The 144,179-nt window shown below is 41.4% G+C and overlaps 3 protein-coding genes, 1 long non-coding RNA gene and 2 pseudogenes across 10 annotated transcripts in view; 3 read left to right on the top strand and 3 right to left on the bottom strand.

Moving 5' to 3' along the window:
- The first annotated feature begins 4,779 nt into the window (after positions 1 to 4,779).
- LOC118009084 lies at positions 4,780 to 4,876 on the top strand (annotated as a pseudogene).
- An 11,915-nt stretch (positions 4,877 to 16,791) lies between these two features.
- Positions 16,792 to 86,487, top strand: CPM (carboxypeptidase M). Of its 2 annotated transcripts, none has more exons than XM_035002176.1 (9): positions 16,792 to 16,823; positions 17,147 to 17,309; positions 58,143 to 58,240; positions 68,103 to 68,275; positions 69,835 to 70,019; positions 70,719 to 70,889; positions 73,740 to 73,892; positions 81,890 to 82,038; positions 84,127 to 86,487. In XM_035002176.1, the coding sequence occupies exons 2-9, from the start codon at positions 17,150 to 17,152 to the stop codon at positions 84,367 to 84,369; spliced, it is 1,332 nt and encodes a 443-aa protein (XP_034858067.1). In that variant the 5' UTR covers positions 16,792 to 16,823; positions 17,147 to 17,149; the 3' UTR covers positions 84,370 to 86,487. The 2 variants fall into 2 exon arrangements, with proteins under 2 accessions (XP_034858067.1, XP_034858066.1); XM_035002175.1 differs by lacking the exon at positions 16,792 to 16,823 and adding an exon at positions 16,824 to 16,841.
- LOC118009039 lies at positions 22,888 to 23,012 on the top strand (annotated as a pseudogene).
- LOC118008590 lies at positions 82,546 to 91,466 on the bottom strand. The gene is made up of 3 exons (XR_004678719.1): positions 90,107 to 91,466; positions 84,423 to 87,087; positions 82,546 to 82,854 (listed from the first exon to the last, which is right to left on the bottom strand). It is a non-coding gene; the product is annotated as an uncharacterized LOC118008590 (long non-coding RNA).
- A 758-nt stretch (positions 91,467 to 92,224) lies between these two features.
- MDM2 (MDM2 proto-oncogene) lies at positions 92,225 to 120,104 on the bottom strand. 6 transcript variants are annotated; one of them, XM_035002178.1, is made up of 12 exons: positions 119,742 to 120,104; positions 119,157 to 119,228; positions 118,925 to 119,009; positions 115,904 to 115,978; positions 113,529 to 113,662; positions 110,041 to 110,090; positions 106,557 to 106,624; positions 106,331 to 106,427; positions 101,218 to 101,378; positions 97,100 to 97,255; positions 96,278 to 96,355; positions 93,030 to 94,083 (listed from the first exon to the last, which is right to left on the bottom strand). In XM_035002178.1, the coding sequence occupies exons 3-12, from the start codon at positions 119,003 to 119,005 to the stop codon at positions 93,520 to 93,522; spliced, it is 1,464 nt and encodes a 487-aa protein (XP_034858069.1). In that variant the 5' UTR covers positions 119,006 to 119,009; positions 119,157 to 119,228; positions 119,742 to 120,104; the 3' UTR covers positions 93,030 to 93,519. The 6 variants fall into 6 exon arrangements, with proteins under 6 accessions (XP_034858071.1, XP_034858069.1, XP_034858070.1 ...); XM_035002179.1 differs by having other exon boundaries at positions 119,903 to 120,097; XM_035002180.1 differs by lacking the exon at positions 119,157 to 119,228 and having other exon boundaries at positions 92,225 to 94,083.
- A 16,978-nt stretch (positions 120,105 to 137,082) lies between these two features.
- Positions 137,083 to 144,179, bottom strand: part of SLC35E3 (solute carrier family 35 member E3) — a 34,976-nt gene continuing 27,879 nt past the window's right edge. The window contains exon 5 of the mRNA XM_035002189.1: positions 137,083 to 137,755. Coding sequence (XP_034858080.1) covers positions 137,714 to 137,755 — 42 coding nt within the window. The 3' untranslated portion in view covers positions 137,083 to 137,713. The remainder of the gene's footprint in view (positions 137,756 to 144,179) is intronic.

Here is a 144,179-nt window from a genome sequence, read left to right on the forward strand (position 1 = left end):
AAGCGACGATGTCTCAGCTGCTGCTGGTCTTCTGGTGCCCGGCCCTGCCCAGTGCAAACCTGCCTTCACTCCCTCTCTGCTCGCTTTACTGTTACAGATCACAAAATAAGATGTCCACTCCTGAAACTCAATACTTGCAACATGAATGTATCACATACCATTAGGTAGTATATGAATGCCTTCAGGGATTACTTCCATACCAACTGCATCCCATCATTCTTAAGTGGAGGAGGGGAGGGGTCTTTCCTGGGTCAGCTCTCCGATCTCATGTCTGGTTTTTCTGGGACTTCCCAAAACACTGTACTTCGAGAGGCTCTCCTGGCTGCATCGCCTCTCCCAAAGCAGTTTTCCAAGCTTGCCCCTCTCCCTGAATCTCCATGTGCTCCCCAACCCGGAACCCATCGAAACCCTGCCTTTTCAGGGTTTTGCATTCATCACATAGACACAGTTGATTAAATCATTGGCCATTGGTCATTGATTCAATCTCCAAGCCCCACTCCCCTCTGACCAACAGGGTGGGACTGAGAGTTCCAACTTTCTGTGTTTTTAAAAAATTTTATTTTATTTAAATTCAGTTAATGAACATATAGTGTATTATTAGTTTCAGAGCGGAGTGCAGTGATTCATACCAGTTGTATATAATACCCAGTGCTCATTACTTCAAGTGCCCTGCTTAATGCCCATCACCCATTTACCCCGTCCCCCCCACTCCCCTCCCCTCCACAACCCTCAATTTGTTTCCTATAGTTAAGAGTTTCTTATGGGTTTTCTCCTTCTCTGTTTTCATCTTATTTTATTTTTCCCTCCCTTCCCCTATGATCCTCTGTTTTGTTCTTAAATTCCACATATGAGTGAAATCATATAATTGGCTTTCTCTGATTGACTTATTTCGCTCAGCATAATACCTTCTAGTTCATTGCAAATAGTAAGATTTTATTTCTTTGATGGCTGCATAATATTCCATTGTATATATATACCACATCTTTATCCATTCATCTGTTGATGGACATCTGGGCTCTTTCCATAGTTTGGCTATTGTGGACATTGCTGCTATAAACACTGGGGTGCATGTGCCCCTTGGGATCACTACATTTGTATCTTTTGGGTAAATACCTAGTAGTGCAATTGCTGGGTCATAGGGTAGCTCTATTTTCAAGTTCCTGAGGAACCTCCATAATGTTTTCCAGACTGGCTGCACCAGCTTGCATTCCCACCAACAGTGTAGGAGGGTTCCCCTTTCTCCCCATCCTCTCCAACATCTGTTAGTTTCCTGACTTGTTAATTTTAGCCATTCTGACTGGTGTGAGGTGGTATCTCATTGTGGTTTTGATTTGTATTTCCCTGATGCCGAGCGATGTTGAGCACTTTTTCATGTATCTGTTGGCCATTTGGATGTCTGCTTTGCAAAAATGTCTGTTTGTGTCCTCTGCCCATTTCTTGATTGGATTATTTGTTCCTTGGGTGTTGAGTTTGATAAGTTCTTTATAGATTTTGGATAGTAGCCCTTTATCTGATAAGACATTTGCAAATATCTTCTCCCATTCTGTGGGCTGTCTGTTGGTTTTGTCAACTGTTTCCTTTGCTGTGCAAAAGCTTTTTATCTTGATGTAGTCCCAATAGTTTTTGCTTTTGTTTCTCTTGCCTTTGGAGACGTGTCTAGCAAGAAGTTGCTGCAGCCAAGGTCACAGAGGTTGCTGCCTGGGTTCTCCTCAAGGATTTTGATGGATTCCTGTCTCACATTTAGGTCTTTTTTTTTTTAAGATTTTATTTATTTATTTATTTTTTGGTTTGCTTCTTTATTCATTCATTTATTTATTTGAGAGAGAAAGCGTGTGAAAGAGAGGGAGAGAGAGCATGGGCTGGGGGAAAGTTAGATGGAGAGGGAGAGGCAGACTCCCCCCTGAGCAGGGAGCCTGATGCAGGGGGACTCGATCCCAGGACCCCAGGATCATGACCTGAGCTGAAGGCAGACGCTTAACTGACTGAGTCACCCAGGCGCCCCTCACATTTAGGTCTTTCATCCATTTGAGTTTATTTTTCTGTATGGTGTAAAAAAAATGGTCCAGTTTCATTCTTCTGCAAGAGGCTGTCCAATTTTCCCAACACCATTTGTTGAAGAGACTGTCTTTTTTCTGTTGGTGAAAGTTCCAACCTTCTAATCACATGTTTGGTTTTCCTGACAACTAGCCCCCTCCTTAGGTGTGGTCCCAAAAAATCACCTAATTAACATAACATGAGAGAGCTTTAGAAAAATTCTCACCACTCAGGAATTTCCAAAGGTTTTAGGAACTCTGGGCCCCACGGAGGAGGGGGTGCTTATCAATAAAAGCACACAAAGAAGCAACAATGGCCAGGGTACATTTTGACTATAAATACCAAGAGTTTGTGAGGAGTGCCCAAGAATGTTTGGTTCGGGCAAGGCAACGCGTAGCTGACCTAAATAGCTCTCCGAAGACCTTGGGGCAATTAGCTCCTATCTGGTAAAGGCAACTCTTTTCCAACAGTTTTGAAGGCAGTCCGGTAGCCTGAGTACCAACTCATATAAAAGCACACCTCAACTACATTTGGACTTTATTCCTTTTTTTTCCCATTGCCTGGAATTATGTGATCGATCTATCACTGGTTTGGGGTATGTTATTTCTTTATTAGTTTATTAAGAGACCTTATCCTGTATGCTCTGGGCTTGTGAGATTCCCACAGCAAACCTGTGTTAATTGCTGGCAAAGACAAACTCAGTCTCCAAGCATAATTCACCTCCCAAAACAAAACAGCTTATCATTATCTCAATATTGTTTCTGATGTGTGTGAAGAAATGTAATAAAAATTACATGAGCATGTAAAATGAAGCATACGATTGTCTCTGCTTGGGCCCTCTACTTCTCCTTCCTTCAGGCTTTGACTTAGACACACCTTATAGAAGCCTTCCCTGACCTCCACTCATGCCCACCCCTACCCAATTAGCACCTTCTGTTAGTCTGTGTCACAATATCCTACAATTTCCTGTTTGTAATACAGATCAAAATGGTCATTGAATGGTTGTTTGTCTGAGTCTTCCCCAATAGAATACGGGCTCTATTAAAGTGAAGATTGTTTCTCCTGTCTATCATGGCATTCGCAGTGCTTAGCATATTATTATTTTTTTTATAAAGATTTTATTTATTTATTTGACATAGAAAGACACAGCGAGAGAGGGAACACAAACGGGGAGTGGGAGAGGGAGAAGCAGACTCCCCGCCGAGCAGGGAGCCCGATGCAGGACTCGATCCAGGGACTCCAGGATCATGACCTGAGCCAAAGGCAGTCGCTTAACCAACTGAGCCACCCAGGCGCCCCTTAGCATATTATTAAATGCTCAATAAATAATTACTGGTGATGAAGGATAGTTGGAAGGCAGGTGGGCAGGGACAAGAGGCCCTGCCCTAAGAGGAAACCACCCTTAAAAGGATTTTACACCACCCTGGAAGGAGCCCTCCAGCCTTTCCCATGAGATAGATAGATAGATGACAAAAACCTGATTGGATGACAGGCGCAGGGAAGGTTAATCAGGTTAAAACAGCCCGACAGTGAGCCCATAAAAACCCCTAGACTTAGAAACTCCGGTGGTGGGGCCCCTGGGTGGCTCAGTCATTAAGCATCTTCGTTTGGCTCAGGTGTTGATCCCGGCATCCTGGGATCGAGCCCCGCATCGGGGTCCCTGCTCAGCGGGAGGCCTGCTTCTCCCTCTCCCACTCCCCCTGCTTGTGTTCCCTCTCTCGCTGTGTCTCTCTCTGTCAAATAAATAAATAAAATCTTAAAAAAAAAAAGAAAAGAAAAGAAACTCCGGTGGCAACCCTCTTGGGTCCCCTCCCTCTTCGGTGGCTTTGTACCATCACCTTACCATGGCTCAATAAACCTTGCTTTGCTGCCCACCACTCTGTCTGGTCTGCCTCTTCATTCTTCCAAGTGGCGTGACCAAGAGCCATGGGCACCGACGAAGGAAAAAAATCCTGTAACACTGGCACCCTGACAGAATGAATCAGTTAACCCTGAGAAGACAAGAGAATTTGCTTTGAGTGTTGTCTAAATGTATTTATAATTTGATTTTGTGGAGTCCATTGTTGAATGGACAAGATTTAGGCTGTTTTCAAAACAATCAACTGAAAAGTAAATGATTAGATTGTGGTGTCTAAATGTGGTGTCTCTCCCGATTGGAAGGGGGCCCCCAAATGTGGGGGTGGGCAGTGAAAGGAATTACCTGAGGCAGGACAAAGGAGACAGAAGTGTACTGAATACACCACAAGGGAGGGGAGGGCAGGACAGGGACGGAGAGGCTGTCTGCAAGGAGGCAGTGGTTGAGGGCTGCTTTGAAAGAGGGAAGGTGAGGAGGTATGATGACATATGGAATTCTCCCTTTTCTGGTGACTGCCTGGTTGTAAGTAACCCATTGGTTAGTTAGGGCCTATGGGTGTTTTAGGGTTTTTTTAAGATTTTATTTATTTATTTGACAGAGAGAGGGAGAGAGAGACAGCGAGAGCAGGAACACAAGCAGGGGGAGTGGGAGAGGGAGAAGCAGGCTCCCCACGGAGCAGGGAGCCCGATGTGGGGCTCGATCCCAGGACCCCAGGATCACGATGTGAGCCGAAAGCAGACGCTCAACGACTGAGCCACCCGGGCGCCCCTGGGCCTATGGGTGTTTTGAGGTGGATCGCCTTGATTCAGTCAGGGGCTCGGGGTCACTCTGGGCCCTTCTGCCTTGATCAGGTTTCCGCTGCTCAAGCCTGTTGTCTAACGGCAGCCTCCATATCTCGCCCTTTCGGCTAAGATCAAGTGTAGTATCTGTTCTTACCAGGTTAAAAGCCACCTATACATAGGTGAAACTTACAAGTCTCAACTATATTCAAGTAGTCTCTTTGTCATTCTAGTTTATGTACATCTTTTTTCTTTCTTTCTCCCCACACCCACCCCTTTTCATGGCAGGTATGGAATATTAACAAGTCAAGGGGTTTGTTTCTCAAATATACGGGTTTTTTTTTTTTTTAAATGAGCCAAAAGATAGCTATTTCTCAACATTTAATACAAAGTAGAGAAGAAAATAGAATTCAGCGATTACACCATTTCCTAAAGAGATAAGGGTACATTTATCATCTGCTCTTACATCAGATGGTTTGATATCTACATAATCTAATGACCAGATTAAATGCTGCTAAATGTTACCATCTTGGCTTTGGAAATTTGCCTTATTAGGCCCGGGAAGCTTTCTTTCAAATCTATCATCTATATAAAGCATAGCAGGAAAAGTATTACTTTTGCGCTCAAAGACCATGCTTTGAAAGAAAAAGTCATTGTCCTAACAATTGCTCCCTGACAGTAAATTAACACAGTTGATAAAGACCTATTCCACTGTTGGGAGTATGTTGGAAGATGCTAGCATGTAGAAATAAAAGAGAAACAGAAACATATATTAGACCTTGTATTCCTTTCTGTTTGTTCATTTTCACTAGGTAGTAATAATAATAACAATAGTTTTAGTTTGGGGCTTATGAAGCATTTCCAATATGCCACTGTTGGTTATAAGCTCTTAGCTTATAGTAACTCGTTTAATATATGCAACCCTGTAAGTTCTCTATCACCCTGTAAGATCGATACCATGGTTAGCCCCATTTTATAGAGGTTGAGTGGCATGCTCAAAGCCACATAGTAAGTGACAGAGCGAGGGTTTAAACTTGGGTAGTCTGCCTCCACAGACACGGTTTTTAGCAACTCACTGTGTTGCTTATTATGCATAATATGTTGATGTTCTATCCTTTCTAGAGTAACATGTATAAATCAGCAAGCATGTACTGAGCACTGACCTAGCTGCAATGGGGGAAACAAAAAATTATAACATGATGCTTCACTCACTTTAGAAGTATCTTTCTGGACCAAATTAAATTTCACACTTGTTTAGATTTTCCCTGACAGTGGTTCTCAAGTGGTGTGCTAGGACCTACTGGAGTGCTGGATAAAACTTTGATCTGATTAAAGTGTAATTCCACTTCACTGTCAGTAGATAGAGAAAATGTTGAGCGAAGAAGGTCATGCTGTGCAGTGTAGAATGTGGTCCACACCACTAAGGATAAGATGTAAAAGGCAGAAAGTAATGTCAAGCCAGCTCCCAAGAAAGATCACAGGTTTCTGAGAACATATGATGTTCTCTATTGGAGAATTTGGGCTCTTGTAGAATGTAAGCTACATGAGGGCAAGGATTTGGCCTGTCTTGTTCACAATTGTAATCCCTAGGCAATATCCCAGTGCCTGGCACAGAGTAAGCAATAAATATTTGATAAAGGAATGAGTGAGTGAATGAATGAAAATAAGAGAGTGAGGCAGAGCTGCAAATAGGTCTACTCCCACAATGACATAGTGTTGAAGACGGACCACGGAAAGAATGATAATGGTAGATGCCTTTATAGTCATGCTGTTTTGTCATACTCTTCTAGGAACTATGCTGTGCTTTTTGATGACTTAAATAGCATTTTTCAGTCCTTTTATTTATTTATTTGAGAGAGAGAGAGAGAGAGATAGCATGAGCAGGGGGAGGGGCAGAGGGAGAAGCAGGCTTCCCGTGGAGCAGGGAGCCTGATTTGGGACTTGATCCCAGAACCCTGGGATCATGACCTGAGCCAAAGGCAGACACTTAACCGACTGAGCCACCCAGGTGTCCCAGTCCTTTTATTTTTTCTGTGTACCATCAAGAATTCTAGGATTCAGGGGTACCTGGGTGGTTTGGTACGTTAGGTGTCCCATTCTTGGTTTCAGCTTAGGTCATGACCTCAGGCTCATGATATCAAGCCCTGAGTCAGGCTCTGCACTCAGTGGGGAGTTTGCTTGAGATTCTTTCCCCTTCCCTCTCCCTCTCTCTCTCTGCCCCTCCCTCTGCTCGTGCTCTCTCTTTCTCTCTCAAATAAATAAATAAAATCTTAAAAAAAAAAAAGAATTCGGGGCGCCTGAGTGGCTCAGTCGTTAAGCGTCTGCCTTCAGCTCAGGTCATGATCCCAGGGTCCTGGGATCGAGCCCCGCATCGGGCTCCCTGCTCCGTGGGGAAGCCTGCTTCTCCCTCTCCCACTCCCCTGCTTGTGTTCCCTCTCTCGCTGTCTCTCTCTCTGTCAAATAAATAAATAAAATCTTTAAAAAAAAAAAAAAAAAAAAGAATTCTAGGATTCAAAAATTTATCATAAATTATTTATGAATCTCCCAAAGGAATGCTAACATATTTACAGTCGCACATCCAAGATAAAAGAACTACTTTGGGATTTTGATAGATAGCTTCCATAGCAAATAGAAAACACAATCACCATTCCTAGAGAAATGCTTGTTAAAAAGATGTACAGGTCTAAAAAAAAAAAGGAACAAAACAAAAATAGGTATAGCACAGACTACAAAGTCCTTGTTTTAAATAGAATGCTTGAGTTAACCTGTGTTCTTTAAATTTCTGGGTCCCACTGTTTAGATATCACTCCTTGGTAGTTAAGGGGAAGGATCAAATCTTGGACCTTCATGGAAACCATCTAGCTTTTCACTAACGACTTCCATAGCCTTTGCTAAATATTATAATCTTTCTATTCTGCAACACTGTAAAGTCACTTTCTTCTTTTGTTTTTATCAAATAATAATAAATCCAGTTTGGGTGGAGGGATAGATCTGATTTGGGGGCGCTAGTTTGCAAGAGGTAGGTATGGTGCAGAGAGAGAGGTACCAGAGGAGTCAGACTTAACATAAATACCACCTCCTCTTAGATATATAGGAAGCGGCGGCAGTGGAAAGAATCAGTGAGTGGCATCAGTACCTCATTTTACATGTGAAATTTCAAGAAAATGTGTCTTTTTTAAGGCAATTTTTAAAATTTAAATTCAATTAATTCAATACATATAATGTTTTATTTGTTTCAGGGGTACAGTTCTGTGATTCATCAGTCCTATAACACCCAGGGCTCATTACAACACATACCCTCCCTATGTCCATCACCTCGTTACCCCATCCCTCCACCCTTCTCCCCTCCAGCAACCTTTAAGGCAATTTTTTTTTTAAGATTTTATTTATTTATTTGACAGAGACACAGCGAGAGCAGGAACACAAGCAAGGGGAGTGGGACAGGGAGAAGCAGACTCCCCACTGAGCAGGGAGCCCGATGTGGGGCTCGATCCCAGGACCCTGGGATCATGACCTGAGCCAAAGGCAGACACTTAATGACTGAGCCACCCAGGCGCCCCTAAGGCAATTTTTTATTTTTATTTATTTTTTATTTTTATTTATTTATTTTTTTAAAGATTTTATTTATTTATTTATTTGACAGAGAGAGACACAGCGAGAGAGGGAACACAGCAGGGGGAGTGGGAGAGGGAGAAGCAGGCTTCCCGCCGAGCAGGGAGCCCGATGAGAGGCTTGATCCCAGGACCCTGGGATCATGACCTGAGCCGAAGGCAGACGCTTAATGACTGAGCCACCCAGGCGCCCCTAAGGCAATTTTTTAGAGCAGTTTTCAGCTCACAATAAAATTGAGGAGGCACAGAGATTTCCCACATACAGATATCTCCTGCTTTTCAAAAGTTTATATTACACCACTTTGCATTTACAAAAGACCTACATTAATATCCGTTTCTGATTTTTACTTTTACAGAAAAAGGTGAAAAGTAAAATTAGCCTTCAGTGCTTGCTTTGCAGCAAGCTATTACAGAGGCACTGTGCACCCCAAGCAGCAAGTGTGGTCCCACCAGACTCACTACACTCAGCCTCTCAGCATCAAGCCTCCATGGCTTGAAACTGTCTGTGAGCATCTATGCTTTATCTTGATTTATGTTGTGCATCCAGTAACAAGATGCGTCCTAAGATATCAGAAAAGCCTAAAAAGAGGTTATTTTGGGGGGGCATGGGAGTGCTCAAAAAATCTTCCATATAAGTTAATGATAATTGTTTTCTTTGCTTTATGCCATTTAGACTTATGAAGGTTCTCGTAGGAATGCTCTACACTTCCTGATAGCAGGAGACACATGCGTAGCCTCTCACATTATTAGCATCACTAGCTAGAATGGTACATTTTTCATGGAGGATGAACCTATGATGACCAGTCATAATCACCCAAAGTCCCTGGTTTACCTTAGGGTTCACTCTTATTGTTGTACATTCTATGAATTTGGACAAATGTATAATGCATATATCCATCATTGTCACTGCCCTAAAAGTCCTCTGTACTCTGCCCACTCACAACCCATCCACCTTGGCAACTACTGATTTTTTTATTGTCTCCATAGTTTTGTCTTTTCCAGAATGTCCTCATATAGTATGTAGTCTTTTCAGATTAGCTTCTTTCTCTTAGTAAAATGCACTTTAGGTTCATCCATATCTCATCATGGTTTGATAGCTCATTTCTTCTTAGCAGTGAATAATATGCTATTGCTGGATTATCCCACAGTCTACTGAAGAACATCTTAGTTGCTTTCAAGTTTTGACCATTAGGAATAAAACTATAAACGTCCTTGTGCAAGGTTTTATGTGGACATAAGTTTTTTATCTCATTTGGGTAAATACCACGGAGCAGGATTACTGGATCGTATGGTAAAAATTTCTTTGATTTTGGGATGCCTGTGTGGCTCAGTCGGTTGGACGTCTGCCTTTGGGTCAGATCATGATCCCAGGGTCCTGGAATCAAGTCCCGCATCGGGCTCCTGGCTCAGTGGGGAGCCTGCTTCTCCCTCTGCCTGCCGCTCCCCCTGCTTGTGCTCTCTCTCTCTCTGAAAAATAAATAAAATCTAAAAACAACAACAACAAAAGAATTTGTTTGGTTTTGTAAGAAACCATCAAACTGTCTTCCAAAGTGGCTGTGGCATTTTGCATTCCCACCAGCAATGTATTAGAGTTCCTGTTGTTCCATATCCTCACCAGCATTTGGTGTTTCAGAGTTTCAGATTTTGGCTATTCTGATAGGTGCATAGTGGTATCTTATTGTTATTTTAATTTTCATTAAAGCATGTGATGGAGGGAGCATTGTTTCATACACTTATTTGCCATCTGTATATCTTCTTTGGAGAAGGGTCTGTTAAGGTCTTTGGCCCATTTTCCAATCAAGTTATTTTCTTATTGTTGAGTCTTAGGAGTTCTTTGTATATTTTGGATAACTGTCCTTTATCAGATGTGCATTTGCAAATGATTTCTTTCAACCTGTGGCTTGTCTTCTAATTCTCTTGATACTGTCTTTTTGCCCAACAAAAGTTTTTCATTTTAATGAAGTCCACCTTATCAATTATTTTTTTTTTCATGATTCGTGTCTTTGGTGTTGCATCTCAAAAGATATCACCACACCCAAGATCATCTAGGCTTTCTTCTATGTTATCTTCTAGGAGTTTCATAGCTTTGTAAGTGTTACATTAGGTTTATGACCCATTTTGAATGAATTTTTGTGAAGGGTGTAAGGTCTGCATGTAGATCCATGTTTTTTTTTTACCTGTGGATGTCCAGTTGTTCCAGTACCATTTATTAAAAAGACTATTTTGCTCCACTGTATTGCTTTTGCTCCTTTGTCAAAGATCAGTTGGCTGTATTTATGGAGGTCCATTTTTGGACTCTCTGTTCTGTTCCATTGACCTATTTATCTCTTCTTTTACTGGTACCACACTGCTTTGATTACTGTAGCTTTAGAGTAAGTCTTAAAGTTGGATAGCATCAGTCCTCCAACTTTGTTCTTCTCTTTCAACATTGTGTTAGCTATTCTGGGGCTTTTGCCTTCCCATATAAACTTTAAAATCAGGTTGTTAATACCAACAAAATAACTTGCTGGGATTTTGATTGGGATTGCATTGAATCTATAGGGCAAGTTGGGAAGAATTGACATCTTGATAATATTGAGTCTTCCTATCCACAAACATGAGATATCTCTCCATTTGTTTATTTCTTTGATATCATTTATCAGAGTTTTCTGGTATTCCTCATATAGATCTGGTACATATTTTGTTGGTTTTATACCTAAGTATTTCATTTTGGGGGTGCTAATGTAAATGGTATCATGTTTTTAATTTCAAATTCCACTTATTTATTGTTAGTATATAGGAAAGCAACTGACTTTTGTAATGTTAACTCTGTATCCTGCAATCTTGCTATAATCACTTATTGGTTCCAGGAGGGTTTTTTTTGTCAGTTCTCTTGGATTCTCTACACAGTTGTATCACCTGTGAACAAAGATGGTTTTATATCTCCTTCCCCGTTGTATGCCTTTGCTTTTTTTTTTTCCTTATTGTATTTGGAAGGACTTCCAGTATAATACTGAAAATGAGTAGTGGGAGGGGACCTCCTTGCCTTGTTCCTGATCTTAGTGGAAAAGCTTTGAGTCTCTCCACCATTAAGTATGATGTGAGTTCTAAGTTTTTTGTAGATAGTCTTTATCAAGTTGTGAAAATTCCCTTCTATTCCTAGTTTACTGAGAGTTTTTATCATAAGTGGGTGTTGGATTTTGTCAAATGCTTTTTCTGCATCTATTGATATGATCATGTGGTTTTCTTTTTTTAGTCTGTGAATGTGATGGGTTACATTATTTGATTTTTGAATGTTCAACTAGGTTTGCATACCAGCAATAAAGCCTACTTGGTTATGATGTATAATTCTTTTTATACTTCTTTGGATTTGATTTACTAATATTTTGTTAAGGATTTTTGCATCTATATTCATGACAGATACGGGCCTATAGTTTTCTTTTCTTATAATGTCTTTATCTGGTTTTAGTATAAGGGTAATGCTGACTTCATAGAATGAGTTAGGAAGTGTTCCCTCTGCTTCTATCCTCTGAAAGAGTTTGTAAAGGGTTGGTATAATTTCTTCTTTAAATGTTGGTAGAATTCACCAGTAAACCCCCCTGGGCCTGACACTTTCCATTTGGGAAGGTTATTCATTATTGGCTCAATTTCTTTAATAGGCATAAACTAAAACTTATCCTTAAAAAAAAAAGAAAGAGGGGCGCCTGGGTGGCTCAGTCGTTAAGCGTCTGCCTGCCTTCGGCTCAGGTCATGATCCCAGGGCCCTGGGATCGAGCCCCGCATCGCGCTCTCTGCTCCACGGGAAGACTGTTTCTCCCTCTCCCACTCCCCCTGCTTGTGATCCTGCTCTCACTGTGTCTCTCTGTCAAATAAATAAAACCTTAAAAAAAAAAAAAAAGAAATTTAGTTGTTAATTTGTAGAAAATTGTTAAGATGCTCATAATTTGTTCTGTAAAGAGGATAGCACCAAAGGTAATAGTTTAATGTTCTGTAGGACATTAATCAGATTTTTATCTAATTTAGCAATAGTTTAGAATGACTTCAGTATTTTCTTATACTGATGTATGCACATTATTTCTCTTATCTTTCTTTAAATCAGCTTTGTTTACTGCTGATTTTCTCGATAGTTAAAAACTTGACCTGTGTTTAACTGTATTTGTATGAGAATTATTTTATAACATTTTGAAATTTTACTTTGACATTTTATAGAAGTACAACTTGGCACTATTTTAAATATTTAAAAATATTTAAAATCTTAAAAATATAAATGCTCTTTTACCTAGCAATTGCTTATCTAAGTATCGATCCTAAGAAGATAAGGATGTGCTCAAAGATTTAGCTCTAAGAATGATTACGGGTGTTCTGTATATAATAGTGAAATAGAAACAACTATGCAATGCTAGAGGACCAACTGATACCTAAATTTGTTTTAAGAATGGTTGTTTCTGGACAAGTGGAATTTGTAGGTTTCAGAAATTTCTTTTACGTTGTTCATATTTTCTTGTGACACTTTTGGAAGAAGAAAAAAGCTTAAAGATCACAAAATCTAGTGACACTTCTCTTCTCATTCTTGTTGACCACTGTTGAGGTATTTAGACCATAGCTATGTCTTTCCCTCTGTTCCAATTGCTGCTACTAACTCAGGGAACTTCAGCATTTTTCGAGCAGGACTGATCTACCCTCTCCCTTTTCAATTCCTTCATATCTCATTTCCAATGGCCTTCCAGTTCTGTAATTCACTTCTTCACTTCTGTAATTCAGTACAAAGAATTTTAGACATTGCATTCATTCAGAACTGTTCATCTCAGATGTTTCTGTGCTTTTTGCTCTGTTCTGCTTTTAGATGAAAATGCCTTGTTTTTCTGATTAAATGAAGTAACACATTTGCCGGAAAATTTTTTCAGAAAATACAGAAAGATTCAGGGGCGCCTGGGTGGCTCAGTCATTAAGGGTCTGCCTTTGGCTCAGGTCATGGTCCCAGGGTCCTAGAATCGAGCCCCGCATCGGGCTCTCTGCTCAGTGGGAAGCCTGCTTCTCCCTCTCCCACTCCCCATGCTTGTGTTCCCTCTCTTGCTGTGTCTCTCTCTGTCAAATAAAATCTTTGGGGAAAAAAAAAGAAAATACAGAAAGATTCAAAAGAGAGAATCAAAACACTGCAATCCAGAGCATACCACTCAGCATTTTTGCAACCTTTTAAACTTGCTGTTAGGAATAGTTTTTTCTTTGCTTTCCAAAATGGGATCTTACCATTCATTTTACTTTTATAATCTGGTTTTTGCCACTCAATGATTTACCTTTCCAAGCCAATCTATACAGACCACATCATCATTATTATGGCTAAAAAATAATTTATTTTATGGATGTAATATTCTTTATCTAACTTAAGGTGTCTCAACCTCAGCACTGACATTTGGGGCTGGATAATTTATTGTGGGGCCTGTACTGTGCACTGTAGGATGTTTTGTAGCATTCCTGCCATCTACCAGTTACATGCCAGTGGCACCATTCCCCTAGTCATGCCAATGAAAAATGTTTCCTGCTAGGGGCCCCTGGGTGGCTCAGTAAGTTAAGAATCCGACTCTTGATTTCCACTTAGGTCATGATCTCAGGATCCTGAGCTCAAGCCCAGCATCAGGCCCCATGCTCAGCGAAATAATCTGTTTGTCCCTCTCCCTCCCCCTCTGCCCCTCCCCCCACCCCACCCACCCCTGTGAGCCTGCGTACTCTCTCTCAAATAAATAAATAAATAAACAAACAAATAAAATCTTTAAAAAAAAAATGTTTCCAGCTATTCCAAATGGCTTCTGTGGACAATCTTGCCCCAGTTGAGAACCACTGATACAATCAATCTGCTATTATTTGACATTTATATTTATTTTTTTATAATTAAAAACCGTGGTGCTAATAAAGATCTTAACATATATAAACTTAGCACTTCTTTGAATTACCTGCATAGCTTAAATTCCTAGAAAGGAACAACATATTTTAAATGTTGATATCTATTCCCAGATAGTCCTCCAAAAGTGTTGTATCAATTTACATTACCGTTTAAACAGCAGAAATGCCATTTCCTCACATCTTGTCCAAGTACTGTCTTTCTTAGTGAAAAACAAAACATACCATTTTGCCCTTTAAATTTGTAAATTCTTTGATTGCTAACCAGGTTGGTAGCTTTTACTATGTTTATTAGTCATTTGTATTACTCCTTTTGTGAGCTGCTAATTAATGTCTTTTGTCCATTCTTGGGTTTGTAAGAGCTAGTAATTCTTTCTTCCAGTTTGTAATTTTTCTGGTAACATTTATGCTGAGTTTTCCTTTACAGAAGGTATACATTTTCTATGTTGTCAAATTATTAGCCTCTTTATTGTGGTTTTACTGTTAATGGTGTCATACTTAGAAAGATCACCTCTGAAGTCTTATACTTCAGTGTTTTATTCTATTAGACCAACCTTCTATTTTTCTTTATTTCTCATTAGACTCTAATACTAAGACTTTGCTACTTCTAGACCAGTGCAAATTAAATTTGAATGTACATATGAATTAACTAGAATCTTATTAAAATTCACATTCGGATTCAGTAGGTTTGTAATGGGACAAGGGAGCCTGTCTTTCCAACAAGCTTACAGGTGATGTCAACTTGGTTCCTAGGCCACACTTTGAGTCACTAGGTTTTAGACCTTCAGCCCTCAGTCCTCTGTACCCTCTACCTCCATTCTCTGATTGCTTCTCCTCTGAATTTCCTTCCTTTCCTACCTACTGTGAATCCCAAGGACAGGAATTTCAACTCTACTTCACCCCTTTGTTTTTCTGGAACAACAACCCTTGCAATCTCCACCCCAGTATTGACAAAGCCAACATTTCTCCAGTCTCCAGCCACAGTACCCCTGAAGGAAATCTTATAACTGCTACCTTCTTCTATAACAAATGTATCATTTCTAAAGTCCAATCAGCAAGCTTTCACTTTGTTCCTCATCAGCTCCCTTTCCCATTTTTATAGTAACTTTGCCTAAATGTAACCTCCTCAACCCCATTCCACCTCCTTTAGAACCTCTTAGTCAATGAACAACAGCGAAAGAACCTCTTCAAGCCATCTAGTAGAAGTCACAGTTAGCATAGTAACTCTGATACTTAAAAAAGAAATCCGCGAGTTGACACAACCAGAGAGAGTCCGAGCAAGGATTGGAACCCATATCTTGTGGACGCTACAGTCTTAGTTAGGTTTTATCCATCCGGGCTCTGCTGCCTGGGAATCACAGGAGTCTTCATTGTTCTTGAGAGCTCAATTCTACAATAGTATCTGTATCTGCAACAAAGAAGAGGCAGGCAAATCAATAGCGGTTTTCAGCTCTGGATGGCATATTTGATTCACTCAAGACACTTTTTTAAAATGTCCTTTCCAGGAATTCATGGAGAGAAACTCTGTTCAATTAGTTTTCAGTGGGGCTCTAGGATTTTTAATCTGTTAAAGAGGAGTATTATCCCAAATCAGTGGTTTTCAAGCTTTTCATATTCACTGGACCCTTGGCACGAATCTCCAATCTCTCTGACAGGTCATGTGTGACAGGTGTGTGAGGTCTTGGCCGGCACCACAAACCGCCTCTCGGGTTTAGTTGAAATCTTTGTTATCCCTAGTGCAAATGTAGACCACCTTCCAGAAAGAAGCATTTTAGAAAGAGAACTGAAATTGGCCTAGGGAGTGTTGGTGGCGGGAGTGTTGGATTTACAAATAGTAGCTGTGCTTTCTTCCATGTGATTTCCAGTTTTAAATTTAACTGATTTAGCGAATCTCACACACCAAATAAATTTGTCGGAAATTTCCCTATACTGCACAGTTGGCAATTTAAAACTTCTACACACATGCGCTCTTCTCTCGAAAATCCCATGCGTCTGGGCGCCTCGGTTGGACGGCTGCCTTCGGCTGGGTCATGATCCTGGAGTCTCGGGATCAGTCCCCGCATCGGGCTCCATGCTCAGTGGGCAGTCTGCTTCTCCCTCTGACCCTCCCCCCACTCGTGCGCGCTCTCAATCAATCAACCTTTAAAAAAAAATAAAATAAAATCCCACGCGTCCTCGGAGCACGGCTGGGTAGCCTGGCACAGCTGGGGGCGCGGCCCCTACGACTCGCGCCGCAGAGACCCGTGAGAGCCACGTGGAGCTCTTACCGCGTCCCGGGGCTCCAGGTGAGCCAAGGACCCGGCTCTACAGCTGCAAAGTCGCGTGCCCCTCGCCGGAGCCGTGGCCGAGGGGAGGAGACGCTTCCAGCCGGGGGCGCCGGCAAAGCCTGGGACCGCGACAGGCGACTCGGTTTTCCTCCGCCCTCCGCCGCCCACCCGCACGGGCCGGCGCAACCCCGTAACCTGGCGCCGAGCGGGCTCCGGCTCGCCCAGGTGCGAAGGGTGCTGAGCCGCCCCGGCCGCGCCGCTCGGCCCCGCCCAGCAGGGGCCCGCACGGCGCCCGAGTGGGCCGGCGGCACGTCAGTCAGGGCCGGGGGCGGGGCCCGGGAGCGCCCGTCCCCCGGCCCGGCTATAATGTCGGGCCCCGGCGGGCGGCAGGCGGCGGGCGGAGGTGCGCGCCTGGGCAGGGGTGAGGCTGAGGGCGCGCGGACCTCCTCGCAGCTGCCGCAGCTGCCGGCCCGCGGCACTCCCGGAGGAGAAGGAGGGAGGGAAGGAGAGTGGGAGGAAGGGGCGGGCGGCGGGATGGAGGGCACCGGAGGCTGCCCGTGCTCCGCTCCCACCACCTCCCGAAGGTGCTGCTTCCAACTTTTACCTTCTTGGAAGCGCGGAGCGGCAGCGTCAGGAGACTTGACATTGCAGGGCTGAGCCGAGCTAGTGACGTCCACAACCCTTTTCTTACCGGTTCTCAGCTTTGTTATCTGTATTCATCTCTAGAACATGGACTTCGCCCGCCTGTGGCTAGGGTTGCTGCTGCCTTCGGTAGCTGCGCTGGATTTCGGCTACCACCACCAGGAAGAGATGGAAGCGTTTTTGAAGAATGTGGCCCAAAACTACAGTTCTATCACTCGCTTACACAGTATTGGGAAGTCTGTGAAAGGTAGGGTCCATCTCGTGCACTTTCCCAAACCCCCAGCCCTCGCCTTCGTTCATTAAATATACCTTAGCTTCCTGTCCCCTTTCCTTGGAGCTGCTTGGAGGAGCTCCACGCGGGTAAGCCGGTGCCTTGCGTGTTGGTGGTTTTCTGCTTTTGTGTGTTGTGTTGTTTTATTTTGTCAGGGAGGTAGTAGGGAGACCTGAATTTTAGTAATCGTCTCTGCTGTCATTCAGTGTCATTGAGTCCTATGCGTTAATGGCATTCTTTTTCCATCTTGCACTGGTTGCTTGAGGTGTGTCTTTTAGTTTTTCTTGGTAGGTAAGCTTATGTCGAGAAAGTCTCCGTTTATCCATAGCAGCTTTCCCTTTTTGTTGGCTTCTTTAAATGATTTGGACTGTTAGTGTCTTTTTTTTAAGTCTCCTTTAAGCTAAAATAGTTCAGTTCTGTTGGTGAGATTTCTGTTGTGCATAATTAGCCCTGTGACATAAAGTGATGCAGAACTATCGTTTCTATAAGTTTTAGTGTTAAATAGCACAGTTGGTAAGATTTGTGTCCTGTGTAATTAGCCCTATGGCTTAAAGTTGTGCCAAAAAGTGGCTCTGATACTGATTAAAGGCTCTTTTAAAATCATCTGTTTGAATAAGACAATTGCTAGATAATAAATATATGTTAGCAATGACTGGGACTAGCATTTTCACATTTATCGTTTGCTTTATTTAATTTAGAAATTATATATTAAAAAAATAGCTGTATATTGTCTAATTTTTAGAGACAGGGAATTTGAATCCGATATTAAGTGTTTTGCTCAAGATCACCAGATGGTGGATTTTATAACCAGGATTGGCATTCAGATCCTTCTACTTAAAGGCGTAGATATTTTGGGGACAAGGCGAATACTTTATCAAACATTGTTATTTCTTAATCTTTTTATATTGGTGCTCCCGAACGGATTACCTGAAAACTTAATGCTTAAATCAGAAGCTTTGTTAAGTTTATGCAGTTTGGATCTCCTCTCTTTATAAGGTGTCTTAGTCATTCACCATTTGGGGGCATCTATATGGTTCTGATGATCTATTATAAAGAGAGGAGATCCTTCACACTCCACGTAGATTTTAGCTCTGAGCTTTTGAACCAAGGAGTGTCTCTTAATTACCATATTCTCAATCATTTTCAAGAAAAAAAATTAAAGTCATGGTTTTCATATTAAAGAAGACCTACTATACAAATTTACTTATATGTAATGCAAAATAAAAAATGCTGGGTCATGTGTTTAATGGTATCTTTGTTTTCAAAAACATTGCCAAAGAGTTGGTGCCAGAATTACTCTATATTGCTCTATAATCCGAATTAGAGGTTGGATGTGTGAGAAATCACATCTTGAATCAGCATATGTGTTCAGCCTTTTGAAATCATTTCCCCCTAGAGTTCAAGAGAAGAGCAATTTTAAAAGATCTTTAGTAAAGCAAATATCTTGAGTTACTGTTTAGTCATTTAAACCACAAGATGATGAGGGTGTTGTTAATTTTAAGTACTAAATGATTTGGCAAGCTTTTATGTTTTCTTTTTTTTTTCTTTCTTTTTTTTTTTTTTTAGAGAGACAGCGAGAGAGGGAACACAAGCAGGGGGAGTGGGAGAGGGAGAAGCAGGCTTCCTGCTGAGCAGGGAGCCCAATGCGGGGCTCGATCCCAGGACCCTGGGATCATGACCCGAGCCGAAGGCAGACGCCCAACGACTGAGCCACCCAGGCGCCCTAAGCTTTTATGTTTTCAAACACAAAGTGCTTGTGAAAGAAAATTGGGGAATCTCTTAATGTGAACCAGCTACTCTGATCCATCTTTCATGATATCAGACCACAGTAACATTGAAAGCCAGTAGGCTTTTTTTTTTCCCCCACTTTGTATGCACTCTTGTGGTTAAAGGACTGAGAAGTTATCATGTAAAAATCTGACACTCGTCGTCAGATGTTTGTGTTGAATATATTCTGAATAATTACTCTGATTAGGAAAAAGGTTCCAAGTGGTGGGTTAAACTGTACACTCTATCACTGCATGTTATCATGACCATTGAAAACCAGTGCTCGTTTGTTGGTGCTCTTTTCACTAGATAGGCAGTTTTCCCTGGCTGTCCCACCCTCTGGTGTAGGATACGTTTGCTTAGCAAACAGCCTTTACCATATTTGTTTTTTTTTTTTTATTATGAACCTGGGCAATCTACTTAGAAGAGGAAGTAATATTCCTACCCAGTCAAGTACATTTTTAGTTTTTGTAAATGCACATCACGTGGATTTTTGTTATTGTAATCATGGATCCTATTCTGCCTTTTTCCTCAATTCACATTATTTCATTACATATTTCTATGAATTGACAAAGTCTGCAGATGTAAATTGGTTGCTATATAGTATTTTATCCTCTTGGTTATGGGAATTGTCTTAGTCATTCACCATTTGGGGGCATCTATATGGTTCTGATGATCTATTATAAACAATGATGCTTTAAAAGCATTGATACATGTCATGATGATTACCTTCCGTTGTAACTGGTGATTTTTCTTTTCAGTTTTTTTATTTTGAAATGCTTGAAATCCACACAAAAGTTGAGCCCACATTTACCCTTCACCCAGATTCAGCCATAGTAGACTGACCATATTTCATTTGGAGCTTTTGGGGAAACCCCATTACATAATGACCTAGTAAAATCTTAGGTGAAACAAGAGCAGCAACTCAAACTGACAACTGAGTTGAGAAAAATTAGAAAAGGTACAATATTCATTGGTTTATTCATTCGTCCATTTAAGCGAATATACCCCCCTTTTTTTTTCCACTCGTAACCCCCTCTGTCTAGTATGATGCTGGCACATATTCAGTAATTTATATTTTGTTTGTTAATGAATTGAATGTTTGCTGAGTGAAAGCCATGTGAAGCAAGCAAAGTTGTGTGCCATTCGTTGCCTGCCATTAAGTAGCCCCCTTTAAAGGACGAATATATTTATTGTGGATTTCCCCGAGCCTCTCCACATCCCCCAAAATTAGTTCTAGGACTTTTTTTTTTTTTTGGCTTTTTAAGTTTTAATTCCAGTTAACATACAGTGTTATATTAGTTTCACATGTACAATATAGTGAATCATCACTTTCATACATCACCCAGTGCTCTGTACAAGTGTACTCCTTAATCCCCATCAATCCATTTCACCCATCCTGCACTTCCCTCCCTTCCCCTCTGGTAACTATCAGTTTGTTTTCTATAATTGAGTCTGTTTCTTTATTTTGTCTCTCTTTTTCCTTTGTTCATTGTTTTGTTTCTTAAATTCCACATATGAGTGAAATGGGTATTTGTCTCCAGCTGACATTTTGCTTACTATTATACTCTAGCTCCACCCATGTCCTTGTAAGTGGCACGATTTCGTTATTTTTTATGGCTGAATAATCTATTGTATGTGTTTGTGTGTGTGTGTGTTCACATCGTTATCCGGTCATCAATCAGTGGACACTTGGCTGCTTCCATATCTTGGCTATTGTGAATCATGCTGCTATAAACATAGGGGTACATGTATACCTTTGAATTAGTGTTTTTGTATTCTTTGGATAAATACCCAATGGGCAATTACTGGATGGTAGGGTAGTTCTATTTTTAACTTTTTTGTGGACCCTCCATACTGTTTTCCAGAGTGACTGCACCAGTCTGCCTTCCCAACAGTGAATGAGTATTCCTTTTTCTAGTTTTAGGACCATTTAAAATGAGATTTTTCTACCATCTCCATTTTAAGAATCTTCCCTTCTGCTTAGTCTAACCTTTACTTTATCTGAATAAAAAAAGGTTGCAAAGGGCAAGGAGTAGATCATAAAAATCTGTTATCAAGTGCTTCCATATTATATGTTTTAATACATTAGATCACACAAGTTAGTAAGTGTTAGAGGATTCAAATGCAGATCAGTGTATCTCCCAAGCCCATCTCTTTGCCCCTTAAAGAGGCAGTTTGACACGGATGTAGATGGTTACGTGGAGATTGGGTTTTCTAGAGTCATGGTTTGGGCACATGTGATTTGAAAGTATAGCTTCTGCCAAGGATCTATGGCTGTGTTGTTCATTACAGTAGTCATTAGTCACCTGGTTATTGAGCAGTTGGAATGTGACTAGACAGAATTGAGATGTGCTAAGTGATTTTGTAGACTTAATACAAAAAAAGTAAAATAATGTTTTTATGTTGATCACCTGTTGAAATAATTTAGAACTATAGGTTAAAAATATTTTTAAAATTTCACCTGCTTTTTACTTCTGTTAATGTGGTTATGGTTACTAGAATATTTTAAATTATATGACTCGTGTTATATGTTGATTGAGCCATGCTGACCTAGAGAGAAATTTGTTAGTAACTTTTTTCTGAGTACAAAAGGAAGCTAAGTTCATTTAGAAAATTTGGAAGGTACAGCAAAGCACCAAGAAGAAAATTAAAATCTCACCATACAAAGAAAACATTTAGTAGACTAAAATCACTATGTGTACTGTTCTGTGCCTTTCTCCCTCACACTAAGCTAATTATCTTGTTTGTGCATGCAAACATGTTATTTCTAAAAGTTGATTTTAATGCTCTGCTTTGTGTCCTATCAATGGATATCCTAGTGTTTATTTAACTTCTACCCCACTGATGGACATTTAGTTTGTTTCTAAACTTTTCCTGTTACAAATAGTGCCACAGTAGACCTCTTCAAAGCTAAGACGGCAGAAGAACACAGACTTTGGAACCACAGGGCCCAAGTGCAAATTCTAGATCCTCTACTCTGTAGCAATGTGACCTGGAGTTGTTGGATAATTCCTGGCACATAGAAAGTGCTACATAAAAGCTGCTGCTAGGGATATAGTAGATGCTGTTAGGGAGAAGTTTTCCAAAAAGGAAATTACCAGGTCTTAAGCAGTTTTATGTATTTGATACATGTAACCAAATTGCTTTCCCAAAAAGATTGTATTGATTTTTATAATCTCACGAGAAATGTATGCTAAGAAAAAAACAACTTCTCTAAATCTTCTGTTAGTCATAAATCAGTACTGGCATTAGTGATTTGGAAGATTATTGTAGATTGGTCGAAGAGTACAAAGTTTCGGTCATACAAGATGACTGTGTCTTAGAGATCTGCTTTTTACTGCATAGTGCCTACAGTTAAACAATACTGTATTGTATGCTTAAAAATTTGCCTAGATGGTAGATCTTATGTTGTGTTCTTAAAATAATAGCATAATAATAAAGACTATTGAAGTGTCTGTTTTTCATTGTTTAATGTATAAGGGAGAATTTATTTCTCATGCTTTTTCCCCAACAACACTCACCTTCACATATTCATTCAACAGATAATAATGGAATTACTCTGCCAGGAGCAATACCATTTCAGATGCTCAGTAATCTCCCTAGAATTGGTTTAGACTCCTGCCCCACAGAGGCAAGTACTGTGTGCTCATGCACAGATCTCTCATTGTCTACTGCCCTTCATGGGGTAGATTTTAGCTGGTGATTTGCCCTCAGAAAAGAACATTGTGTATAAAACTTTGCCACATTTGGTTTTCTGTCACACTCTGTTCATTTCTCAAGTGTGATTGCTTCTCCGCCTTTTGGCTAAGATCAAGTGTAGCATTTCTCAAGTGTGATCATAAAGCTAGTTTGCTTGGGATCCTGTAGGATCCTGTATTAAATGCTTTTTTTTTTTTGGAGAGAAAGCATGCGTACACAAGCGTGGGGGCAGAGGAAGAGAGAAAATCTTAAGCAGGCTCCAGGCCCAGCACAGAGCCCAACATGGGCTCAATCTCATGACTCTGAGACCATGACCTGAGCTGAAATCAAGTGTTTAACCAACTGAGCCACCCAGGCGCCCCTAAAATGCTCATTATGATGTAAATATGATATCGAGGACCAAATATCAAGAAAATCATTACAATCTAGGAATTTCAGCTGTAATACATGTTTGTGATTTAAAGTTATAATGGTTTGGCAAGCCTTTCTGCTTCTTGAAAGGTTTGAAATGCAGAGTCCTTTTCTGAAACATAAATATCAGCCTTGTTTATCACCATTCAGGGTTTCTTAAAGATACTGCCTTTTTTTAAAATAAAGAAAAGATTTAGATTTTCCCTACATTTGTAGTATGATATTTTAGAAGAGGAAATTGAGGGGCGCCTGGGTGGCTCAGTCATTAAGCGTCTGCCTTCAGTCATGATCCCAGGGTCCTGGGATCGAGCCCCACATCGGGCTCCCTGCTCCACGGGAAGCCTACTTCTCCCTCTCCCTCTCCCACTGCCCCTGCTTGTGTTCCTGCTCTCGCTATCTCTGTCAAATAAATCTTTAAAAAACAAAAATAAAAGAGGAAATTGAGACAGAATATCCAAAAGGTAACATAGGATTTTACTCTGCTTCTTCTCTCTAGTAACCATTTTTATTCCAAATCTCAAATCGATCTAAATGGCAATACTCTAGGGACAAGTGGCATTTGAAACTTAAAAAAAAAATGACAGCCAATATCAAGTGACTTTTACTATTTGCCTGGTACTTTACGTATTATGTTTCACCTGATCATTCTAACCATGGTATGAAATACCATTATTATCCTCCAATTTACATACGAAGAATTGAGATTAAGTGAATTATACATAATAAATGACAGAGGAGCCAAATTATTAGTAAATGAAACCAATGCCTGTCTTGTGCCAAATTTTGAACCTTCTTTACTTTTAGTTTCTCCAGTTATTTTTTTCTCTGTCCTTGTTCCTTACCACCTCCACCCTGTATCTCCTGCCCCTGCCATCTTCCCTCTGACCCAATTCTGAAAAAGTTGACAGGCTTTCTCTATCATCCAAGAAAAGTCTTATATTAATTTTTTTTTTCAATGTGATAAGTGATCTGTGGAATTCCTGGATCCGTTTTAGGTATTCAGTTTCATCTAAAGCAGTTTGGATTCCATCTTTTGTTTTAAAGATAAATTTTTTCTATATGCCAAAACTCTTTGAGTATGAAGCAAAAGGAGATGTCTGAGATTCTCGTTTGCACACTTACGGGACATCCACCCACCAAAATGCTATCTCTTTAGAGAACAGTGGTTCTCATTAAGAGCAGTACTGCCCCCTAGGGGGAATTTTGGAAATGTGAGGGGGAGGTTTAGGCCAATAACATAAGTCTTGGCAGGGGGAACCCTCCTGATGCATTCTTCTGATCTTGTCAGCAATGCACGAATAGTTATGCAGAGTGAAAAAATTGTCACCCACATTTTCTAATGCCCTCTAGGTGAAAGACCAGTTTACAATTATCTGAACCTAAAACCAAACTCTGTTTTATGTACAAATAAAAATCCTTTTCCCACAGTTTTAATATATACTGAACTTTCCAGGAATGTAACTGTATGTAAACTGAGGGGAAATTCTATTTTCCATAGCTCTGAACTTGATTGAGAGGGGTTTCACATTCATAAAGTCCTGACACCAGTGACCACACAGTTGAATCCGTCTGCCTTGGTAGCAGATGCATTCGTTGTGACTCTCAAATATAGGTATAAGCATCGGACTCTCCCGTGTCTTCTCGTGGCTCATGTCCAAGGGTTTACCTGCTGATACCAGGTTTTATTATAAGTTTCTCTTTTATTTCTCTTTTATATAATTTGAATGTTATACTGATCTTTCTGAAATTACGTAAATGTGTTTTCTGGGCATGTTATGCCAGCATGGTAAAGGAAGATCGCAAAATATTGGACATGAAAAAAGAGGCATAAACTGATAGGGCTAGGAACTGTTGAAGTAAAATCACAGACCTAGATTCAGGTTTATGTAGCCAGCATCCAAAAGGTGTTTGGTCTCTGTTCTTAATCCGTGAACATGCGTGTCTGGAGGTAACACTGTGGTGACAGTGGTAGCTGGAGTTGAGCCACAAAAACTGCCATTAGTCCTGTTTCCTTCTTTCAGCTTGTGTTTCTAGAATGTCCCTTTCATTAAGAGTACCTAGGAAGATAAAAGGAATCCTAAAGTAAAAAAAAAAAAGTAGATTATTTCAAACACCAGCTTGCATCTGGTGTAGGAGATTAAAGCAGGTCTTCCTATCTAGTGATTTAAAGCAACTGGTGTTCTTTCTAGCTCCTTAGTGATTCAGTGTAATACAGTATAGTAGTCTGCTGAGAAGTTCGTAAATCCTAATTTGAGTTTGGTTAAAAGGAAACAGACATGAGTTGCACATTAAGACTGTTTCTCATCTCAGTGTTGTAAGGACTGCTGCATGTCAGATGTTTTAAAGTACAAATTTTCTGGTCTGTGACCCTTGGCATAGTAGCTTCAGCAAGCTCAGCTGGAGGACTTAGTCCCCACTGCAGCAAAAAAAGGCTGCCAACTTCAAACAAACTGCCTTCAAACTGGGTCCACAGACTTATCATGAACTTACCCAGAGCTGAAGATAACAACCTTCATGTGGGGTATAAAGGCATTAACCGTCGTGCTTAGGTATTGGGAGGGTTTACCCTTGCACAGAGTTTAGTAGAAGAAACCAGTGAAATCCCCCTTCTGTTTAGGTAAAGAGCTTTCCATTAGTTCCTTTCCCGGTTTTCTAATGTCTCTGATAGAAATCTTCTGAGAAAACTAGAACCATACTTGAGCACAATTGAAGTCACATGAACAATTATCCAAATACATGCCTCAGATACCTTTCTGACAAAGTACACAAGTATATTATGAATACAGTCAGACAAAATTTAGTACAATGTCCCATTTTTAGAGTGGGAATGGATGTTACAGACCCTGTGATCACTCATTGAGTTCTTCACGGCTTAGTTCAAAATGTTAACTCCTCCTGGAAGCCTTTCTCCAGTCCCCTGGGCGGAGTTAGCATCTCCCTGCACCCCTCTTCCTGGCAGCTCTGACTCTAACAAGCTATGTTACACCTGGGGGCAGGGATCGGGCTGTACTCATCTTCCTATCCTAGGCCCGGATCTGTGCTTATTAAAGGCTAAGCACTCTCAGGATCAAAGCTGAAGAGTTTTTCCATGCATAGTAAGTGAAACATGAATATAAATCTACTTTTATACAATATAGTATATAGTCATGTTGTTATACTGTGTTAAGTATATAGGATATATATTTTTATATATGCTTTTATATAGTTAAATTTACCATATATAACTTTATATCGCTACATAAATTGTATTTAGTAAGTACTTCAGTCTCTCAAGTATTTTTGTGGTATTTTTATGGTATTCAACTGAGTTTCTAAGAGTAATAGAAAAAAGTAAAATGTCCCCAACTGACTAGCCTTTATCTGAAATTAGCTCCATGTGCATCTAGTGTTATTAAGGTGTAAATAAATCTAATTAAAAAGTAACGGGGAAACTGTTGAATTGCTGCTATTTTATGGCAAATAATATAAATTGGAGAGGTAGATGCCACCGCTTAAGATAAGTCACTGGAGCGTAGGAAGTGGCAACAGGGACCTGAGTGTCTTTCAGGCAGTGAAGGGCATAATTGAATTACTCCAAGCCTGGAGTGGTTCTGTCCCCCTATCCCTTGGGTCCCCCAAACACTAACCAAGCATGTATTAAGAGCGAGTAAAAAGGAGATATGCATGCTCCTCCAGTAAGTAGAATAAATATGCCTTGTTTTATTTGAACAGTGCAAAGATAATTTAAGTGCCTATTTAGGGAATTTAAAAAGAGAAGGATCCTTTCCTGCCCTCCACCCCACACAGTTCAGCAGAAAATGGAAACCCCTTGATTCAGTGGCTTTTTTCCATCCACACTCAGGAATGTTGTACAGATTTAAGATGAAGGTATATGACACGTTTATTCTCGCTTCAAGTGGTTCAGAAAGGCCCAGGTTTTGGAAATTCACAGGTAGATAGACTGTTGAAGAACCTTAACTTTAATTTTTAGATCCTACTAAATATTCATTCCCTTGCCCATTGGGCACCCATTAAAATTCTCTTAAAGGCAGGGGGTGGTAGTCACTCTTGTGAGTACAGGCATCTGGAGATGTGTAGAGCACACAGACCATTTTTTTTTTAAAGATTTTATTTGAGAGAGTGAGGGAACAAGCTGTGGGGAAGGGCAGAGGGGGAGAGAGAGAGAGAGAGAGAGAAAAGCAGACGCTTTGTTGAGCACAAAGTCCTACTTGGGGCTCCATCCTAGGACTCTGAGATCATACCCTGAGCTGAAAGCAGCCTCTTAACTGAGCCACCCAGGTGCCCTGCACAGATCATTTTAACATGCAGCAATTCAGCAGTTTCCCCATTACTTTTTTCCCCCGGTTGTTTTTTTTTTTAAGATTTTATTTATTTATTTGACAGAGAGACAACGAGAGAGGGAACACAAGCAGGGGGATTGGGAGAGGGAGAAGGCAGGCTTCCCGCCGAGCAGGGAGCCCAATGATGCGGGACTCGATCCCAGGACCCTGGGATCATGACCTGAGCTGAAGGCAGATGCTTAACGACTGAGCCAGCCAGGCGCCCCTCCCCATTACTTTTTAATTAGAAAGATTTATGTACATCTTAATAATACTAGATGTACGTGGAGTTAAATATCAGATAAAGGCCACTCAATTGGAGAACATTTTCTTTCTGTTACTCTTAGGAACTCAGTTGAATAATCTTTTAGCATCCTGGAGATAAGCCTAACTGGTTTATCATTTGTTATTGGTAAGTTCCTTTCTATTTTTAAAGAAACAGATAAATTTGGATATACCACATTTTGGCTTTAATAAACAGTTTAATTGAGCTTGATCATCTTTTAAGTTTTAAGAACGTGTATTTCTAAGTGCACAAAATGTGTTTATGGGATCTACAGCACACACTGGTTCCAAGTGCAGAAGTGGGCAACAGTTGCAAAGGCCTTGAGGTGGACAGGTTATTGCTATATTCTAAGAATAGAAGCAAAACCAGGGGAGCTGGAGGATAGTGAGCAAAGGCAGAGCCCTACTGGATGAAGTTGGAGAGGTGTGTAGGGGACAGATCATAGAGTACTATAGCAAGCCAATTCAAGCATGGAAAGTTCAATTCTGTTCTGAGGATAATAGGGAACCATTATTTTAAGGACAGTTTTAAGGGTTTTAAGGACAGTAATATAAACTGAGGTAGGTTTAAAAAAATAACTTTGCCTGCTAAATAGAGAATTAGAAAGGGGCAAGTATAGAAGCAGAGAGAATAATCCAATTATAATAATCCAGGCAAATGGTGATGGTGGTGATTTTGATTAAGATGCTGTATTAGAAATGGAAGGAAGTGTAAGGATTAAAGATATGTTTCAGTAAACAAAACCAACAATACTTGCTAATAGATTAAAAGGGGAAGGGGAATATCAGGAGAAAAAACCCTGGAATGACCTTTAGCTTTTATGCTTGACCAACTGAGTGTGGGAGGGATTATTGACCAAGATGGGGACAACTAGAAAAAGGCAAGTTTGGGTTGAAATCAAGAGCTCTGATTTAGACAACTTTTCATAAGTTTGAAGTCCTTAGTAGATATCCAGTGGGGATGTCCAGTAGTTGGGTATGGGTGTGGAGTTTGGGGGAGAGGTTGGCTAGAGAAATAGACAAATACACTTGAGGGTTATTGATATATAGATGGCATTGAAACCCATGGAACTGAAAATAATCTAACAAGCAAGTGAAGATAAAAGAAGGCCAGAAGAGAGCTATAGGACATTATGCCATTTAGAATCTGGTAAAGCTAGAAGCCAGTAAAGGAGATGAAAAGAAAATCAGCAATAGGATAGGAAGAAAAGGAAGAGTGGAATCACAGACATCAAGGAAGGGCAGCAGCTCAAGAAGGAGGCTATTTTGGGGTCCCTTGACCACCCACTAGTGAATTGCTAGAAGGGCTCACAACTCAACATGAAGTCCTATTTAGAGCTAAGGTTTATTTTTTTTTTTTTTAAGATTTAATTTATTTATTTGAGAGAGAGAGAACAAGTGAGCATGAGCAGGGGGGAGGGAGAAGCAGACTCCCCACTGAGCAGGGAGCCCAATGCAGGGCTCGGTCCCAGGACCCCGGGACCATGACCTGAGCTGAAGGCAGATGCTTGACCGATTGGGCCACCCAGGTGCCCTAGAGCTAAGGTTTATTAAACAAAGGATATGGTGCAGGAACAGCAGGATAATGATCTACATAGGCAAAGACCCGAAAGGTCAGCATCAGCTTCTTTGCTGTCCCCGTGTGAGGATCCCACAGCTATGTGTTTCTCTCCAGCTGTGAACTGTACCTCCACCCAGGGAAGCCCACTCAAGTCTTGGCAGTCCAGAGTCCTTCAGGGGAGCTGATCACATAACTGTGCACCCATTCGGAGCGCAGGCTCCTGCAAGATACCAGGTGCGCATCAGGAATCTTCTTGTTTACTTTAAACAATGCTTTTGGCTTGGTTCGTCCTGACCGACTACTGGCTTGAGGGTACAAAATAACATCATTAATTAGTGAACATTTCAGGAGTATAGTGCTCAGAGTTTGGCTAAGGCTCATTCCTGCCACTGCAAGTGCTCCCGGAGATAAGCAAGGGGTGAGTAAAAGAGACAGGCTGTTTTAACTCTTTCCTTGCTGAGGTCTTGGTTAACCAACCATGTTGACTGCTGCTGTAACTGAAAACTGAGAGCCAGAAAGTGGAGTTAAATTGTTTTTCTCTAGACCTCTTTATTCCGAGGACATTTATTGAATGCCTAATATAGTCTGTGCTGTGTGCTAGCATAGGAATATAGGTAAAGAAGTTAGACTTGGTCCCTGCCCTGATGGGGTTGACAGCCTGAGAAGTGAGTAGGAGGGAAGAGACCCCCATGAGATATAGGTGCGAGCGGCCCTGTGGGAGCCACGGCAAGGAGACGCGCTGTGGCCGAGACCTGCAGGCGTCCAGGTGGAAGGAGGACGGCGAGGCAGTAAATAGCACGTTCGAAGGCCTGGTGGTGAAGGAGCATATTGACCTTAAGGAACACATGATGTTCAGTGTGGCTGAAGAGGAGAGCGTGGAGGGGAGAGAGGAGGCAAGGTGGGAAGATCATGGAGGACCTTGTACACTTTGTTGAAGATTTTGGCTTCATCCAGGAGGAGCCATAATCATCCTAGGGATTCATGCCTGATGGGAAAATGACAAATTTGTTTTCTTGATTGGAAAATTTCTGATAACTTTACATTTTATTTTGCATTACAGTAAAGATACCCTTTAAGATATAAAGTGGAACAGCCATTTGGTGGGGGGGGGTGGGGGTTCAGTGAGAAAATACAAACCCACCAGACTGGGTAAATCAGAACACCAACAAAATGTAATATCAAATCTGTAAAAATAACAGTTCCCAACAACTATCAGTGTGAAAAGTTCTGATTTAAATCCCATAATTGGACTGAGCTCTTCATCTAAACCTTAAAGATTATTTTACAATACATTCTATTAAAAACATTTCACCAATGTATGACACATACTATCTTTTCTTTTTGCCCTCACAGAGCACAGATCACATGAGAAGGAAGGATCTTTTTAATCAGTTTTGGAGGCAATTCTGTGTATGCTAAACTTATAGAGAAACTTCTAAATATTAAATCTAGAATTCAAAGAGAAATGCCAGAGTATATAGAAACAAATACTTTTTTCCCAGCTGTATTGAGATATAATTGGCATGTAACATTGTGTAAGCTTAAAGTGTAGAACATGATGATTTGATACGCATATATTGTAAAATGATTGCCACAATAAGATTAGTTAACACATCTTTCACCTCACATTACTACTATTTTGTGCAGGTGGTGAGAACATTTAAGATCCACTATCGGCAACTTTAAAAGTACATAATACAGTATTGTTAACTATGATCCCCATGCTGTACATTAGATCCTCAGAACTTGGAAGTTTGTACCATTTGATCAACATTTCCCCATTTCCCACACTCCCTGATCCTTTGCAATCACCAAACTCCTCTGTTTCTATGACTTTGGCTTTTTTATTTTATTTATTTATTTTTTATTTTTTTAAAGATTTTATTTTTTTGACAGAGACCTAGAGAGAGCAGGAACACAAGCAGGGGGAGTTGGAGAGGGAGAAGGAGGCTTCCCGCTGAGCAGGGAGCCCGATGTGGGACTCGATCCCAGGACTCGGGGATCATGACCTGAGCCGAAGGCAGATGCTTAACGACTGAGCCACCCAGGCACCCTGGCTTTTTTAGATTCCACAGCTAAATGAGATTATAGACTATATATCTTTCTATGTCTGACTTATTTTACTTAGCATAATGCTTTCAAGGTTCATCCATGTTGTCTCAAATGGCAGGATTTCCTTTTTTGGCAGCTGAATGATATTCCATTACATATCATAAAAATTTACTATATATAATAGGCAATTTAATATAATGTATAATAGACTATATTATATATATTAATATAGCACATATATACGTGGTTTTGGTTATCCATTCATCCATCTCTGGACACTTAGGTTATTTCCATGTCTTGGCTATTGTGAATAATGCTGCAATGAACATAGGGGTGCAGATACTTCTTAGACATAGTGATTTCATTTCCCTTGGATCTATATATCCAGAAGTGGGATTGCTGGATCACATAGTAGTTCTATCTTTAATTTTTTTGAGGGAGCACCATACTGTTTTCCATAACGGCTGCACCATTTTACATCCCCACCAACAGTGCACAGATACTTTCTACTTAAAAATAATGTTGGAATATTATTCTTAGGAAATACAACCATTTGTATTTCCAGCTGGTAGTAGCAGCACTGGGAGGGAACTCCATCATGGTCTCATTTTCTAGGGAAGCTATTCAGTAAGAGCAGTGAGGATGAGAAATGAAAGAAATGCAAGTGATGTTTATTGAGCCCCTGTTACATACCGGGCACTCTGCTAGGCCCTTTACAAATTTTCCTCATTTGAGCCATATAAACACTCTGAATTCTTTACATTCCCATTTTAGAGCTGAGAACAAATAAATAGAGTTCAAAGATGAAGCAATTGATGACCCAAGCTTCTATCTTGGTAACTGGTAGATTTGGGTCATTAACTCAAATTTGTCTCTTAGTAATTCATTTATATATTCAAATATTTAGGGAGCTCCTGTTGTCTCCCAGAATCTGTGTGGAAAGATACGAAGAACGACAAGGCCTGGACCTTTCTCTTTAGGAGCTTGGGCTGGGGCCTGACACCCAGTCACTTGAATGAGAAAAGCACTGTAACAGGGCTATGGACATTCAAAGGCCTAACCTCCAGGAGGCTTGGTAAAGTGGAGGAAGGCTTATCAGGGAAGCTGATACTTAAACAAAGCTTTGAATGTTATCAGGCAGACAGGTGAGAGGATAGGAATGCCAGGTAAAGTGAGTGAAAAAACAGACCACAGCCCAGGGGCCTTGGTGGGGTTAGCTGCGAGAAGCGGCCGGAGCTCTGTGTGCTCTGTGGTGCCCTTGTGTGTATGATCAAGGATAAAGATTTGCCGGTGGTTGTTCCTGCTGTATCTTAGCAACTAGGGTATCTTAGTTTGTGCTCACTGGAAGATACAAAGTTTTTGAAGGATTTTGTCGTCATGGGGCTTTTTTTTGAAACTGATTGTTCAAAGAACAGTGATAAATAGGGGAAATATTTTGATTCCCGTAACTCTTCACTAAAATTGCAATATTTGTAGCCCCAAGGGAATTATGTTTCCATAGGACATTCTGTTCTCTGTCCTTGGGAAAATATGTTTAAAAAGAATGATAAAGGGTATTTGAGGATTAGTAATAAAGTTCTATACTTTATTGAATACTTACTATGTGCTGGATACTTACTTGTCTGCATTATTTTATTTTATTTTATTTTATTTTTTATTGTTATGTTAATCCCCATACATTACATCATTAGTTTTAGATGTAGTGTTCCATGATTCATTGTTTGTGCATAACACCCAGTGCTCCATGCAGAACGTGCCCTCCTTAATACCCATCACCAGGCTAACCCATCCTCCCACCCCCCTCCCCTCTAGAACCCTCAGTTTGTTTTTCAGAATCCATCGTCTCTCATGGTTCATCTACTTGTCTGCATTATTTTAAATCCTGATATCAATCTGGGAGTTCAGTGGTGTTCTCTCTGCTTTACAGATGGGAAACTGAGGCTTTGAGAAAGATGACATGCCCAAGACACTTAGGCTAGTATGCGGCAGGGCTGGGAATTCATACCCAGGTCTGTCAGAATTCAGAGCCCCAGTTGTTTCAATTTTCAAATGGTCTCTAGAGCCTGGAGGCTCCTGTCCAGGTGGCTTGGGATACTTCAGTGGGTAAGGAAACAGAAGACAGCTTGGGTTGCCCTTCCCTAATGCAGAGCAGCTCAGCTTTAACTGCTTACGTTGGATTTTACATTAGATTTTTTTTTATTGGAATAAAGGTCCCGTGACCAACGGTGGGTGGCATGAAAATTACTGCATTGACCATGATACTTTTGCCAGAATAGACTGAGGAGGATGTGCCACAGGCAAGGCAATGTGCCAGGCCCTCTGGTAGGTGCGAAGGAGTATCAGTTCCTGCCGTTTTGGAACGTAGATGCTTTACAGAGGGTTCAGAGGCCTCTGAAACTGATCAACACAAGATTGTATCCATTAGAGAATATTGAATATACTCTGTATAAATCAAACCAAATGCTAGGAGGTTGTGTAAATAAGAGTGTCTTGGCTGATCACCTATGTGTTGGTTTAGGCAAAAGATCTCATTCTTGACCCTCCCCATGCCCAAATCCTTGCTATGCTCTAGGGAGACACAGTCTCTCTTAAGTATCTCAAAATGCTTGGAAATACTTAACCACCCCTCCTGGTTTGCCTGAGCCCAGCAGCTCCCCTCACAACTGAGGTTCAGACCCATACGGGCTCGGTTGATGGACAAGGTGGAAGGGGAGAGAGCAGGGGATGGAATCTGGCCATCAGGAACTTGGGATTTTCCGGTGAGCACAGACTAAGATACCTTAGATGCTGAGGCTGTAGGATCCCAGGTGAGGACTGCATAAGACACAGGTGCAGCCGGTGAATGAGACAGTTGAGTCAGACAAGTAATGGTGCCATTCCTCGTCACCGGGGGCCCGCTCGCCAGAAATGGAGATAGAGGTGAGTTAAGGAAGGAAAACAGAGTAACCTTTCACACTGGGGAAACAAACAGAATCTGAGGCTGTCACACCCTGTACGTCCTCTAAGGGATGTCTCGTGAGCTGGCATAAAGTTACAGTGCGGTCTAGTGAGAAATCCTTCATTTTTGAGGTGGAAACGCTAGGGAAATAGAGTGAACTAATGGAATAGAGTGTTGCCTAGTAGGAGAAGGTAACTGTCCAGGCGTCTGAGCTCCCAAACATCTTCCGCTCCTAGCACCACAGCGTGATCTCTGAGGTCATAATTGACAAGTGAGAAGTTGAAAAGTGCCTCTTCTCCCCATTCATTCTTTTTTATAGAGTCACCTTTAAAACAGGTTCCCATCTGGCAGTCATTCTAAAAATAGGCTTTTAAAGTAAGTGGTAGGGTGAAAATTAAGTGTTTAGCAATGTAATTTGGTAAGAAAGAGATCTTGGTAACAGGTATTAAAATTGGGGAGCTATCAGAATAGGGTGAAATACCATATTTATACCCAGATCTGTAATACACAGATGTTTGAAAATGACAATAAGACAGTTTAATTGTGGTTAAGACTCTTGTTATGCTCTTCAGTAATCGTGATTTTGAGCAAGATTCTTACTGTGGGCCCATTTATTTGCTCTTTTGTAAAATGGAAATAATAGTATTAACTTTATGGGTTGTTGAAGGTAAATGAATGAATAGATATGAAGTGCTCCTGATTGGCACCTAAGAAATGCTATGGAAGTACCCGCCGCTGTTGCTGTTACAGAAATTGGGGTCTTTGGCAAGGGGGCAGCACAGCACTGATACATGCTTTGGTGTTGAGAGCAGGTGGAACCACTGTTCACTGAGGGCGTCTTTGTGCTTTCTCTCCTTGAGTCTTTGTAGCCCTCTAGGAGGGAGATACCAGTGGACAGCTTTGGAGACTGACTTGCCAGTGGTTAAGTAACTTGCCCAGGGCCACAAAGTAAGTAGCTGGCAGATGCAGACCAGAGCTCTCCATCTTCAGAGCTTGGCTACCCCCACACCTGCAGCTTTTGGCTGACCTCCTTCCTGCCTGCACACCTCGGGAGCTGGGCCGTACAAGATGCGGCATCCAAGCCACACCCTCCCTTTGACAGAAGAGGACCATGAGGCTGTCGGATGCAGTGACTTGCCAAAGGTCCCCCTCTAGTTAGACTGTGACGTCCAGATGGGGAAACCAGATTTAATATTAAGGCTGTGTCTCTCTATATAGGGTCCAATTGCTTACAATCTGTTTGGCAAAAAAGACTCAAGATAAGTTGTCAGATACCAGAACACTGATTCCATTGGGATTTAATATATACATGCTCAAATACTGAACAACAAATGGTCCTTCGCTTTAATTGGCTTGTATTTATATACTTGGCAGTGCGAATGAACATAGAGTAATAAGGGATTTTTTTTGTTTTTCCACTTTTGTATTTGCTTTGAAAATTTGCCTAAGAGGTTTAAAATCATGTTTAACTATAATGTAATAATCTTAGGAAAAGATCAACCCATACTTTTACCACTGGCTCTCAGCAGATGAGAGCTTTCTATTCAATAGAGAAACACATTGAAACAAAGTATGTATAAGGATGTAGATTTGCAGCTTGCTTTATTTATTTATTTTTCAAGATTTTATTTATTTGACAGCGAAAGCAGGAACACAAGCAGGGGGAGTGGGAGAGGGAGAAGCAGGCTTCCCGCCAAGCAGGGAGCCTGATGTGGGGCTCTATCCCAGGACCTTGGGATCATGACCTGAGCCGAAGACAGACGCTTAATGACTGAGCCACCCAGGGGCCCTTGCAGCATTATTTATAACAGCAGAAAATAAAAATGATGGTCATCTAACTAATGCTTATTAGATTGTATACATAAAGTAATTAAAATGACAAATTTTGTATTTTACCACAATTTAAAAAATAACGTAATGTGCCCAAACCATCAACCTGTATACTTTATGTGGGTGAATTGAATGTGAATTATCTCAATAAAGCTGTTGAAAAATAAAACCATGCATTTACCAATAGGGAACTGATTAGATTATGCTATACTCAGTCAATGAAATATTATATAAGCTTTATAAAAAGAATGAGGTAGATTTATGTTTTTGATAGGGACAATGTCCAGAATATATTGTAAAGGAAAAAAAAAGTCATGTCCAAACTTTTTTCTACACATTTTTATATATGCATATGTCTATAGTTTTGTGGGTATCACTACCTAAGTATTGTTATGCAACTTGCCTTTTTCACTTATGTGTGTTGGGGGTTGGTACGCATAGTATTACAGGTCTCCCCTGCTATCTGAAAGTAGAGCATTCCTTTGACACCTCTCCTTAGCCCCGTGGAGTAAAGTGAAGAAGCCTTCACCATTAATTTATATGGAAAAATTTTCAAGTGTTCACAGACCCAAAATATAACTTCTCTTAGGCTTTTCTGATACCTTAGGACACCTCTTACTAACAGATGCACAAAATAATCAAGAAGCACAGAGGCTCACAGATACAGTTCTGTGGTGGCCTGATGCTGAGGTGTGGAGTATAGGTGGGGCGGGGGGCCCTCTCACCGCTGTTCGGGCCCGCAGCCTCTGACAGCTCATTGCAAAACAAGTGCTGGATGCTATGTTCTCTTTTTGACTTTTTCCATAAAAATGGAGTGGTGTACTACAAACTTTCAAAAAGTGGGGGTAATTGTACCCCACTGTCTCTAGCTGCTTCATACTGTTCAAGGTTTGATTTTTCTCCATTTATTTTATCATTTCCATATTGGTAAGTATTTAGGGTATTTACAGCTTTCAGAAATCTCAAATAATGTTATGCCTGATACTCTTGAACAAGCACATGGGCTCCATAATTTGTCAGGGTAGGCATTGCTAAGTCAAAAGGTACGTGCATTTCTGTACTTGGTAGATATTGGCAAATTGCCCTTCAATAAGATATTATTTACATTCTAGTATCACATGAATATGTACATTTCCCCAATCCTAACAAACACTTTAAATTTTTTCCAATTCAATCAGTAAAAAAAAAAGTCTTTCAAATTGCATTTTCATGATTAAAAATCAGATTGAGCATGTTTTCACATTTATTTAACATTAAATAAACACTGAGCTACTACGGTAGATGCTAGAGACAGCAGTGAACAAACATTAAATCCCTGTCCCCCCCCCGAATTTACGTTCAAAGTTTATTGGCCATTTATATTTCCTCATGCCCTTTACTTCTTTTTCTGCTTATTTGTAGTTCTGAGATATTCTGGACATTCTTTGTGATATATGTGGCAAATATTTTCACCCATTCTGTGGCTTGTCTTTTATTGTTTAATATATATACAATATAAATATTGTTTTCAATATTTTTTTTGCCTTACACAAGTTTTTAATTTTTATAAAGCCATAGTCTTCAATCTTTTTCTTTATGCTTTTATGTTTTATGTCTCATTTTAAAAGCCTGCCTTTACCCTGAGGTCATAAATATAGTCTGTACTTTTTTCTAATATTTTTATAGGTTTAGTTTTACATTTGGCACCTGACCCCATCTGGAATCTATTCTTGTGAATGGAGTGTGTGTGGATTTCACATCCTACATACAGTATATATATTTTTGAATGTTAAAATTTTTTAAAAGTGTGTATGATTTCTGAAAGCAGAAAGAAGCATGAAGACTTTGAAAAGACACTTGGGGGGCACCTGGCTGGCTGGGTCGGTAGAGCATGTGACTCTTGATCTTGGGGTTGTGAGTTCGTGTGTCACATTGGGTGCCGAGATTACTTAAAAATAAAATCTGAAAAAAAGGAAAAAGACACTTAGGGAGTGGATGTCCAGAAGAGAAAGGTAAAGTGATGGGAAAGAAGGCTGTGGCCTGTGGAATAAATTGGGTCATAATGGGTGTAGGGAGGGACAGAGGCAGAAGGATGAGCCCCTGGCTGACCTTGTGTCCTGGTTGCTCAGGAAATACATGAAAATTCTCAAATACATGAAATGACACAGCTTCAGATACAAGAACCAGAAAATAAGATTGGATTCTTTGGTATTTCTAATTGTAATGTAATAGGATTATTAATCCATTATCTGGGACAAAAATGACTTTGGGATAATATCCTATTTAAAAGTAACCCAACCTTTAAGGGGCATCTGGGTGGGTCAGTCGTTAAGCGTCTGCCTTCGGCTCAGATCATGATCCCAGGGTCCCGGGATGGAGCCCCGCATCGGGCTCTCTGCTCAGCAGGAAGCCTGCTTCTTCTCCCATTCCCCTGCTTATGTTCCCTCTCTCACTGTCCCTCTCTCTGTCAAATAAATAAATAAAATCTTTAAAAATAAATAAAAATAAAAGTAACCCAACCTTTAAAACCAAAACCAAAACAAAACAAAACAAAACCCTACCTTGGATTAATGATTGACTTTATTTCCGTTAATTCTGGCTACCAGAGGTTCAAAGTGAACCACTGACTGATAGGTATGTTAATTAACCCTTTTTAGATTTAAGAGTTTCTTCAGAGAGTTTATTTTTTAAGGGTTTTTCTTCTTGTTGTTTAATACATCTGAAAAGAATGCATATACAAAGAATTGAGACATGAGAAAGCATTGGTTCAACATTAATGAATCTACAAGAATTGGGATTTGGGGAAGGTGGAAGAGATTACCTGAACATTTTTTTTTTTTAAGATTTTATTTATTTATTTGACAGAGATAGAACAAGTAGGCAGAGAGGCAGGCAGAGGGAGAGGGAGAAACAGGCTCCCTGCTGAGCAGGGAGCCCGATGCGGGGCTTGATCCCAGGACCCTGGGATCACGACCTGAGCCGAAGGCAGCCGCTTAACCGACTGAGCCACCCAGGCGCCCCACCTGAACATTTTTTAAAAATTGGAAACTGCAACCAAAATAAATAGATAAAATCCCATTAACATTTAAGAGTCTTCATAAGACTGTCTCCATGATTTTTATAAAATTAGGGAGCCTCAGTTGGCTGCTCTAGGATTCCTCAAATGCAAAACAAATAAGGAGATCCCTGACTGGCCCCCATGTCATTGAACACTCTTCCTCACCCTATCCCACCCCCAACTTCTTAATGAAGCAGGTCTCCATTTTCAGAACTTGAAAGAGGATGTCGCATGGCTGAAATATGGGTAACAATTGAATAAGCCTTCAGTAGATCATTCTTTAAAGAGGGCTGGTAGTAGTCAGAATGGCTAAAATTAACAAGTCAGGAAAGGACAGATGTTGGCGAGGATGAGGAGAAAGGGGAACCCTCCTACACTGTTGGTGGGAATGCAAGCTGGTGCAACCACTCTGGAAAACACTATGGAGGTTCCGCAAAAAGTTGAAAATAGAGCTACCATATGATCCAACAATTGCACTACTGGGTATTTACCCCAAAGATACAAATGTAGGGATCCGAAGGGGTACGTGCACCCTGATGTTTATAGCAGCAATGTCCACAATAGCCAAACTGTGGAAAGAGCCAAGAGGTCCATCAACAGATGAATGGATAAAGAAGAGGTGGTGTGTGTGTGTGTGTGTGTGTGTGTATATGATGGAATATTATGCAGCCATCAAAAGGAATGAGATCTTGCCATTTGCAACGATGTGGATGGAACGAGGGTATTATGCTGAGCGAAATAAGTCAATCAGAGAAAGACATGTATCATATGACCTCACTGATATGAGGAATTCTTAATCTCAGGAAACAAACTGAGGGTTGCTGGAGTGGGGGTTGGGGTGGGAGGGATGGGATGGCTGGGTGATAGACACTGGGGAGGGTATGTGCTATGGTGAGCGCTGTGAATTGTGCAAGACTGTTGAATCACAGATCTGTACCTCTGAAACAATACATTATATGTTAAGAAAAAAAAAAGCAGGAGGGGAAGAATGAAGGGGGGGGAAATCGGAGGGGGAGACGAACCATGAGAGACGATGGACTCTGAAAAACAAACAGGGTTCTAGAGGGGAGAGGGGTGGGAGGATGGGTTAGCCTGGTGATGGGTATTAAGGAGGGCACATTCTGCATGGAGCACTGGGTGTTACACACAATGAATCATGGAACACTACACCAAAAACTAATGATGTAGGGGCGCCTGGTGGCTCAGTCGTTAAGCGTCTGCCTTCGGCTCAGGTCATGATCCCAGAGTCCTGGGATTGAGCCCTGCATCTGGCTCCCTGCTCCATGGGAAGTCTGCTTCTCCCTCTCCCACTCCCCCTGCTTGTGTTCCTGCTCTCCCTGTGTCTCTCTCTGTCAAATAAATAAAATCTTAAAAAAAAACAACTAATGATGTAATGTATGGTGATTAACATAATAAAAATTTTTTAAAAAAAAGGGCTGGTAGTGGGAGCTCATCTGGGCCAATCCATTCAGAATCCCTTCAGTACCTTTCTTTCGGCATTGAGAGCCATACAACCCTGTACCGTGTGTGGTACGCCAGCACGCTTAGAAATACCAGTTCTTTCATCAAACACACAGGATTGCTTGCCAAGTGCTTCTCGAAGGTCAGCTCATTTAACCCTTCTAGCAGCCCGATGCGGTACAGTTATAAGCCGCCTTTGACACAGCAGGAAATTCAGACTCCAAGGACTTAAATTGGGTGCCCAGGGTCACACAAGAAGTAGCAGAATCACAGCAGGGACCCAGGTCGTCTGGCTCCAGGGAAGCATAAGCCCTGTGCTGATACTGTCTCCACATTGGCTGTGTCCGCAAATGCAGCCGCCAGGAGAGGGAACTACACTCCCGTGAGTTCCCCGGAGGCCGAGCTGAGGAACCTGTGTCCCACGTGTCTGTGGTTCTCAGGCCGCCCCGGAAGGGGCCCCCTCCCAGCTGAACAGCAGCTGCCCCTGTAGCCCACCTGCACCCCAGAGCAGCCCTCTGGTGCCCGTTCCTGTGTGAGTTCTGGAGTGCCTGGCAAAGTTCAGCCTCGTGGTTTAAAAAAAAAAGGGGGGGAGAGGAGTGCCCTCAGATACAAGATGTGGTTGATCCACGCAGAGAGAAGTTCTCTTTATGCTTCGTTCTGGAAGGCAGTGGTTCTCCATTTGGTTTGCATCACACGATGAAATACCGTGCCGCCCAGAGAACGAATGGTTTCCAGGTCTAACACAACAGATGCGTGAGCCCGCAACAGGGGCCAGTGTCTGGAAGCAGGCACACAGGTGCTTCTAGGGTCCTAGCTACACAACTGTGGGTTCAGTTTCTACAATCCAATTTTTTGTGTGTCTGTTGTATTTCACTAAGGAGGTTGGTTGGTTTGTGTGTATTCTAGTCAGCTGAGGTATCGTGAAAAATGCAAACTCCTGAACTTATATCTAGAACCATTCCCATTCATCTGTTGATGGACAATCTCTAGACTCCATCATGTGCCCTACTTAATGTCCATCACCCAGTTACCCCATCCCCCACTCCCCTCCCCTCCAGCGACCCTGTTTGTTTCCTAGACTTTAGCATCTCTTATGGTTTGCTTCCCTTTCTATTTTCATCTTGCTTTATTTTTCCTTCCCTTTCCCTATGTTCATGTGTTTTGTTTCTTAAATTCCACGTGAGTGAGATAATATATTTGTCTTTCTCTAACTTCGCTTAACATAATACCCTCTAGTTCCATCTATGTCATTGCAAATGGTAAGATTTCATTCTTTTTGACGGCTAATATTCCATTGTTTGTCTTTTCTCATTCATCTGTTGATGGACATCTGGGCTCTTTCCATAGTTCAGCTATTGTGGACAATGCTGCTATATACATTGGGGTGCAGGTGTCCCTTTGGATCACTGTTTGTATCCTTTGGGTAAATACCTAATAGTGCAATTGCTGGATCATAGGGTAGGCCTATTTTTAACTTTTTGAGGAACCTCCATACTGTTTTCCAGAGTGGCTGCACCAGCTTGCATTCCCACCAACAGTGTAAGAGGGTTCCCCTTTCTCTGCATCCTCGCTAACATCTGCTATTTCCTGAGTTGTTCATGTTAGCCATGCTGACCGGTGTGAGGTGGTGTCTCTTTGTGGTTTTGATTTGGATTTCCCTGCTGCCAAGCGATGTGGAGCGTTATTTCATGAGTCTGTTAGGCCCACTCTTTCTTGAGATTAGTTTGCCATGAGCACTGTGCTCTCTGACCAAGCTGCCTCATATCCTTGTGAAATTGGCAGGGCATGAATTGTTAAATACTTTATAAACTACCAAAGACCAAGATAAGATGTGCTTAAATGGGTGAGTAAACCGAGGTGGCTTATTAGCGGCGTTTCCTCACGCTCCTCAGAAATGGCCATTTCTCAGCCCACACTTTGAGGTGGGAGCTGACCTGAGATGTTAGCGTAATTATACAGTTTGATAAAGCCAAAGAGGTGGGCCTGCGAGACTTTCCTGACCTTACGACAGTCCACGCGGTCTTGGATCTACTCCAGCAGGCAGCGCAGAGCCTGAACCCTCAGTGTGGCTGCTTCAGGCACATTGGGTGAAAGCTGCGGTTATGAGGACAAGTGGCATCGTTAAGACCACGGTCTTCAGCTTAGAAAAGACTTGTGATCAGCTGGTTATAAATACACAGCCAGAGAAATAGCTGGGAAACTTAGCAACTGCCAAAAAATAAATGCTGGTTTCTCTGTGTGTGCATAGGCCTACTTTGCAAATAAGGTGGACTTTGTTGGTTTTTGGGGGGGGGGGGTTAAAACTTTTTTTTCAGTTCAGGTATAGTTGGCACACAATGTTACATTAGTTTCAGGTGTACAACATACCGACTCCACAAGTCTGTGTGTTATGCTCACCCCAAGTGCAGCCGCCACCTGTCCCCGTATAGCGCTGTTATGGTACCACTGACTCTATTCCCTCTGCTTTGCTGTTCATCCCCAGGACCTGTTCATTCCATAGCCAGCGGCCTTGACCTCCCCCTCGCCTTCACACACTTTGCCCATCGCCCCCCGACCTTGGCAACCATCAGTTCTCTGTATTTCATAGGTCTGTTTCTGCTTTTTGTTCGTCTGTTTTGTTTTTAGATTTCACATGTAAGTGAAATCATATGATATTTCTCTTGCTCTGACTTATTTCACTTAGCTTAATACTCTCTGGGTCCATCTATGTTGTCACAAATGGCCAGATCTCATTCTTTCTGATGGTAAGTAATACTCAGTTGTGTGTGTGTGTGTGTGTGTGTGTGTACACCACATCTTCTTTATCCATTTATCTGTCGATGGATGCTTGGGTTGCTTCCGTATCTTAACTATTGTAAATAGCACTGCAATAAACTTAAGGGTGCATTTATCTTCTTGAATTAGTATATTTTCTTTTGGTGAATACCCCAGATAATGTTGATTTTGAATGAGAAGCAGTTAGTTTCTCAAAGCTTCTATAGTCAGAAAATAAACACATGACTTTCCAGAAGGCATCGTTCATTGATGAGCCTGATAAGTTGAATGTCGCTGTTGGAGAAGTGACTTAAAAGTTGTTTCTGTGTATAGTGTACTGTTGATAGAAGTGACGTGTACGTGTTTCATATATGGTGAGGACATGGTATACTGTGATTTTGTGTGGTGTAGGTGTTCTCTGTGTGTATTGGTGGTCTTCTGTGTGTCGAGTGTGTTTTGTGATGTGTGTGTGGTCTTTGCAGTGAGTGTGCTGTATGTGTGGTATAGAAGCATGTTAAACGCATGAGCTATGTGGTTGTGTTTTCACGTAGAAGTGTCACGTGTAGTGCATGCGTGTTGTGTGTTTGCAGATATGTTTGGTGCGCTGTGTGTGGTATCCATGTGTTGTGTATGCAATGCACGTGTGGTATATCAGTGCACGTGTACGTGTTTCATGTATGGTGAGGACATGGTATACTGTCCACGGTATCACACACCACAGTGACACCACTCACACCCATCACACACCCATCACACACACACCAAACACCACACACACGCCACACATTCATACACACTACAATTACCACATACACGCCACACACACACATTAGTCTCAGAGTGAAACAAACAAAAAACACTTCCAATCCAAGGTATCCTAGCCTCTTCCCTCACCAGTGAAATGAGGATAATAATACCTGCCTTACTTATCTCGTGGGGTTTCTGCTGAGGATTAAGTAATATGATGAAGTGTATGAAAACATTTTGGAAATTATGTAAAACATCAGTATTTTAAGCAGATAGGATTTCCTAAAATTTTTTTTTCTTTTTTTTTTTAAGATTTTATTTATTTATTTGAGAGAGAGAATGAGATAGAGAGAGAGAGAGCATGAGAGGGAGGAGGGTCAGAGGGAGAAGCAGACTCCCCGCTGAGCAGGGAGCCGGATGCGGGACTCGATCCTGGGACTCCAGGATCATGACCTGAGCCGAAGGCAGTCGCTTAACCAACTGAGCCACCCAGGCGCCCCAAGGATTCCTAAAATCTTTTGAGTTATTCCTCAGACTCCATAATTATGACATCATGTAAATATGCTACTTCCTTTGTAATCCTAATCAAATTCTCAGTGAAACCCTGGAAAAGCCCAAAATGAATGGAAATTCCTACTAAAGCAGCTCACTCTATAATGCCCCTCAGTGAGTGACCATTGTGAGTGGATCTGCTGAAAACACCATTGGGGATTGCTTTGTAAGCTTGAGAAATGTGTTGACAGTTTCTGAAAGTAGGCTGTTGCAGTGATGTGAATGCCTGGGCACTGGTTCTTTTTAAGTCAATGTTTATACTTGTATCCACTTTGCAACAATAGGGACAGCAAATTTAACATGCTACTTTGTTAGAGAAATTAATTGGCACCAGCTAGGCTGCCTCCCTGGCCCAGTCCATGGAGCGTACCACTCTTGACCTTGGGGTCATGAGTTCGGGCCCCACATTGGGTATTGAGATTACTTAAAAATAAAATATTTTTATTCTTTTTAAAGATTTATTTATTTGAGAGAAGGAGAGAGAGAGCTTGAGCAGGGGGAGGAGCAGAAGGAGAGGGAGAAGCAGACTCCCCACTGAGCGGGGAGCCCGATGTGGGGCTCCATCCCAGGACCCCCAGATCATGACCTGAGCCCAAGTCTGATGCTTATCTGACTTAGCCACCCAGGTACCCCAAAAATAAAATCTTAAAAAGGGAAGAAAAGAAATTAGCACCAGCTTATCGTTCTAGGCACCACCTAGAACTATAGTGTTAAAGTATGCCCATATTCTTCTTGGCTGTATTAAAAATGAACAAACAGAAATGTAAATCTCATATTCACCACTTCTTTGAAAGCACTTGAGTGATTATCATGTAGCTTCTCAAGTTTGTTGACAGCAAATATATGCTGTGGGTTTTGTGTTGTTGTTTGTTTGTTTTTTTGTCAAAGGATAAATTGAAAGGGTCCGTGAAAGCCACAGACGTCTGGTCTTGCACTGATATCCATGGGGTAAAGTAGGGCTTCTCTGGAGTCTGTGTAGGGCTGGGTGACAGACCCTTCTTTCTCAGACTTTGCTGCCCCTGTCCCTGCCTCCCCTCTCTTCCTCCCCCAGAACAGTTTTGCTTCTCCAACTAAAGCCTGAAGGGGAATGGTGATCACATTGAGGCTGAGAGAAGAATTTCAACTGTTTACATTCCTTTTTTCCCCTGATCCAAAGTCTAGTCTTGAGGAAGAGATGGGAGTCCTGGTTCAGTTGCCCAACACCCAGGCTTTACTGATTCCTTATTTTTATCCTATGTTAGTCACTTGGCCTTTCTGGCTTAATGACTTGGTGATCTGAAGGGTCAATGGTCACATAAATCATATGATTTAAAAATACTTTTTGTGGTTTGTTTTCCGGTTGTAGTAAAAATTTAAAAAAAAGTTTGTCCTTTAGTTAACATTCACATTTATGTGGGGATGATTTCTCTTTCTCATTATCCTTAGAGATGTAAGAAGCTAATGTGCTTTGGTTTGAGATAGTTGACATAGCAATTTCTTAACTCCTTTTATAGGGTAGTCCTGTGTTTTCACTGGGGAGAGGCAGCCTGTGGAAGGGCCTCCCTTCCCTTCCTCATGGCCTCACCATTCAGGTGAACAACTCTGATCTTTCTTGATCCTGCGTCTCATCTCTATAAGCTGCGGAAGCCAATGGATCAGGCCATGATTTTTTACCTTTACCTTTTTGAAACCTCCCCTCTCCCCAGCTTGTTATTTTGAAATGTTTCAAACCTGTAGAAAAATTGCAAAAATAGTAAAATAAATATTCACACAGTCTTCATGTAGAACCCCAGTTGTTAGTCTTTTGCCACATGGCTTTGTCACTCTGATCTCTGTCTATAGATTTTGCTGAACTATTAGAAATGCTAAGTAGCCTGCCACATCATCCTTAAATACTTCAGCTTGCATCACCTAAAAATGACTTCGTCCTATCTTACCACAGCACACCATTATTAAACCAAGAAAAATACTACTCAGTGAACAATATACTCCACTTTAAAGTTCTCCAATGATCCCAAGAATGCCTTTTTATAACTTTTGTTTTTTCTTAGAATCCGGTCAAGGCTCACATGTTGCATATAGTGTTAATGTCTCTTTAGTCTCGTAATCTGGGACCATCCCCCCTCCCTTTTGTTGACATTGACCCGCTCATAACCAGTTTTATGTCATTGACTCACTCGTTAATGAACAAATTCCTTATCTACAAGCTCTTGGGTTGCGCTCTTTCAGTGATGAGTTGGAGTCCCTCCAGACTGCAAATCTTAACATGGTTTCCAGCCTCATTAGACTGGAGATAGTTAAAATCTGTGTGATGACTTCAATCACTTTGACAATAAGCCGTGTAAGAAAATGTGAAAGACATGTTTATGGTTAATGGTTCAGCACAATTAGCTGAGGTGACCAGTTTCCTGCCCTGCCCTCTGGCCATGTGTACGTGCAACCTCCAGGCTCAATGCCATCCTCCGGCATCTCGTCCTGGGAATTCTGAATGAGATTCAGGGCCTGGCCTTAAAAAATAAACTCACTGGATGTCTGGTGATAGGAATGTTTGTGACCTTTTGTTTTGCTTACAGATTTTGAAGGACGTGTTTTCTCAAGCTAGCCCCTCTTACTTTCTGGGTCCATACTTCTATTTTTTAAAAAACCGAAGTGGGTATTGGTGTTTCTGAGCTGATCGGATCTGCAGATCTTCTGGAACACACATTGCTGCTGACTCCTGGCAGAAAGTCTCTCTCCATATGTTATAGGCACTTTGTATTTGAAAATTTTCTTTAATTGCTTCACTGCTGCTTCATCTGCTAGAGCCTAAAGTTTGTCATCAGCCAGTTCTGCGTACTTGAGGCCCTCAGGCAGATGTGTGCTTACCATGTTTCTGGCACTATTCGTAAAGCTTGTGGGGGTTAAGTGAGAGAGCAGCCCCAGGAGACGTGGGTACTCTTAATCCCGTAACAAAGATGACAAAACGGATTCAGTCAGAGAGATGAAGCAACTTGCCCAATACCACATGGCTAGTAAGTGGCAGAACCGGGGGTTAAACCGTGGCAATTTGATTCTAGAACCTGCGTCAGTACATAAAGTACCGCTGCAGGGATACTGAGTATCTTTTAAGAAATCCCAGATGCTGGGCACCTGGGTGGTTCAGTCGGTGAAACGTCTACCTTTGGCTCAGGTCATGATCCCAGGGTCCTGGGATCTGAGTCCCGTGCTGCATCGGGCTCCCTGCTTATTGGCGACTCTGCTCTCCCTCTGCCCCTCCCCTCTGCACGTGCTCTCTCCCCCTCAATTAAATAAATAAAAATCTTAAAAAAAAAAAATCCGAGATGCTGTTTTGAGGTAGATGGTGTGCCACTGAAATACTGGTTTTGGGGCGCCTGGGTGGCTCAGTCGGTTAAGCGACTGCCTTCGGCTTAGGTCATGATCCTGGAGTCCCGGGATCGAGTCCCGCATCGGGCTCCCTGCTTGGCAGGGAGCCTGCTTCTGCCTCTGACCCTCCCCCCTCTCATGTGCTCTCTGTCTCTCTCATTCTCTCTGTCTCAGATAAATAAATAAAATCTATAAATAAAAAAAAAAAGAAATACTGGTTTTGATGTCCTTACTAAATAGTTGATTCCTTTGTGACATTTAAATCTCAGAACAGTGGTACTAGTGAGAAATCTACCTTTGTTAATCCCACAAATCCATCAGATGCCCTGGTTTTTGGTTAGGTCCAGTCCTCGAAGGAAGCTTGTCTCATGTTGGCAGCCTCAGGGCTCCTGCTGTCAGGAGCTCCACATCCTTCTGTCTGGACTCTGGCCTGCTTTACTCTCAAATGAAAGCCTTTTAGAGCACAAGCTCAGGGAGTGGGATGATGGAAAGAAAATGTTCTATCCTCCCAGGTAGCTTATGAGGAAACTAGTAAATTAATTGCCATTATTCCTTGCCACGAAAAGATGAGTTCTTAGGGTAACAATAAGTAGGCAGTAAGGATAAGCCAGCCTCCAGCGCGCTGTCTTTTTCTGGGTCAAATGGATCTGAATTGACCTCATCACAAATCACAGCTCTGTGACACCTACAGGAACTCATAAGAACAACTGGGGAGAAAGAACTGGAACATCAACACTGAATGTGAATGCTCCTGACAAACCTTAAAAGAGAACTTGCAAATGGACAATAGATGTGTAGTGCTAGCTGTAATTATTGCATCTTTTAAAAGAAGATTTAAAAGGCCTCTTTAAGCACTGTTTGCATTTTAAGATAATACTCAACTTGGGGCGCCTGGGTGGCTCAGTTGGTTGGGCGGCTGCCTTCGGCTCGGGTCATGATCCTGGAGTCCCAGGATCGAGTCCCGCATCGGGCTCCCTGCTCGGCAGGGAGTCTGCTCCTCCCTCTGACCCTCCCCCCTCTCATGTGCTCTCTCTCTCTCTCATTCTCTCTGTCTCAAATAAATAAATAAAATTAAAAAAAAAAAAAATACTCGGCTACCGATTGCTGCACTGCTCTTCAAAAGGATGCTTTGGTTATGTTCAACTTCTCTCCTGAGGGACCGAAAAGGGAAGTTCTCAGCTTTTTATAGTATGAGGCCTCTAGAGATTTTCACTTTGGGGGATTTAAAAAACAAGTTTCCTGTCTCTATATTAAAGAAAAGAAAAAAAAAAAAAGACTAGAAAGAAACAGGGAGATTATGGTGGTTGGGATCTGAGAATGATGGCTAGTAAAACTTGATTTTTTAAAACTTCATGTAATTTATAGCTTAAAAATGAAATTTGTTTTAAAGATTTTATTTATTTGACAGAGAGAGCGAGAGAGAGAGGGAACACAAGCAGTGGGGAGTGGAAGAGGGAGAAGCAGGCTTCCCGCCTAGCAGGGAGCCCGATGCGGGGCTCGATCCCAGGACCCTGGAATCATGACCTGAGCGGAAGGCAGTCACTTAACCAACTGAGCCAGTCAGGTGCCCCAAAAATGAAAATCTTTAGAGGAAGGGGAACCAATTCCTCAGCGTCTGATCTGGGAATAGAGTGGGCGGACCAGAGAAGGTAGACTTGCCAGCTCAGAAAGGCAGAGGGATTTTCTAGGATCCTCTTGTTTGGGTTGCTGGTTAATAATTAGACAAGCTTCTCTACTTCTCTGGGAGTCGTGACTAGTTTTGAAATTAAAAAAGAATTTATCCCAACTCAATGCATCTTCAAATTTTTCCTGTTTTTCAATTAAAAAAGGAAATGCCTCTCAGCAATCAGAAGAATCCCTGATTTAGAAACTGAAATCTCCAACCTCCTCTCCTACCCCATGTCACCTGTTCAGGAAGAAATAACATGGAACCTAACATCTACATTTCCCAGGTATCATTTCAAAACATTAGTTCCGTGCATGGGGACAAATGTGTAAGCAAATGAGACCCCATCTCCCCATAATGTTGGAAGAATCTAACACAAAGCCAGGTGTTTGGTTTGGATAGCTGCATTCTCCCATGGTAATACTCCAAGAAGGTCCATCTACTCTGGAACTGCAATCTAGAAAATTGGATCCTTTTCAGATCCTACCCAAATGGTACTTTGTAGACTAGCTGCAGGCTTTTCCATAATACTGGAAAACTCCATCTAGTCTCTGGACCAGGGTTGACCCCAGCTCCGGCTGGACTTCCTGAGTTGTTAATTTATCCAGTCATCCATCCATTCAACAATCACGTATCAATCATCTGAGTATGTGCCAGGCATTGTACGAGATTCTGCGAGCACAATGATACACTGTCCCTTGCTTGCGGGAAAACCTGCGGTTTCGATAAGTGTTAGGAGAGGGGTTGCAGAAGTACTAGGAAGGTGCAAAAGGGAGAGTAACTCAGGCTGGCAAGGGATGGCACCGAGGGAGGAGAAGGGTAAGAAAAGTGTTGGATGGAAGAGGGCTCTTGGTTGAGCCTTGAGAAGTCCAGCGGAAGTTGGCCGCTTTGACCAGGGGGACAGAGGACTATCCATGCAGAAGGAATGGCATGCATCAAGGTGGAGGCGGATGGTTGGCTCCTTCTGGGACTACACGTAATCAAGAATGGCTAGAGCCTGCTGTATGGGATTGTGGTTGGGGGCTGGCTGCTGAGGCAGAAAGTGGACAGACCATGAGAGTTCTGATATGCCACACTCAGGGGCTTGGGTTCTATCTTAATGCCACGGGGGCTACTGCAGGATAAGCAGTGGCGCCGTGGGATTTGATTCACATTTGATTAACCCCCCAAATAACGGAAAGTTTATAAGACATTGTGCTTCATTTGGACTTTTTTTTTTTCCTTCAAGTGAAAGTGATGTCAGAAATCAGAAAATCAGGGGACACCTGGCTGGCTCAGTAGAGCATGAGACTCTTGATCAAAGGGTCGTGAGTTTGAGCCCCATGTTGGGTGCAGAGATTACTTAAAAAGGGACATTCCAAAATATTTTTTAAAAAATAGAAAATTAGTATTTTTCAGGCCAGTGTAATCCGTGATTTACAATTGTTTCAGCTGACTAAATGCCAGACTCAGGCTAGGCATTCAATACCTATTTAGTGAACGAATAAATGGGAGAATGAAAGGCTAAGCCTCTGTACGGGTAGTAGCTTTCACAGTGAAGATGTGTCTGATTTTTGTTAAGTCCATACTGGGATTTACAAAGGAGTCTGGTTGCCTCCAGGAGCCCTTAGTCCATCCAGGCTGCAGTTGCTGGTTCTGGTGCTGGCTGCGGGCCTTCAGTGTGGTCTCCTAGCCGTGGGTTAGCAAAGCCTCGGCTGCCCCGGTCCTGGCTTCTCAGGTCAGGCAGGCTCGTGTTCCAGCGGGTAACTGGGCTACCGCTTTGCCTGTGCCTGGGTTTTACTGCATCCTTAAGGGGCCTCCCCTGTTTACCTGGCTTGAGACTGCCCCACTCCACTTCCACATGACAAGGATTTAGGTCCTTTTGTGTTCCATTTTTCTCTATTCATGTCCCACTCTGCACTTCTATAACTCAAAGCATTATTTCAGCTCTGGAATCATGTCTGTCCACAGACAAATACTATTTGATGATGCAGACACATATAATGAGATTATCCAGGGAAAAAAGTTTGAAGAGGTAGGCCTTGCCAATGATGTCTTACTATGATACTACCTTTTTTTTTTTTTTTGAGAGCACTCCCCGGGGCGGGGGGAGAGGGTGTGGGGGTTGGAGAGGAAGAGAGAGCAGACTCCACGCCCAGCAGGGAGCCTGACTCAAGGGCTTGCTCTCACAACCCTGAGATCATGACCTGAGTGGAAACCAAGAGTCAGTTGCTTAACTGACTCAGCCACCCAGGTGCTCCGACATGAGTAGTTTTATTTATTTATATATATATATATTTTTTTTTTTTTTTTAAAGATTTTTATTTATTTATTTGTGAGAGAGAAAGAGCACAAGCAGGGGGAGCAGCAGAGGGAGAGGGAGAAGCCGGCTCCTCACTGAGCAAGGAGCCGGATGTGGGACTCGATCCCAGGACCCTGGGATCATGACCTGAGCCGAAGGCAGATGCTTAACGACTGAGCCACCCAGGCATCCCCCCACATGAGTAGTTTTAAAGATTGATCGATTTTTATTTTTTTAAAGATTTTTATTTATTTATTTGACAGAGAACAAGCAGGGGGAGCTGCAGACAGAGGGAGAAGCAGGGAGCCCCATGTGGGGCTTGATCTCAGGACCCTGGGATCATGACCTGAGCCAAAGGCAGATGCTTAACCGACTGAGCCACCCGGGCATCCCTGACTGATTGATTTTTAGAGCGTGCACACGAGCAGGGGGAGGGGCAGAGGGAGAGGGAGAAGTAGAGCAGATTCTGAGTAATTTTAAAGCAAAGTGTTTAAACTTTCCTCACCTCTGGGTCATCCCCACAAAATTTTAGCGTTCTGGGAGCCCCTGTCTGAAAACACACACTGGTTATCAGCGATAAGAATGATGAACGTTCAGTGGAGGGAAGGATCGTTTGGGGTGGATTGGTTACAGAGGGATATCAAACAGGAGAAGCTAAACTCTACTACAGAAATTTTTAATACCCCTACCTCCAGCTCTTGTTACAGCAGTTTTTAAACTTCAGTGTGCATGAGAATCCCCTGGGTTCTTATTAAAACAGAGACTGCTGGTCCTCACTCTCAGTTTCTGATTCAGCACATCTGGGGTAGAGCCTGAGAAAGTGTATATTTCACTAGGTCCCAGGTGACGCTGATGTTGCTGGTCCCGAGACCGCGCTTTGAGAATGATGGCCTTCTGAGGCTACCTAAGACTGTGCCCACCTGGCTGAAAGGAGCATCCTCGTGCCTCCCACTTGTGGTTGTCGGGATTAAGTGGATATACAGAAAAGGCTCTGAGCTAGGAATGATGCTACTGTGCAAGCATAGCCAATCTGGAAACTTTGGCCCATGCTTTCTGTCCCTGTTTGTTTGCTGCTGTGTGTGTGTGTGTGTGTGTGTGTGTGGTTTTTAATGAGCCACTTAGCAGGAACCTCTTTTCCTCCACTTCAAAGCCAGAGGCCATGTGAACTTGGAGGCCAAGTGTTTAACCTGACTCAAGTGATGTGCTGTATTCACCTCGCCCATTATTTAATGTAGGGCTGAGCTCTGTGTGCCGAGCTGTGTGTGTGTGTGGTAATGGGAACGTGCACAAGTGAAATCGAAGGTGTGGTGTCAGATCTTTGACTCATCCTTAGGGAAGGAGGGAGGAATTCATCAGCCTTACAACAGCCTTGCCCATGAAGCTGTTATTCCCACTTATATATGAGGACACTCTCTCGGGCAAGCTCTCTCAGGCTCTGACTTAGCTCGGGGTGATTGTAGGGATACGCAGAGCACTGTGGAGGCTGGGAAACCAGCCGCTGATTCATCCCCCTGGATACCAGAGCTTCGTGGGTCATACAATACATACAAACAAGCCTCATGAAAAACCGGAATGTGCCTCCTCATCACAGCAGCTCTGCCCCGGTGACCAGGCCACCCAGGCAGAGTCTGAAACCCTCAGAGCAGAGAGAGCCTGACAGGGTAGCCAGCCCTCCAGTTGGGGCTCTTGTCCTGGATCCATTGGTCGTAGCCAGGTGGCACCTGGATCCTGTTCCAGGTGTGAACCATAGCAACGCAAGATTGCAAGAACTGCCTGGGAACATTTCCCCCAGGGGGACGTTGGCTCTGGCCTATCTAGTACTTTCAGGGAGATTAAGGCAGCCTGGCATCATCAGAAGAATACAGATTTTAGAATCAGACAGACCTACCTGGGTGTGGACCCTGGTTCTGCCACTTGAATCCATTTCGTCGACAGGAAGTCGTGGGTACTGCCCATCACGTGGAGGTGTTGTGCAGGTCAAGTAACAATGTGCCTAGGCTGGGGTCTGGTGCAGAGGATCTGTACTTCATGAATGATAGAATTTGGTGTTTTATTTTTTAAAAACTGGAAAGATAGGGACGTGGGGAAAAAAGTTTTTTGATTTTTATCACCCTGTCACTCAAGCTCTTACCATTCATAGTGCGTCACTGTCGACTCTTGTAGACCCATCTGTTAATTTAAGGCTTTATATGCCATGGAGCAGTTTCCTTCCATGGTACTTTTTAAATGAACAATCTGTTTTTACATGGCTGGAGTTAATATAATTTTGTATTCTGATTTCGAAATTCTGTATGTAATTTTGGTGGATATGCTGTAGTTCACATAAAACTTATTTTTGTTTTTTTTGTTTTTTTTTAAAGATTTTATTTATTTATTCTTCAAAGACAGAGAGAGAGAGAGAAAGAGAAGCAGAGGGAGAAGCAGGCTCCCAAGGAGTAGGGAGCCCGATGCAGGACTCGATCCCAGGACCCTGGGATCATGACCTGAGCCGAAGGCAGACGCTTAACCATCTGAGCCACCCAGGCGCCCCATAAAACTTATTTTTGAACATCTAACAAAAGAGCAGTGGTTGAACTAGTGGTAATGTATTCAGGTAGTAAAATAGAAGTATATTTGTTAACATAGAAGTGTGCTCATGATTCTATGTAAAATGAGACGGTTTTACCTAAAAACCAAGTGCCTCTCAGATCTATCTGGATGTTCACCGCCTCAGCCTCAGCAAGCTTTCAAATTTTAATGGGCCTCAGAATCACCAAGGGAGCCTGTTAAATGCAGGTTTTGAGCTTTACCCCTACAGTTTGATTCAGCAGATGGGGCTCAGGGGTTGGCATTTTTACGAGGATCCAGGTGATTCTGATGTGGGCATGACACTTCTCCCATTTCTACCTGTTGAAGCTATACTTAGTTTTCCACACTTCGCCATCCTTTCAGGCTTTCTCCTGAATTCCTAAAGTATTTCGTGGCACTTTTTGCCTGCTTTCTTGTCTTTGGATCTTTGTGAATCCTTCTAAATTTGTAAAGTTTTCCTGATCTTCTGAACAAACCCAGTCGGGCACCTGTGTCATATCCCTGGGATTGTGTCAAGCTCCAAGTTCCTGAATATAATATAGATACCAAAATATTTGGAATCCAGGTTTCTTTGATTTGTAGTGAAGAGAAAGAGGCCAAGCGTTCCAGAACTCTTCAGCATACCTGCTATGAGAAAGGGGCAATAAAGGTAGCCTTTCCAACCTTGATAGGGAAAAAAAAAAAATCTTGTTTAAATTACCCTGACCTTGGCAGTCATACTGTGAAAAGTAGTTTGTCCTTTGTGCATTTACTTTGGTCTAAGCCAGAGATGGCCAGTGTTTGGAAAGGGGGGTTAAAACCCTTCAAGAAGCTTGTCATTCCAAAAGCATTGCGTAAATATCTTCTAGGATTATTGGTTGGTTTTCATTCTCAAACTTTGTGCCATTGAGGTTATTCGAGGTAAATTTCTCATCTTGCAGTTCATTTAGGGGCCATTCATGCTAAAATTGAGATTGAGCTACCCATAAAGTACTTCTTCACTCAGGTTTTATTGATCTCCCTCCTTCCTTAAGCCAATTAAGATTGAATCTTTGGATCTCCATTGTCAAGTCAGGTTTTGTTGTCTTACGTCCTATCCTTATGTAACAGGCCGGCTGTTGCAAATTGGTTGTTACACTGTTAAAACAATTGCTAAATATTATGTTCCGATGATTTTGAATCCCCCCCCCCTTGCCTGTGAGGGGACTAAATCATAATCTGTATAAATCTGTGATCATTCTAGCTTTAAAAGCATTAATAGCTACCAAAAAAGCATCCCGCAGAAGGAAACCTAAAGAGCCAGGTTTATTAGCTCGCTCAGAAAAAGTTCTTCCTTGGGGCGCCTGGGTGGCTCGGTTGGTTAAGCGTCTCTTGATCTAGGCTCAGGTCATGGTCTCAGGGTCGTGAGTTCAAGCCCCTTGTTTTTTGTTGTTGTTGTTGTTTTAAGTAGGCTCCACACCCAGCCTTAAAAAAAAGAAAAAAAAACTTCCTTGCTCACATGAAAATGTTAACTTTGTAGAATTGAAGTTCCAGATGACCTGAGAAATCATACAGGGGAATAGAAGGTTCTGGTTAATGAATTGGTTCTGATGGGAAATTACTGGATGGATTATACTTGTCCACATGGCAAACTTAGAATCATTCTTCAAAACCCTGTTCAGAATTCATCTATAAACCGCTAGATCTGTAAAGCTTTTCGTGATCCCCCTTCTTGGAAAGAAGTAACCATTTCTTTTATTCTACAAGCACAACAGGACCTTATATACACTTCTATGGCCGTATATGTCACTGTCTAGTGTAATTATGTTTGCACATTGCTATTCTCCACTAGATCAGAAACTCACTGGGTGGGGCGCCTGGGTGGCTCAGTTGTGTTAAGCGTCTGCCTTCAGCTCAGGTCATAGCCCCAGGGTCCTGGGATCAAGCCCCACATCGGGCTCCCTGCTCGGCGGGAAGCCTGCTTCTCCCTCACCCGCTGCCCCCTGCTTGTGTTTCCTCTCGCTACGTCTCTCTCTGTCAAATAAGTAAAATCTTTACACCCAGTGAGTTGTGTTTTTTTTTTTTAAGAGAGTGTAACTTACCTGTGCAGTCTGATCACATGTCTAAATGGCTGGATATAGTCGTACTAATTGAATGAATATATGAATGAGTGAGGATTCTGTTCTAGTCGGTGGCATCAGTCAGATAAACGGCATTTTGTGGGTATTTTCTGAGACATCCTGCAGTTAACAAAATTTAAAGCATCACCCTGTCATGAAAAATGTACCTAAAATATTGTTACAATAAATTAAGAATGAATGGTGAAAAAGACAGGCTGAGTATCTGTTTCTTCCAGGATTCCTCATACCAACTGAGTGCTCAGCCTGTGGGACCCCTGATTTAAGGGACTGGATCTGAAATTCCACAGAAACCTGTTCCACATTAGCCCATCAGCTGCTGTTAAATTCCTTCCCTGGGCTCTTGAATTCCACAGAAGGCTCAGATATCACAGATATTTGAGCATTATACGTATGTGATAGATTGTGAACATATTCCTCAATTTCTAATTTTAAAGTCTTTGTATTAAGAGAGGCTGATGACTGAAAGAGATGATTTTAGAACTGAAAGCGACCTCTTCATTTTACTGATTAGGAAACCAAGCCTCCTGAGAGATGGGCAGTTTGCTTTAGTGGAAGGAGCCCTAGAATCGAAGTCAAATAGATCACGTCTTGGCTCTGGGGCTCAAATCACAGCCTCTTACTGGCTGTGTGATCATAAGCAACTTAAGTGTTTGGAAGATCAGTTTTCTCATTTGTAAAGTTTGGTTAAAAATCCATCTCGGTGGGTCATGACAAGGGATTACCGAGATAAGCTGTACCGGAGTACCAACCGTAATGTCTACACAGAGCAAATCCTCAGCGATTTTTAGTCTCTGCCCTTCCTCGCCCGAATCATGCTCCTCACGGCAGGAGTAGGACTTAGAAGTACTCCTTGAGGCCTCGTTGGGATGGGTTGCGGTTGCCAGTTTACTTGACAGGACTCACGCACATCAAGGACACTCACTGCAAAGGAGCTGTTTCGTGGGTGTTTGATACAAGAGTCAGGATTTGGTACTTGAAAAACAATCTCCCTTCTGTGTTCCGTGTTTTATTCCTTGTTGCTTTTTTCCCTTTCTTTGAACTGAGAATTACGGCACCCTCCCAGTCAACCATCAACTATAATTTAAGTTTGTATAATTGTGTGAATTAGCAAGGTCATTTCTATAAAGCCTTAGGAACTCAGAGTAAAGTATATAAACGTTTTGGGAAAATCCGACCCATGTAGCCTAATCAGCCTTCAATTTTTAAAAATCACATTCTGAAATAATAAGTGAAATATCTGTGCTAAATTGAAGGGGTTGGGGCTGGAAGTGAACTAAGCATTTTGAGCATGAGGTGTTAGTCTTACTTAGGCGCTTCGGTCGTCCTGAGACGCGAGTCAGGTGGGAGAAGCAGCAGTTTGCTTTCTCTGCTCATTCCCTGGAGTTCATCTGTCATTTGCAAACACAACTTATTTTTCTCTCTCTCTTCCCTGTAAAGGCAGAAACCTGTGGGTTCTTGTCGTGGGGCGCTTCCCAAAGGAGCACAGAATTGGGATTCCAGAGTTCAAATACGTGGCCAACATGCACGGAGACGAGGTATGTATGCGCCTTGAGTATCGGAAAGGTCACCAGACACGCTTCCCCTCGGGTCTCTCGAGCTCCGTGTAAATGCTAAGGAAGCAGCATAAATCGTACCAAAAAATCTGGAAAGGTCTTGCCGCGAGGCCTTCTGGGAGAATTGAAGGAACCAGGGTCCAACAGCCACCAGAGCCAGTGCCCCGGGAGGCTCCCTGGAGCTCGTTTTGTGCCGGGACTGGAAGAACAGCAGCGCCCAAGCCCTCACGGCCGGCCGAGGCCCTGAAGCCCGCCCTGGGCTGGTGTTTCCCACCTCCTGGGGGACATCCAGCTGGCCCAGCTACGGAGCTGTAGTATATTTGAATTCAAACAATCAGAAGATCCCGGAGAGCTCTCCAAACTCCTGATATCTGACTTTTTGAAAGCTTTTGTTACCTTGTCTTAATCTTCTACTCAGCGTTTTCAGTATTGAAGGTGATGGGCAATCAAGCTTACAGTTCTCTCACTCAGCAAATGCTCTTAAGTTCTGTAATGTCTTGCCTCTTTTCCAACGTATCAGAGAGAAACTCTCCTTTTGTTTTGTTTGATGTCATGATATTTATTTTGTTTTGTCCGTTACCCTCTTACCCCCCTCCCCCACTTGGCAGTCATTCCCCTCAGGCCTTTGAGGGCGCTCCTGTCCGTCTCTTACCGTGCTTCCTCAGAGGATTTGGGGAATGGGACAGTTGCGGTATTTTCTGTTCCCGGGACCCCATGCGCCTGGGCAGTGAAGTGGAAGGGAAAGACCGTTCCCAGTCGTCACAGTCAGGAAAATTTACATGGCAATGTGTGTAGCGCCCTCTAAAACATGCTTACCTTTAAGGAGCGTCGAAGTAAAGGCATAGTCCAGTGGGGTGCAACCCACTGCCTCGTGAAGGCACATGGGAGTTGGCAGCAGTGTGGGTGGCGGGCTCTCTTCCGACGCTGGGCTTCCTGTCCTGGCTTAGCCCTCCCCAAGCCCAGGCTCCGCAGGAGCAAGGTCCACCTCTCAGGACGCACGCAGCCCGACCTGTCCTGCTGGGAGGACAGGACTTCTTGCAATGGGAGCAAGGTGCAGACACTGGCCTCTAAGAAAGGCGTAGGCCTTTGGACCTGATTTGTGAGCGGATGGAAGGTCAGTCCCCCCGTGACTTTGCTGAGTGTGATCGCGCTGTACCTGTCAGATTTGATGTCGCTGGGAGTCTGACCAGCGTTGGTGTGATAACCACACAACTGTTCACCGCAGATGGCAGCCCAGACCTCCCCCTTGCTATGTCGTCTATGGATCCAGGTCCATGGAGTCCATCTTTAGTAGGAGACATACAGCACTCGTTAACTACAGTAGTTTACTTATTGAATTCCTGGCACTTCGGGGGTTCCAGCATGGTGCTCAGAAATAACCCTCCGAACTGAAACTTTGAAAGAGAAGCCAGAGTCCTTTCCCTCCCTCACCTCTGAGTTGGCTTCTTTCTAAGATGCGCCTTCCCAAACTTCTGGCCTTTTGCTGTTCGGGTAGGTAATGTATCCCATCAAATCGGGGCTCTCTAATTCACCCTGATTCTTTGAGGAATGCTAAGGACTGAGATCAAGAAAGGGTGAAGTCCCAGTGCACCTTGGGGCGGGGACCTGAGGCCCTGTGATTACCCGTGTGTCCCCCATGTGTCCCCACCGGTGGTAGTGTCCGGGCTCTGTGGGCCACTGAGGAACTTATCCTGAAAGTGAGATCTTGTGCCTTCTGCCCTCCTGGTGCTGCGAGGAGCTGGGGACAGTGATGGCTTCACTCAGGAGCAGAGGAGTGTGTTTGAGTAGAGCGTCCAACCACCTGACCCAGCCTTCTTCCTCTCTCAGATCTTTTGGAATTGAAAGAGCATTTTCGAGAACCCACTATAAAATGCTACATAGCTAACATTTTAGGGCACTGGTTCTCACCTTCTTTAGGTAGATGCCTTGCTGTTCCGCCACAGATTCTGGGTGCTGACCTCAGGATGTATGGATCTTCTAGGAGTCTGTGGGCCTCGCGTGGAGAACCCCACAGGGGACATCTATGCACAGAATGGCCTGCTGGACAGAAGTGATCACACTGTTTTTTTTGTTTTTTTAAAGATTTTATTTATTTATTTGACAGAGAGAGACACAGCGAGAGAGGGAACACAAGCAGGGGGAGTGGGAGAGGGAGAAGCAGGCTTCCCGCCAAGCAGGGAGCCCGATGCGGGGCTCGATCCCAGGACTCTGGGATCATGACCTGAGCCGAAGGCAGACGCTTAACCAACTGAGCCGCCCAGGCGCCCCAATCACACTGTTTTTAAAATGTTTCCTCTCTTACCTGGACCCCACCCCACAGAGGTGTGTGTGTTTCCCACACTGAATACATGGCTAGATGGCAGTGAACATCCCCAGCATTAGGAAGACCCAGTTCTGCTGATCATACCTGCTATTTTCCCCCATGAATTTTTACCTTACGTCCTTGTACCTTGTTTTAGAATCAGGTCTTTTTTAAATTAAAGATAATCTGTTGTTGTTATTATAAAATCAGTCATGTACATCTCAGAAAAAAACATAAACCAACAACAACAACATTGTATATTGACCTTCCAAAAATTAGTAGTTAATTCCTTACTATTTATCCACCTAGGTGTTTGTGTGTGCATGTGTGCACTTCTATTAAATGAGCTATGCTGATTTACTATTTGTAACATGTAAGTTAATACTAGCCACCCTTTCATGTCAATACGAGTTTATCCTGTCTTTATCTTCTACCCCACTTTCTGGTTTCTCAAATGTCCCCCAGATTGTCTACATCAGGATCCAGTCCAGGACCATGCATCACATGTGGTCCATTCCCTTGAATCTTTTGTTCTAGCATTTAAAGGATCTTTTCGTGACTCTAGACTTAATAAAGAGACCTGATCAATTAGTTATCTGTCCTGCAGAATGTCCTACATTCTGGATTTTTTGCTTCCTTGTGCCTCTAGTCCCTCTGGTTCCTTCCAACTGGAAGCTAAATGTAAAGGTTTGCTGTATTTAGGTGAAACATTTTTTGGCTAATAGACCCTTAGGAATCATGAAGATGGATTAATTTGGTCGATGCTGGAGGGTTTGCAAAAACTTTGGGTAGCAAAATCAACTTAAAATGGCCCCTTTGCAGGCAGGTATTTTATAAAAGAAGTGATATTAAGCCTCCTCTTGTATAATATTTTTCTTGTCTCCCTTCACCCTGCTGTTGGCTCATGTCCTTCCAATGACACTGGCTCACGGTGCCTTGTTGATCAGACTGGCAAGTTACTTTCTCCACGGTGCTTTACAAGCACGTAATAACACGAGCCAACATTAATGAGCATGGGCTACACTAAGTGCTTGGTGGGGGTGTGTGCTTGGTCGTAGGCTGTCTGAATCCCAGCCCAAGTGCCGGGCCTTACCCAGCTATGGGTCTGCCTCCTTGACTCTCTCTGCTGCCCGCTAAGTGTTCTGTTTGTACTCTTTTCATTTTGACGTAGAGATCTATGATCTGTTTGGATGGATACCTAACGGTGCTCATCGATGAGAAGATTTGGTCTTATTCACCATGTAAAAAAGTGGCAAGCTCTTAGAGTAACGCTGGATATAAATCCAAGTCCGTTTTTTCTACTGCCTGCCTCCCCCTCCGTGATTGCTGTGCAGTCACGCAGGGTAGCTAACAGCACCCTTTGAGAAGCCTCTGCCACCTGGTGTTCATGCCCTTTCCAGAACGACGTGAGAGGAGTGTTTCTGAGCTTCTGCCTTTCTCATTTTCGTAAGACTAGCAGGTGCTTTCCTAGTTCGTCTGGGCCCTCCGTGTGCACACCCACTGACATGTCGCCTTGTAGAAGCCTCGATCCTAGTTTTAACGTATGCAGGTGCCTAGTCGGTGGTACAGACATAGCTGAAGTCTGGTGATTGTTTCTCCTTGGAAGGGGTGATGCCGGCACACGCTGAGTGGGGGGCTCCCTACCGTTCCCTTCCTCCACCAGTACTGACAGTGTTTGAGAATAGGGTCTTTGTCCCCTGTGCCCTCCTTCTGCTCATGGCTGGCTTTGAGGTAAGCTATAACCAATAATCTACCAGGCCCCAAAACTGGGAACATCTTAATGCTTTCAGCCTAATGTGGACAGGAGAGAAGCCTGGGAAGATCACTCCTTGTTCCTTCCTCAAGGCCTCCTCGCACTGTTTTGTGCCTGTCTCCTATCCTGGTTTTTAAACTTTGTAGAAAAAGAAAATCTTCGCTAATCTCTAGATTGTTAGGACATCTCTAATTCCTCTCTAATGGAAATACTGAAGTGAGGCATGACTATGTGCTGAGAACGTTGAGTGCCAGTAGTTTTAAGCTAATCCAGTAATAGGCAAAGGAGAGGTTACAGGCTGGGTTCCCAAGGTTCCCTTGACCTCAGGGCCATGGTCTTAAGTAGTATGGGGGTAGGTATTCAATATGTGCTTGTTGTGCTTAACTGAATTGCCAATTTGGATTCTTTTTTTCCCCCCTAAGCTCCTATTACTTAAACATCAATAGGGCGCCTGGGTGGCTCAGTCGTTAAGCGTCTGCCTTCGGTTCAGGTCATGATCCCAGGGTCCTGGGATCGAGTCCCACATCGGGCTCCCTGCTCGGCGGGAGGTCTGCTTCTCCCTCTCCCACTCCCCCTGCTTGTGTTCCTGCTCTCGCTGTCTCTCTCTCTGTCAAATAAATAAAATCTCTAAAAAAAAAAAAAAATCAATAAATTACTTTTACTGTGATGGGTTAATCAGGTAGACTTTTTTTTTTTTAAGATTTTATTTATTTGACAGAGAGAGAGAGAGCACAAGCAGGGGGAGTGGCAGACAGAGGGAGAGGGAGAAGCAGACTCCCCGCTGAGCAGGGAGCCCCATGCGGGACTTGATCCCAGGACCCCGAGATCATGACCTGAGCTGAAGGCAGATGCTTAACCAACTGAGCCACACAGGTGCCCCTCAGTATACTTCTGAAATATCCACATCACACTTAGAATTTCACATTTGGGTGGCATTAATTTATAGTTTATTGTGTTCTAGATATATAAGTTGAAAGCAGAAACATTCCCTGGATAACAGTGGCCATATTTTTCAACCTAAAAATAAAGGATAATGGATAAATGATTTTCACACCCCTTCTAGACATATAAGAGACAACTTATGAGATGTAGTTTATATGCTGTTTGTATTTAAAGGGCATTTTAATGGTTTATATGAACACTAAGACATAATATCTGAATTTTGCCCATGCTGGAAAATCTGGGATGTGTAGTCAACATGCAGTACAAGTTCCAAATGTACTAAAAAAACAAATTAAAGCTTGTCCTTCCAGATGCCATTTGCCAAGTTCTGTTTTCCACCATTATCACAGATGATAGCAGAATGTCCTCAGTTATGCAGTGTGGCTTTAGATCATTAATTTTCTCCTTTTGGAGCTAGAATTAATCTTTATTCCAAGTGAAGTGTCGGATTCTTTTAAGCATGTATTAAATTTCTCCTGTAATTGTGCTTTTTCTCTTCATCTCCCCTTTTGGTAAGGCTGGGCTAGGGTGACCAGATATCCTGAGTCCTTGGCAGGATCAGAATTGTTAGCCCCCACCCCTGGAAAAGTGGTTCAATGTTGAAAATGGTTCAAAGGAAATAACTTGATCTTTTTTTTTTTTTTAAGATTTTATTTATATGACGGAGAGGCAGCGAGAGCAGGAACACAAGCAGGGGGAGTGGGAGAGGGAGAAACAGGCTTCCCGCCGAGCAGGGAGTCTGATGTGGGGCTCCATCCCAGGACCCTGGGATCATGACCTGAGCCTAAGGCAGACACTTAATGACTGAGCCACCCAGGCGCCTCTAATTTGATCATTTGTACCTCTGCCCTCATTAAGCAGCTTAAGTCCTCATGTTTTCAGAAATTTCCTCCTTAGAATAATAGTCTTGACCTTGTAATGGATTTGTCAACAGTAATCAGCAATCATTTATTGAGTATATGATATCCCCAGAGCTGGGCAAGATACCAGCGCTACAGAGGAAGCCCGTTAGGATCTCTGCCCTCAAGGCTTAGAGGATGGGGGGGGGGGCGGGGTGGTCAGTCAAGGTCAGTCAAGGTCAGTCAAGGTCAGCCGGGCGATTGTGAATGTATGTGGGCGGTATTAGGAGAAACACGAGCGTGCAGAGTTCTGGGACCACATGCGTAGGTCATGGCACCCAGACTTTGGGAGCCCAGGGAAAAGTCTGCTAGATAACGTAATATTTAGGCTGATATTTGAAGAAGGACTAAAGGAGGCAATCAGACAAATGAATTAAATCAGTAATACACCATTTCGGGAGCCCCAGAGGTCACAGGCTTTTCTTCCACCGAGCGGCTGCATTACAGTGTAGCATTTAAAAACAGATTCCGTCATTGGGATAGCTGGGTTTTGTTGTCTTTCTCTCTCTCTCACTCTCACTCTCCCAGATTACCTAGTAATTGTAGACTCTTTAAAAATTTTTTTCCACTGTTAAAAAAACATTCTTTGAAGAGGTAGAACACTCATTTTTATCTCTCTAGCAAATTCCACCTTGATTGTAAACTAAAACTGATGGAGAATTTATTTTCTGCTTTCTGGGTTATTGCCATTTTAACTGGCAGATGAATGATCAGTGAAAGGCTCCCGAAACTGGTGTGTTCATCCAGCCTTTCAGTCTCTTCATGAGGGATTCTCATATTAAGTCTACACCCTCCCAGAGAGGAAGTGAGCGTGCTAAATGGAAAGCTGATTAAGCTATTGGGATTGCTTTGACCGTGTTCTTTTTTAAAATTTGGACTCTCTGGGGTTTCATATTCAAAGACTTAGTTTTAAAGAAGGGAGGTTTATGCATAAAACATGAATGAGTGCTTGAAACATTTATATTAAGGTTGGGAAGAATTAATTTGAATAATATTTGGCATAAATCTGCTGTTGGGAAGACAGCAAAATATAGCCCAACAAAAAGAGAGGATTTTAACTCCCTGAAATTTTAGCTGTTTAACCTCAGCAGTTTTTAAATTATCTGACTCTTAATTCGTTCTTTACCATATTTCCAAGATTTTTTACTTATCCTCTGCAGTTAAGGACATGTGATTTGTTTTGGAATATGGAGACAAACAGAAAATACCTTCGTTCTACATTTGTTGACTTGAAAGAATCATGATTTTTTTTGGTTTCGTAAAAATAATAAAGGTTTTCTTTAAAAAGTGACACCGGAAAAATGAATAAAAATCATTCAGAATACTATCACTCAGAAATAACCATCATTAATATTTGCCACACATCATTCTAGACATCTATGGGTTTCTGTAGTAAGAGAATGAGAAGGATTAAAAGGATACAAAATAAAATGGGTGCCATATTCTGTTACCCTTTAAATAAGTACGAGATTTCATTTTACTTGGACAGGATAAACCGAAGTGAAACTAAAATAATCGGTGAACTTGATAAATATTTTCTCAAAATAAGAAATTACCAGATGATTCTTCCAAAGTCAAGAAAAAAATGAGGGAAAACTTGGAAATTGTAATCATTGAAAATATATAGTTTTCAGCTGTTGATAGAACCTTCTAACCCCTTGCTATGAACACTTGTCTCCCCCAGCCCCCACCCTCTGTTAATGATAAACATTAACTTTTCCATTCTGTTCTGTACCTGTTCTCCCACAGTTCCTCAGTCTCATTCTACAGCCTAATCACAGCTTCTTGACTCCTCTTTGTTTTCATTTGCTTTGAGTTGGTTGAATGTCTTTGCCAACTCACGTCTTGAGTTGTGGCGTGCTTGAGATTGTTTAGTTGAGATAGTTGAGGGAAAGGCACATCTTGAGCCCCATGGGGATTCTGGTGCGGCTCCTCTGTCCTTGACTGGGGACTCACATGGGCCTCGGGTTCTTCCTGATTCGTCCCTCTAACTGAACCAACTGCCCGACAGTCCCAACTAACATTTAGAAATCTCAGGAGCTGCAGGTGACTCTTGGTCACTGCCTCCTCCCCAACCCCTTAGCACAACGCTCCTTAAATCACTGCACTTTCCACGTGTAAATTAGCTTTTCACAAATGAGAGTCACTGCAGCTCCTCCACTGGCCAGCAAGTAGCTCATGAGGCTGCTTCCAGAGTGCTTGAGCTCCCAAAACAGACGCTTGGAAACCTTGTGTGTGGCTTACTTGCCTTTTTTGGTTATCTGTAAAGACTTTTTCAAGCTGACAATTTTTTTTTTTAAGATTTTATTTATTTGAGATAGAGAGCATGAGCAGGGGGCAGAGGCAGAGGGAGAAGCAAACTCCCTGCTGAGCAGGGAGCCTGATGGGAGGCTCCATCACAGGATCGTGACCTGAGCTGAAGGCAGACACACTTAACCTACTGAGCCACCCAGGCGCCCCACAAGCTGACAATTTTGACTGTAAAAACAAAAATCAAGGTAGTAGAAGATAGAAATAAGTAGGAAAAAAAAAATTGAAGTCAGAATTGAATATATTTCCACTCTGAAATTTACGGCTACCTGTGAATACGTAATTGACATATTCCAAGTTTTCTTAGTCCCCATTTCAATTATTCCATGTTCATTAGGATCACAAATTCATCAAATGTGGTTTCTTTCCTTGCCAGTGGGGCATAAAGTGAGAAATTACCATTCAAGGATTGCTCACCTGTCGTCACAGCAGTGAATTCATACGGTGGAGCTGTAACTGGAAACTCCTGCCCTGCTCACTGCCTACCATAGTAGTACCTCTGCTTGGCAGCCCTTAAGCAGCCGCTGCCCTAGATTTCCCGGGGACTGACCCTCAGCAGCATCTGACCGTCCATGAGAGGCCAGCATTCCTTACTCAGAAGCAGATTCCCTGAACCCAGGATTATAGAGACAAGCTGAGATAGCCTAGTCAGATCTTTCTATAATAAGGTTGAGGTGTGAATTACTTTTTTTAAATAACAATAAAAAAAAATAGTCCTTACCATTGAGGATTATAAAACGAGATCTCTCATAGGTCTCCAGTTTCCCAGTCACTGGTGATACATAAGATAATTGTGGGTGGAGATGACCATTTTTATTTTCATAGTCCTGCTTTTCAAACAGTGTACATTAGAAACCTGTCTAGCAAAATGGTAATGACACAAAGGTTTTCATTTCTCCTGTAAGTAAAAAGTGAGCCAATTTAAAGAAAATATAAATGAGCAGTCATATAGATAATATGCAGATATAGCAAAAAAAAATTATGAGAATGATGTGCAAATCACTCAAGTTTCGGCAACACGAGAATGTGGCAATCGGAAATACGCAGATAGGGCAAACATTGCACAAGGGTGCAAGAGGGAAATTTGGAAATAGGGATATTAAAGTCTGAAACCTATTTAAGTTGTGCCTGTTACAAGCCTGAATTTTCCCCTACCAAAATCGACACCTGTCTACTGGGTCTGATGCAGGGTGTGTCCCCCTGCCGTCCCCCGACACCCTCACGACGGCGACCTGCCGCACCGCACATGCTCGCGGAGCCGCGCTCCCGTGCCCTCCAAGCGCCGCCCCTGCCCTTCCAGTCTGGGAAGTGTTTTGGAAGGGAAACAAATTGGAAACATAATGAGCATAACCTTTATCCCACCTAATTCATTTTTTTTATTGAAAAGTAAATTCTTCACATATGGGTACTTTAAAAAAAAAAATTGACTTTCTAAGTAATTTTCGCTGAGAGTTTTCAGCGCGCTGGTGACTGATTGCCACTTGCCAGAGCCCCCATGTGTTTGAGAAATCGTGGTCTCACAACTGGTTTTGGTTTCAAATACCAAACTGTAGCAGAACCCCTCGTGGGGCGATTTGTGCTTTAGGGACTATTCTCCTCTGACCTAATAATATCCCGTTTTGTCTTTCACACACACAGACTGTCGGGCGGGAGCTCCTTCTGCACTTAATTGAACATCTCGTAACCAATGATGGAAAAGACTTTGAAATCACAAATTTAATCCACAGCACCCGGATACACTTCCTGCCTTCAATGAACCCAGATGGATTTGAAGTGGTCATGAAGCCTGACTGTTTTTACAGTAATGGAAGGTGAGGATGGGCTCCTCTCTTGAGAACAACAACAAGGCCCCCATCAGACAGTACCCCGGGGCCTTATTAGTGAACCAGCTCAGCCTGGGTCATGTCACTGCCATGCTGAAAACTCTTCAGGCTGCCACTGCTTTGAGGACGAAAAGTAGAATCCCAAAGAAGGCTGCTTTACTCCCGTGCCCGCCCTACTGCTCGCGCTCGCTCACCCTGCCCCAGCCCCTCGGAGTCTCCTCCATCTCCTGAACCGACCTGGTTCTCTCTCGCCTCAGGCGCTGGACGCATCTCACTTCCCACTCCTCGCCCCTCTCGCTGCCAAACAGCGTTTCCTCAGAGACTCCCTCCATGACCTGTCCTCTATTAGGCCCCTGGTTCATACCGCCTGCCACTTTACCTTCATGGCACAAATTTTAAGGTCTGATTTTTTGTTCAGTGTCTCTCTCCACACAGATCTGTAAGCTACGCTGGGGGCAGGAATCCTGTCACCCATGTTGCTCACTGTTAAATCTCCAGGGCCTAGCTGGGCCGTCAGTAATTACCAGTTAGTTTATTAAGCCAGTGCAAGAACTAACCACAAAAGAAGAGGGAGTCAGGGCGCTCGGGTGGCTCAGTCGGTTAAGTGTCTGACCCTTGATTTCGGCTCAGGTCATGATCTCGGGGTCGTGAGATGGAGCTCTGGGGCTCTGTGCTCAGCGGGGAGTCTGCTTCTCTCTCTCTGTCCCTCCCCCCATTTGTGCACTCTCTCTCTAAAAAAGCTGTTAAAAAAGAAGAGGGAGTCTTGTATTTCTGATTTAAACAGTTTATTTTGTTGCAATGTGCCTCAGGAAGTTTAGAATTTCTCAAATGTCTAACATACATTTATATTTGGGCAAACATTTGTTTGTTTTTACCAAAAATAAATAAAATCTCACCATTGATTCCCTTCAACTTTAGGTTTTTCTAGTGTATTTAAACATGGCCAGTCTACTTTCCAGAAGTACATTTGTATAAATAGTGTGTTCCTGTTGTTTGTTATCAGTTGCTATATAACAAACCATCCCCAAATTTAGGGATTCATTCCCTTTTTATTTACTCTCAATTCTGTAAGTCAGGAATTTGGACAAGCCAGAGCAAGGCTGGCCAAGCTCTGTACCATCGTCTGGAGCCTCAGCTCGGGCTGGCTGAGACCACCAGCCTGGGACATGTCTGGGGTCTCAATTCTGGCTGTCACCTGGGTTCCTCATTTCTCCGGGCGGACTCTCCACGGGGTTAGCACCGGAGTCTCAGGTTTCCCAGAGGAAGTGTTCCAAGAGCAAAAGCCCTGAAATGCAAACACTCATCAAACCCCTGCTTACAGCACAACAGCTACGATCCCCCTGGTAAGAGCCAGTCACACGGGAGGGGCTGCGGAGTGCGTGAATGCCAGGGGTGGCCCTCCGAGGCTACCCAGGTGACTGACCATCCACCTTCCCTGTGCTCACATTTGGAAGAACACCTGGAGCCCAAACCAAAGGGATACACACTGCACGAGTCCACTTCCTCACATACCATCAGTAAACCCAAAAATATTCTTTCTTTTAAAGGGAAAATAATAACTACTATGACCTGAATAGAAATTTCCCTGATGCTTTTGAATTTAATAACGTGTCAAGGCAGCCTGAGACTGTGGCTGTCATGGAGTGGCTGAAAACAGAGACGTTTGTCCTCTCTGCAAACCTCCACGGCGGCGCCCTGGTGGCCAGTTACCCGTTTGACAACAGTGTTCCAGGTGAGCAAACAGCGGCCCGGCCTGGCTTCCTGAGCCCGGAGCGGGACTGCAGAGTCGGCCTCCGGAGGGGAACAAGTCTGCCCTCTGCCCTTTGCGGCCAGGGGTGGAAGAGCTCGTTTTCTCACCTCTGAGCCACTCTTCCTACAATTTATAGACCGCAGATGGGCACGGTGGCTGACCTGGCGACCCCCAGGATTATCTGAGATTCATCGGGAAAATAGTAGAATCGGGTTAGAATACCCCACAAGAGGCAACATGCCTGAAAGTAAATAAAACCGGAATAACTTACCTTTCTTTGCTAATCATAGGAGCAATCATTTGACTCCTCTTAAAACTCCGTGGGATGAGGACTTAAAACGAGCGCAGTGCCTTTATTTAACCCCTTCAGTATGTAAGGAGAGCTTATCCCCCTCCAGAAATGAGTGAGAGTGACTAAGAGGCTATTCACCTTGTAAGCCGATACAGGAGGAGTTGGAATATGCATCTAGTTTGTTTCGTGTGCTATCACCCTGTGTCTGCTCATTAGAAACGAGGAGAAAGGGTAGGGGGAGCCCTCGTGGAAGTGGACACGTGTCCCTCTGGGAAAGCAGGGTCTTTGCCTGTGATGCGGTGGCGTGTTTTCTAATACGGCGCCACGTGTTTCCGAGTACTTGTACTCCGACACCAACAGAAAGGTCTTGGTTTGTTTTTCACACACAGCGACGGGGATGTTACATTCCCATAGCTTAACCCCTGACGACGATGTTTTTCAACACCTTGCACATACCTACGCTTCAAGAAATCCCACCATGAAGAAAGGAGACCAGTGTAAAAACAAAATGAACTTTCCTAACGGAATCACAAATGGCTACTCCTGGTATCCACTCAAAGGTCAGTTTCTCTGCCCTTCTGGCATTCTCCTATTGCCTTCATCCAGAGGTGCCACTGTCTTTGGTTGACCCCTGCAGGTGTCCAGATTTGTTTGGCACGGTGCCATCCTTTAGTCGTGTCTCTGTCAGCTCATGGCCCAGAAGCACTAGGGGGTGACGGCCCGAGAGCTGCTCAGATGCTCGCTCAGCGTTTGCCCACGATGAGCTGGGAACTTTGCCAAGAAGGCTGAACAGGACCCAGCCCCTACCCTCGGGCTTAATAGGGAAGAGCAGCACGCAAGTAAATAACTGTGGTGGCAGTGTGATTAGAATAAAAATGGGAGGTTTGGAAAAGGTAGTGTGCCCGAGAGGTAGAAAGCCAGAGTACAACAAGGAGTGGAGAAGCCCCTGGAGAAATGTAATGTTTATGTCACATCGACCAGGGACCCCTGCTAATCCAGCTACTTAGGGCCACACGCCAGGGGGATCCAAATATCGCCAGATCGCCCAGTTTGTAAAACAAGCTGAACTTGTACGTGAGGTACCATGATTTTTAAAGCCACTTTGCAAGCTGAACAAGAACGCTTTTCCAGGGCGCCTGGGTGGCTCAGTTGGTTGCGCGACTGCCTTCGGCTCAGGTCATGATCCTGGAGTCCCGGGATCGAGTCCCGCATCGGGCTCCCTGCTCAGCGGGGGGTCTGCTGCTCCCTCTGACCCTCCCCCCTCTCATGCTCTATCTCATTCTCTCTCACAAATAAATAAATAAAATTAAAAAAAAAAAAACGCTTTTCCAGCTAGATACCTGGTTGGGGTGGGGGAGGGAGGGTCCGGTTTTCTGCCCTTGGACCAGGACGGCCGGGTGAGGGAACGGGTAAGGAGACTGCCATGTAGGGGTCACGGGATGGGGGGGAGGGGGCTGTTCTTGTAAAAGGAATCACGTAAGCAAGCCCAGGGGCATAGGAGAACTCGGGCTTGTCGGGGGCCTGAGCGAGCGGGAGGGCCCTAGGGCGGAAGAGCGGCGGGGACTGGGCCTCGGTGGTGGAAGGTGCCCCCTGTGAGACTGGTTCGCCCGACCCCGCCCGCAGCGAGCTGGAGGCTGCGTTGCGGCACGCGGGCCCCTTTCCCAGTTGTCACTGGGAGGCACAGGCTGTGCCGTCCTGTTGCACAGGCTGGTACTTTCCGGTCTCTGCCAGCTTCCCAGGTGCTGAAAGCAGCAGGGCCAGCTAGACACCGCAGCATCCCACACTCCTCTCTGTTGTCCCCGATACAGTTCCCGCCCCAGGCCCATGCCCGCTCTTCACTCTTCGCAGGCAGCCGAGGGCTCCCTCCTGCTCCAGGGCAGAGCTGTCCCTCATGGCCATCTGTAACCTTCAAGGCAGATCCAGATGTGTGGGGAATGAGCCAGGAAGCTAACGTGGCTGTCGGGAAGCGGCGTACCCCGAGAAGAAAGGCAGGCAGAGCCCGCTACTTTGAGGAGCTTAGAGCATTCCGGCTCGGTCTGGAGGTTTTGTCCACCAGGCCCGAGTTGCATTAGCCAGAGCTGCACACCCCACGCTTAGCAGTCCCACTCCTGCGCGCTTTGTACGCCTGTTCTGCCATTTCGGTTCTTTCTGCCTGGCAGCCATCCAACCCAGGACTTCGGTTTTGTTTCTTTCTTCCTTTTCTTTCATTTCTTGGTGAAAACAAGGTCAGAGAGAAATACAAAACTTAGAAGGCAAATAAATACAAAGGACAGAGATATTCTTCCTGCTAGAATCTAGACCTACATAGATATTACTTAATAAAATTTTTTGATATATTTTGACTACTTTCTTAGCATGAGGTTTTTTCTAATTCAGTACTTCCCAAATACCCCGAGAGAATTGAGAATACATATTTTATTAGGCAGATACCAAGTATAACAAATTAAAATCTGGCAGAAGGTACTTCCTTCAAAGTTATATTTCATCAAATCCAAGATGCCACTGATTATAAAAATACACTGTACCACTAAGGAAGAAACAAAAATGTTCCTGGCCAATCTAATGACAATGGTGTTTCTCAGCCATCAAGTTTAAGACCCCTCCCAATTCAGAGATTTTAAAATATGAAAAGTTTTGCATTTGAGAAAATACAAAATGGGACTATAGTCCTTTGAAAATAGGGTCTCCAGAGGTGAGAACTGGGAGGTGAGCATGGGCACTGGCGGCCTCAGAAGGGGGCGTGGGTCCCTTCTGTCCCGAGAGCCGGCCCCGGCCCCCCTCTTTCATCCCCGAAGCAGCTCGGTGTCACGGGCAGGAGCACAGGGCCTTGAGCAGGACAGTTTGCGCTGGGCTCTGCACCCATGTGCATGTTACTTACCCTCTGGGATTGTCTCCTTGTCTCGAGACGGGGGGGAGGGGGGGTCACTGCTGTTACAGGCTCTTCAAATGGTTCCCCAGTCATAGCAAACACTTGCTGAACGTTAGCCATTATTCTCCCAGTGAGTGTACTTAGCTTTACATTATTTATGAATGGTTTGTAAACAATTTTTTAGAAGTATCGTTCCATATCTGTTTAGAATATAATTTACAGAAGAAATGTACACTGATGAATCCTTTTTGTAATGTATGATTGACAAAAAAGGACTGACCCTTCCCCTCCCCCTCAGCTGCACAGTTGAACTTGGGCCTGCTCTGATCCAGTTACCCATATGGGAGTATTTAGGACTGCCTGCTCATGCCTGGGTGATAAAACGTCAAGCCCTGAGTTTATATGCTAATATGTCAAATTCATCTTTTCCTGTTTACATGTACTTTCCTTGCAGCTATCTGATTCACTTGTCCCCAAGGTACAGGATACTTGACTCCATTCCAATTTTAGACCTTAAAAAATTAAATATGTTTGTGTTTAGGTGGAATGCAAGATTACAACTACGTCTGGGCCCAGTGTTTTGAAATTACGTTGGAGCTGTCATGCTGTAAATATCCTCATGAGGAGAAGCTTCCATTCTTCTGGAATAAAAACAAGGCCTCATTGATTGAATATATAAAACAGGTTCACCTAGGTTTGTAAGATTTTTTTTATTAATTCCTGTTAACACAAAACATAGCATGTAACAAAACCTTTGGGTTGAGAGAATGTAAGCCCCTATTTGTTTTCCTGGTACAGCCTCATTTTGAGTACCAGAACTAATGATTAAGAATTTTCTCTGCATGAATATCTGCAGCACGTGAGAAATGCAGTGCCCATCAGTTCATAGAAGAGAAAGCATGATGTATGTTACTTTAATATGGGGGTGGAAAATCCAGAGTACTTCGAATTTTTCATGTGGAAATTTCGTAAAAGATCCAGGAAAACAAGTTATTACTCTGTTAAATCATTCCCCATCTAGGAAATGCACAGTTTGCTGATCACTTGTCACACAATATCATAGATCCAGAGAACACCGGACATGCCATTTTGCCTTTTTCTTAGTACTGGGATGCTGACCTAGCACCATTAGCTTCAAACCCCTCACTCCTGCAACTCTGCCAAATGACCTACCTGGTCCTGGCAGTCTTCCCAGGCTGGTCTTCTGACAGCTGTCTAGCCTTTATCTCAGGTGGACAGACTAACCGGGCAAGAGTGATAGTTCTCAAACCTGGACAGCAGACTCTCTCAGCAGACTCAGATTGCCAGGCCCCAGCCCCGAAGTTTGATTTAGTGCATCTTGAATGGTGCATCTTCCCCAAGGAGATGCTGGTGCTGCTGGTCCAGGGACCACGCTCCGAAAACCACTGTAGCAGAGAAACTCGGTGCTTGTGATGGTGACAATGGAGTCATGCAGTTTAAGCTTCTTTAGCCCGGCTGTGTCTCTGTGGGCGGGGGGTGGAAGGCTCTCTGCATTGCCAGGGTTTCAGTTCTCTCTCTCCCTTCAGAGGGCTTCAGAAGGGCTTCAGAAATTGGCACAGTAGTTAGACTGCTACGTCACGCTGAAGTAGGTGTGGGTTTGTGTCGATGAGGGTTGCATCATAGGCCTGCTGCACAACTGCACAATTCCTGCAATTACCCCAAAGCTTTCCACCTGCTAGAGCGACGCAGGGAAGAGTCCGACGCACAGGGGGTCCAGGGCTGAGTGCAAGGATAACTAAGAGCTTCCTTTGGCCCCATATATGCCCCGCCCCCCACCCCCCTCCCTGCCAACCAGCCTCCAGCACCACTCCCCACAGCACAGGTGCACACAGATTATTGGTGAATTCACAGGGCTGAGACATGTATGAAGTAGGGATGTTAAAGGAGTCTTTTTTCATCAGCATCCTAGCAGTTACTAAGATTACTGGGTCCTCTCCTAATATTCTGGTATTTTGCTACTAGATTTTCCTCATGAGGCACATAGTAATTTAGCCTTTCTATTGTATTTCCTTATTTAGTATTACTCTGCCTATTGTAAAATTTCTCCTTCATCAGCATCAACATGGGAGTGCAGCTGAAAAAGAAATATGCTCCACATAACTGCACTACTCTTTTTGGAATTTCAATCTAGCTGTAAAGGTTATTTTCCAAGCACTGAATTAAGGTGGGCTCTGAAGTGTCATGCTGGCCTAATAATGCCTGTGAAGGAGCTTTGTAAACTGTTAAGTAACATGCACATTGTAGCATGACTATTACTAATTTGGAGGGCTTACAAGTCCACAGGTTTTATAAAGAATATTCATCTGCCTATCCCTATAATCAGGGATGCACAACCTACTTAAAAATATAAATGTATAAGCACATCAACTCTGCCCCCTTGTGGTTTAAGACAGAGGCTTTTTTTTTTTTTTTTCCCCTAATTTAATGAAACCCAATTTCAAAACACTAATAGTGTGGTCATTGTCACTTGATAGGTTCTCTCCATTTCAGTGTGTAGGAGGAAGCCAAAAACTGTCTTTGCTTGGGGATGATGGGAGCAAACCTTCTTACTGGTTTTGCTGTGGTTTAAGGAAAGTACTGATATTTATCAAGCAGTGTTGCATTCAGTGGCTTAGCTTCACCACTTGCTAAGATGTATCTGAGACTTGGACCCATCTGGAAGTCTCTGGCTTACCTTCTCTGGGAAGGAAAGGCCTGGAAGGTGGTACATATCACTTCCATTTTACAGGTGATGAAACAGTCTGGGAATGTTTAGTGACCTGGGATTTACACTGAGCCTGACTGGTATCTATCTGTACTTACCTAATGTGTCAGAAGACCTCCTAAGAAGGGCATGATGGGAATATCTCTTCAAAGAATAATGCCACCGATACCCAATGAATAAATGCATAATTGGGTTATTAAGTCATGACATGTTTATAGTTGGGTCCTACCTAAAGATCAAAAGGATACATACCAAGTAGTAGGAATAAATATAAATGAAACTTTTAGAAGAGGCAGAAGGACAAATTACCTGAAACTAGAGGTTCACAGCTGCTATCTGTTGAATATGTGAGAAGGAAATACGGCATTTAGTAATTTCTTCTCTGGGGGGGGGAAAATGAAGAGTCAAGAATTAGGAAAGTGAAAGGCAACTTGGGTCAAGCAGAGGTTTGCTTAATGTTCGAGACAAAGATTTTGTTGCTAAGTGTCAAAATTTTATATTTCATTTTAAACTTTTCTGAAGGAACTATAATTATGCCGCGTTATCTTTCTGCTCCAGTAAATAATTACTAAGTAAAATGTTCTGGGAATAGTTCAGGGTCATTTTTTCCTTGTGGCTTCTTCTCATGTCATTAAGATGATATGTCACTGAGTGAACACACTGGAAGGTGAAGTGTAACATTTAAAATGACCTTTTCTTAACTGTACTCCTGAAATTTTGAGGTGAGGGGCATGGTGTCAGGTTCAGTGTGGGCCCTGGAGACTAGTGTGGATTTACAGCCAGGCTCTAGGAGCTTAAGGTTATTTAATAACCCAGAGCCTTAGTTTCCTCATCTGTAAAAGTGTGAAGGTATTGCCTACGTGATAGAGTTGATGTGAGGATTCAGTGAGAACATGCACGTTAAGCATTTGCCATAGAGCCTGAAATATACTAACAATAAATGTTCACTCCTGTTATTAGTAATAAGACACCATTAACCAATCCCATGATTCCAAGCAATCTTGTGATTATAATTGTTTCCCATCTAGTTTGACCATGAGACAAAACTATTGAGGCCCTTCCACAGGTAAGTATCTTATTGTAAATTAATACACTGGCTTTTTTTTTTTTTTTTTTTTTGAGTAATCTCTACACCCAACGTGGGGCTTGAACTCATGACCCCAAGATCAAGAGTCACATGTTCCCACTGCCTGGGCCAGCCAGCCACCCCCACCTCCCCTGCTTTTTGTAAATACACTGGCATTTTTTAGTTTAGGATTTAGTGGAATCTACCGAGGACAATGTTGTAGTAGTTTGGTGACTGAGTAAGCAACTTGGAAAAGACAGGAATGGATTTAGGTTGTCATCTGTGTTCTCTCATTTTGATACTAGGTGCCATAAATGGAACATTTGACAATAAACAAATTTAGCCTATAAATCTGATTGTTAGCTTGACTGTATTTTAAGTTACATCAAAAATAAGTTTACCAAGTTCTGGTTCAAGATGGCAATGTAGGAGGATCCTGAATTCATCCCCTCCCCCAGACACACCAAATCTATAGCTACATATGGAAACCCAAAAACTACCTAAGCCGTTCCTACATATTGGGCGAATGAGAATAAACCTATATTGCAACGAGTAGGAGAGGTTGAGACACGATCCTGCCATACACCCCATCCCTGTTGCAGCAACCCACATTGAAGGAACTCACAACTCCAAACTTCTCCCTGAGCAGCAAAAGGTTTGAACCCCACATCTGGCACCCCAACTTTTAAAAGCTACCCAAGAAACAATCCCTGAAAACACCTAGCTTTGAAAGCCATGAGGCTTGCATCCACAAGACCCTCAAACTGGGAGATAGTTCTTAAAGGGTCTGCACAGGTGCACCTGGCTGCCTGCCAGGGCCCAGTGCAGAGCCAGCCAACTGAAAGATGCCCAGTTTTCCTGTGAAAACGGCCTATTTGCTGGTCTTAAAGCTTTGACCTGAGGGGCAGGCATCTAATTTAATACTCTCCAAAGATGGAGGCTGGCAGACACCATGTTTGCACTCTCCCTCCCTCCCGGTCACCAGTCTCCCCCAAAAGGGAATCTATGCATGCATCCGGTGTCCTAGTTTGGGGAGCTATCATCCAAGGGATACCGCTTAGTAGCTCTGGTAGCCAGTGGCTCCAACAGGACACTAGCAAACAGTTCTTAACTGGCTCTCATCCCAGGGCTCAGTGTAGAGGGAACAGGGAGACGCATCCATCCCCCAGTCTGTCTTCCCCTGAAAGAGATTTATTTGCATCCTTTAAAAGCCTCCGCCTAAGGGTCTGGAATACAATCAGCCTGAATCTAGGTACTGATAGGTCTTGGCACAACCTCAACTACTGGGAACTACTAAGAATCAAGTAGACTGCTTAGACAATCAGGTTTGAGAAACAACCAAGAGCTAGGGCAGAGCTGAATGATAAGGTTCATCTACAAAAGACCACTCCTCCGGGACTGGAAGATGTGGGTGTTTTACCTAATGTAGAGAAACCGACACAGAGTCAAAGAAAATGAAGAAATAGAGCAATATATTCCAAACAAAAAAATAAGGTAAAGCCTCAAAAAAGACCTTACTGAAACAGTGATAAGTGATTTACCTGATAAAGAGTTCAAATAATGACCATAAACATGCTCACTGAGCTCAGGAGAACAATGCATGAACAAAATGAGAATTTCAACAAAGAGGTATTACAAGACACCACCAAACAGAAGTCACACAGCTGAAGAATATAGTAATAGAACTGAAAAATACAACAGACTGAACATCAGACTAGATGAAGCAGAAAAATCCGTGAACTTGAAAACGGCATTGGAACTAATCCAATCAGAGCAACAAAAGGAAAAGAATGAAATAGAGTGGAGATAGCTCTAGGGATTTATGAGACAACATCGGGCATACCAACATTCACATTATAGGGGTCCCAGAAGGAGAAGAGAGAAAGGGACAGAAAACTTAATGAATAATGGCTGAAGAGTTCCCTAACCTGGGGAAGGAAAGACCTCCAGATCCAGGAGGGCCGGAGAGTACCAAATAAGATGAACTCAGACCCACACCAAGACACATTATATTATAATCAAAGTGTCAGACAGTTGAAGACAGGGAATCTGAAAAGTAGCAAGAGAAAAACAACTTGTTACATACAAGGGAATCCCCATAATATTATTAGCAGATTTTTTCAGCAGAAACTTTGCAAGCCAGAACGGAGTAGCACAGTATATTCAAAGTGCTGAAAGAAAGAACCACCAACCGATAATATCTGGCAAAGCTGTCCTTCAGAATTGAAAGAGAAAGGATTTTCTAGACAAGCAAAAATTAAGGAGTTCATCGCCACTAGACCAGCCTTACAAGGAAGGTTAAAGGAACTTCTTTAGGCTGAAATGAAAGGGTACTAATTAGTAACACAAAAACTCACTGGTAAAGGTAAATCTTTAATAAAATTCAAAAGAGTCTAATGTAAAGATAGTGGTTAATCACAAAACTATTATGAAGGTTAAAAGACAAAGTAGCAAAAATAACTATAACTACAATATTTGTTAATGGATACACAAGATAACAAGATGTAAAATATGGGCAGGAGGGAGTAAACATGCAAAGGTTTAGAATGCAATCATATTATAAACTTAAAATAGACTGTTAAAGTTTTATGTAAGTGTCAAGGTAACCACAAAGCAAAAACCTATACATAAAACAAGATGAAGGAATCTGAGCATACCACTATAGAAAACCAACAGATCGCAAAGGAAGAGAACAACAAAGGAATTACAAACCAGCCCAAAAGCAATTATCAAAATGGCTGTAAGTACATACCTATCAGTAATTACTTTAAATGTAAATGGACTAAACTCTCCAATAAAAAGACAAGAGTGGCTGGATCAATTAAAAAAATAAATAAAAATAAATAAACCATAAGACCCATCTATGTATGTTTCCTGCAGGAGACTCACTTCAGATACTAGGACACACACAGACTGAAAGTGAAGAGGTGGAAAAGATATTCCATGCAAATGGAAACCAAAAGAAAGCTGGGATAGCTATACTTATATCAGACAAAACAGACTTTAAGACAAAGACTAATAAGAAACAAGGTTATTATAGAATTATGAAGGAGTCAATCCAACAAAATGATCTAACATAGGAGTACTTAACTATATAAAGCAAATATTAACAGACCTAAAGGGGAAAATAGCAATATAATAACAGTAAGGGGCTTTAATATATCACTTTCACCAATGGATAGGTCATCCAGACAGAAAATGGTACTTAACATATACAGAGCAGTCCATCCAACAGCAGCAGAATACACATTTGCTTCAAGTGCACATGGAACAAATTTACAAAGCCTGGGGTGCCTGCGTGGCTCACTTGGTTAAGCGTCTGCCTTCAGCTCAGGTCATGATCCCAGGGTCCTGGGATTGAGCCCCACGTCAGACTCCCTGCTCAGCCGGAAGCCTCTTCTCCCTCTCCTTCTGCCTGCTGCTCTGCCTACTTGTGCTCATGATCTGTCAAATAAATAAATCTTATCAACTATCTTTTCCAACCTCGGTGGAATAAAACTAGAAATCAATTACTAGAAGAAAATTGGAAAATTCACAAATATTCAGAGATGAAACAACATGCTACTGCACAACCAGTAGGTCAAAAGAGAAATCAAAATCTTGAAATGAATGAAATGAAAATACAACATACCAAAACTTATGGGATGCAACAAAAGCAGTTCTAAGAAATTCAGAGGGATAAATGCCTACAATTAAACAGAGATCTTATAGAATTGTTGAATCACTATATTGTACACCTGAATCTAATATAACGCTGTTAACTACACTGGAATTAAAATTTAAAAAAAAAATCTCAACCTAACTTTACACCTCAATGAACTAAAAAAAGAACAAAATAAGCCCAAAGTTAGGAGAAGGAAGAAACAAAGAACAGTAATAAATGAAATAGAAACTAAAAAGACAATAGAAAAAAAAAAACTGAGCTGGTTATCTGAAAAGATAAACCTTTAGCTAGACTCACCAAGAAAAAAAGAGCAAGAACTCAAAATCAGAAATGACAGAGATGTTGCAACTGATACCACAGAAATGCAAAGGATCATAAAAGACTAAACAATTATACACCAAAAAAGTGGACAACCTAGATGATAGTTAAATCCACAGAAGCATACACCTACCAAGACTGAATCATGAAAAAAAAAATCTGAACAGACCTTTTACCAGTAAGGAGATTTTTGGATTGTTTTTGATTACTAATTCAAATAAAAGTCCAAGACTAGATGGCTTCATTGGTGAATTTTACCATTTAAAGAAGAATTAATACCAGTCCTCAAACTCTTCCAAAAAACAGAAAAGAACGCTCTCAAACTCACTTTACAAGGCCAGCATTACCCTGATAGCAAAACCATGACACTACAAGAAAATTACAAGCCAATATCCCTGATGAACATAGATGCAAAAATCCTCCAACAAAGTATTAGCAAATCAACTTCAACAATACATTAAAAGGACCTTCCTTGATCTAGTGGGATTTATTCCATGGATGCAAGGATGGCTTGACATCTGCAAAATCAGCGTAATATACCACATTAACAAAATGAAAGATAAAAATAATATGATCATCCCAATAGATGCAGAAAAAAACCATTTAACAAAATTTAACATCCATTTATAAAAATTAAACAAGAAAAAATCTTGAACTATGTTAACTAGATATATTGTGATCATTTCACAAATATATCAAATCATTATGTTGTACATCTGAAACTAATGCTATATGACAATTATATCTCAATTTTTTGCGAAGGTTCACCTTCCCTTAAATACTTTATTATTACTATTATTATCATCATCCAAACAGCTTAATAAATATTGGACATATTTTTCTTAAATAACTACAAGAATTTTTTTTCATATGTCAGAAAATGTAGTGTTAACATAAAGTGTTCTTTTTGTCTTGCAGGTATAAAGGGTCAAGTTTTTGATCAGAATGGGAATCCATTACCCAATGTAATTGTAGAAGTCCAAGACAGAAAACATATCTGCCCTTATAGAACCAACAAATTTGGAGAGTATTATCTTCTTCTCCTGCCTGGGTCCTATGTAATAAATGTAAGTATACAGCCCTCGTTATGGTTATTAAAACATTTTAGAACTTGCAGTAGTTACCCAGAAGGAATCCGAAATAAGTGTGGAAAGTCCCAAAAGTAGATACATCAGGACAGAAGGAAAGGTCATCATCAGACTTGCATTTGGCAGGGAGTGGGAGAGGTGGGAATAATAGGAACATACCAAACAAATCATGTTTTTTCCCAACTGGCAGTGTTTTTAATAGAAGCCAAAACCTATTTCTTGCAACATGTTCTATGATAAAAGATGGAATGAACCTTATTATTAATAAGAATAATTAAACAATGTAGTCAAAGTACTTCCAAGCTTCATGGAATACCATTTCAACGCCCATTTCATGAGACATAATTTCTGCTATTAAAAAATGGACTGGGGGACACAAGTTCCTTAGAATTCATTATAAATAAAATTTGATCCATAAATTTTACTATATAAAGCTAGTAATAGACATATTTTGCAGCCCTTCCATAAGCAAATGATGGTGAGTTCCAATCAATGCATGTAAAGTTTCAGGTTTAATTCTATGAAGATGTTTGAGTCATTTATTCCTAGAGGGAGGCTTGGACTAGTTTGAGCCCAAACAGATGTATGTGAATGAACTAAATGAAAAAGTACCTGATTTAGTTGGCCAGATTGTGCCTCTTCCTCCTTGATAACGACTTTCTCTAACTCTCAAGATTCTTCTGCTTTGCTTAGTGGGTTTGATGCCAGCTACAAGCAGTCATTCTGTATAGAGCGACTCCTGGGAAAAGGTGGTCATCTACTCAGTAGTAAAAACTGGCTTTGCATTGTTATATCCTAAAGGTGAAATAATGAAAGGCACGTTTTTCAGTTCATAAAACTGTAGGATTCAGAGCTTCTCTGTTCCATAGGTTATTCCCACAGAGCCCAGCAGGGGGCCCATCAACTGCTAATCTTCTTAAGAATCGCTCCTAGAACTGGAAAGACCTCAATTCACTGTGAATTTTTGCCTAAAAAGGCCCTTTATTTTCCTGTTACAGTGACATTTCCATTCCATGAAAAAATGTGTGTGTGTGGGGGGGGTGTCTTTGTAATGAATCTAAATTATTTTTATGTAATGCCAAAAATAAGGCACACCTTTATAAAGTTAAGAATTGTTCATTTCCTTTTAGACTACTGTAGTACCTGTTGGCTTTAGCCTCTAGTTCTAGGACAAGGTTGGAAGGCAAGACTTTGGAAGCTGAAATGAATGACTAAATGATTTTCCCCCATTATTTTCCTTCTCCATATATTTCTATATTATTTCTATTTCTCAGGGGCGCCTGGGTGGCTTAGTTGGTTAAGCGTCTGCCTTCAGCTAAGGTCATGATCCCGGGCTCCTGCGATTGAGCCCCCATGTTGGGCTCCCTGATCAATGGAGACCCTACTTCTCCCTCTCCCTCCGCAACCCCCAACCCCGCACTGGTGCCACTCACGCTTGCTCGCGTTCTGTCAAATAAATAAAATCTTTTTTTAAAAAAAGTATTTCTCAGTGGACATCATCTGTAGTTAGTTTAGCATTTGTCCTATTTTTCCTGATTTCTTCCACCAAAATCAACCAATGAATCAGTCAGTCAATAAATCTAGCTTAAGATTCAGACTCAGGGAAAGCCAGGTAAAATCAAAGCCTTTTGAGGAAGCAGTAAACTTGTACACTTGGATCAGCTGCAAGGAAAATGGAATAAATTGAGAACAGAATTCCACTTATAAATACTCTTGATACCCAGTCAGGATATTAAGTACAGACTTGGAACAAAGGAAAACAGTCAATTCTTTACCTTTGTTCTCCAAAAAATGATGGGGAGAGAATCAGTCTATGGCTTCCTTTTCCTAGGATACATCTCCAGATAAGGGACCTGTCTTTATTTAACTTCATAACTCTGGGCAACAGGCATTGGACAACTCATTCAGTGAGTCAGCCTGAAGCTGTTACTAGCCTGGGAGGCCTGGCTGCTGGTTATGTGTGTTTCATAAAGGCCACATTTTAGTGGTGGATGTCAGTGTTTTTAGTGTTGGCACCACGAAACATCTGAAATCACTCTCAGATGATTGTTTTTTGTTTCCTCTCAGGTTACGGTCCCTGGACACGATCCATACCTCACAAAGGTGGTTATTCCAGAAAAACCCCAGAACTTCAGTGCTCTTAAAAAGGATATTTTACTTCCCTTCAGAGGACAACTGGATTCTATCCCAGTATCAAATCCTTCATGTCCTCAGATTCCTCTCTATGGTGATTTGCCAAGCCACTCAGCTGCAACAAAGCCTGGTCTGTTCTTATTTTTAGTGACTGTCTTTCACATATTTGTCAAATAAAGCAAAATGTGAAACACAACCCCCATCATCACCTGGAATCAGGGATTACTCACGCCAGGTTACTGCAACTCTTTTAACTCCCTCTGTGGGACCTTGACTCAAGAAACACCATGGTCCTTTCCTAAGAAGAGAAATGGTTGTTTTCAAACCACAACAAGCAATGTGTGGTGATAACAAAGGAATGATTTAATCGTGATGAATGGAAGAAACCTACCTTTCAGGTACTGTCCACTTAACACTTAACCTTGAAGTTGTCTTAGAAATTTAACTTGAGAATCAAGAAAGAAGTTCCTGCAAGAAAAAAACAGAGCAAATTTTGTATACAGAGAGCCAGATGAATATAAGCCATAAAGATGAACATTCACTGATTACCTACTATCTACAAAACCTGGCCATGAGTGCTGTATGTGAAGATATAGTAAGTGCCATATGTAATTACTTCTCAGCACAGGGAGAAAGGATAGGACTAGGAATATTTCATGTCACAGATGTTCTAAGGAAATAGGAGTGGAGAGAGGCAATCGTGTCTCAGTGGCCCAAGAAAAACAATATGGGCCTGGTGGGATGACAAGGTTCTAGATACAGAGCCCCAAAACAGGTCAGTTAACCTTTCTGCACTCAGATGCCAGTTCTGTTATGCTGAGGACCTCCAAATGTGTAACTCTAGCAGCTTGCCTGAGCGTCAGACTCAAGTCCAACTTCCCACTGTACATATCCACCTGGATGTGACCCACTGGTACCTCAAACTCATGTTGAAATGGAACGTATTTTTCTCCCTGGAGCTGCTCTTCCCCCTGTACTGTCTCTGGTACCAGCAAACTAGAAACCCAAGAGCCATCCTTGATGCTTTCTCCTCCTCCCTCAGCCCGTATATTCAGTCAGTCACTAAAGATTGATGTGAATTATAAATGTTGGTTGATTCTCCCTGTGTGTGTGGCTGGTAACATTGTCAGTTTAGGCCATCATGACTCACTGGCCCCACTGCAGCAGTCTTACTGGTCTCTTGCACCCAGCCTTCTCCTCTTCAAATCCATCTTCACACAGCACTGGGGAGGACGGTCTACTCAACAAGCAACAACAATCAACTTGCTTATGGTTCCTGTACACTTAATGCACGGTTTGTGTCCCGTATCTGAATACCATTCTGACCCACCACTACGTTTTCTTTCCCACTCCTTTAAAACTCAGTTCCGGTGTCAACTCCTCCAGGAAGCCTTTGCTGACCTTCATCCCTCCCATTCCACTCCCTCCCAGTCAATCTGGGGACCTTCCCTCTTTGGTACTCAAATTAAATGGGTTACCTCTATTATGAATTTACAACTGTATTATAATCTTCTACTTTCATGTGTGATTTTCCCTAATAGAATGTGAGCTTTGAGGCCAGGGTCTATTTAATTAGTTTGAAAAATACATTTTTTTTTATCTTCAGAGCCCAGTACTTAGTAGAAACTGAACGAATGAGTGAACAAAGAGTTCTATGAACCTACTACACCCAATCTCTCCCAGAAACTGTGTTGGGCTTTGAGTCATTTTGTCAAATGAAGTCCTATGCTTTGGCAATCTCTAGCTCAGTAGCAACACTCAGAAGAGTTTTCAAATACATATCAAGAAGTAAATTCAAATATGGTGTTTTTATTGTGCTTTGCATTTATCCTAAGGTTCATAGTAAATTATGTTACCTCTTAACAACACAAACTACCTATTAGAAAACAAAATTTTTACCATTAGTACTCAATTGAAACAACTGTTCTCCACTATCATAGTTAACCTATCTTAAAACATTTTATATAAGAATTAAGGGGGAAACAAACCAAAAAAGAGCAACTCCTAAGCAGATTTCTAAGTGCTATATATTGCTCATGGAATGTGAGTTGCCTTGGTTCTTTAAACTGAAAGTTCTCTAGGATCTGAAAACAAAGCTATGCGGTGGTTGGTATGTGATGAATGCGTGAGAACCACAAATGAGTGGGAGATACCTGGGCACTCAGGAGCTATTCCTGTGCCAATCATACTTGTTCATCTAAACAGAATTTGTAGTCTTTTTATGTCTTATAAAATCTGGTAATAACTTGAATATCTGGATCATTTTTATTTAAATAAACAGTAATTTATTATGTACTTGAAAGTATGTATCAATATTACAGAAATGATTTCGGTATGCTACAAAGCACATAAACTCGATTTACCATCAAGCCTTATTTTTCAGTCAGACATTCTGAGTCCTAACTTTTCTAAGATACCAATTTTCAAAGGGACATGAGCCAAAATCTGAACTGGTTCAGCCTTAATGTAAACTCCTTAAGGAAATAATGTTTTTTAAAATCAGAAATTTTATCAAACTTAAAATCATTTAGAGACAAGTAAACTCCTTAAGGAAATAATGTTTTTAAAATCAGAAATTTTATCAAACGTAAAATCATTTAGAGACAAGTAAAGCAATCTCCAAACCAAATCTAAACCAAACCTGAATTTAATACAGAGCACGTTCAGGGTACATATTTTGCAGCAAAGTGCTCAGAAGTAAACTTTGTAGTGAGGGTTTAGTATGATTGAATCTCCACTAACCAAGTTAAGTGTCCAAAGGGAGAAACCACCATGTACTTCCAACCATACTCAGACCAGAGCCCCAAATCTCTGCTCATGACATCTTTCCCACTATCCTCTTACCCTCTTAGACTGGTGGTTATGCTCCTCAGGTCCTAAGTTCAGGTATAATTCCTTTTATGGAGGAAACAACATGGTAAAGGTTTATAAGATAGAGAAAAGAAGATAGAATGCAGGAGTCAAATTTTAATTAGAAGGCAAGAACCCTGAGTTCAAACCCACCCCACATTCAGTTTCCTTACCTGTTAAATGAAGGCCCCTGCTGGACTGATTCTGTGACTATCAAAAGCAGTGGTTTAAGATGCCATTATTTTGATGTCCTTTTTGGTACTTGCCCAGGCAGAGAAAGGATAACTAACACTAGGTGACATAAATATTTTGAAAGCAGAATACACCTTATTAAAGACCAGGTCTTTTGTCTCAGATACAAACAGAATTGACCTGAAAACTGAAACACTGGCTAGGGGAATGAGCATTAATAATAGTTAAGACATCTCCTGAACTAACACAGCTTTTTATGTACCTATCTAAATTATGATAAATGTTAACATGAGTAAATCTAAATGGAAGGGAGTATTTTAGAGAAACGTTAAGTCCCCACAAGTTAAGTGTTAGTTTGATTTTGGTACTTAATTATCACGTTCAGAGCAGAAGTATTAAAAGCCTCTTAGCATTTTTTAAAGTCTAAGAAATCAATGTTGTGTTTCGTTCCCGAAGCGGATTTGCATTTGTAATGTTTTTAAAACGGTTATAAGAAGTTACCTCTAGCTTTAGAAAGTAAAAATATCTGATACTGGATTGGAAATACCTTTCCTAGGGAATCCAGAAAAAATGAGCAGAGCATATTGTCTCATTGCAACAGGGTAAATTGCTTATTAAGAAGTTTGGTTTTTATTCTACAGTGACAATAGTTTATTTTATGACAGATCCTTATATCTTCCTCATGACTTTAGATGGGGGAAAGGGGGAGAAAATGATTATTGAAGAGCCAAAAAAACAAAAACAAAAACAAAAACAAACCACCTCACAATACCTAAAATAGAAGTTTAGGGAAAGAGTTGAACTTCATTAGAGACTTTACATTCTATCACTAATAAGCAGATACTCTACTGGCCACAAAACATCTTATCCTACTTTAGCATATGAACTACTCCACAGCCTTTTATAGATGTTTCACAGCTGATTTATAAGTTTTCTCAGTGACTTTCTTCTCTACTATAATTAAGAACTTGCACAAATTGTCTAAGACAAAGTTTACTGGGTAGGGGCCATGACTACCTCTGAATTTAGAATATTCTGGGTTTTTTTTTTAAAGATTTTATTATTTATTTGAGAGAGTGTACACGAGCGGGGCGTGGGGGGGAAGGGGGGAGGGTAGACAGAGGGAGAGGGAGAAGCAGGCTCCCTGCTGAGCAGGGAGCCTGATGCAGGGCTCAATCCCAGGACCCCCAGATCACAACCTGAGCTAAAGGCAGACACTTAGCCGACTGAGCCACCCAGGTGCCCCTCCTGATCCTTAATAAGAATATTCATGTAAGCAATGAATACGGTTTCCTTCCATTACCATTACCTTAAAAACAAATATGCAAATGTAACGAAGTCTACATAACTAGACAGAACTGATTACCACCAAATAAAGCCTGGACAAGACCAAATTTAATTATCATTTTATGAGGCAATAATATTGAAACAACTCTTCAAAACCCAGTCACTCCAGGACAGTTATGATAAATACCCATCCTATTATATATGTTATATCCTAAATCACTTTGTACCATGGGGCAGATGATGGATGAAAAATGTGCCTTCTGATTAAAAAAAAAAAAACCTGCAAACTTCAGAATGCACATTAATGTAGTAAAGGCTTTGAGAAATCATGCAGGAAAGGAATGCATTTTCCAAACATAAGCCAGAGAACTATTTCCTTAAATAGTTTAGCCTAGTACCATCCCTCTGAACTTACATTCCTTGATTACCAAATACATTTTGGAAAATGCTGGTACAGGGAGAAGTCTTTTGTCCCAAGTAATAAATTTTGTGGATTTCAAAGTGTGAAACACAGAACGTAGTTATAAACCAAGATTTGCCTTCTGTAAGAACTGGAAAATTAACAACCCTTAACCCTCATCACTGTAACAACCCCTGATGTCAAATTTCCAGCAAAGGACAGACTCAAGGTTGCCCTCTGAAACACGTATACAACAGTTTAAATGAGACACGGCTGAGTACAAAATGGCTAATTTAGAGGTACCGATTTCTAAAAAATGACGAATATCTCAACTTAGTAAGTGGGAAAGGTTTTCTATTTTCAAGAGAACTCATTATATGTAGGACCCCCTTTGGCAGAAGTTTGATGGAACATTTTAGCTAGACTTCAATATTTGCAGTTCTTTAGAGGGTCCATTACTCCCCACTCCCCCAAAAAGGTAGTTTTAAAATGAACTAAATTTTAAAATATTAGAATAGGGAAAAGAAGTAAAGCAAGTAATTAGTCCATTTTTTTGGATGACAGAATTATGTGTTTTTTTTTCCGACTTCATTTTTTAAAAAGTTTTCTATTTCTATTTTTTATAATGAAAGAAAGCAAATGATTTAAAGAGTGGAACCTCAAATTTTAGAGGTACCAGTTTACACAGGTAATTGCTACACCTTAACACATTCATTAAACATTTCCCAGAGTTTATGCTGAAATAACACTTATTTAACTTAAGTCAAAGTTAATTTAAAAATTGTTTTCCCTTATGGACCATGGACATGAAGTTTTGAAGGATGAATAATGAAGGATTTCTGGACCAAGATGGGAAGTTTGTGTTTAAACAAGCAAGAGCAGAGGGGGTGCCTGGGTGGCTCAGTTGGTTAAGCGACTGCCTTCGGCTCAGGTCATGATCCTGGAGTCCCGGGATCGAGTCCCGCATCGGGCTCCCTGCTCAGCGGGGAGCCTGCTTCTCCCTCTGACCCTCCTCCCTCTCATGCTCTCTGTCTTTCATTCTCTCTCTCGCAAATAAATAAATAAAATCTTAAAAAAAAAAAAAATAAATAAACAAGCAAGAGCAGAACTCCCATCACATCTTTGCTCTCTAGCCCAGCAAGCTCTCCCGGGGGGAGTGTTCTGTCCCATTAGAGGTCTACCTACCATTAAAGGATGCCTGCAGAGAACTCCCAGAGTAGTGCTTCCACCTTGTGGTTAGAAAAGTCTTTAACTAAAGAGATTTGGTCTTCTCACTTGCCTCTTAAAAAAGAACAAAATAAATGTGAGAAAAGGTGGAAAAACTTAATACAGAGGGATGTTTTAAGAAAGCTTTACCAATTGTTACAATCCTGATAGCATATCAACTTTTGAAAAACCACTGTTTTGTTAGAATGTTTCTCTTTTGCCTTTGAAGTAATTTTTGCAATTATTGCAATATTACAGACTCTTTTTTCTGGATATTTTTTTAAAACTGTCTTTTCCTCTTATAAATTTGAGAAAACTACATAGCTGTTTTCTTTGACAATCATCCTTTACTGAATGCCTACTGTCCACACAATGCATTATATTAGGCACCTGGGGGGGGAGGAGATACAAATGGATGTTAGAACCTGCTTTTGGAGAGAAGATCCAAAGCAACATATAAATAAATTTAAGTGTGAACAAAGTACCTCAGAACTGAGACAGTGTAGAAGGGAAAAAAGGTTAATTCAAGGCTAATTCAGCTGCGTTTTGGAGTGGTAATGGTCATAAATGGATACAACAAAAGTATTAAAAGCTACCATTTATAAGTCTTTACTACCTGCCAGACCCTGTCGTATGTAGGCTCTATAGATTTGTCTCTAATTCTAAGGTCACAAAGGGCCAGATCTGCTATTTGAATTTAGCCCTTCCCACTCCATTAGAATAAAAATAACTCACGAGAGAGGATACAAATGAACTTTGTTGCAACCAAAGGGTTTAAGAGTACAATGGTGAAAACAAAGTAGCTGTTTCTAGAGAAGTCTAAATGTCTAAAATGAACACCCAGAACATTTGCAATAATATTCAATAAGAAATAGAATTATTGAAGTTTTTTCTGTATTTAAATCGGGGAACCAACATGAAGCTATCTGTAAATTATCTATAAATGAACCAAAAATGGGAGAGACCAAAGGCAGTGAGGTCAATTTAGGTAGGTTTTACTGTGATCTTGGGAAAAGGCCTAATACAGGGTGTGACCTGGAAAGATGTGAACCAAAATTAACACATAATAGTACTATAATTTAACTGAGAAATGTTTAAATGGAATTCATCTAACATGACAGTAACAAAGATGAGGGGAAAAAGACAAATTTTGCAATTTGGAATATGAAAGATACTACTGTAATAAGTTGACTTTCTTAGTAGGACATCTAAATATATTTTCAAGCAGATCTGTGGGACTGAAACAGGATGAAAGGAAAATGTCTATCAATTTTTTTTTAAGATTTATTAGAGCATGAGCAAGCGGGGGTGGGGGGGCGGGGCAGGGGCAGAAGGAGAAGCAGACTCCCCGCTGAGCAGGGAGCCCCGTATATATAGGGCTCAATCCCAGGAGGCCGGGATCATGACCTGAGCCAAAGGCAACCACTTAACCGACTGAGCCACCAGGTGCTCCAATGTCCCTAATTTTTAAAAACATGAATCTTTAAAGAGCTTTAAAAGAGAACAAAAATTTATGTTTTAGGATCATCTCTCTCCTAAAAAAAATCAATTACGGTCTTCTTATCCAAAATGTAATTCTAACAATTTTAGTACATCACTTCAAATGTATTACCTATAATAAATTACTGAACATGTGGGGAGTCTCCCATCTGCTTGCACTTGAGACTACTCGTTTGTTCTGTTGCTTTTTATTAGTTCCTGTTAACAGTCCATTTTATAATTGAACATATTTAACACTTCTGAGCACCTTATGCGCTGCTGCTTTAATATATTTATCTTTTTAGGGGCGCCTGGGCGGCTCAATCGTTAAGCATCTGCCTTCGGCTCAGGTCATGATCCTGGGGTCCTGGGATCGAGCCCCACATTGGGCTCTCTGCTCTGGGGAAACCTGCTTCTCCCTCTCCCACTCTCCCTGCTTGTGTTCCCTCTCTCGCTGTGTCTGTCAAAATAAATAAATAAAATCTTTAAAAAAAAACTTATTTTTAAAGCAGTACTTGTAAATGTCAATAATTCCCTACCATATATAAGGGAAGGCTTGCTCTGTATGATAGACAATATGGCCACAAACTTTTAAACGGTATTTTTTTAAGCTGAAGAAACACTTTCTGTAAAGATGAAATCAAACTCCAGTACAAAATCCAAACAGCGAGCAAATGCAACTACGAACTTTCCACGATGCCATGACAACTTGCAGTTACCACCCTAAACTAACAGAGGTCTACACACTACACGCTCATCAGTACCTTTAAAACCTTCATTAAAAATGAAGGTGAACAAAATGATACCAACAGCTAACTCTAGTCTGACTTTGGAGCCTACAGACTCCTGCTTTGAAGTCAGCTTCAAGACAGGTCCGAATGCTTTGAGATTCACTCAATAAATTCTTATTGATCACCTATATATCGGTGTCACAATCAATTGGCCTCATGGAATTTAGCTTCAGAGATGATGCAGAGAAATTACAGAAAATTACAACAGGGCTTTTCATGCTGACAAGTAGCAGGGTGGTTAGTCCTAGCTCCCCTCCCTGCCCCAGCTATATCCCTTCAAGAACATTCACCATCATTTGTTGAGAAACCACTTAAGCCAAGCTGCCATGTGATAACACAAGTGAACAGGAAGGAGAAAACAGCATTTCATGGCCCTACTAAGTAAATTTGTAACATCATTCTCTCAGCTGAGTCTTACTCGATGCCTTGCAGGCTCCCTGCTGCATCCAGCTGTCCATTCATAGGTGTACTGTCACAGTGGGCAGCCTTGGCCGTTCCAAAATAGAAGCACATTCATACCTGCACCTTTGATTACCCAAGTAGATGATATTCAAGTATAATTTCTATTTTAACAGAACTCATTATTATAAAAGTTTATAAAATCCAATAATCATTCTAGAAACAATTCTTATTCATTTAATATTTTTATTTGTAAATCAATAAATAAGTATACTAAACCTAAAAATTTAGACAATTTAATGAATAAGCATGGTGAATGAAACTGTCTGCAGATCTGAATGTTTTGTAAGTAGCATAATTACTGCATACCATAACCTGAATGCACATAACTTATATTTAAATGTTATATTTTTTAAAATCAGGTACTTCTCTAAATTTTAAGGAAGTGAAAATCATTTAAAATATGAGGAGTAAGGGGTTAAGATGAGCTATATGTCCAATTTTAATTACATTAAAACCCAAATATAAACAAAAGTGAAATTTTTCTAAAAGAAGTATTTACTATCGCCCCTCCCAGAGTAGGTGAATTACACTACAGAGAAGAAATCTACATGTACAGATAATTTCTTCCTTTGATATGTGTAAAAAAATAATTTTATGTTGTCTAAATTTTTAGGGTTATATAGTTACAAATATAGAACTCTACTTTTATAGACATGTCCACTAGGGGAAATAAGTTAGCACAATCATTTGAATTGGTTGTCTACATACTGGACAGGGCTTATTCCTTTTCTTTAGCTTCTTTGCACACGTAAAGCATGCCATAAGATGTCCTGTTTTGCCATGAACAATGCAACCATTTTTAGGTCGACCTTGGCAAATCACACAAGGTTCAATGGCATTAAGGGGAAAACTAGATTCCACAATTTCTTCTTTGTCTTGTGTTTCTTCCCTCTCAAACTCTTTGACATCTTCTTGGCTGCTATAAATGATGCTGTTAGAAGTTGATGGCTGGGAATAGTCCTCACTTTCTTGGGATTGGGAGGCTTGTGTGATTTTATCATCATTTTCCTCAGCACATGATTCTCTGGAATCATTCACTGCAGTTTTTTTACAATCAGGGACATCAAAGCCCTCTTCTACTTGTGTTGAGTTTTCTAGTTTGGCTTTCTCAGGCATTTTCCCTTTTTCTTCAGGAAGCCAGTTCTCACGGAGGGCCCAACATCTGTTGCAATGAGGTGGAAGAGGAGGATTCATTTCATTGCATGAAGCACACTTCCAATAGTCCTTCAATGAAAAAAGACAGAGTGAGTTTCTGGAACCCTTTAACACAACTAGTCATAGCCAACACTAGCAACTTCAGTATGTCTGAGGTAAAATCTATCACACAGTTCAATTCTCAGCATTTCATGTTTTATATAAAATATCTGACATGTAACAATCTTTCCTCAAGCATGAGATTATAAAGTACATAACTTTTTCAGCCAAACCATGCTAAAGAACTCTAAAACAAAAAATGTATTCACCGTGATCTTAACCATGTCCCAATAAAGTTATCTGTTTAAGGACAAAGCTGGTTCATTTAGTTGAAGCAAGGGTGATATAGCCTTTTATTCTAAAATGAGGCCTATACTCACTTCACTCCCTTAAAGGTTCAATCTTGGATGCTGTGCCCAATGTCCACCCAATCAATCTAGATGAAGCTACCGCCCAATGCGCCATTGACTAAGACTGCCTCAGAAGTGCTCTAAAACCTGGGCTCAACTGAGTGTTCCCTAACTTCATACACAAAGGAAACACTAAAACATTCTTCTCAGCAATCACTGCCAGCTAAAATCTGTCATCCTTGTCATTACCCAAAATGTATGCCCCTTACTTACCTCTAGTTTCCTGTGTCCTCATCTCTATAAGTGCTTATTGCTTCTCCCATACCTCAACTTACTTCCCAAACCTTTCCAATGTGAATAATAAACTCCCTTACCATCCCAGCCTCTTTAACAAACATGTCCCTATCCCCCTATCTTAACTGAAGCATGGTTCTTGCCTGAGGACAATGTCCATGTAAAACCTGCCATGAATAACCATTTTCAATTTGCCTCACAAATAACCTAAGAAATTAGCAGTATAAGGATGGAGACGACTTCATTCTCCCACATTAGTTCTTTCAAGTTCTCAACTACCCAACTGATAAAACCAAAGACAAAAGTTCTACAATATGGGAAAGAAAGTGCTTCAAAGAGCCCAATAAATTGCAGGATCTTTGGCATCAAATGAGTCAACTAGTTACTTGAATTATTTTCTAATACAGCATAAGTTTTTTTTTTGAAAATCTTACAATTTCATCTTTTTTGCATTTGGATAATAACTTTTAAACTAGCAAAGAAAAACGAGATTTCCCAAATTAAAAGCAATATTAAGAACAAAAATTAAAGCATTAATATTCAGTTAAAAAAACACAACTTCCAATACCTCAGGAACCCCATGAAGCATGAAATGTAAATATTTTTAAGTCCTGAATTCTTTTATTATTATTTTTTAGAGAGGGAGAGAGAGAATTTTAAGCAGGCTCCATGGTGGGCGTAGGGTCGATGCAGGGATCCACCTCAACAACACTGAGATCACAACCTGAGCCGAAATCAAGAGTTGGACTGACTGAGCCACCCAGGCACCCCTTAGTCCTGAATTCTTTTTTTTTTTAAGATTTTGTTTTATTTGAGAGAGAGAGAGCAAGCATACATGTGACCAGGATAGGGGGGAAGAGCAGAGGGAGAAGGACAAGCAGATTCCCCCCTAAGCGCTGAGCCTGATGTGGGGTTCAACCTCAAAACCCTAGAGATCATGACCTGAGCCGAAATCAAGAGTTGGGACACTCAACTGACTGAGTCCCCCAGGCACCCCAGTCCTGAATTCTTAAATGGCAAATCCTACCTACCACATTCTCTAGTAATAAACAAGATTGGCAAAATGTTGATAACTGTTAAAGCTGGGTGATAAATACACCAGAAATACATACTACTACTCTCTATGCTGTACATACTTGAAATTTTCGATAAAAAAATTTTCAAAGTTCAAATCCCAACACACACACAAAAAAAACCCTAAAAAATTCAGTAACAGGGGTGCCTGGGTGGCTCAGTCGGTTAAGCATTTGCCTTCGGCGCAGGTCATGATCCCAGGGTCCTGGGATCGAGCCCCGCATCAGGCTCTCTGCTCAGTGGGGAGCGTGCATGTCCCTCTCCCTCTGCTGTTCCCCCTGCTTGTACTCGCTCTCTGTCAAATAAATAAATAAAATCTTAAAAAAAGAAAAACTCAGTAACAGATTCTGACACAACAAATAAAAGAACAAAAATGCTTTAAAACTTTTCTAAACAGATTTTAATTTTATAGAAAGTACTTCATTTTGGGAAGCAGACTAGCTGTATTTTTCTAACCTTAACCTCTATGCTTTCTTAATTCCTTAAAAAAGCAGATGTATACTTACAGCTAAGGAAATTTCAGGATCTTCTTCAAATGAATCTGTATCACTCTCCCCTGCCTGATACACAGTTACTCGATATACCTAATAAAATAAATTCATTAGCATCAATTCATCACCTTTTTTCCTTAACCAGGAAAGCTTCTTCGTGATAAGTCCTAAACGAAAAGCATGTACTACTATATATGAGAAATTCTGAGACAAAGGTCAAATGGAATAAGTGAGTATAAAGGGGGAAAAGTGGAGGACCATGAAATCCTGACCCACTATGGTTAAAAGGCAATAGACAGGATGTTTAAAATGAGTACAGCAAAAAATTCAGTATAAGCATTTTTATTTTATAAATATGGAGATATTAAGTAACTGTGAAATAGCAATGTTGAAGGTAGTCACCTCCAGTGACTTTAACTGTGTGCATACTTTACTTTTGTAAAAAGTAAATAAATAATAAAAGGGGAATTTTTTTAAATTTATTTTTTAAAGTAAACTCTACCCCCCCAATGTGGGGCTTGAACGCATGACCCCAGGATCAAGAGTGGCATGCTCCACCTACTGAGCCAGCCAGGCTCCCCAAAGGGGAATTTTTTAAAAAAATAAGACTATTATAAGAATGTTCATTAAAGAGTATTGACTTTTTGACATTTACAGTTACAGGAATATAAATCAGACAACAAGGAACTACAAAAAGCCTCAAGTCCACATAACAATATTCTAGTTCAAACAAATCAAAAGTCAAAGAGTAAGTGAAATCAGAATACATTATTTCAATTGTCATCAATACAGAAAATATTAAAGATCTTTAGACTTTAATTAGAGAAATAAAACTACCTCATCATCTTCATCTGAGAGTTCTTGTCCTTCTTCACTAAGACTATAATCTTCTGAATCGAGAGACTCAACTTCAAATTCTACACTGAATTGATCTGAAACTGAATCCTGATCCAACCAATCACCTGAATGTTCACTTACACCAGCATCAAGATCCTAAGATCAGGGGGGAGAAAAAAAAAGTTAAAGTACATTACCTGTTGCCTCTGTAACAGCTTCCTAGCTCATCCCTGCAGTCATATTTACTTCTTAGATCCCCCCTGCACAATGACACTAGATTAAGATTCTGGGTTATTACTACATTAATATTATTTACCCTGTTCAAAATCCCATTAAAGGAAAAAGGCTAAATCCCCTTGACATTCAAGGTTCACATAGGACCGTATTAACATTTTCATCTTCTTTCCAACTAGACACCCCACCCGACCCCCCAAATATGAAAAATCAACCAGATCTACATTTTTTTCCCTCAACCAAACTTGGCACTTCAACTTCCACATTTTACCTCTCTCGCTGGAATAACTTCAGTTTTTAAGTCCCACTCATCCTTTTTTGCTAAAGCTTCTGTCAATACCAAAACCAAGAGAGCACTTCCACTTTTAATTATCTTTACTACTTACATATTAAATATATTTTATATATAAGTACATATCAATTACATATTTTTATACATAAATTATACACAATTTTGCATACATGAGTCTCAGATATCTGAGTTATACACACTTTAAGAGTTAAAGAGTTAAAAACATGTTTTAATCTCTTCATATCTTCAGACTAGTAGAATGCTAGTAGCTCCAACCCACAAATTATGAGATTTATTTTTTTTAAAAGATTTTGAGAGAGAGAAAGAAAGAGAGAAAGAAGGAGCAGGGGGGAGGGGCAGAGGGAGAGGGAGAAGCAGACTCCCGCTGAGCAGGAAGCCTGAGCCAAAGGCAGACGCTTAACCCACTGAGCCACCCAGGTGCCCCATGAAATCTATTTTTTAGTGAACTTTGAGAATAATTTCTTTGGAAGAGCTTTCAGACATAATTTTTTTACATTTATTTTTAAAATTCTGTATCAGCTCATGTGGTTCTTCATTTTATAGTGTAAGAACCCTAATAAGACCATTAATCCCATAATTATTTGCTGTCAGTGGCTAAGAGGAACATATCCAAAGTCGAAAGCTAGAACTAGAAAAAGTACATTGGTCTAAGAATCAAGATACAAACGTTCTAGTTCTAGATTTGTCATTAAGGAGCTATTTAACCTTGGACATATTTAACCTGTAAAGACCACAGCTACCTCATCTATAAGAGGAGTTTGGATTAAATGATTATTATTTCTATTATCTATAAAAACAAAGTATTTTATAAATACTGAGGTCAAACAACTGTTCTTTTAGTGATGTCAGGAAAGCAGTAGTAAAAGCAAAATTGACAAGCTGCAGTTCTAATTCTTAACAAGGACTCTTAACAGGTTAATATTACACATCAAGCTAGAATACAATCTCTAATAAAGTAACCTAATAAACTGGATACTTCAATTAACTAGCATTTAATGCACTAAGTTTAGAATATGGGGATAAATCACAAGACAGATTGAAGTCTCAGCAAGTATCTTCGATGGTACGGGTTGGCAAAGTACGGCCTGCTGCCCATCGACTTTTATAACTCCAGTCTTACTGAGCACAGCCATTTCCTGTTGTCTACAGCTGCTTTAAGCCCGACAGCAGATTGAGTAGCTGCAACAAAGACCACAAGGCCCACAAAGCCCAAAATAAGTTACTAACTGGCCCTTTACAGAAAAAGTTTGCTAACCCCTGTATTCTAGGGTGCTATGAAGAAAGCAAATTAAAAGCTGTTTTTTAAAGTTTTGGCTAATGTTCAAAAAAGAATGACCCAGAAACTTTTACAATATTGTACATGTAAAAAGCATCAGAAAGATCTTAAATTTTGAAGTCAGAAGTCCCTGGTTTTGCCTGAATTCCAACTGTGGCAATTATTATGAGATCTTAAACAAGTTATTTAAAACCCTCAAGCTTATCTTTCCCATCTGTAAATGGAATTTGAGGCTCCTGAGATATCATATAAACTGCCTAGTATAGAGCCTAGAATATAGCCTTTAGTTCCTCAATTTATTAAACCCATAAGAAAGATGGAAGGTAAATGCACTTTTCTTTTTCTCGAGAACCCGTATTTTTTCCCATAGCATTTATTAAATGTATTAATTACCTGTTTCATTGTTGATGATGTGTCTCCCCCTGAGGGCAGGGACCATATCTACCTTGACTACCACTCCACCCCAGTGCCAGACAGAACCTGGCACAGAAAACACCAACAGACCGACTGACTGAAGAACTTGCTCTCCGTGCCATCTAGTGGCCTACAGAAGTAACAGCTCTAGTAAATCCTGTATCCACTAAAATCACTGCTTTGGAAGAGAAAAATGTAAACATAGTATGTGTAAGAAGTAACAATACGGAAAAAGTAAGAATAAGTTTACTATCACAACTGATTCAGTCCCTTACACCTTCTAGGAACTATAAAATGATCACTAATATCCAGAATGACGACCATGAGATACTGCCATATCACAAATAAAAGTTCTATTTTTAATAGTATTTTAAAGATAAATGTTTAATGACAAGAAAGGTAATATTCCATTTGTCAGGTATTCTTGTTAGCAAAAACCTTTTTTTTTTTAACCAAACTTCTTTCAATGACATCTTTTTTTTTTTAAAGATTTTATTTATTTGACAGAGAGAGATACAGCGAGAGAGGGAACACAAGCAGCGGGAGTGGGAGAGGGAGAAGCAGGCTTCCCACTGAGCAGAGAGCCTGATGCAGGACTCGATCCCAGGACCCTGGGATCATGATCTGAGCCGAAGGCAGACGCTTAATGACTGAGCCACCCAGGCGCCCCTTCAATGACATCTCTTAAGAGTTTTACTCCTAATGCTTTGGGATTTTGTATCAATAATCAAAAAGTACTAAAACTCTCCCACCATCCATGCAGTAACATACCTATATTCCACAGCCTTAGTATGGAGGCTTAGTAGTATCTAGGCCTACGTATGGCAAATGTGTAGCTTAGACTATGCTGACTTACTTAGCTACAATAATAAAGATACTGTTACTCTAAATATTCAAAACAAACCAGCCTTAGAATTCTAAGATATCTAACTGAACCAAATTTGCTTTTCTGTTCCCTTATTTTTTAAAAAGTAAAACAAAAATCCGCAAACCATCCTATACTCCAATTTATTTGAATTTACTATTGGTGCAGTGGCCCACAAAGATTCTCCAATATGTAGGATGACATTAACAACTATTAATATTGGTACTAATTTTACCAACACACCCCACAACTATCTCCCACCCTTCTCTCAAACCTGGGGTTGGGAGTAGAAAAGATTTATATAGTAGTTTTATTTTTATTTCTTTTTAATATTTATTTATTTGACAGAGAAAGAGAGAGCACAGGCGGGGTGAGGGGCAGAGGGAGAAGCAGGCTCCCCACTGAAGGGGATCCCAGGACCCTGGGATATTGACCTGAGCTGAAGGCAGCCACTTAACCAACTGAGCCACTAGTAGTTTTATTTGACAGAAAAATTTAGCACTGTGTATAACAGCAATACCACAGCATATATGTGCATTCTACCCAAATGCTTATTAGGACTTCTAGAACTAGATTTTTTTTTTTTTTAAAGATTTTATTTATTTATTCATGAGAGAGAGAGAGAGAGAGAGGCAGAGGGAGAAGCAGGCTCCCAAGGAGCAGGAAGCCCGATGCGGGACTTGATCCCAGGACCCTGAGATCGTGAGCTGAGCCGAAGGCAGACGCTTAACCATCTGAGCCACCCAGGCGTCCTCTAGAACTAGATTTTAAAAACAAGAGTTTTGGGTTTCTTTTTCTTTGAAGATTTTATTTATTCATTTGACAGAGAGAGAGCACAGACAGGGGGAGCAGCAAGCACAGGAAGAGAGAAGCAGGCTCCCCGCAGAGCAGGGAGCCCCATGCGGGCCTCGATCCCAGGACCCTGGGATCACAACCCGAGCCGAAAACAGACGCTTAACCGACTGAGCCACCCAGGCGCCTCAAGAATCTTGTTTTATTTAAAATGAAAAGATTACCGGATTTGATGGCGTCCCTGTTGATTCACTGCTACTGCTTCTTTCACAACATATCTCCCTTATTACACACAGAGCAAGGCTTTCATCAAAGGAAAGGGAAATACTATCAGATTTGTGGCGCTTTCTCTGCCGTTCACCAGGTAATTCATCTGAATGTTCTTCTGGATACATAAAGAAAGACAAGTCAATTAAAACCCTATACTGTGATTCATGTAGCAAATGAGCTGCCTTGAGTACCTACGTGTACCAAAATTTAATTTCAATGATATTAAACAGAGAAAATAGTCAATTACTACTGTTTCAAAAGTCAACACTTCTATTGGATCAATCCAACTGAGAGCTATGACAGAACACTGTATTTTTTTTAAGTAAGCATTATACCAAATGTGGGGCCTGAACTCATGAACCCAAGATCAAGAGTCACATGCTCTACTGACTGAGCCAGCCAGGGGCCCCCAGAACACTGCATTTTAAAAAAGCTTTTCAAGCTTCTGGGGTGTGTGGTGGGCTCAGTAGGAGGAGCGTGCGACTTCTGATCTCGGGGTCATGAGTATGAGCCCCACGTTGGGTGTAGAGATAACTGATATACATACGTAAATAAACTTTAAAAAAAAAAAAGGCGTTTTAAGCTTCTTTCAGAACATCATCTACATTAACTCACAATTTAATCCATCTAGAGTTTTCATTAACCAATCAAAATTTGTCAAAAATCATACTTTAGGATGTAAGATTTGTTTCTTTTTCTTTTTTTTTTTTTTTAAGATTTTATTTATTTGACAGAGAGAGCACAAGCAGACGGAGAGAGAGGGAGAAGCAGGTTCCCTGCTGAGCAAGGAGCCTGATGTGGGACTCGATCCCAGGACCCTGGGATCATGACCTGGGCCGAAGGCAGCTGCTTAACCGACTGAGCCACCCAGGCGTCCCAAGATTTGTTTCTGAAAAGAACCAAAAATGCTTAATTTACTTAGAAGGCTTTTTTTTTTTTTTTTTTAAAGATCCACCTATTTTAGAGAGTGAGCGAGCATGAACGGGAGGGGCAGAGGGAGAGAGAATCTCAAGCGGATTCCATGCTCAGCACGGAGCCCAAAGCAGGGCTCAATCCCACGACCCCGAGACCACAACCTGAGCTGAAACCACAAGTTGGATGCCCAACTGACTGAACCACTTAGAAGGTTTTTTTTTTTTTTTACATTCCAATTTCCTCAGTACCCTGTATTTTCAATAAGGATCAAAAGCAGTGAAAATGGTTTATTTTATTTTAAATAATGAATTATCTCTGACTTAGAATGTTACCAAATCTGTCAGGAACATAAATGAGAGTCCTACCATGTAGTGTATCAAATTCCAAGTGAATTAAAGAGCCAAACACAAAGAATAAAACCATCCAAATACTTGTAAGAGAATATTCTTATCATACTGGGATAGGGAAGTATGATGTAACACTGCAAAGCCCTCAAGAAAAAGTTTATCAACATTAGACTATGTTAATTAAGGCTTACATGGCAAAATAAAAGTTAAAAAGCAAATGTCAAACTGGAAGAAAATATCTGCAACATACATAAAACAGTTACTATCCATTATATACAAGTCCTCACCAATCAAGTAAAACAAAATTTGATTTAAAATAAAAAAGTCAAGGGACCCCTGGGTGGCTCAGTTGGGTAAGCATCTGCCTTCAGCTCAGGTCATGATCCCGGGCACCTGGGATCGAGTCCCACATCGGGCTCTCTGCTCAGCAGGAGCCTGCCTTTCCCTCTTCCTCTGCCCCTGCTACTCATTCGTGCTCTGTCTCAAATAAATCTTAAAAAAAAAAAGTCAAAGCTATGAAAAGGCAATTCACAGAATACAAAGAACTAATAAACATATGAAAAAATCTCCTACCTCTTACTGACCAGGGACACGCAACAAGATTAAAATGAGATACCATTTTTCACCCACAAGAATTACAAAATTTAAAATGAGAGTTTCAAGAGATTTGAGAGAAAGGACATTTTTATACACTGTTGGTAGAAATCTAAAATAATACATTCTGTGGGCAATGTCTATCCTAGAGATTGATCAAGAAATACCTGCATAATTACTTAAGGATGTATGTGGCAAGGTGCTCATTGCAGCCTTTTATCTAAGTACCAAACAGGGTTATGGGATTAAACTATAATCCACATGCCTGAAACAGGTACAACTCGCACACCTCTGCTCACTCCATTTCCTTCTCTTGACCTTACCTGCCAGAAGACATCTTTTTCCTCTGAATTGCCCAAACACTCTTAAAGTAATTCTGTGTTGATCTCCACAACTAGATCACAAATTCTTGATAGAAATTCTTAATCATGTTTATATTCCCTATAAAAGGTGATCTTAGAGCCTAAACCACGCTGATTCATAATTTTTACCTCCATTAAAAATAATATTTGGGGCTTTTTTTGTGACTATTAAAGTATTATATTACTCATTATAGAAATCTTAAAAAAACAGGAAATTTTTAAGAATGTAATCATTTGTAGTGCTACCATTGAAACCAATATTAGAAGTTTACTGTAGGGGCGCCTGGGTGGCTCAGTCATTAAGCGTCTGCCTTCAGCTCAGGTCCTGATCCCAGGGTCCTGGGATCGAGCCCCGCATCAGGCTCCTTGCTCAGCGGGGAGCCTGCTTCTTCCTCCCCCTCTGCCTGCCGCTCCCCCTGCTTGTGCTCTCTGTTAAATAAATAAAATCTTAAAAAAAAAGTTTACTGTAATAATTTTCCAGTTTTCATTTTTTATTTCCTTTTAAAAAACATATCTGAATCATACTAAATGTACAATTTGGGATGGTTTTCTCTTAAATCTTCTTTTACATTATTTTTAATGGCTGCAGAATATGGTGTCCGTGACATAGGTTCATATACTGTTCATCATTTTTAAAGATTTTATTTATTCATTTGAGAGAGAGAGCATGAGCAGGGGGGAGAGGCAGAGGGAGAGAGAGCAGCAGACCCCCACTGAGCAGGCAGCCTAACACAGGGACTGGATCCCAGGAACCAGAGATCATGACCTGAGCCAAAGGCAGATGCTTAACCATCTGAGCCACCCAGGCGCCCCTATATTGTTCCTCATAATTCAATGATTTAGTCCACAAATCTGAGCACCTGCTTACTGTGTCACAGTGCTAGGCCGTGGGTATACAAAAGTAAAGTCAGCCATCATCCCTGCCACCAGAGGAAGTTTAATTTCAAACACCAAGGCAACCGAAACATAACTATTTACAAGCTATAATGCGTACTATGGGGAAACAAGCAGGGGGCTAAGGGAAAGAGAGAATCTGCTTTTCTGGCTGATTAGAGACAGCCTCTCTCAGAAGGTCACATTTAAGCAAAAACAGAAAAATGAGGAACTGACCACGTAAGCAGAGATAGGAAGAACTGCTGGCAGAAAAAAACTGTGTGCAAACACAGGAAGGAGTTTTGACTCGAGGAATCAAATAATCAGCACAGTGGAAACAATAAAGGTAGGCGGAAAAGGCCAAAAACCAGGTTAAAGGTAGGATCATGGCCTTGTAGGCTGAGGTAAAAAGTGTGTCTTTTTTTTTTTTTTTTTTTTAAAGATTCTTTTTCTTTCTTTCTTTGAGAGAGAGAGCAAGGGTGAGTACAAGCCAGGGAGAGAGGGAGAAGCAGACTCCCCGCTGAGCAGGGAGCCCAATGTGGGACTGGATCTCAGGACCCTGGGATCGTGACCTGAACCAAAGGCAGACGTTTAAACAAATGAGCCACCCAGGCGCCCCAAAAAGTGTGGGTTTTACTGAAGTAACAAAAGTGGCTAAGTGGGAAGTGATACAATTCAATTTACCTTTTACCATCTCTTTTGGTACCACATGAAGGAACACAAAGAGCAAGAGTAAGAAAATCAGAACGCTGTTGCTATGGTCAAGAAAAGACACGGCGATGGCCTGAACCAGAGTGATGACATTTTCTACTATATATGTCTTTAGTTATAAATGATGCTGTAATTAGTGTCTCTACATATATAATCTTTGAATTTCTGATGATACCTCTAGAATAGACTTCTAGAAGTACAGTTACTGGAATAATGGTAAGAACGACAAGCCTTTTTACAATCCATAAAGGTTTAACACCAACAACTTATACACCAGTAGTATAGCAGCACCAACACACAAGCGAACCAGGAGGAGTCAAAAATTCATCTCTGCTAATGTGATAGCCTAGAAAAGACACTTTTGCATTTTTTATTGCCTATAAAGTGAAATCATGAAGATCCATCCACTCCCTCCTCATATTTATCAGTCATTTGTATTAACTACGAAAAACTTGGGTTTCTGGCCTTCTTGCTATATGGATTTTTAATATTTTAATCAATTTTGGGGAACTTTTTATGTAATAAGGGTATTAACACTGTCGAGTTTAAAGTGACTATCCTTCAAATATAATTTTTTTCATTTATCTTTTAAACTTATTTGGAATTCACTTTGGCATATGGTACAGATAGAACTTGTCTTTTCTTCCCCAAATAACGAACAATTTGTTCCATGCAGTTAACAAAACATCCTCTGTCCTTACCGCCCTCTGCTCTCATGTACACACTAGTCCGGGTTTATCTATTCTATCTCACTGATCTGCTGAACTCCTCTTTCATCTGAATCATACAGTTTTAGTTATTATGACTTTTAATCAGGCAACACAGCCTCCTCCTCCTCCTCCACTATCTTTTCTCTGTAAAAATGTTCTCAGCCATTTTATCTCATCTTCAGTTCCAGAGGTTATTCGCTTTGCTTTTAAACTGAATGGTGTGTTTTATCACTTATTAGAATATTTTATTTTAACTGTTAAGGTAACTAAGGACTAAAATAGAGTTTATACGCTTGTCCTCTATTATCTTGAATAATAGACAGCTAACTATGAACTCCAGTGGGGCCCAGGAAACCGTGCCTGCTATAGTCAACCAGAAAAATGTTGCTAAGAAGGCAATTTTTAAACCAAATAAATCACATAAAAATAAAAACGAAACTCAGAAATTCATCTAAAGCAAAAACAAAGCACAATTTCATTAAGGCTAAATGCATTAATTTTATTAGAGAATAAACAGTAAAAAGCTGTTTGAAAGTGTCAAATACGCATATATACCTGTCTCACTAATTGCTCTCCTTCTAGATGAGGTAGATGGTCTAGAAACCAAATCTGAAGATGAAGGTTTCTCTTCCTGCAACTCTTGCACAGGGTCCTAAGCATTCAAGGGGGGCGGGGGGGAACAAAACAAAACCTTTTAACACCAGGAAGCTAACAATAATTGGTTTAAAATAACCTAACTTTTAAGAAACATCACACTAGAATGTGTTCATTTCAAGATTACCTTTTGATCACTCCCACCTTCAAGGTGACACCTATTTTCACTCACAGATGTGCCTGAATCTGATGGTTCTGATGGGGAAAAAAACAACAACAACAACAAAGAATCACAAACTAAGAAAGAAAAACTAGTTTGTCAGTCCAGGACAAACTCCTTACACAATTTAACCTTTCAACAAACATTAAATGTGTATCTCCCAGGAGCCAACCCCATGCTAGATACTGGAGATGTAAATAAGATAATTCAATTTTAATACTGAGTAGTATTACATTAACAGTAATAAAAGTATAATAAATAGGATAAAAGAAGTATTATAAGAAAAATCAGTGAAGAATACAGAGCAATGATTATTTGGTAGGGACAGGGCAGGGTCTGAGGAGCAAGGAATCAGGAAAGGTTTCACATAGTAGAATATGAAGAAGCAGAACGAAGAAAGGCTATTCCAGACTGAGGGAACACCTCGTGAAAAAAGCATCCGGAAGTGAATTACAAATGCCTGTTGCAGGGAATTTTAGGTAGTCAATTATTCCTGGAATGCAAGCAGGATCATAAAGGATCCTGTGTGTCTTGCGAAACAGCACATGGACGTCAACGAGCGGCACTCCTGCCATCAGGTCTGCATCACTGCATTCTTCCCCATCGACAGTTCAGAATCTGCCCTGTGGCACTGCTGCAGCCACTCACCATTAAAAAGGTTTAATCCAATAGATAAAACTGATTTGCTAGTTCACAGCAAGTTTATCCAGAGAACAATAAGGAACCCCTAAATGGTCATTTTAAGCAGAGGAGTGACAAATCACTTAGGCAAAATAGAAGAAAAAGAGAGCAGAGGCAAGGAGGCCAGTGCCAGACAGTAACTGCAATAATACAAATGCCGAAGTATTAAAGCCTAAACCAAGGCATGGAAGAAAGATCAATTCCAGACAAGTTAAAAAGGTAAAAACCAACAAGGCCTGGGGTCTGATATACAAGGCAAGGGAGAAAGGTGTGAAGAAGGACTCCAAGATTCTGCCTTGGATGGATAAATGGTGGTGCCATTCACCAAGAGAGAAACTTCAGAAGATAAACAGATTACGATGGAAATATAAACTAAGCGGATGATACTCATTCAGGTAGGTAGGTTTCGTTTGTAGTTGGATGTATAGACCTGGAGCTCAGAGTCAAAATTTTAGATAGAGAGTATACACAGTTGCCAAAAATCATAATCAAATACGCTTTGTTACTCCCTTGGAAACATTTTCATCTTAATAGGAATGTCAGGCCCACACATTAACATTCTGAATTTATGCACATTATCATAATAGTTTATTTCTTTACACTATGGGTTATGTATTATACTGATATATATACTCTACATTGTACATAAAGAAAGGTTATATTTTGTTTTAATGTAATAGAAGAGATGTTACAATACAGATGTAATAAAAAGGAAGTACCAGGTGTGACAGGTTGAGAACACAGTTACAGGAGGAAGTTAATTCTACTAAACTGAAATCTGAAACAAACCCAGAATGGAAATAACCTAAGTAATCTACAGGTTACCATCTCATTAATAAAATTTTTCTAGTAATCTACCAAGGTTTCTTTACATGAATGAATGAACACATCAGGGATAATATTTAAGAAAACTGAAAATACTACTATAATACTACAGTAGTTTGTTTTATTTGCCTTCATTTGATTTCATAAAGAGCTTTGTAAAACAATAAAACATGTCACCAGTCTAACAGTCATTTTTACTCTAGGATAAGACAGTGATGCCCTTTTCTGGGTCTTAAGTCCTAACTGTGGAAGACCATTCAACTCAACACATTTATTAAACATCATATTAATAAAACACTGTAGTACTGCTGATGCATAATGCAAACCTGATTAGGATACAAGAAACAGAAATGCAAACAACTGTAACAAAACAACATAACAATAAAGTCTAAATACAGAATAGTGGAAGCACAAAAGAGTGGCCAGTTCCCTGTAGGAAGTAAACAAGCTTCTGAGAACCGTTTTTAATTGTAGTTCAAGGATGGGCTTTAAGACATCTATGGTGTGCTGGGAACCAGCTCCTACTGGTACTCAAAGCGGACTGTATACCTTTCTTACCAACTCCATGTATGTAGCCTGAAAATGGCCATGGTGGGAGTTATTCACACCATGGAACTCAGGGAACACCACAAATCAGGGCTTTTCCCCCTGAAAAGTGGGCTGTTAAACATTTACCAGCATACCACTGTATATGTTTTATGTGTATCTCTCTGAAATAAGAACCCAATGCTTTCATCAGATTATCCAAGGAGTATGTAACCCAAAAATAACCAGTTAAGAACTGCAAGTCTACAAGTAGGGAAATTAAATGCCACTTACCTGAATAAATTGATAGTTTTGTCTATTATAAAAAACAACAAAAAAGGGCTCATCCAAATGGTCCTACTTAGGTATCTATATTACTTCCCAAAGCCTTTCAATACATGTTTCAAGGTTTGATTATATCTCGAGTAAGCATGCCTTGAAATTATCTACCTTTCAGAAACAACAAATGTTGGCAAGAATGTGGAGAAAAAGGAACCCTCAAGCACTGTTGGAGGGAATGCAAACTGGTGCAGTCACTGGGGAAAACAGCATAGAGGTTTCTCAAAAATTAAAAATAGAATCACCATATGATCCAGTAATTAATTCCACTAAAGAGTATTTACCCAAAGAATACAAAAACACCAATTCGAAAAGATATATGCAGCATTATTTACAACAGCCAAATTACGGAAGCAGCCCAAGTGTCCATCAATAAATAAATGGACAAAGAAGATGTGAGATACACACACACACACACACACACACAGGAATTAGTATTCAGCCATAAAAAAGGATGAAATCCTGCCATTTGCAACACTATGGATGGACCTAGAGAACATAACGTTAAGTGAAGTTAGTCAGAGAAAGACAAATACCGTATGATTCCACTCATATGTGGAATTGAAGAAACAAAACCAGAAAAGAGAGACAAACCAAAAACCAGATTCTTAACTATCGAGAACAAATGATGGTTACCAGAGGGTAGGTGGGCAGGGGAATGGGTTAAACAGGTGATGGGGATTAAGGCGTGCACTTGTCATGATGAGCACCAGCTAATGTATGTAATTGTTGAATCACCACATTGTAAAGCTGAAACTAATACAACACAGTATATTAACTATACTGGAATTAAAATGAAAATATAAATTTTAAAAATAAAGTGTTTAATAAATGCTTGTGAAACCACCCCCCCAAAAAAACCCAGAAATTATCTTTCAAAACAAATTCTAATACTGATATCCCAAGGCTTAAATTGATGGAATAAGGTATTTAACTTTACATATCGGAAACAGACATTAGACCCTTAGTATTATTATTTTAGTTCATGTAGTTCATTTCTTCCTGTTAAATGACTCCACATATACAAAATGTGTTTAAAATATTTTTATGGTTTTGTTTATCGTATTCAAAATTAACTTACCATGCTGATTGACTACTACCAAGTTTTTGTAGATCATTGTATATATTTTCCTTGTAGGGAGGAAAAAAAAAAAGATGTACATTTTAAAATAAAAATATATTAAACTGGACTTAACCAGACTTTTAAATACATATTAGCATGAACTATATTGTACACAAGCTAAATTTTAAATCACTGTATTCAAACTATATCACTGGCAAGTTTCTAGGTCCTAAAAAGTAGCATGATAATTAGTTGTACAATGATTACACACAGTTACTCTTACTAATCACAAAGGTCTCTCTAGCTGAAAAGACTTCATATCTCCATTTCCTGAAATGTGCCTTGTTTGGACTTTACCAAAAGACCCAAGGGTGTGAATGCAGAAAGCAGGTTGATATATGTATTTTCAAACAGAAAAGAAAATTTTTAGCTCTGTGCTTAAAGCTTAGAAGTAGACTGCCTAAAAAGGCAGTGCATTATGCAAAACCCATTATAGAAGAACTTGATTTTGACTTCTATTAACCATGAACCAATCACCTAATGGATTTTTTAAATTTTTTTTTAAAGATTGTATTTATTTATTTGACAGAGAGAGAGAGACAGCTAGAGAGGGAACCCAAGCAGGGGTAATGGGAAAGGGAGAAGCAAGCTCCCTGCCGAGCAGGGAGCCCAACGTGGGGCTCGATCCCAGGACTCTGGGACCATGACCCAGGCCGAAGGCAGACGCTTAACAAACAGCCACCCAGATGCCCGTGGATTTTCTTTCTTGATCTTAAAATCTATTAAAAGATGAAGCTTCCTTCAGTCATTTAATAAATACAGACTGAAAACCCACTATGAACCACTGTTCTAGAAACTGGGAAAAAAAAAAAAGGAATAAAATGGAAACAAATCTCTGCCCTCATGGAGCTTACATCCCAATAGGAAGACAATTCACTTACTTTAGTCTTCACTGATGTTATGGTACACTTTTCTTTTAACTAATGATTTTAGGCAATGTTATGGTCACAGGGTATCATTTTTAATTCTCATGATTAAGGGGAAGTGCCAATCCCAAATATTTCTTTTCACCTTTGGGACTAATGATACAGCTCCATAAACTCATAAATATCAATATTCCTATTCCTGTTCTTTTCCAAGTCAGTAATTTCCCCAGTGTTTAACCTCTCAACATATTAGAATTCAAGTCAAAGATAACTTTTAAATTACACTTTCAATATGAGAAACTATACAATACCTCAGAACATTAACAGAAAATTCAACACTCAAAGGGTACAAAATCACCAATACTGTTAACTTTTTTTTAAAGATTTTATTTATTTATTTGAGAGAGAGAGAATGAGAGACAGAGAGCACGAGAGGGAAGAGGGTCAGAAAGAGAAGCAGACTCCCCGCCAAGCAGGGAGCCCGATGTGGGACTCGATCCCGGGACTCCAGGATCATGGCCTGAGTCGAAGGCAGTCGCTTAACAAACTGAGCCACCCAGGCGCCCCTGTTAATTCTTAAACTTATAAAAATAAAGCTTATATCTCAAGGCCAAGTATAAAATAGTAACATAAATTTATTAGATAAATGTGATTTCTTAATGGAAAGATGTTTATATAGTGTTAAATTAAGAAGCGTGACAAAATTAAATATGGTATGTTCACAACACATCTGCACATAATATAAAAACAACAGGTAAAAATACCATTCAAAGGACACCTGGGTGGCTGAGTCAGTTAAGTGTCTGCCTTCAGCTCAGGTCATGATCCCAGGGTCCTGAGATGGAGTCCTACATCAGGCTCCCTGCTCAGTGGGGAGCCTGCTGCTTCTTCCGTTCCCTCTGCCCCTGCTCTCTCTCTCTCAAAATAAATAAATATTTTTAAAAATTACCATTCAATGACAAACTATAGTCTTTTTTTTCTATTCTTAGCTTTCTGTCTTTTCCTACTGCCCAATAATATAAATTATGCTTATATAATAAAATTGTTTTAAAGTTGTAAATATTCCACTTAATTACTATCTTTTTAGCTATAGTATTACTGAACATTAAATACTAGAATCTAAGTTAATTTTTTCAGGTGAAAGGTATTCATTCCACTTATGAAGATACACAAGCATGCTAAGCTCCACACAGACTGTGCTAAACCAAATGGGAAAAGGAATTCCAAATGTAAGGAAAGAAAGACTGAAAAAAATCTTCGGTTTCCAGTAGAGTAATTCTAGAAATGTTATCTGGGTTAAATTCAGCTGATTAAGTGCTGTAATGGTATATGACAAAATAATCTCCAAAGTAAGGCTCAAACTTAAGCCTTTACCACAGTGTGATCTAAAGATTGTCTTTGAAAGTAACTGCAATAATTTTTTTTAATATACAGTAACTGTGACAAACATTTATTTATTTATTTTTTAAAGATTTTATTTATTTATTTGAGAGAGAGAATGAGATAGAGAGCATGAGAGGGGGGAGGGTCAGAGAGAGAGGCAGATTCCCCGCTGAGCAGGGAGCCCATGGGACTCAATCCCGGGACTCCAGGATCATGACCCGAGCCGAAGGCGGTTGCTTAACCAACTGAGCCACCCAGGCGCCCAACATTTATTTATTTTTAAAGATTTTATTTTACTTGTCAGAGAGAGAGCGAGCGAGCGCGCGTGCACACACAAGCAGGGGGAGCGGCAGGCAGAGGGAGAAGCAGGCTCCCCACTGAGCAAGGAGCCCGATGCGGGACTCGATCCCAGGACCCAGGGACCATGACCCGAGCCGAAGGCAGATGCTTAACTGTGAGCCACCCAGGCGTCCCAATTTTTTTTTTTTTTAAAGATTTTATTTATTTATTTGAGAGAGACAATGAGATAGAGAGAGCATGAGAGGGGGGAGGGTCAGAGGGAGAAGCAGACCCCCTGCCGAGCAGGGAGCCCGATGCGGGACTCGATCCAGGGACTCCAGGATCATGACCTGAGCCGAAGGCAGTCGCTTAACCAACTGAGCCACCCAGGCGCCCTTTTTTTTTTTTTAAGATTTTATTCATTTATATGAGAGAGTGTGTGCACAAGCAGGGAGAGGGAGAAGCAGGGAGCCCGACTCAGGGCTCCATCCCAGGACCCTGAGATCATGACCTGAGCCAAAGTGAGATACTTAACCAACTGAGCCACCCAGGTGCCCCGGTGACTAACATTTAAATGATTTCTATGTGTCAAACACTGCTTCTTACACACTGTCTCTTCATAACCTCCACATGAGGTATTTATATTATCCCTACAAGTAGGGTAAACTGAGGCTTAGAGAGGATAAATCAATTTACCTAGTCACACAGCCAGTAAATGACTGAGCTAGGTCTCAAACCCGGGTTTTTAAGATTCCAGAACTCAGGTTCTCAAGCAATATGCTATTATTACTAAGAAATTAAATTTCTGCAGCTTTTATATATACAGGAACAATTTTTCTCTGACAAAAGGCAGTGAAGATGCAGGTAAACTGAAACGTTTGTCCCGCCGGCTTTTTACAATGGAGCTGAAGTATTTACCTGTGCTCTTTCACAGAGAAGCTTGGCACTCCAAATAGATCCCCTAGAAGATCATTGGAACAATACACAATATGCTGTTGCTTCTCATCGTATAATCGTTTAGTCATAATATACTGGCCAAGATAAAATATAACCTGAAATAGAAATAGGATTTCTGAGCATTAAAGAAAATTAAATGTTAGTTTCAAATATATTCAATATCTCATTTACCTAAAGATGGTTAAACAACCTGCAACCAAACCCATAACTGTCTAGAATAACAACCATTCTGTACTCTAAAAGCTTTTAAATCTTTTCCTTTTAATTTGATGGGAGTAGACACTGCTTTTCCAATTTACTTAAATGAGTGTGTGTACGTAACAGACTTTAACTCTGCCCAGATATCTAGGTACTACATACTAGGAAGAAGAGAAAAGGCAGCAAAATGCAAAACCATTGAGAGCAAGAAAAAGTTGCAACTAAAATACAGCAATGACCTGGAGTCATTTAGTAAATAGTAAATAGTCCCAAACACCATACATCTCAACAGCCTATGAGGTAATCATGGATGAGGACCACAGGAAAGTAACCAATTATATCTACACAACAGTTTGGAAGAATTCAGTGAATAAAATAAACTCTTGAAGATATCAATATAATCTATGCAACAATAATCAAAATAGTGACCCTGAACCATGCATATACAGTTACTGTATGCGCCATTAAGACAAAGAAGTGATACACCTTAAGATATCCACATACAAACCTATTAACCACCTAAATATGTATGAATTTTTTTACAGTTTAAATGTACTCTTACAAGTACTGCCTCATTCTCTGATATTTCATAGAATTGTTTTCACTGTATTAAAGATAAGGAAATGGGACCTGGTCTTCTGACTCCCAGTCCAGTGTTTTTTCTACCACCCCATACTAGCTGTCATCACTCTCCCATATGCCCCAGAACAAAGATCCTGCAACTGAAAACTCAATCAGACAATAAGTATATATATTACCGTTACATGGTTTAGCATAAGCATTCTATACCTTTATAATGGCCTGATCAATCTTCTCCTTATTTCTACTACTAAATGCGTACCTTTTTGTTTTCTTAACCAATTACGCGATGATAATGAGGTCAAACCCAAATTAAGAGCCCTAAATACATCCTTAACCTCGGAAACATCCTTAATCTCGATGTCCCCCCTGCAAGCTCCCCTACTGTCTGTAGACTTAAGTGGTTAAGAAGGCCTCAGACTTAAAGGAATATTCCCTGGTGATTATGAATTGAAGATAAGTTGACAGACAGTGGGAAAAGAAGAAGAGAACCTACACTCCTACCAAACATCCCATAATGAAGTTTATAAAAGTGTGGCTGAAAAGGAAAATGGTGTAGAGTCTCTTCCTGACCCACTAACCTGATGTAGATAAGTTACTTCAGTGTTTTAAACAATCTGGGCCCCATAAACTAAGTGGGAGAGATGGGGAAAAGGCACATTTCATTCACAATGAAATTTTGCCTAAGATGGCCCAATCTCTCACTGAAAATCATGCTTCTGTGCACAAATTTAAAGTTAGAGAACATTACATTGAAATGTATCCATTAAATAGAACATATGTTCATGAATCAGCTCACCTCTATCCCAGAAAGATCAGTATACTGTACTCATGTATCTCTAGTGCAGAAGTTCTTAACCTGGGATCCATGGATGCCCAAGAAGTCCTTGGATAGAATTCAGGGGGTCCATTAATTTGGATGGGAAAAAAAAATTTTTCTATATTTTCACTAACTTTTAACTGAAATTTAGCTTTTCCTTCAATTATGAATATAGGCAACAAACCACAAAGTATTAGTAATACCTGTGATTTATGTCACCAATAAAAATCACAAGTGTTTTCTTATCATACTATGCTTGGTGTAAACATCTCAAAATACTAACTGTACTCCTCCCTACTTTGAAATTACATTTATTAGATCTGCTGCTACATCTTATTATTTAATGTGTTAATAAAAAACACTCAAAAAAGCACATATATCACAAACATGTTTAGTATTTTGAAAACTATCTTACATAATTTGTTTCCTTTGTAATCCTATACATTTTGGTTCATGCATTTCGAAACAGGATTCTGAGAAGACTTTACCAGTCTGCCAAGTGGGTCCACAGCACAAAAATGCTAAGAACCCCTACAGAGCCTCCCTCTGTCTCAGAGTTCCTGGCTGAGAAATGATATTCAAGTATAATTAGAATTTCAGCTTCAAATTATAGTCCAAATGACCACAACACTTAATATTGCTGCTTACTGAAAAATCCCTCTATACGGCCAATTTCTCCCCATGGCTACATGTAACTAGCAAGACATTAGTTATCTTGTTAACTCTTAATTTAGCTTACCTCTTTCATAGTGTAAGTGTCTTTTTGTGCACCGACAGACTTTAACAACTTCAAAAGCAAAGGCTTTGGTCTAACCTACAAAGAACAAAAAGCTGCTATTATACTTCCAAAATTATTCCACAACTATAAGCCTCACAGCAAGATGTCCATGAGGAATTTCAATAAAGGTAGCAGACGTTATATTTGACAATCTCACAAGGTTAGAACTAAAAAACTAAGTCACAATGTTTTCACTAAATGTAACAGACTATAGAAACTGAATATCACTGTCAAGGTAATTTGGAAAAAAAATGCTGAGATTTTATTACTGTGCAAATAATCACAGAATCCTCAAGTATCATCAGCTGCAATCAAACACAGTATCCATGCCAAGGCAGTGAAAATTTTTCTTTTTCCTCCAGCTATTTCTATTATCTGCTTACTACCTTACAAACTTAACTATAAATGGAATACTCCAATGAGATTACCATAAACTAAATTGCAAAATCCAAGAGAGAAGAGTAAGTCTTTAGCTCTGTTTCCCAATCTTTTCTTTCCACATGTTAGGCTCCCGAAGGCTGGAGGACTTAAATAACAAGGATAATTAAGAGCAGATCTGAGAAAGCAACTCACAACCCTCAACTACAAACCATCATTTTCTTTCCTACTATATCATGTTACCTCTTAGTGGGTCTACATTTCAAATATCTACTGACAAACACTTATTGAGCTTCTACCATGCACCAGACAGTGCTAGGTGTGGGTGGCTGGGTGGGGGGAATGATAAATAAAACATGAGCTCTATTCAAGGAACCCACCAACTAGAGCAAGGGACAATTTTTTCTATGAAGAGCCAGATAGTAAGTATTTTAAGCTTTTCCTGCCAGCTGGTCTGACTCAGAAGTACAGATATGTAAACCAAAGGCCATGGCTACATTTCAATAAAACTTTACAAAAATAGGAGGCCAAATATGGCCCACAGGCTACAGTGTGCCTGACCCTGATCTAGAGGTTTTCCAAGCGGTACTGAGAAAATAACTGGCAAAGAGGCAGGGATATGATACACTTTCTCCCTAACTGTTGCTGTATCAAAATCTTTAAAACTTAAGTGTCTTTAGAGCTTGCCACCTCCACACAGACTGGTGTCTCTGTGACTCTCTTCAATATACTCCTGTCCTTTGCCTAACTTTGAAATCTAATAGCATCTCAGTTTGGAATCTGTCAAAACTAGATTTAAGAAAATTGCCTCTTTCCAGCTAATCAACACAATATTCTTTAATAACCAAAAAACTGGGCGCCTGGGTAGCTCAGTTGGTTAAGCGTCTGCCTTCGTCGGCTCAGGTCATGATCCCAGGGTCCTGGGATCAAGTCCCACATCAGGCTCCCTGTTCAGTGGGGAGTCTGCTTCTCCCTCTCCCTCTGCACCCTCCCCCTGCTCGTGCTCTTTCTCTCTCTCAGTAAATAAAATCTTTTAAAATAATAATAATAATAAACAAAAAACTTAAAATACACAAGTGTGGTACTGAATCATTCATTAATTGTTCTGATCACACTTTTTTGTGTGTGTGCTTACATATACACTTTACTTTCAGGCTAAAGAATGAACTCTCTCTTGAAAGATAAAAAATTAAAATTTTAGGAGGAAAAAAAGTATGTATATTAACTTCAAACTACATAGAACAACTCAAAATAAAAATCTGCAATGGAAAGTCATCAGTTTTTTATTAAGACCTAAAAGACATGCAATAAGAAAACTATAAAAGACAATACCATTCTTAATCTTACATTTAATAACAAAAAGATAAATTCCAAAGATCTAGATGTGAAAATTAAAAACACTACCAGAATATATAGGACTGTATCTGTATAATCTTGGGATGGGAGAGTTCTTCAAAGCATGATATGAAATGCAAAAACCAACAAGTCAATAAATTTGACTTCATAACAACATTCTCAATAGGAAAAAGACAACAAAACTAAATGCAACCTTTGTCAATGATAAAAGTTACATAAATTTGAAACCAGAGAACTACTACAAATTATTAAGAAAAACGCAATAAACCTAAAGGAAAAGTGGAGAGATAAGACCAAGCAAATCCCAGAAGAAATAAATGATTTAACAAATGACAAGATGCCCAACCTCAAGAGAGATCAGGGAAATACAAATTTAAACAATGATACAGACCCTTCTACCAAAAAAATAGCAAAATGATAATAAAAAGTGATAATACGCAGTGTTGGCAGAGATGAAAACTGCCACAATCTTGTTAGCAAGTTATGAATAGCAATCAAATATATGTATAGTTTAGGACCCAGGAGTTCTGTATACAAAATCTTATAGAAGGAGTCACATAACACAGGATACAAGTACAAAGCAGCACTATTTATAATAATCAAAAACTAAAGGCAATTTTAAAAAAACCTATCCAAAAAAACCTATAGCAGAGGCATAAATTTCTAAAAAGGTACACTAATGCTTTGGTACACTATGGAGCCATTAAACAGAATTCTATAGATTTATTGACATGGATGGAATTTGCACACCTGTCTTAGCAGAACAAAACAAGACAATAACAGATTAAAATTTGCACATATATATGTGGGTACACACATAGGAAAAATCTAAAAGGAGACATGATCAAAAGAGAAGACTAGAATTTTCAGCTTCCACCTTTTACATTTCTGTAATGCCTAAAATCTTTACAAGCATGAATTACTTTTGTGACTTTTAGAAACCATCTAAAAAGTTAAATACTGACAAGTCAAAATAGAAAAAAAATCGGTCAATAACAAACATAACTTCAGCATCCATGCTTAAGAATGTTAATGGAACTTAATATTAAATCCAGGGTGATAAAAGACTAAGAAAATAAATACCGATTCTTACAGTCAGCTTTTACATTTATGCCTGGCATAAATGGCAGAATTTAAGCTGTGTACATACAGTTTCACTTAGAGAACCGTGCTATAAATGGGGTCTATGGAATTTAGATCACCTCATAAAATATTCTTAAAAGTTACGCTTGAGACAAAAATACCAACCAGGGTCTCTTGTTCCGAAGCTGGAATCTGTGAGGTGCTTACAGCACCATCAGTAGACACAGACATGTTGGTATTGCACATTTGCCTACGAGTGGGAAAAAGAAACACACAAGATAAAAACCTGAAATAATGAAACATCTGTGAAAAAAACCAGTCATATGGAAAGGATATAAATAATGCCCTTAAATACTGTCTTTATTAAAACTAAAGCCAGTAGCAAGCGGGTCCTTACCTGGATCGGTGCAGAATAAGTGCTCTACGTCGCTGACCACAGGTATCTATCTCTAATCGCCAATGAATACAGCTGGGAAAAAGCATGGTTTAAATAGCCCCAGCTGGAGACAAGTCAGGACTTAGCTCCTTTTACTGCCTCCTAGGAACTTGTCCGAACTTGACCAGCCCAAAGGGAAAAGCTGAGTCAACTTGCCCACAGAACCAGCCCAAACTCGCCCAGACACGGCGCCGGGTTCACGCAGGCTACAGAACAGGCACCTGTCATTATCCGGACCCCAAGCCGGGAGACTGCGGACCACAGCGCAGCACACGCCCCCCGCCCACGTGACCTTTACCCCGACCACCCGCGGAGCCCCCCGGCCTCTGCCCGCCGGGCTCCCGGGCCCGAAACCCCGCCCTCCTCCCCAGCGGCCACAACCTCGCGTCCTACCAACAAAAACCTCCACAGACCCACGTGCCCCGCGCCCCCCCACCACCAAATGCACAAAGGCTGCGGCGGGGAAGAGGCTGCAAACGACAGCGAGCTGGGAGACCCAAGTCACAAAATAAACGCAGAACTGCCCACGCGCTTCCCGGCCGGTACCTGCTCTTCACCAAGCGGGGTTGTCCGCGCCTGGAGGTGGGGGGAGCGGAGACCCTCGAGGCCCCCCAGTTCCCTTCACTGGGCGCGCAGAAGCCCGACGCCCTGGGCCTCGGCGACCATTCTACTCGCAGGGCCCAGGCTACTGGGGCGCTCGAACGCACCAGGTCGAGAGAAGAAGGAAGCTCCGGGCGGCGAAAGCGGCAGGACCTCGGCCAGAGGGGTCAGGACTGCCTCTGGGGCTCGGGCTCTTGCTCCATTTTCCTTCCAGCCACACAGGGCCGCAAAGGCCCCAAAGGGAGCCGAGCCAGCCGAGGGGCGCCCAATGCGCGCCCCCTGCCGCCCGAGGGGAGCGCGCCGGAAGCCGCGGCTCATCCGGGCGGATACGCGCGCGCGCGCGCGCCCGAGCCCCGCCACGTCAGCCAATGGGGGGAGAGGGCTGGGTCGGCCGCCTCCGCGAAGGGGGAGGCCGGGGAGCGCGGCGTGCGCAACCTGGGCGTGCAGCCTCCGCAGGGCGGGAGGGGTGCGGGGCGCTCGCGCGGTCGGCCGGCCTGGGCCGCCAGTGCCCCCGGGGTGGGGCTCGGCTCGGGCCGCCGCGCCTCGTTTCGCGCGCGCGGCCCTGGGGACTTCTTTATCCGTTGTGCTATTTCTGTGGGCCCTGTGTTTACAACCCCCGCCCGCGGGGGAGACTGCAGGCACCAGGCGTATCTAAGTGCAGCTACCAAAAATGAAACCAAAATTAACAGCTGTGCGATATATTAAGGCCACACTGCCGGCTACTGGAATTGTATACAAATGAGTTATTTCAAGACTTGTTTAAAAAAAAAGTATGATTAAAACTACTATAATCTAGACTTGCACACGATGCATACAAATGTTCTAGTTGGAGAAACAGAAGACTTGTGGGTACCGTGATGGGGGGTGGCGGGGGCGATAAAGAACAGTTTTCACTTTATGCTTTTAGAATGTTTGGGTTTGTTTATATAACATTCATTCTCATTAAGAATATACATTTATATATTAGGAACTCTACTGGAAGACTCACCTTGCCCCTTGTGGCACATAGGCGTGGCAATTTAAAAAATGAGTAAGGACGTAAGAATTGAGGTGGCTCAACACAAAAGCACAGAAAGCAAGTAGTTCCTTTTTTATAGGAACTTTCTTTTTTTTATATAAAGTTATAACTTTCCCCTCTCCCATTCCCTAGCCTATAAAAAGGAATCTTTCTTAAACATACTGGTCACTCAATTGATTTAATTGTTAACATTATTATCTTCAGGGATTTAGTTTGGCTTTTAAAAAAATCTCATCTTTATAATATCAAATATAGTAAGGTTTCTGGTTGTGAAACTGTGTGCTTGACACGGGATAAAAGAAAACTTCAAGAGATGGAGAAAATACAAGAGAAGAACAGAAATGAGGGAAGAAGTGATAGGATTTAAGGTGCTGGGGAGAGAGGTGGATGAGGCAAGGATTCTATCTTTCAAGAAATTGGTATTAAAAACTTACCATGTGTAACAAGCACTACCCAAGGCCACAGGTAGTGAACAAGATAGTCATACTCCCTGCTGTCATAGAATCTACCAGGCTGACTCTGAATTTCCACCCAAAGTGAATGAGATACCACTGACAAAAAGTCTGGAGGAAATGAAAAGTTGCCTGGTTGTTTTGAATGATGAATCACAGAACAAAGAGTTCAGTGGTAGAAAATGTGGAACTGAAGCTCAGGCTAAAGACAGAGCTTCTGAGGGGGCTGATTGGCTCAACATGTAAGAACTGATGAATTCCTCAAAGGAGAGAAGAGACTGGACTGGGATAAGGCAGCAGGGGTAGAAACAGCAAAGAATGAGAGGAATGATCAGAAAGCCACCCAACACAGGCCATATAATGGTGTCCCAAAGATGGTGTCCCAGAAATGGTGAGTCAAGTAATGATACTGAATACTGCAGGAGTCAAAGAAAATGAGGAATGAGAAATCACACTGAATCTTCTCACTCGAAAATCTGTTCCTATTGTTTGTGACTTTACCATTAAGAAAAAAATGCAGGGGCGCCTGGGTGGCTCAGTTGGTTGAGCAACCTACTCTTGGTTTTGGCTCCAGACATGATCTTGGGTGAGGCGATGGAGCCCCGAGTTGGGCTCTGTGCTCAGGGGGGGAGTCTGCTTGAGATTTTCTCCTTCTCCCTCTGTCCCTCCCCCTGCTCACGTGCGCACTCTCTCTCTCTCTCTCTCAAATAAATAAATATTTTAAAAAAAATTCACACCAGCTGCTGCTGTTTCCCTGCATTTCACTATTATCCTATGTCATTCTGCCCTTATATTTACTCCAGGCTTTTCAGGAAGCAGACTTCTGCTTAATTTTTAGTAGCATTGCTCTTGATACTCTCCTTTGTTCCAAGAGATGGAGACACCTTGAGCATCTTAATATTCTTTGGAACCTAAACTCTGCAAAGACATTCACAATAGACTTTGGTCCTGGTCCCAGGACCACTTCATACTTGCATTTATTAACGATAAAAAAAAAAAAAGAATGAGGAAAAATAAACAAGATTTATCTCAGAAACAGTGTATAGAATGTTTAGAATGCTGAAATTGTCACAATATTTACTTGGCGGTCTAAAATTACAGAAGTAGGGGGCACCTGAGTGGCTCAGTCATTAAGCGTCTGCCTTCGGCTCAGGTCATGATCCCAGGGTCCTGGGATCCAGCCCCACATCGGGCTCCCTGCTCGGTGGGAAGCCTGCTTCTCCCTCTCCCACTCCGCCTGCCTGTGTTCCCTCTCTCGCTGTCTCGCTGTCAAATAAAGAAATAAAATCTTAAAAAAAATAAATAAAATTACAGAAGTAGTTCAAATTCCGATTACCTTTCCAAACGTCTGGAGATAGTGTTAGTTAAAAAGCAAAATCCCACTAAATGGTTAATATAAACACAGGCATTTTGTTTCTATTTCGAGAAGTAATCAACTTTTTGTTTAAACTTGTCAGTTTAAAGTATGCAGAAACATCCACAGAATAATTAATATCTAATGTAACCACTGCCTAGAATTCACATTTGTCATTTCTACTTCAGGTATATTTAAAAAAATGGAATATTAAAAAAAAGTTGAAATTCCCCAATTTTTGTTCTTAATCTCATTCCCCTTCCTCTGTGAGGCAGTTATAACTATCAGTTTGGTGTACACCCATTGAGTCCATGTTTTTTATAACTCTGACTATAAATTTATGAATCTGTACATAGTAAATACAGTAGGCTGCAAACATACAAAAGGAATTACTGGGCCAGGGGGTAGTAAGCCTTATGCTGAGTTTCAAAGTCTAACAAGAAAAGCTGTCTTATCTTTTTTCAGTATTGTTTTGGCTGTTCTAGGATGTCACTTTTAGAATTAGTTTGTCTAAATCATAAAAAAGAATCCTATTGGAATTTTGATTCAAATTGCATTGGATCAATAGATTAGTTTGATGTCTTTTCAGTCTGGGTTCTTCATTGTCCTAAAGAACATGACACTTTTTTTCAGGTCTCTCTTCACATCCTTTAATAATGTTTTATCATTTTCTCTTTAGGACAATGATTTTTGTATTTTGATCTTATAGCCATTAAAACTGCTGTATTTTGTTTTATAAATACTGCTAGTTTTTCAGTAGATGCTCTTGAATTTTTTATGACAACAGTAATATCATCTGTAAAAATCATCAATCTGTCTCCTCTTTTCTTATAACTTCTTTTCTTATAACCATTAGAGCAATTATTATTTTATGGAACAGTAGCAAAGATAGTGAACATCCTTGTCTTATTCCTGACTTTAATAAAAATGCTTTTAAAGTTTGATGTTTGATGTAAGTTTTAGGTAGGTGCCCTTTACTACATTATAAAAGTTTCCTTCTATTCATGTTTTGGAATTTTTAAAAATATGAATGAGTGGGAATGCCTGGGTGGCTCAGTCAGTTAAGCGTCTGCCTTCTGCTCAGGTCTTGATCCCAGGGTCCTGGGAATGAGCCCCACATCAGGCTCCGTACTCAGTGGGGAGCCTGCTTCTCCCTCCGCCTGCTGCTCCCCCTGCTTGTGTGTTCTCTCTCTCTCTGACAAATAAATAAAATATTTTTTAAAAATGTCTGCTTTAAAAAAATACGAATAAGGGTTCAGTTTTATCTAATACCTCTTTATGTATCTGGAGATGATCATGTGGCTTTTCTCCTTAATCTGTTAATATGTTAAGACTGTAGTGATAGATTTTCTAATACTGAACCATCCTTGTATTTACTCAGATAGACTCTACTTAGTTATAATGGGTCTTTTTTTTTTTAAGATACTGATGAACTGAATTTGCAACAGCAATAGTGTAACAGGATGATATGGAGCGTAACTGATAGCTTATCCTGTCCTTAGAGGTTACCAAATATCTCAGGGATTTAAGTGGAGATATTGTCCTATTGAGAACAGTTACTCAATTCTCCAAGGCTAAGTTCAGATATGGTCCCGTTCTTGACCTGGGATTCTGGTTCCCACAGCTCAATACAGGCTCAACTGGTTTGATGACTTTTAGCATTGACAGTTTTAAGGGAGGACCAGGAGCAAAAGAGGTTACCGTCTGGAGGAATGAAGAATTTATAACCTCACCTACCTGCCCCCTAATTATATCTGAGACTTGTGACTACATCTTGTCTGAACGTTGCTGAGCCACTCAACTGGCAGAAGAGACATAATGAGGTTGTGTAGTACCCCCTGCTTTGGTGTGGAAGGGTTTCTGGAGTTTCTCACAGGTCAGTGGTCCCTGAAAAAGATGGCAGGGGTATAAGGAGTTTTGCTGGGAGCCCCCAAGATGGCCACTGCCATGGTAAGAGAACCCTGGCAGCACCAGACACTATAGGATGTCCATTGGTGGAATGTGCTGAGTTGGGGCAAAAAAAGTTGAGCTTCATTCGATCCTCCCTGTCCAACTTCCTGCCAGGACTGGGCCATAAGACCCTTGGGAGAACTAGCTTTTGGATACCTGCCACCTGGAGGGAACTGATACCCAATTTGCATTAAACAGAGAGGCCAAGACAACCAACAGAAAGGGGACAGAAATTGTCCCTCGTCTAGCTGGTATTTTTCATATAAAGAAAACATGAATATGTCCAACTAATAAAAGTGCAACAAATTTTAAGGGCAATCATATAGGGAAAGATCATTTTCCCCCTCCTCCTCTTTACCCCCATCAATGCCAAAGGAGTAAGGTAGTGGTTTTCTATTGCGTAATTTGTGTAATGAATTACCACAAATGTAGGGGCTTAAAGCAATACAAATATATGGGCTCATAGTTCTATGTGTCATAAGTCCTAGTAAGCTCGACTAGGTTTCTCTGCTCCAGTTCTCACAAGGTCAAAATGAAGATTGGCCAACTTGGGTTCTTATCTGGAGGTTTTAGAGAAAAACCTGCTTTCTAGCTCATTCATTCAGATTGTTGTCCAAATTCAGTTCCTAGTAATTGTAGAACTGTGACCCCCTTTTCCTTGCTGTCAATGGGGGCCCCCTCTCAGCTCCCAAAGTCTACCTACATTCTTTAGCACATGGCCCCCTCCATCTTTAAGCAAGCAACAGTGTGTTGAGTTCCTCCCTTATACTTCAAATCTCTGACTTACTCCTCTGGGACTGGCCAAAGGCTCTTGTGATTAGAACAGGCCAACTCAGGCGCGCCTGGGTGGCTCACTCGTTAAGTGTCTGCCTTCAGCTCAGGTCATGATCCCAGGGTCCTGGGATCGAGTCCCGCATCGCGCTCCCTGCTCAGCGGGAAGCCTGCTTCTCCCTCTGCCACTCCACCTGCTTGTGTTCCCTCTCTCACTGTGTCTCTCTCTGTCAAATAAATAAATAAAATCTAAAAAAAAAAAAAAAAACAGGCCAACTCAGATAAACTCCTTTTTGCCATGTAATATAGCATAATCATGGGCATAATATCTCATCATATTCACCAGGTTGTACACACACTCAAAGGGGAGAGGATTATACAGGGTAAGGATCGCTGAGGGTCAGTTCTGGAATTCTGCATACTGGTAGTAAGAACAGGGAAGAGGGTATGGGACGTGACAGATCCGTGCCTCACATCCCCATTTCCAGTTCCAGGTCACCAGAGCCACAAATTTAGCCTGGTCTAGGGCATGAGGAAGGAAAACTTTGAACCGAATATGAATTGAAGTTTCAAAATGAAGAAGTCAGTCTTAATAACTGAAATGAGACTGTTTTAATAACTAAAAGAACTGAACAATGATGAGGTTGGATTGAGATGTCATTGAGGGAAACTGCCTCCCAGTAAAAACAGGGATTACATAGTGCACTCAACAAAATACATTTGATTGCAGTAAAACTCCAATAAGAAACTTTTTTTTTTAAGATTTTATTTATTTTGGGAGAGACAGAGCATGCAAGCGAGAGAGCACAAGCAGGGGGAGAAGCAGAGGGAGAGGGAGAAGCAGACCCCCACTGAGCAGGGTGCCCAATGTGGGGCTCCATCCCAGGACCCCAGGATCATGACCTAAGTCAAAAACCAACTGAGCCACCAGGAGCCCCTCTACTGGTATTTTAAATTCGGATTTTTTTTGTCTAGGTTTTTGAGATTGGTCTCTATTGTTCTTTCCTTATACACCCTTTTTTTTTTTTTTAAGATTTTATTTATTTATTTGACAGAGACACAGTGAGAGAGAGAACACAAGCAGGTGGAGTGGCAGAGGGAGAAGCAGGCTTCCCGCTGAGCAGGGAGCCCGATGCGGGGTTCTATCCCAGGACCCTGGGATCATGACCTGAGCTGAAGGCAGACACTTAACGACTGAGCCACCCAGGCACCCCTCCTTATATACTCTTATTTTGATATTAAGGTTTTAATGGTTTTACGAGTTGAGTAGTTTTTTTCTATTCTCTGAAACAGCTGATATAAGACTGGAATTACCTGTTCATTAAAGACTTGATAAAACTGGTCTATGAGGGCGCCTGGGTGGCTCAGTTGGTTAAGCGACTGCCTTTGGCTCAGGTCATGATCCTGGAGTCCCTGGATCGAGTCCCGCATCAGGCTCCCTGCTCGGCAGGGAGTCTGCTTTGTCCTCTGACCATATCCCCTCTCATGTGTTCTCTCTCTCTCAAATAAATAAATAAAATCTTTAAAAAAAAAACAAACTGGTCTATGAAATGATTAAGGCTTGGATATGTCTTTTTTTTTTTTTTAAGATTTTATTTATTTATCTGAGACAGAGAGAATGAGAGAGACAGAGAGCACATGAGAGGGGGGAGGGTCAGAGGGAGAAGCAGGCTCCCTGCTGAGCAGGGAGCCCGATGCGGGACTCGAACCAGGGACTCCAGGATCATGACCTGAGCCGAAGGCAGTCGCTTAACCAACTGAGCCACCCAGGCGCCCAGATATGTCTTTTGGTATTAGAAATTTTTGACTACTAAAGAAATTTCAATTTCTTTAATGATTAGTGTTTAGATTTCTCATTTCTCCTGAAGTCAGTTTTGTTCATTTACATTTTTCCTAGAAAATTATGCATTTCTGGGGCACGTGGGTGGCTCAGTCGGTTAAGCGTTTGCCTTCAGCTCAGGTCATGATCTCAGGGTGTTGGGATTGAGCCCCACATCGGGCTCCCTGCTCAACCGGGAGCCTGCTTCTCCCTCTCCCTCTGCCTGCCGCTCCCCCTGCTTGTGCTCTCTCTCCGTCAAATAAATAAAATCTTAAAAAAAAAAAGTGGGGGGGGGGCGCCTGGGTGGCTCAGTTGGTTAAGGGTCTGCCTTCGGCTCAGGTCATGATCCCAGCGTCCTGGGATCAAGCCCGGCATCGGGCTCCCTGCTTGGCGGGAGGCATGCTTCTCCCTCTCCCACTCCCCCTGCTTGTGTTCCTTCTCTCGCTGTCTCTCTCTCTGTGTCAAACAAATAAATAAAATCTTTAAAAAAAAAAAAAAAGAAAGAAAATTATGCATTTCAAGCTCATGACTGATATAATTATGTATGAGCAAAAAATTGTGGTACAACCCAGAACTGGCAAATCTGACAGCTTAGGCAGAGATGGGTGTTCTTGGATGACATGTTGGCATGAGCTTCAGATTAAAATCTCACAAAAGTAGTATTGTCTTGCAAGACTGTAGAGCAATCTTTGGTGGCATTAAAGCTTTCCTCCCAAGGCAAGCTGGGTGGGGGTTGCTATCCTCAGTGGATGCTTTGAGTGGGTCAGAGAATTCCTGCCTTGGAGGTCAAGAGTCTCTGCCTGACCACTCAGTTTTATGCTGTTGCTAGTCTCTGAGTTGTTTGAAACTAACAACTACAACTGGATCCCGATGTTTCTGCTACTGATCTTCAAAGTGCTTAAAAAAGACACTGCCTTCTCCATGATGAGGTGCTGCCTCTTCATATGGGTTTTCAAATTTTTTCTCATGTGGCTAGATCTAGAAGGGGACAGCCAACTTCTATTTGTCAGTCCTATAATTCAAGTCACTGTAACACTTGGTTTTGGTTTTGCTTTTAAAGTCATGATAGTCTGTTTCTTCTTTGTGAGCCAACACTATCACTTACATAGAGTATGTCAGACATTTGGGGTCAACTGTTCCCCAGAATCCAAAATAAAGGACAGAAAGTTAAGAAAAAGAAGTACAAATGACTGGCCTTGCAGTACATGCTCAATGAAAAATAGCTCAGAACACTCTCATTGATGAGTCTTGTCAGCATAGTGAACTTACCCTCTTTGGCTGGAACAAACAGGCACTGAAAACATGGGGGGAAATAGAGCTATAAACAATACATATTGTAATGGATTTTTACTAAGTAGAGGGGTTGCACACTTAACTCACTACAACTCAGACAGGCAAATAAAAAAATAACATTTTAATTTTACCTACAATTATTGCTGAGGCTATACTTGGATTTTAATAGGAAAACTAAGTGTTCAATATTATTTAAATCTGGCTGGGTTTGATCATTTAAACAGTCAATGTAGAGAGTTTCCAGTCTCTTTTAAGTAGAATTATTTATAGGTGCTTCTGGTGTTTAACAGTTTATCTTAAGGATTTCAATGGGTAGTCATGCAGTAAGTATTCTGGTTTTAAAAATAGATGGATAAGGGTGCCTGGCTGGCTCTGCTGATGGAGCATCCGACTCTTGATCTTGGGGTTGTAAGTTCAAGCCCCACATTGGGTGCAGAGATTATTTAAAAATAAAATCTTAAAAAAAAAAAAAAGATAGATGAGGGGTACCTGGGTGGCTCAGTTGGTTAAGCATCTGCCTTCCGCTCAGGTCATGATCTCAGGGTCTTGGGATCAAGGCCCACATCTCAGCAGGGAGCCTGCTTCTCTATCTCCCTCTGCCCCTCCCCCTGCTTGCGGTCTCTCTCAAATAAATAATAAATAAATAAATAAAATCTTAAAAAGAAAAAATATGGATAGAAAGGAAAAGAAAGGGAAAGAAATGTTCCAGTTTTTTAGATTTCCCTCACTCTCTGCTTTTCTAAGTTGGTATTTTAGTATGGGGGGGAGGGGTGCTCCTGGCCATGTGCTGTTTGTGCTTTGTCAACCCTGCACACATACTCTGCTTTCCAGCCTGATGTCCCTTGTCTACCAGGTTCCTCCACATTCTGTTAGCTTCTGACGCTGCTACCTAGAGGTTAAATCCCAGTCTCCACTCATAAAATCTAATCCCATTCCCTTGCTCTGTGAACCCCTTGGCTCTAGCACTTACTGCTTAGATTTGGGAGCTCCCTTTTTATTGCCGATACAAAAGAAAATCTCTCTTGATTTCAATTAGGCTATATATGCATATACATGTGTGTTTAAATTTAAATTTCTATTTATAGCGGCACCTGGGTGGCTCAGTGGGTCAAGCGTCTGCCTTCGACTCGGGTCATGATCTCAGGGTCCTGAGTTTGAGCCTGAAGTCGGGCTTCCTGCTCAGTGTCTGCTTCTCCCTCTCTCTCTGCCCACCCCCACCCCCAGTGCTTTCTCTCACTCGTGCTCTCTCTCTCTCAAATAAATAAATGAAATCTATTTTTTTTAAAAGTTAAACGCCTGGGTGGCTCAGTCAGTTAAGCATCTGACTTCGGCTCAGGTCATGATCCTAGGGTCCTGGGATCGAGTCCCACATCAGGCTCCTTGCTCAGCGGGGAGCCTGATTCTCCCTCTGCCTCCTGCTTTCTCTGCTTGTGCGCTCTCTCTCTCTCTCTGACAAATAAATAAATAAAATCTTTAAAAAGTTAAATATAAAAAAATTTTAAAAATAAATTTCTATGTATAAATGTATACATATTTAAATTTTGATATTTTATGCATCTATCTACATTTAAAGGGACTATACATGTTTCGTCCTCAGCAGTTATTCACCATAAAACTGACTTAATTTTTTAAAATAAAATTGAAATACATAAATAATACAGAAATTCTTTTAAAAAGGGGACAAGGACAAATCCCCTTCCAGCCCCCCATCCCTGTCCCTCATCGTCCCAGAGGCAACCTGGCTTATCAATTAAGTTTGTGTCCTCTCAGTCCTTCTTTCATATATTTACACACCTTTACATGTGTTCCTTAGGCAATATGTAATTTCTTTTTTTTTTTTTAAAGATTTTATTTATTTATTTGAGAGAGAGAGAATGAGAGAGAGAGCACATGAGAGGGGGGAGGGTCAGAGGGAGAAGCAGACCCCCCGCCGAGCAGGGAGCCCGACGCGGGACTCGATCCCGGGACTCCAGGATCATGACCTGAGCCCAAGGCAGTCGCTTAACCGACTGAGCCACCCAGGCGCCCAGGCAATATGTAATTTCATTCTGTGGTGTCATTTATTTTCTTTTTGTATAAAATGGCATCAACAGTACATCCATAACTTGCTTTCCTATCCAGTTGGACATGGTGGAGAGGCACTAAGATCCGCACCAACTGCAATAGCGATCTCGTAGTGGCCTCCTACCACTGCTTACGTAGCTTGAATGTACACTTTGTTAGCCGTTGTTCTATTCATAGTTCAGTGTTTCCAGTTTTACCCTATGAGGAAGGCTGCAATGGGCATGTTTGTACATGTTTTCTTATGCAAAGGGCCAGTGCTTTTCTAAAGCAGACACCAGTAGCTGGAATTGCTGGCTCATGGCATAGATGTTTTTGTTACTCAGTGTTGCCAAATTGCCCCTCTACATGACTGTATCAATTTTATATTCCCATCAGCAATGTGCGTGTATGCTTTCCCACACCCACATCAAGACATTTTATTAGAATGTTTAATTTTTGCCCATATAACGATTGAAAATTGTTAACCTGATGTTCTAAATATAATAATTTTTTCTTGATAATTGGTGAGGTGCAGCTTCTATTCATATGTTCATTGGCCAATTATATTTATTTTTCTATAAATAACTTGTCCTGTTATTTTTTTCCATATTCCCATTGGTCTGAGTTTTCCCTTTTTGTAGGAGTGCTTTATAGATCTAAATGCTAACCTGTTTTGTGCTAGACATATGGCAAATACTATCTCCTAATCTGTCACTTATTTTTTGACTTTGCCTAAACATGTTGTAGGTGTTATTTACACTTACCAATCTTGAAACTTCGCTGATGACGCCTTTTGTAGCAGACAACTTCGACATGCTCCTCGCATTCATCAGTCTTCGTGGAGTCAAACTTATCAGTCTATTCCTTTACATATTTTGCATTTAGGGTCTGGTTTGGAATGACTTCTAGTTTCCCAAAGTCATGAACATACTCTCCTATAGTCTATTCTGATATATGTAGAGTTTTCTTTTTTGTTTGGGTCTTTAATCCCTCCAGAATATATTTTTGTGAAAGGTTATTAGGTAGAGAATATAACTTTATTTTTCATTTTTTTTTAAAGATTCTATTTTTATTTATTTGACAGAGAGAGCGAGAGACACAAGCAGGTGGAGCAGCAGAAAGAGAGGGAGAAGCAGGCTTCCTGCTGAGCAGGGAGCCCGATGTGGGGCTCGATCCCAGGACCCGGGGATCATGACCTGAGCTGAAGGCAGACGCTTAATGACAGCCACCCAGGCACCCCAGAATATAACTTTATTTTTATCCAAACAAATGATCAGCAGTCCCAACGCCATTTACTAAATTTTAATAGCTCCCCTACTGAGAGGAGATTCCAATTTTATGGTACATATCACCCTAACTTGGATGAACTAGCCATCTACAGGAATAACCCACGCTAAGTAAAGGCTTACACACAGGCGGCTGAAATTAGGCAAATACCCCAGACTTATCTAAGTGAGCAGGATGTGTCCTTCAAATGAAAACTGTAACTTAGTTATCTTAGAGACTTCTGAAATTAATATATAGTAAAGGACTGCTATATTTATATACAGGAATTACATAAAAAATGGAATTAAATAGTAAGAATTTGATCATGATTGTCTGGCATGGAAATAATTCATCAGAGAAAAACATAAAATTTTCTAGGTCTTTCCATGGCTTAAAAGAAATAGCTTTCTACATTAGTCTACTCATTTACTTCTGATGATATGCCAATTAAAAAACTTTCTCATAGTCTATCTAGTTTCACAGCTACCTTGACATAAAAGGAGGGGATGCCCACAGAGAAGAAATGAGTATTTCAGGTATATCTACTTTTCTGAATTGAGAAATTGATACTCTTACACATCAGTCCCTTAAGAGACTTGAAACAACTCAAACCAGATAGTTTTCTGAATTTCTAATGCTGTGGTTTTATCTCTAGTGCTGTATAGTGCCCAGTACATAGAAGGTATTGGGCCCATTTGTTGAATGGATGGATCGCCAAACCATCACTGTTGTTTTGTTAGGTTAACATTTTAAATGCTATGAATCATAGTCACCCCCCACCCCTGACTTGTATTACTGTGTAAATGATTTCTTTCTGCAGAGGGATACAGACCTACAGCATGAAGTAGAGCCAATCACATTCAAGGCAGATCACAAATACCTCATTCATTTATTCACTCATTCAATAAGAATTTGCTAAGAACTTATTAATCATGATGCTAAGCTCTGAGGAATACAATAATAATAATTTTTTTTAAAGACCATAGTTATCATATTTAACCAGACTCTAGTCTGGTAGAGGGGGTTATAATTGCCAGTAGTTGGAAGTTCTAAGCAGCAGATTAAAAACGGTGGTGAAACTAAGCTGTTTGTACTCAGAAATGAGAGAAAACCAGACAGGTCCACGGACCTCCAGGGTCTTTACCCATCCAACCAAGGGTCAGGTATCAAGTACAAAGTAAAAACTCTAGGTCTTTCCAGAAGATTGGGGAATCACACAGATCAGCAGACCAAGAACTGTTAGACATTTAGGTGCTTTCCAATTTTTTGCTATTAACAATAGGGTCATGATAAACTTCCCTGGACAAAAATCCTTATGCACATCTTTGCTTCCTTGGGATCAACTCCTCCTTCCTTGGGATCACATGGATTCTCTGGGTCAATGAAAGGCTATGCCAATTTACAGTCTTGCAATCAATAGAAGAGAGCACTTGTTTCCCCATATCCCTTGGCTACACTAAATTTAGAAAGACATGGATTTATAGATCTCTATGAAAATTCAAACTGAATGTTTGCCAATTTTATATATTAAGAATTTCCATTTTCGGGCGCCTGGGTGGCTCAGTTGGTTAAGCGACTGCCTTCAGCTCAGGTCATGATCCCACGGTCCTGGGATCGAGTCCCGCATCGGGCTCCCTGCTCTGCGGGGAGCCTGCTTCTCCCTCTCCCACTCCCCCTGCTTGTGTTCCCTCTCTCGCTGTGTCTCTCTCTGTCAAATAAATAAATAAAATCTTTAAAAAAAAAAGAATTTCCATTTTCATCTCATATCTATTTTAATGAGTTAGAACAACTTGTATGTTACATTTATTTTAAAAAGGAATTCGCTTTACATTATATTTGCAGTGACCACTGGGGTCTTGTTTGTTTGTACTAACATTCCTGACTTGCAGGAGAAGTGCTCTGCAATGCTTTAACGGGTGGGTGGAAGGTAGAAGTGATAGAAGGAAAAAAGGGTGGGGGAGAGGGTTAAGAAAAACCCATACTACGATAGGAAAGGAAGACAAAAAGAACAAGAGCGAGGAAAAAAACAAAAAAGCAACCAAAGAAGAGTGAGAAGGCCCAGACTTCTGCACCACAGGCTCTATCTTTTGGTTCAAACATTTAGCAACTACAGCTTCCTTTACCATTAGAGGAGGAAATGAAGGAGTAAGCACAATTATAGGCTGAGAAGTAATGACGGGGACCACCATGAGAAATCAGCACAGATTTTTTTTTTTTTAGATTTTATTTATTTATTTGAGAGAGAGAGAGCACAAGCAGGGGGAGCAGCAGAGAGAGAGGGATTTGGGGCTCGATCCCAGGACCCTGAGATTATGACCCAAGCCAAAGGCAGCTGCTTAACCATCTGAGCCACCCAGGTGCACCTGGTGCACCTGCTCCTCCCTATTTTTTTTTTTTTTTAAAGATTTTATTTTATTTATTTGACAGAGAGAGACACAGCGAGAGAGGGAACACAAGCAGGGGGGAGTGAGAGAGGGAGAAGCAGGCTTCCCGCTGAGCAGGGAGCCCGATTGGGGCTCGATCCCAGGACCCCGGGATCATGACCTGAGCCGAAGGCAGACGCTTAACAACTGAGCCACCCAGGCACCCCCCCCTCCCTATTTTTTAAGGGAAAAATCCTGTGCTGCGATTTGCTAAGTTACCAGGATTTTAGGGCTCTGACCCCATTAGTCACTCTTTCCTTTTAAGCAGTTCCCTCTCTGGTTTTCTAACTGACTATTGTGTTGTTAATAAACTCAGCGGGGCCCTTCAAACCTCTGAAAAATCTGAAAATGAATTCAAATTCTAATAAGCAGCATTTCTGAATGTTAAATGTAAATCAATTGACTACCTATTTTATTTCTTTCTACCTCTTAGGATCTTTTTCTATTTAAGGGAATTTACTGAGCTAGAATTTAATTTAAATACTTTCAAGAGGCCTTAGTTTTAAGATGACAGAAGAGGGGGCGCCTGGGTGGCTCAGATGGTTAAGCATCTGCCTTCGGCTCAGGTCATGATCCCAGAGTCCTGGGATTGAGCCCCACATCGGGCTCCCTGCTCGGTGGGGAGCCTGCTTCTCCCTCTCCTCCTGCTCCCCCTGCTTGTGCTCTCTCACTCTCTCTGTCAAATAAATAAATAAAATCTTTAAAAAAAAAAAAAAAGATGACAGAAGAGGAAGTTTCTCTACAGAGTCTAAGATTCAGAAAGTCGTGGCTCCCTCTAACGGTCAGAAAATGCCACAATCTGTGGTTTTGTTTTCAAACTTACGGCAGTGTGGTTAGTATTAAAAATCTGGGTAAGGTTAAACGTTTCAGCCCTTATCACTTCAGCACTTTTGGGGCACCCGGGTGGTGCATTCGGGTAAGTGTCTGACTCTTGGTTTGGGCTCAGGTCGTAATTTCCGGGGTCCTGAGATGGAGCCCCGCATAGGGCTCCATGCTCAGCTGGGAGTCTGCTTGAGTTTCTCTTTCCCTCTGCTCCCTCCCCGCCTCTCTCATAAATAAATACATCTTTAAAAACGTGTCAGCACTTAAAAGTTATAAACCCAAACATACCACGTAAAAAAGGAAGATAAATCAATAATTTTTTTGTTGTTGTTGTTTTAAATAAACTCTACACCCAACATGGAGCTTGAACTCACAATCCCAAGATCAAGAGTTGCATGCTCTACTGACTGAGCCAGCCAAGCCCCAAGAATAATTTAAAAAAAAATAAACTATTGTCGGGGCACCTGAGTGGCTGACTCTTGATTTCAGCTCAAGTCATGATCTCAGGGTCCTGGGATCAAGCCCCACATCAGGCTCTGCGCTCAGTGCAGAGTCTGCTTGTCCCTGTCCCTCTGCTCCTCCCCTCTGCTCTTTCTCTTTCTCTCTCAAATAAATAAAATCTTAAAAAAATAAATTCTTGTCTGTTTTTAAAAGTAAGGCTGAGGGGTGGGGGAATTGGAGAGATGTTGGTCAAAGGGTGAAAACTTGCAGTTAGAAGATGATTAAGTTTTGGGGATCAACTGCACAGCGTTGTGTTTATCGTTAACAATACTGTATTATATACATCAAAGTTGCTAAGAGACTAGGTCTTAAATGTTCTCACCACAAAAAAAAAAAAAAAGAAAGAATTATGCGAGGTGATGGAGGCATTAGTTAAGGCTATGGGGGTAATCATACCACAACACGTACGTGTATCAAAGCTGTACGTTTGTATAGCTTACACCTGCATAATGTTATATATAGTTGTCCTATAATTGAGATAAACTATATCTCAATAAAAATAAAAGATAAAAAATAAAAGCAAGTGAAAAAAAGATAGATTAATGGATACATATTTACCAGAGTACCAATTTACTTGTTTTCTGATATATTTTCTAAATCAGCAGCTGTTTAAAACATGTATTTCTAAAATTTCAGTAAAAACAATATTATATAAATTGTGCAAATAAATCACTTGAAATTTAAGTAGAGTCTTTATCATGATTAAAAATTAAGTTAAAAAAAAAGTAAACTAGAATCTAGACCAGAATGTTGCCCAGCATGGGTGAAAACAGTCATCTAGCTCAACGTAAAGAGAGAAATCCTGTGTGACCAATCAAGTCATGAGCTTCTTCAATTATCACTGCAATCCTATCTGCTAGGTATCAAAATATTTTAAGCAGGAATTTGGCTGTGGTCCTTAATTCATATATTTAACAAATCTGTACTGGCACAATGCAAGGCATTTGAAAGGTCACCTGATCAAAATAAAAAGTCCTGGGGTGCCTGGATGGCTCAGTCCGTTAAGAGTCTGCCTTCGGCTCAGGTCATGATCCCAGGGTCCTGGCACTGAGCCCCATGTTGGGCTCCCTGCTCAGTGGGGAGCCTGCCTCTCCCTCTCCTGGTCCCTCTGCCCCTCCCCTTGCTCTTGCTCTCTCTCAAATAAATAAATAAAATCTTAAAAAAATAAAAAATATTAAAAAAGAAAAAGTCCTTGCGTTTTGGGAGCTTGCAGTGCAGTAAAAGAGAAAGACTACAAACAAATATCTAATTGCAAATTGGGATGAAGCTTTAGAAGGAAGAGAACTGGGTTCTTAAAAGAGAGACTAAAAGGGGCATCTGGACAGAGAAGTAGATACAGACTCCCTGAGATCTGCATGAAGGGGAGTTCCACAAACAGAGGGTGGGGACAGCTTTGCAGCCAGACGGAAACTCTGACGGAGACACCATAACTAATAATCACTCAATTAGTCATAAGGCTGCAGTGTATAATAGGTGATATATTAACAAGAAAATTCTTGCTCCTATATGTGTTATTGCGTAACATTTTAGTATTTTGCATATGGCCATGTTCTCTGGCCTTTAGATTGAAGGCTCTGTGATGAAAGGAAATGTCTTCCATTTACTTCCATTTTTCTGGGTTAGTACAGAGTACTACATGCAGAAGACTCTTAACTCATGCTGCCAAATGCATAGAGGACTATTTCTTTGAGACTACCTCGTTGGGAAAGTCCCCTTGGTTAGATTGCTTCACCAGGGATTTTGTATTCTTAGCATCTAACAGCATGTCTGTTATATTCAGTGCTCAATACATATTTGTGGAACCATGAAGAAAAGACCAAGTGAATGAATACATTTCTCACTACACTCACGTGTCTATATCCATGTGTCCAATTAAACCACTCATTTAATCATTCAATCATTCAACAGATCATCACTGAACACACGCAGCGTGGCAGGCATTGTGCCAGTGTTGGGAGTACAAAGATGAGCAGAAACAGACAAGACTCTACCCTTGTGAAGCTTATAGTCTGTTAGGTATTACAAAAGTCAGAGGTAGAAAATTGATCAAGCATATTCTGTGTTTATTTTATTGCCAGGAGAGAGTTCCTTGATTTAACCACATAATTTCCAGAAGCTCCGAGCAGGATTCTTGGTGAACAGAATGCAGAGTCTACTATTAGGGCTGAGATGTAGACAACAAAAGGCTGGTGGACTGGCGTTGGTCTCAGTGAGGAATGTGGTTCCGTTGCAGGCCAGATGACAGTGCCTATAACAAGGGAGTAAATCTAACTTTGAGTTAGGTTTGCAGCTTCACCCAATGCCTGTGGATTGGAGCTGAGGGGAGTTGGGGGGGTAGGGAGGGTGGGCTGAGAAGAAGCAAAGCAGAGAAGATTCCATAAAGATTAAAGAGATGCTGCTGGGTCAGCGCAAACATCTCAAGAATATGACATGGGTGGTCTCACTGCCCTTGTTTGGGGTAAGGCTGTCCTTTCCTACCCAAGCTGACAGTGAGGTCCCCTTCCCTTCCCTCCTAGAGAGGGAATCTGCATAAGTTCGGCAGTAGGGCATTCGACTTTTGTGACCTCCTGACAGGACCGTGCAGAAGTTAGACAAATCCCTCCAACCAACCTGCGTCGCAGAGATAGAGAACCTGCCAGAGTGGATCATTCGGTTTCACAGCTCATTGCTCTTTATATCTCATTTAGAATAAGACAAAAGCTTCATAAAGATTCAATGCATCTGTGACTGCTCAAGTTGAGAGCGAAACTTTTCAGGGGAATTATTCAGAGAAACTCCTTTCCATTGAGCTACTGTTCTTTCCTCAAGTGACAGATGTGATGTGTCAGTGGCTCTGACAGCTTCCGGTTCTCCAGACCCAAAGTAGGAGGGATAAATTCTATACATTATATACCAAAAAAAAAAAAAAAAGAAAAAAAAGAAAGAAAGAAAGAAAAGAAAAGAAAAGAAAAAGAGAAAAGAAAGAGGAAGAAAGAAAGAAAAGCTTTTTCATGCACTAACAAGGAAGTTTTTATCTATTGAGTGATTGTTTTCTCAAAAAGAGGCTCTAAAGATTAGAGGTTCTGTGGCCAAAACCCCTGGTGTTCTAGCTTTGTCACCACTTTCCTAGTCTCAGCATGCGTCGGTTTCCTCATCTGTAAAATGGGGATAACAGGATTGTTAGAAGGATTAAACAAGTTAGTACATATACTATTATAATTTTTAATGATAAGAATATGGAATCCCCCTTGAAGGAACCACAGGGGTCATAAAAAATACTGCCATTATCCAGAACAGACTAATCTCTTTGTCTTTTTTTTTTTTGAGATTTATTTATTTATTTTAGAGAGAGAAAGAGAGAGAGTGGAAGCACAGGGAGGGAGAGAGAAACTTCAGCAGACTCCCTGCTGAGCTCAGAGCCCAACATGGGGCTTGATCTTAAGACTCTGAGATCATGACCTGAGGCGAAACCAAGAGTTGGGATGCTTAACTGCGCCACCCAGGGGCCCCTCTTCCTTAAATGCCAAGCTATTTCCTGCCTTGGGGCTTTGGTCCTTGCTATATCACCTTTCCAGAAACCTCTTCCCCAGTCTTGGGCATGGCAGACCCCCTTCCACCCTTGAGTTCTTGGGTCAGAGGTCATCTCTTCAGAGAGGCCTCTTCCAAAGCAGCCCCTCCTCCATCCTTAGCTACTGTCTATCCCGTTCCCAGTGTTTATTCTCTTCACGGAATTGATCACACTCTGAAATCACCTTGTTTACTTCTCCCCTTGTTGGGCGTCTTCCGTCACTAGAACGCAAGCTCCACAGGGGCAGCGGCCATGACATCCTGAAAGCCTAGGGCAGCGCGTCACCAAGCTTCGAGTGAACCTCTTGCAAGGGTCTTGTGAGGGCAAAACTCTTCATAATAATACTAAGACTTGATTGGCTTTGCACTGACACGTGCGGACCAACTGACGGTGAGAAGACAAGGGTGGGCAAAACTCCTGGCCCCGGCTGTACCAGCCGTCACCGCATTATTCTTCACTACCGTGCCCTCCCGTGACACAACAAAAGCCAGTTTCACTTAAGAGTCGCTTAACAAAGTCCTTGAAGAACAGTCACAATGATTCATATTATGTAGTCCCGACCCTTGAATACAGGACTTTTCAGGAGCCTGGGTGATACAAAGTACACAGAGCACTGGGGCTGGGCCCTGACGTAGGCACGCGGGGACCTCAAGGAAGAGCTCTCCCCTCGTCGAGTTGTGAACTGCAGTTTTCATGGGACACCATTGTTTCTTGAAAGAACAGTGACGAACTATGGGCAGAAGCACAGAAGGAAAGATGCGGTTTTGAGAGCTAACTGCTTAGGGCTGATCGCATCTAATAGGTGACCAGCACTATTTTACCCACTGGTAACAGACACGTTTTCTGCTCTCTGGAAGCTTCTAAGAGAATAAAGAGTCGAGGTCAGGATGGAGATTTGCCTCATATTTGAAGCAAAGGGCTAGGAGGAGAAAAAGAGTTCAAAAGGAAACCATTTAGGAAACGCATTAATTAAAGTAACATCTCTGTGAACCACTAGTTTATTATTAGCAAAGCAGAGTGGTTAACGGCTCTAGGCCAAAATGGAGAAACGATCCTCTATAACTGGAACCATAATCGTTTTTTTTTTTTTTCCAGCAAAAGGAGATTCGACTTATACTGATACTTTAAGGATCTTGCTTTTTTCCTTTTACAGAGAATCCTTGCTCATCCAGAGAATGTTCACCATGAGAACATTCAGAATTAATTGGCAAGCGGCGGTATCGGATACCCGATTACAAATACTCTGTCAGATTTATAACGAGAATTATGATTAACTTTTCACCCTTGTGCCATATACATTGTTCATTCCCAAAGTCACTTAAGTTTATATATTGCAGTCACAAATCTTATACTTTTAAAATAATGCTCTTGATAAACTCCTCTTGAATTTCTCTTCCCCCAAAGATTTTCGCCACAACCACAGTTTAAACAAGGCTTCCCTGCTCTCTCCCCTCTGTGTCCTGACTGTGCATTCATTCCGTGTTGGCCCAGAGTCTGGGTCTGCTCCCTCTGAACCAGTGCTTGAAGACGTAAATGCTGGAGAAGACAAGCCTCCGTTTCAGAGGCTGAGGGCAGCATACTGCATTCCTTCAATCTTAGGTCTGATGGAAAAAGTTCTCTAACCCAAAAATAAGCAAAGCTGTCAGAAGAGCATATAGAAACTTTTAAATTTTTTTTTTAAAGATTTTATTTATTTATTTGACAGAGAGAGACACAGCGAGAGAGGGAACACAAGCAGGGGGAGTGGGAGAGGGAGAAGCAGGCTTCCCGCCGAGCAGGGAGCCCGATGTAGGGCTCTATCCCAGGACTCTGGGATCATGACCTGAGCCGAAGGCAGACGCTTAACGAATGAGCCACCCAGGCACCCCGAAACTTTTAAATTTTTAACAAAAAGTGTGACTTTAGAAATTACGCATTGAGAAGATTTTAAAACAAAATTTAGAACTAATGTAAAGAAAAAGAGTAACTCATCTAGGATAAGCCAGATGTCCTGCCTTAGGAATAATACTAGAAATGACAGAAATTTTGGGCACCTGACTGGCTCAGCCAGAAGAACACATGACTCTTGATCTCAGGGTCTTGAGTTTGAGCCCCACATTGAGTGTAGAGATTACTTAAAAAATAAACGTAAAAAAAAAAGATAGAAACTGGGGCCAAAGAAGTGGCCCAAAACGTCTCCCTTGCTCACGCCCTTTATGCTTAGTGGCAACCCATATTTATTTATTAATCACATTTATTTTTTTATTCTTTTAACTTTCCTGAGAAGTTCTGCAAACAGCTTCATCAGGTCCCTGCTCCTGAGCTGTTCTCCTTCTCATATGATGCTTGCTTCCATCCTTTCTGGATCCAGGCACACATCTTGGACAAAGACTGTGGTCCTACTCCTTCTCATCCCACCTGTACTGCCATCCAGAGCCTCCGTGAAGCTACAACATCACCGGGTCCAATAACTGTACCTTGAAATCTACATCTGTCAGCGGATAGGTTCCGATCCTTCACCTGCCACCTGTTTCTGGCGCATCCAGAATGGAAGGAAGAAAGACAGAATGAAAGACGGGGAGACAAGGAGGGCAATGCCAGGGCACGAGAAGCTCTCGCAATTTTTAGTGGGTAATTCAGCCCTGAATTTTTTTTTTTTAAGATTTTATTTATTTATTTGAGAGAGAGAGAATGAGAGAGAAAGAACACATGAGAGGGGATAGGGTCAGAGGGCGAAGCAGACTCCCTGCCGAGCAGGGAGCCCGATGCGGGACTCGATCCAGGGACTCCAGGATCATGACCTGAACTGAAGGCAGTCGCTTAACCAACTGAGCTACCCAGGCGCCCCAGCCCTGAATTTTAACAAGAGCTCTCTTATTCCTCCCACTCCCCCTCTGCTTTCCCTTCTCTAAAGCGACAGTGAGGTTCGGGGGGATTCTTAAGGGAATTAGTAAGAACAGCTATAAGGAGGGGCGCCTGGGTGGCTCAGTTGGTTAAGCGACTGCCTTCGGCTCAGGTCATGATCCTGGAGTCCCGGGATCGAGTCCCGCATCGGGCTCCCCGCTCGGCGGGGAGTCTGCTTCTCCCTCTGACCCTCCTCCCTCTCATGCTCTCTCTATCTCATTCTCTCTCTCAAATAAATAAATAAAATCTTTAAAAAAAAAAAAAAAGAACAGCTATAAGGAGATGCATGTATTCAGTGCCTGGCTCTATTCATGGCAGTCAGTAAAACAGATCCCTATCTCTGTGAAGCTTACATCCTGGTGGGAGGGGGCAAGAGTAAACAATATATGAGCACATGAAAATGGTACAATGTAAAGATACATGTTCTATGGGATAAAGAAAAAGTGGGGCAGGGGCAGGAGATTTCAGAGTGCTGGGGGAGAAGGTGAGGTACTCTGCAGTAATAAGATCAGGATAAGCCTCACGGAAAATGTGAGGTTTTGAGGGAAGTCTAGAATGGAGAGAGAGTTAGCCACAGAGACAATGGAAAAGAGCTTTCCCCGCAGAGCCTGAGCAAACCCCCCAAGGTGGGAGTGTGGCTGGAGTGCGCGGCGACAGCATGAAGTCCTGGTGGCAGGGGCAGAGGAGGCGGGGAAGGGTGAGAAAAGAGCTCCTGTACTATACGGCCTGAGGCTGCTGGGAGGATTTGACTCTGGGTACAACGGGGGCGCCATTATGTGACTTCAAGCAGAGGCATGACAGGGCAGGCCAACTCTAGCTGCTGCACGGTGAACTGTGGGCAGTTCAGGTAAACGTGGGGAGATCCTTTAGGAGACCATCAGAGTAGCGGTGGAGATGGTGTGAAGAGGTTGGATTCTGGCTGTTTGGAAGGCAGAGCCAACCAGCCTGCCAGGGTGGGTAAGAAGGTGAGAAAAAGAGAAATGTCAGTAACAACTTCAAGATTTTTCATCTGATGGGATGCCTGGGTGGCTCAGTTGGTTAAGCAGCTGCCTTCAGCTCAGGTCATGATCCCAGGGTCCTGGGATCAAGTCCCGCATCGGGCTCCCTGCTAAGCAGGGAGCCTGCTTCTCCCTCTGCTTGCCACTCCTCCTGCTTGTGATCTTCCTCTCTCTCTCTCTGACAAATAAATAAATAAAATCTTTAAAAAAAAAAAAAAGATTTTTCATCTGAGCAAATGCTAAGATAATGTTGTGGACAAAGGGGTTTGGGGTCGGGGAAGAGCAGTTCAGTTTGAGAGATCTCTTAGACCTCCTAGTGGAGATGTTGAGTAGGCCATCAGATAAATGAGTTAGAGGTGAGATGCCCCAATCTTATTGCCCCACAGTCTTCTTGTCCCTCCACTAAACTCCCTGGCTCTAGTGGGCCGGAGAGGTCTGGGAATTCAAAGGCCCTAACATAAGACCCATTTTAAGCCACGTAACCAAGAGGCCAGTCTGAGTGAACCACAAAGCTCCTCATAATCAAATCACTTTGTGGCCAAAACTCTGGCACTTTCTCCCGAGATGGGGAGAAGCAATCCTCCAACTGTTTGGAAACCAGTTTTTTACTTTCAATCCATTGCAGGCTGATACTTTTATAAAATACAAAGTCAAATGGCTGGCTGTCATGGTAATATCAAAGTGCTAATAAAGTTTCACAACACTTACTCTCAACTTCTGAACTTTGTTTGAACGGGTAAGAAACTGTTCATGGACTCACACTGGTCCATACCTTAAGTGGCACTAGTCCAGAAAACTGTTATCAGATGCGTGATCCCGTAGTTCGTAAACCCTGCAATGGTCATTCTTTGAAGAACATTTCTAGCATGTTCCAGATGAACATCTTGACTTCCTTTGATTTCTCTGATCCCTTAGAGTAGGGGAAATTTAGATTACTCTACTTGAATCTTCCACCGGGAAAGAGGGTGAGGCCAAGGTTGGGTTAGAATGGAAACAAACATGATGACATTTGAGTACCCATGATGACAGGACTTGTCATACTTCCATGGGGCCACACAGTGCAGTGTTGGGGGAGGAGAGGACAAAAGTTGTAGCCCATAGTCTCCTCGGCAAAATCCCTGAGTTTCAGAACAGCATTGAGCTTTCCAGAGGTAAGAGAGATTCACAGGCTTGACATCCCTGTGAGGAATGCTATTTGAGTGCAGGCACTGGATATCCTGATATTCTTTATTTCAGAAAAATGG

Source organism: Mirounga leonina, unplaced genomic scaffold (genome assembly GCF_011800145.1).
Source record: "Mirounga leonina isolate KUSES-001 unplaced genomic scaffold, KU_Mleo_1.0 Mir_126, whole genome shotgun sequence".
NCBI lineage: Eukaryota > Metazoa > Chordata > Mammalia > Carnivora > Phocidae > Mirounga > Mirounga leonina.

Bases quoted from the DNA above. Each gene is read 5' to 3' on its own strand.
- CPM (XM_035002176.1), top strand. From the start codon at position 17,150: ATGGACTTCGCCCGCCTGTGGCTAGGGTTGCTGCTGCCTTCGGTAGCT. The intron at 17,310-58,142 runs GTAGGGTCCATC...TTCCCTGTAAAG, and splicing joins TATTGGGAAGTCTGTGAAAG to GCAGAAACCTGTGGGTTCTT. The intron at 68,276-69,834 runs GTGAGGATGGGC...TTTCTTTTAAAG, and splicing joins TGTTTTTACAGTAATGGAAG to GGAAAATAATAACTACTATG.
- MDM2 (XM_035002177.1), bottom strand. From the start codon at position 119,242: ATGCTTTTTCCCAGCTGTATTCATTGGCGATTAGAGATAGATACCTGT. The intron at 113,663-115,903 runs GTAAGCTAAATT...TTTCTATTTCAG, and splicing joins ACACTTACACTATGAAAGAG to GTTATATTTTATCTTGGCCA. The intron at 94,084-96,277 runs GTAAGTATACAT...TTTTCATTGAAG, and splicing joins ATCCTGAAATTTCCTTAGCT to GACTATTGGAAGTGTGCTTC.